General features: G+C 40.2%; 5 protein-coding genes across 5 annotated transcripts; 3 read left to right on the plus strand and 2 right to left on the minus strand.

The window, feature by feature from the left end:
* The first annotated feature begins 51,302 nt into the window (after nt 1-51,302).
* kpna6 (karyopherin alpha 6 (importin alpha 7)) lies at nt 51,303-65,018 on the plus strand. The gene is made up of 14 exons (XM_056399146.1): nt 51,303-51,415; nt 53,936-54,069; nt 54,186-54,278; nt 54,465-54,564; nt 54,678-54,772; nt 55,142-55,273; nt 55,391-55,479; nt 55,579-55,678; nt 56,501-56,664; nt 56,757-56,835; nt 56,976-57,101; nt 57,609-57,736; nt 58,295-58,479; nt 59,864-65,018. The coding sequence occupies exons 1-14, from the start codon at nt 51,412-51,414 to the stop codon at nt 60,049-60,051; spliced, it is 1,617 nt and encodes a 538-aa protein (XP_056255121.1). The 5' UTR covers nt 51,303-51,411; the 3' UTR covers nt 60,052-65,018.
* A 732-nt stretch (nt 65,019-65,750) lies between these two features.
* txlna (taxilin alpha) lies at nt 65,751-73,644 on the plus strand. Its single transcript, XM_056400006.1, has 11 exons — nt 65,751-65,854; nt 66,719-66,902; nt 67,355-67,618; nt 67,867-67,958; nt 69,082-69,252; nt 69,652-69,846; nt 70,027-70,146; nt 70,254-70,328; nt 70,455-70,547; nt 70,643-70,738; nt 71,247-73,644. The coding sequence occupies exons 2-11, from the start codon at nt 66,719-66,721 to the stop codon at nt 71,574-71,576; spliced, it is 1,620 nt and encodes a 539-aa protein (XP_056255981.1). The 5' UTR covers nt 65,751-65,854; the 3' UTR covers nt 71,577-73,644.
* Nucleotides 73,645-74,255: 611 nt separating this feature from the next.
* On the plus strand, nt 74,256-85,291 carry eif3i (eukaryotic translation initiation factor 3, subunit I). Its single transcript, XM_056400136.1, has 11 exons — nt 74,256-74,378; nt 74,828-74,920; nt 75,035-75,122; nt 75,259-75,324; nt 75,486-75,635; nt 76,178-76,305; nt 76,558-76,668; nt 77,121-77,210; nt 77,356-77,429; nt 84,606-84,698; nt 84,820-85,291. Exons 1-11 carry the CDS (start codon nt 74,376-74,378, stop codon nt 84,899-84,901), a joined length of 978 nt encoding a protein of 325 aa, XP_056256111.1. The 5' UTR covers nt 74,256-74,375; the 3' UTR covers nt 84,902-85,291.
* A 287-nt stretch (nt 85,292-85,578) lies between these two features.
* hdac1 (histone deacetylase 1) lies at nt 85,579-95,767 on the minus strand. The gene is made up of 12 exons (XM_056400037.1): nt 95,613-95,767; nt 94,522-94,634; nt 93,265-93,382; nt 93,101-93,175; nt 92,753-92,891; nt 92,033-92,174; nt 91,844-91,936; nt 91,641-91,749; nt 91,165-91,545; nt 90,893-91,048; nt 90,729-90,774; nt 85,579-86,598 (listed from the first exon to the last, which is right to left on the minus strand). The coding sequence occupies exons 1-12, from the start codon at nt 95,659-95,661 to the stop codon at nt 86,571-86,573; spliced, it is 1,449 nt and encodes a 482-aa protein (XP_056256012.1). The 5' UTR covers nt 95,662-95,767; the 3' UTR covers nt 85,579-86,570.
* A 2,410-nt stretch (nt 95,768-98,177) lies between these two features.
* Nucleotides 98,178-100,831, minus strand: marcksl1b (MARCKS-like 1b). The gene is made up of 2 exons (XM_056400210.1): nt 100,528-100,831; nt 98,178-99,576 (listed from the first exon to the last, which is right to left on the minus strand). Exons 1-2 carry the CDS (start codon nt 100,612-100,614, stop codon nt 99,040-99,042), a joined length of 624 nt encoding a protein of 207 aa, XP_056256185.1. The 5' UTR covers nt 100,615-100,831; the 3' UTR covers nt 98,178-99,039.
* Between the last annotated feature and the right edge of the window lie 40,723 nt (nt 100,832-141,554).

Consider the following 141,554-nt stretch of genomic DNA (forward strand, 5'->3'; position numbering starts at 1 on the left):
GAATGATGCCAACTTCAAACCGCTCAGAAGAGCACAAAAATCACTGATGGAAGAAGTGAGATACTTTACTTAAGTAAAAGTAGCTGCACTAGAGTGTTAAAATACTCAATTACAAGTAAAGCATTATGAGGAAATACTCAAGAAAAAAACAAGTATCTCAAAATTGTACATAAGTACAGTGCTTGAGTTTGTTTTAAATCCCAAATATTGATAGTAAGAAGCTGATAACTTGGTTTATGAATATAATTTCAGCCCGGTTTGACTCTGGTTATGGGTCAGATGCTGGTTAGTAAGGAAGTGAGTGGCCCATGAAGACCTCCAGTGCCCACACCCTCCAACTCGGAGCAAAACCCAGGTCATTCTTGAATGCATGCTTTCCAGTGACTACCTTGTCTGGTAAAAAGACAAAACGTGTATTTAAGAGACCTTTGGAGATATGGAAGGCATGTTCCTCTTCAGTCTCTCCTGTCTACCCAACTCCCTGTGAGACAGCTAGCCAAAACAAGACAGATGTGTCAAACTAACAGAGCAGTTATTGGCATCAGTGAAATTACTACATTTCAACGTGTAATTTCACTTATTTTTACTAAGAAGCGTAATCAAATCACTCCAACGTATTATTGAGCAATACATCCCAACACTGACTGTATCACATTCATATCTTCTGGAGTTCTACTGGACGTTTCACTGAGTTTGTCCTCTCAGCATTTCTGGATCTACTCTAGTATGAGCAGGGATAGAGCATTTAGCTCCATTATACTGCAGCAGGTACATTATCTAGCTCCATCTTAAGCCCGTTGCGTTGCCCTCATTAGTAGTATTAATAAGTAATTCAGCTCCCTAACTTCTGTCTCCCCTTTCTCCTTGTTCTATAACTGTACACGCCCTGCCTTTGAATCTTTATCCTTTTCCGGCCCTCTAATTGCTTTCCTTCCTGCATAATTCCCCGCAGCTCCCAATATTGCCAGACACATTGTCACTGGTGGATGTGTTTGACACACGGCTGGTGAGAAGTTAAATGGGGAGGCTAAATGATGCTTCGTGGCCTGGGTGATGATTTGGATGGTAATGACCGCAATGATAAAGGACGCTTCTCCGGTCTAATAGCGTTTGATTTCCCCGTTGGCCAGCGAGAAGAGAGATAGGAGGTATCAGGGTTGCTCATCCAGTGAGAATGACCTTTAATTTCACAACAAGGCCCCGCTGATAGCAGGCGCATCTCTCTCTACAAACCCTCATTAGATCGCAAAGCTTGGAGCAGGAGTGAAACTTTACTTGGCTGCAAGCTGGAAAAGTTTACAAGGTCAACTGCCATCACCGGTTTGCAAGTGTATGAATTTTGCAGGATCTCTGTCTCTCTTGGAAACATTGTCTCACCAGACAAGCTGAGTAGAAATGTATATACCGAGTGAGGTTGTGGTCAGAAACCAACATAGAGCTGATACAGGCACGTGACAGATGGACAGTGGATTGATCAGAGAGATGTGAATCATGTGGTAAATGGACTGCACTTATATAAAGCTTTTCTAGTCTTATCGACCGCTCGAAGCGCTTTGCAATAGAAGCCACATTCACCCGTTCACAAAGTGCTTTTTCCTACACATATAGCACTTTTCTACCATACACACATATAAATCGGGGGCAATTTAGAGAGTCTAAGGACATTTCAAAACAACTGGAGGAGCCAGAAATCAACCTCCCAATTAGTTGACCCCCCTGAGCCACAGCCGCCCCCCGCAGGAACCAGATCTCAACCCAACTGAAAGCATGGAGTTGATGTTGGGTTGAGGTGTTGGGCAGCACTGTACACCAGCGGTTCTCAAAGTGCTGTCTGAGGTCCCAGGGGTCCTTGAGGGTGTTCCTTGATGTCCCAATCATTTGACAGAATGCATGGCTATTTTTGGTCATGGGTTTCAAACACTTTATGTAACAAAACATCTAAAAGCAAAAAACTTACCAGATGGGGATCCGTGGTCTAATCTGTGTCAGTTTAGGGGTCCTTGACATGAAACATTTTGAGAACCGCTGCTCTACACCACCGTCATGAGGGAATATCTTTTAGGAGCCTGGTGTTCATCCCTCCAGCACAGTTTCACAGACTTGAAGAGTCTCTGTCAAGGGTCACTGAGGCTGAAGCTGCCCTGGGGCCATGTGGCGGCCCAACACCTCAGTAAGACACTTTATGTTGGTTTTTCTTTTAATCTGTCACCCATCTTTATGTCAGTCTGAGTGGTATAAAAGTCTGAACTAAAACAATCTATAAAATTCTGAACTAAAAACACTTACTCGGTTTTCCAAGGTTTCTTGTAAAGTAACTCGGAGTCATGCTTCATCAGAGGTTTTGCATGCAGCCCCTGGCCTCAGAGAAGCGGCATAAGGTTAATATTTTCCCTATGAAATCGTTTTGGCTGTGACTTTAACTGGTGATGACAAGGTAGGCCCGTGAACACTAGGAAAATATAATTTTCTCCACAGTTTATTCAATTACAGAGCACCTCGGCACAAAAATAAATCTTCTTCCCCAATGTTTTACCCAAAGAAAATGTCTGTTATCATTTCAGAGAGCTGCTCTGAGAATCTGAATCCTGTGAGGTGCCGGCGGAGACTATATGTGGGTTTGCTTTGCTCCACGGCACTGGAGCAGAGAATGAGGGCATAAAGCTTGTCCCCATCCTCCATTCGTTCCTCTCCTCTCCTGACAAAACCCAATAACCACCCAGTGTTCCAACAATAGGCTTCAGATAAGGGAAAAAGAAGAGAGAATAATAACGCTCAAGTGCCATGGAGGGAATCTGTTTTTATCAACCTAGCACTCCAGAGGACGGCCTAAAAAACATTCCCCGGCATGTGTGTGAGAGTGTGTGTGTCGGTGAGTGTGTGCGCCAACTCGGTGGCGATGAAAAATACAATTTTTTATCTGTTTCCCACAGCTGCCCCTGGTGACCCTCGCTGCAGCTGAGAAACACCAAAAATACTCACCGATAAGAGAGGCCTACAAGGGGAGAGTGAATTTTAATCACTTAAGAACATGTGTTGTGGCGATACTGTCATGTTCCCTCGGCAGAGGTAGTTAGTATAACAGCACAATAGTGGAAGGACTCCGCGGGGATGCCTATATAAATATGACAGTGTTGTTTATGCATGAGCTCTTCTTGGCAGGGAAGTGAATATCCAATGCTCCTGTTTCAACAACACAGGGGGCTTTGCCAGATATATTTGGACGCATGCTTTCCGTCTTGGATATGCTGTCAATTATCCGATTGTATTGGTTTCCTGGTTGTCTCCACTGTTTCCTTGACAATACACGTCTGTACTTCTGAGAAGACTAAACTCTGTAATGCAGTCACACCATAAGTGTAGATATCACAAAGGCTTTTAGAAAGTGCTGTCAAACTTGCACTGTCGTTTTAGGTTAGTTTCTTCTTTTTTCCCTTAATTAACCAACAGAAGGATATTTCCCAGTTTTATCGTCTGCCTCCTTATATGTGGAATATGCAAATGAGACCATTCAGTCGCTCAGAACATCTCAATTAAATTAGTGCTCTCAAGAAGTCATCTGCTTCTGTTCATTTAAAGCAGTGGGATCCGAGCCCTGAACCCTGACAGAGGAATCAGCGCCTGGCAACTCTTGACATGATGCTCAGCTCCTCCGAAGGCCCCATCAGTCACGGCGGAGACAGGAAGCAGATAGAAACAGGAAGCAAGACTACGGTGGAGACAAATGACAGACAAGCTTGTTGGGTAATCTGACACTGTCTGATTGGACTGTTCTCTCTTTCCCCCCTCACTCATGTCCTGATGGTAGATACAGCCGTGTCAGCCGAGATTCACTCTGTCCTCCTTTGCTATCTGATGGTTATGCTCATTGCTTAAAAATGCTGTAATTACGATCCTGTATGAATCTATTTGTCCCTCCATTAGGGGGAACTCTCAGAAGACACACGAGAAAACAGAGACTGGATAATGAGAGCAGAGACCATTAAAAAGCTTGAGGCTCCTAACATGATAAATTATACAGTGCATGCAAGACATACTTAAATTCTGCTTGCTGCCCGCTCGTCCCAGCCAATACACTTAGGCCTCTAATGCATGGGTAATAGGAGGACTGGGAATATCTTGAGAGGCAAGAAGTTATTTGAAAGTAGGCACTTCAAAACACATGTGGTTAGAAATATGTGCTTTTAGCGCAGAAGAGGTCAGTAGCTCAGGGTTCATTTATCATGTGAAAAAACACATGGCAGAATGTCAATTCACAGCTTTTCTCACTTGTGGAGGAATCAGCGAATGGCTCAGTCAATGTGAAGCTCACATTGTTCCGAGACTGAGAAACAAATGAAGAAGAATGAGGCGCTGGTGTCAAATATTATCAGGTGCTTTATTGCTGGACCAGGGTTTTGGGAGAAACACACCAATTGTGGATGGTACAGTACGGGCCGCACCTTAGTGTGTGTCTGAGTCCAATTCAATATCTCATTACTTTTGGTGTGAATAGGTTGAACGGAGACGATGGTCGGTGTGTCTTGACGATACGCCAGAGTACATACAGCAAAAGGCCAGAGATTCTTTCTGATATTAAGTATTGATTTGGAAAGATTGATCTAAACAGCGGCCGTATTAAAAGAGCACTGAGAGAGAAGCAGTGAAGCAGATAGTGTAAAAATTAAAAAAAAAAAAAAACCACCAGCAGAGATAAGAAAAAAAAAAAAGAAATAAAGAAAAAAATGTGAAAAAAAAAAAGGCAGATACCTGTGTGTATGTGTGAGTGCGCCCGAGGCTAAAAAGTCAGGAATTAAAGCAGGAGAACAAAGAGAGAAACGGAGGAACGTGAGTCATGTAGAGGAATGCTCCAGACTCGAGGAGGTGACACTAATTGGGGTGTTGGCAGCGTGAGCTTGAGAAGGAATCCTCGTCTTTTAGCGGAGCTGGATTGAGGAAACGTTCGCATGGTTGTGGCAGATGTCAGGAATGTTTGTTTTAGTGTCAAATCTTTACCGTCCTCATGTAGGAGGGATGCTCTCATTGTTAACAAGAAAAGGCAGAAAAGAAGAGATGGGGATGGTGAGGAGAAAGAGCAACAGTCGGGAGGGTATTTTGTCAATACTGCTGTTATCTTTTGAAATATATGACTTAGCTCTGTGCTCTCTGTCTCTGTTTAGTTGCATGCACTCACAGCGGGAATCATACAGTACTCTGCTTACTGCTGGCCAATGAGTGGCCCCACTGGGGCAGTTGAAGAAGCAAGTGCCTTGTTGATGGGTAATTTGGTGTTTTTATTCATTCATATATTGATTATTTTTGTTTTGTTTTGTTTTGTTTCCTAATTTGAAATAGCCGAGGTGTAGCACGGTTTGACCACAGGTCGTTTACTCCTAAAACACCAAAGAAGTAATATAACCTAAAATCAATGTCAGTTTAACCATGAAGGCAATTTCATTTCTAACCTTAAAGCTTCCCTAATCGATATTTTTACATTAACAATCGTTCAAAATGAATGAATGGATGAAATGAATGCTACTAATTACTCTACAGAAAAGCTACTGTAGGGAGGAATCTAGTTTAGTTAACTAAAGCTACCAATGTACATGTGCAACAAAATTATAAGAATAAAACAAAAAATTCACATGCCATTTTACTGCAAAAAGTGCCCACTTGTTAACAGGTCATAACATAAACCACAAAACTAAAATACCTCATTATTTTACATACAATAACTGATTCTTCCTCAGGCTGAGATTCAGGAGGTTTATCCATGATGACTGTGTGACCGCTGAGTAACACCTGCCCTTGGCTTTTGCACGTGCACTACACAAAGGTCAAATGTGTGGTGTGGACTGGCTGTCAAACGCGTTGCTGGGCATGTCTTCACAGCAGTCAAGATAAAAGAAAAAGGGGGGCATGGCTTGTTAAAAGGGAGTTCAATTACAGTGGAGAAACAATGTTGAAATAAAAATCAAAAATCATTCCTTTCCTTTTTTGGTTTCCTTTAATTGTTTTTAGTTTCAGTAGTGAACTACACAACAAATGGAAAAAAAAATAAAGTAATTTAACTACTTGAATTACTATGAATGTAACTGAACTACCAGTAAGTTACTGCAAAATGTGGTTAAACTAGTTTAATTACATGTTGTTCACTTTTAGCTCATTGTTTGGGTTCATGGCCCTCAACTGGAGGACTGACACAGTTAGCAACTAGCTGTTTCTAAGCAAAAGAGACATATATTACCTTCAGGAGTTGATGGAGAGCAAAGTAGAGCTTCAAAGAGAGTGGATATTGAACTTACTTTCATCAGGTGACCAGAAATTTGACTCAAAATTGTTGCTATTGTTGCTGCTGGATGGTACTAAAAGAAGAGCCGTTTGGGAGCCGAAAGCGCCGACTCTTATTGCTGAGATGAGCCAAAGGAGGAAAATGGGAAGTTGCCAATACAGCAACAAGTACATGATCCCTCACTGGCTTCCCACGTAACAAAAACCAAGTCAAAGGCCCCACATGTTGGGATGCTTGTTGCGGTGGTAATCAAGTGTTTTGTCTTCTCCACCACCAAGATGCAGCTTGATCGTTCAGTGGAAGAAAACATTATTTATTCATTTTAGCCACCCACACAATCCCCACTAGTCTATGAACCAAAACCAGCAGCTGCCCCGTCACAAGTCTTTTTTTTTTCTGTCTTCACGCCAACAGAAACTGATCATGAGAAAATATTGGCTAAACATGCATCTACCTGTGAGTGAGTTTGTGTGCGCTCATATGTGCACACATATCTCCAGGACTGTATGATATATGGCGAGGCATTTTAGCAGTTCGGTATTTCCTGTCTGTGCCTATAGATGATCCATGGAAGTGCTTTGTATGTGTGTGTGTGTGTGTGTGTGTGTGTGTGTGTGTGTGTGTGTGTGAGAGCGAGGAGGGTGCGTACATGCCGTCCTTGGGGAATAGACCTAGCTATGCGGGTCAGGGTGGCTGTGATCTGAATGGAGAGCATTAATATTTAAACACAGGCTCCTGAGGGAAAGAGACTGTAAATGATTCATGATTTATACTGTGGGTTCTCAGCAGCAAAGGCTGTAGCTCCGTAAAGATTCACTGATTCCTCCCTGCTTATGTGCCCTGCTCTGTCCTCTTGTTCCTATATGGGATGCCTTTCATCTTGCATTCAGTCTCCAAGGGTAATGTCTTCTTCACTTGCTTTTCCTGATTTTCTTTTTTTATTATTTTTTCTCACCAACTTCCCATCGTACTTTCTTGCTGTCAACTTTCTGAGCACATTTGGCCTGAAACAGAAAAAATGTTTTTCAGTGCAGCATGTTCACCAAAGCTGCAGGGAAAAAAACAAAACAACTTGAGGATATTGATTTTAAATTGTATCCAGTCAAGTGTCATATATGTTGCATTATGGATGTTATTGATGGCTTCACAGGTAGAGAAAATCTCCTCATTAAGTGCACTTTCACACCTCATTAAAGTTTGAATTCTCCTCACTTTCGGTATGAGGAAAAATAAATGAAACTATAATGATACTGCAGCTGTTGTTCGTGTATTCCATTATTCAATTTTTTTAAAAACAAGAAGGATAAAAGTGCTTTTAGATGTTTATGTGTGAGACTGAACTTGAAGCCTGGATAGGTGTTTAACATGACAGTGATTGACATACGAGGCCTGGCATTGCTCTGAGACACACTGGCTACTTCCATGGTACATTACTACCCAGAGCACTTCATAGGCCGCGCGGACTGAATGTTAATGTGAAGCACTTCCCTCCCCTTGTCAACATGGCCACAAAGTGTTGGTTATATACTGTGATTTAAGGCGTCTGAAACACAAAACACTTTTTAGCCATAGCTCAAGACTTCACGCAGCAATTATGAGAAAATAATTACGTATAAAAATAGTTCATTATTTTAGTGGCGGAAGAGGTCATTTCAGTTTAACGCTGTTTTCTGTTTTCAGAAAAAAAAAAGTGTCTAAAAACTCACTGTAAACTTCCTGCTCAGCACCGAACGGTCACAGTTAGCGACTAGCTGTTCAACACAGCTAAGGAGCTAAGTATTTCCCTCAGGATTTACCAGAGACCAAAACATTGCGAAAAGAGAGTGAATATTGGACTAACATTTGCCAAATGAATGAAAATGTCGATCTGTAACAGCTGGATGTGTAAATAAGAAACGGTTTACTAATACGTTCATCATATTAACTTAAGAGGTGATGATACAGAGTGTCGTTGGTGTGTTCACAAAATGGCCAAAAAATCAGATATATTCATTCATAGCAAAATGTAATTTATTTGAGCTATTATTCATACTTATTCATCTATTTCGATTTGATATAATAGGATGTACACAAAATATATATATATATTTTTTTTTAGGAAACGTTTTTCTCCACATTGACACATGAAAAAAATTCAATCTCTCTTTTTGATAAAAATGAAGTCGCAGGGTGGAGTAGTTCTTGTCCCCTGTGTACGATAAATCAGATGTGGGCTATTTTTTTTATCTTTTTGACATCCAACAATACTGTCCACAGCCTCTTTTATTAATGGCTGGTGAACAAAATGTTTTAATGGTGTAAACCCCCCCCCCCCCAAACTCAACACCACTGCTCCCAGCCAGTGTCAGCGTGGTGGCGCCTGTCTGTCGGAGATGGATTGAGAAGGACAGAGGGAACTGTGTGCTGGAAAGAGAGGGAGGGAATAGGAAAGAGATGCATGGACAGACAGGTCTGAAGTGGCAGCAGTCAGCCATGATGGAGACTGATGGGAGGATGAGGAGATAAGAGCGGAGAAGGTGGAGGAGAGGTTGCATTCGTGAGATGCCGCGCTCGCCGAAAAGCTGGCAAGATAGATGGAGAGAGGTGCTACAGGAAAGTGAATCACGGCTGGACAGAAATGATGAGCACCGAGCATGCCTCAGTTACAAAATGGAGGGGGGAAAAAGAGAAGAGCTGGGGGAGAGAGAGAGAGAGAAAGAGAATGTGGCGAGAAGAGATTTATGGAAAGAGGAAATTAGATAGAGAAAGGGGAGGGTTTGCTGGGGTGAATATGTAATGAAGGAGAGGAGGGCGCTCAGTGACTGTGCTGCGTTTGTGGAGAGAGGAGAAAGAAACAGGAGATGGCTTAGGTTCCCCTTGTTCCTTCACAAGCACTTTACTGATCCACCACAGCCACTTAAGTCTATAGGAGCTCAGAGCCACTCAGCGCTCCGCCGCCTGTTTCATTGTGTCCACAACAATTACCGTCCAGCCCTCACTCACCGCTGCAATATCATTGACAGTGTACAGCCTAGAAGAATTAATGAGAGCAGCGGCACCGGGAGAAGAAACACCACTGCTGTATGGAATCAGTTAATAGAAACGTCCCGGTGTATCATGACAGTAATCTCAGTTGAGTTTTATTCCAATTTTGTTATATAAATCATGATGTGGGGAGTGAGAATGACAGTGGTTGGTGTCATCTGGGTGCTCTGAAATATCAGTGCATGACAACTTATGATATATCATCGTGCTGTCACTGAAGACGGGGATTCATTTTCAGGAAGTGAATTAGCAATGTGACTCATTATTTTTTCTTGTCTTCGCACAACATTATATATGTGTTACTTGAGCACAGTCGTCACTAAAAGCAGCTTTTTCCTCTAAATTAGCCCGTTCCTGGAAGATAGATGGTGATTGGAGGTTTGTTTTTTTGCTTTTTGTTTTTTTCTGACATGGTTTCATGTCAAAACAGCCTATTTATTTTCTTCAAGCCACCTCATTTGCATTTAGGTTTGCTCAATATGAGCTCGTCAGTTGGATGGAATGGAAACGTAGCTATTACTGCTCAGACGAGGCCTTTTAAACTTGTTTCTTTTCATTATTTTCAATGGGGGAGCTCGCTCAGGGGATCAGCTCTCTCTCTCTCTCTCTCTCTCTCTCTACCGCTAAAGCAAGACGGCCTGCGTTTTTATGGATGTGTCGTAACTTCTTAGCAGGGAGGAAAAGATCATCCTCGAGGAGTACACGCATCCACAATTTTATGCAGTTCACCATCAGGCTCATCACCACCTAAAAGGGGGTTACTGCTGTGAGTGTTTATGATTAATTCAATTATTTTAATGATACGCTGATGATAATGATGATTTCAATAATTGCTTATCTACTCAATGTAAACACTGAGCGGTGTGTGTAATCCTCACCTGAAGAAAACCCTTCTCGAGTTACTGCAGGCTTGTAGCATACAGCCAATCAGGCAAATGCATCCATGCAGTTTTAAATGTTAAACAACAGAATGTAGTACGAGGTAATACTTTGAAAGCACTTTGGTTTTTAATTCAGCCAATCGCAGTCCTGTGGTACCGTGATTCAGCAGCTGATTAGCCACAATTTTATACCACACAACCTTTTCTATTGTTGCTTGAAAATTATTTCTATCCAGTGGACTTAATGCCTCCTTCAGGGTGAAACAAGGTTCATGTAATTGCCATAATTGATTGCACAGTGTAGTTTTTTCTAAGTGGCTCTTAACATTTTTTTGCCTTGCGACCTTTAAAAGCAAAGAAAAGTCTATTAACAAGTATTTGTCACAGGTTGTTTATGTCCGTGAGCGTGTTTCAGCCAGAGTTATAAAGCATTGTGTCAGAATCAGAAAGACCTCAGAAAACAATTACTTTATCTACAAGAAAAAAAAAAATGTTTAATATGCATTTACATTATACATTTATATGACCCCAGCTAATCACATATTATGATGAAATTGGTATGTAGTTTCTGTGTATCATTAAAGCAGGACTATGTAATTTTTGAAAGGAGAAATCACTCATTCTTTCGCTTACAAATTAAAAGCTGAGTTCATAAGCAATAAAACGCATCCTTCCTCTGTTTACCACACAGCGTATAGTGGCTAATGTTAGCTAACTTACTAACTGTTATTATGAAGTCGATTCAGTAAAAAAAATAATAATAATAATTTCACTACTTGAAATGTTAAATAAATCTTAGTTTATCACTTCTGTGGTTAAATCACAAAATTAAAACAAGACAAACGTTATGAGGTCTCAGTTTAAGGCTTAAACCTTTCTGTACTTACAATAACATTTAGTTTGATTGATAGAAAACCTGAACAAGCACCAACCTCCAGGGGCTAAAAAATGAAGAAAACACGAAAGTTCCTGTAGTGGCCACTTGAGGCTGGTTCCAAAAGCGAGTCAACTCCCCTGGACTCCCATGTTAAAATGTTCGACAGAAATCAACATTTTTACAGCCCGTTACAAAAACAGTTTAGGTCTCAATTGCTAATTTCCCCATTCGTGGCAACTCTGCAGGGGGTGATTTTTTATATAACTCACCTGTTTACATTTTATTCAGGCTTAAAGTTATGTATAATTGAGGGCGTAGGGCTTTGAGTGACAGGTGGGTGAGCGTGTGCTTGGCAAAACCCAGCATGCACCAAAGTCTCGACTCCACAAACGCCCCACCTCTTTGCCCATTTTGGGATAACCCGGGAGTTTGGTGGAGTCAGGCACTGCCAAGATGGTGACGGCAGAGCAGCTCACTCTGTTGTTGTCTGGTGTTGTTCTTAGTAACTGTTATGAATTGATGCCGAGGACGCTGCTGAAAGACTTTGAAAATGTTAATTTCAGGAAATCCATCTGGACAGGCATTAAAGCCCCACAGGCTCCAGAATGATGCAGGATTCACAATGGTGCCATTGTCTGTCTGTCTAATGGTGTGAATAACACTGTGAGGAATGATATCATAATTTAATGAGAGGCTGATCGATACACTGTCAGCCGGATAAACATGCACAGCTGCCGTGTGTTTGTGTGTGTGCGTGTGCGTGTGCATGTGTCTGCATGTTCCCATCTCCACAAAGGCTCAAAACTACTGATGTGCAAAGCAGAGAGCATTTTGGTGAGGAAGTGTACACATTCATAACATTCATAAACTTATTCCAACAAACACACACATATTTGGAGACTCACTCTGTTGTGTTGAAGGCCCACACTCTGTTCAGATGCTCCACCGATGAGCTCAGTTTCAAGTTTCAGAGAGAAAAAAAGATTTACGCCTCCATCGTCGCTACAGGCTCTTTTGAGTCTGCAGCTAGACACCCTCCTCTGTGACTAATGACTCTCTATGAATAGAACACACAGCGTTAAAACATTTGATTGATGCTTTGACGATTGCCAAGCCTCCGTGCATACATCATTCCAAGCTTTTTATTCTCCTTTTCCGACAGGTCAAACCCAGGAAGAGAGCAGCCAGTGAGTAAAAATTACTTGAGGAGAAACTGTGCCATTTTTGATGAGGACAAAAGCTGTTTAATTGACAGACATGTGGTGTTTTCAAACCATGGATGTATTAAGGAGAGGTGGATGAACCATTCAAAGATGGCCGCCCCCCATACATTCCTATGAGATTTGCCCACTGGGCGGAACTGACTGTTGGCTTGAATCCTCGCCAAAAGGAGTTACCTGATCATAGCGTAGTGAACCTCTAAAACCTAAGCATTGTTTACAAACAACCTCCTACAACCCGAGGGTTTTCTGAAAAACTTTAAATTCCTTAAAAACTTTATTACTGCGCGTCTGAAACAGAAAGAAACATGAAATGAAAACCTTTGGAGAGAGCTTAAACCTTTGGCTTTTTTTGTAAATCATTGGCTTTGCCTTGAAAATTGTATACGGCTGGAAAAAAGAAGCACATTTGTCAACATTCTCGATTCACGCACGGCTCAGCAAATGGTCACTTTCTTTGACCTCTTCTTATGTCTCTACCCAAATGAGCTGACACGTTTCCTAGATGGTTTTATTTGGTTTGTTCAAGCATGTTTGTTTTTGCCATGATAGTCACCTGACCCAGCCTTATTTGTTTGTGTGTGTGTGCGTGTGTGTGATTTGGTGTTGTGTTGTGGAGTATCCACTCTCTGGCACCTGGTTCCATCTATAATTGATGGGTCGGGGCCAGAGGACATGTCGGAGTCACTCCACACAGTCAGAGTGTGACAAGTCCACAGCGAGTGACAGGGCAACACGTCGCTTCCTCACTCGTCTACACTTGCCACACAGTTCACATATTGCTGCGCCGGTGGGACGGGCGAGTCACACTCGGAAATGGAGGTAAAAGTGAAGAGGGAGAGAGGGAGCAGCAGGTGAAGCGGAAAAAGTAGAGGGAAATTATATTGTCTTTCATTTCCAGGATCCTAAAATAACACGGCTCGTTATTGTGTGTGTGTGTGTGTGTGTGTGGTGTGTGTGTGTGTGTGTGTGTGTGTGTGTGTGTGTGTGTGAGAGAGAGTGTCTGTCATAGAGTACTTTTGGGGATCAATTTCAGACTAAAAAGAAGTTTAAGGAGAAAAAGACTTTTGATATTTGAACTCAACCTCAACAGCAAAACAAACACACCTTCCTATATATATATATATATATATATATATGTATATATATATATATATATATATTCACACAGACTATGCACACATAGAGTAACTGCACCCACACATTTACAAAATCACAATCTACAGCGTAATCCTGATGATGAGGCTGTTTTCCAGCATCTCCCAGCTGTTATGGTTGTGATAATGAGAACATGGCACCTGTTAGGCATTAAGAAGCACATCACTCTGTCTGGCCCGTCTCCTGTTTACCTTTTCACAGTGATTTGGATGATGCACCATGATGGAGCCTAAGAAAAGCCCATTTTTTAGAAGTCGCTATCACTGGCTGTTACTTCCAGCCCCCTTTACTTGAGGGAACTTGCACATTAAAGGCCTTAATGATCTCAAATGAATGAAGGTTCTTAATTTAGATTTTTATTCAGAGCTCTGCTGGGTTCATTCATATGCAAGGGAATGAAAGGTGAATGTACTTAACTGTAAATTTACTATATGCACCTGGTGAAATAGAAAACCAGCAGGTCACTGCTTCCTATTGACCAGAGTAGAAAACAGCTGCTCCATATTTCAGCTTTAATTTGGAAATTAGATTGATTCAGCTAAAATTTTGCAATAGAAAAACTCAAAGAATTAGAAAAGAAATATAGAAAATAAAAAAGGAAGATTCTGCCGCTTTCATTTAAGTGTATTATAACTAGTGGTGATATAAGTATTCAGAAAGGCTTCTATATTTAAATTAAGGTAATAATACATCAATGTAAAAATACTCTAATAAAGTAAAAGTCCTGCATTTAAAATCTTACTTCTTACTTTTTATTACAATGCATAAACATGTGAGAAGTATTTTAAAGTGATAGTTCGGGTTATTTGACATGGGGTTGTGTGAGGTAGTTATATAGTCAGTGTATTACCTGCAGTAGATTCAGATCAGTGTGCTCCCACTTTAGAGAAGCAGCTGGGAACACCGGCACAGAAGCTAAGTGATATGCTGCCAATGGACAGGGCCATTAGCAAAAACAGGTTTTTGCCACTTTAAAAAATGCCCACAGAAAAAAAACTCATATCAGTGGAAGTGTGCACTGTATTTTGAATATTTTCTCCCCCCTTTATCTTGCAGTGAAACAGCCCTTTGGAAATATAGTTTGTGAACCGTTGAACCACCGTATTACTACGAACAAGCGTACCTGAATTACAGCTGAATTCCCAATAAAGCTATTCTCATTTACATGTTTGTCTCTTTCTGCTGTCAGACAATTGAACATGTATAAAATAGTGACTGTAACCAGACCCATTTACACTACATGTTAGCAGCTGTCATTTCCAAGCTGCTGCTCTGCATTGTTAAAAACCTGATTTTATAACCGCGACACTGTCTGACAAAATCACCAAACACCAAGGAGCTAAACTGGCAACACTGCTTGTTTGTGCCAAATCATTTTGAAGGAACAACAACCGATGGGGAAACTCCAACACTTAGTAGGTTAACCAATGGTGTAACTTCATCACTCAGTCAGTCAGTGACATTTGCATTTATAAAACTGGTCCCACTGTTGCAGCCCAGCCAAAAACATACTTGACCATTAATTTATGTATCATAATACTATAGGATTGTTTACATTTCCTAAAGAGCTTGGTTGTGCTCAAATTTCTTATTTCTCTTCATCCTGTTCCAACAATATGGAGGAGGGAGGTGGGTGGAGGCCAGCAGTCCTCTACAACTGTATAACACAGCGACACTACAGCTCTATCTCTCTCTCTCAACCCAACAGGTTGCTACATAAATAAAAATGGACTTGATTTGAAAAAGCAGTACAAACTAACAGAGAAAAACAGTTTTTTAGTGCCTTTAATGGAAAGGTAGCAGGTGTTCTTCTGATGGGGTGGGGAGGTGTGAGGAAAAACCCAAAAAGGTGTGTTGAAAAACCTGATGCAATATAAATACCACCTTCGTGTCATCCACCATCCACAAGTGCAGTTTTCATCCTTTTTGCCCCAATGAGCAATTAGTTTCACAGCTAGTATTTAAAAGCATCCTTATTCACAAGCAAAGGGAACAACAGATAGTTTGCTGCCAGTTTTAGGTGTTAATGCTTTATTTCACTAAGGAGCTATGATGCAAATCAATTGCAATTGCACAGTTATCACAAAATGCAAGTTGTAGACATCACGACTGACGACCAATCACAGCCAATTCCTTCTCCATTTATTGACATTTCGAAAGCCCATAGCCACAAAGGTAAAGAGCTCCTTTGACCTGTTTTTCTCAGCTGTTGCAAGACTGAAGAGCAGATGGGAGAACGTTAAACACAGAATGTGAGGAAGGGCAGACTCGGAGATGATGGCATTTGCTTTGTTCGCCACCTGTTTGTTGTACAGACCCTATCACACAGCCTACAGAGCTGAGAGCTGAAAGTTGTTAGATTGGATATAAATACACTTGATATATACCAGATATCTTGACTGGAAAACTGAACTCACAGCATGAACAGTTAATATATATTTTATGCCTGATTTCATCATGTTTGAAAATGCAAGAAATGCAAATATGAGGTAGAATTATAGATTTTATTTGGACTTTAAGAGCATGTCAACACCCCATTTTAGCTTAAGCACAAATCCTTGGTATTTTAAAAATATTCAGTCAGATACGCTTCAGTTTTAACCGATACAGCTGTCCATGCAGGCCATGTAATAACTCGTATTACACTTGTAATTGATTCCAAAGAAACCACAGAAGAGTCACTGAGCTAGACGTTTGTCTTTAAACCACTAGCTCACATTTTGAGCAGAGGTGGTTGAGAGTGACAGGTGAGGGGATGTGAGTTACAGCAGTCCCTCACCGTACAGTATACAAATACGACTACGACCACCAGAATCATTTGCATGTAAATAACAATTATAAACTCCACACAGCCAAGAGATTTCCTGCCTGGAGTGTGTTCTGGAGTCTGCTAATGCTTGTTCTGACCTGCTGTCTGCTAGCCTCCAGTCTGCACCCCAGTCGGCTAGCCTGTTAGCCTCCAGCATGCTAGTTATAAGTATGCTAACCCTCAGCCTGCTCTTTGCCTGACTAACTTCCTGTCAGATCCTGACTCAGAAGACATCCAGCAGTCACCTTTCTTGCCTGGGCTGTTTCCCCGAGATATCTAAGGGTTGGAGCCCCTAGGAGGAGGGGGAGGGTCCCAGGGATGTCGATCCCACAAGCTGCCGAGCTCCATAGAGACTTAGCTGCCACAGCTGTCGAGGGTCCCAGCGGGCGTCTCGTTTTCTAAATAAAATGTTGGTGCGCAGGTCAACAACTTGATTTTCTCTGGGAAAGGACAGTGATTACTATTGACTGGATGAATCGATACTATAGTAGAGTGACTGTAAATACAGTATAATTTACTAACCCAAAACAGTAGATTACTCTGTTAAAGTAGCTGTTTCCATCCGTCGCCATAGCTCAACAGCTGTCATGCAGTTTATAGTCACAGTCATACCTGCAACGCATTTCTAATCATTGACTTCATGACACACTTCGGAAGTGCAATTGACACAATTCAATAATCATATTGCTATATATTTTGCTGTATGTGTATTTTCAGTAGAACATACTGTAGTATTTAAGAACACCTGGGAGAGTTGTCAGCTAAGGTTGAGGAAAGTTACTGCTGATTGTGATAAAACAATTCAGTGCATGTTTTTTCTCTCCTTTTCTATGTAGATATAAAAAAATATATAAATACACAAGTGTAAAGAGTGAAATGTCGCAGACTGACCTACATTTTTCTTTATTCCCATAGCCCCACAGGGCAAATGATTTCCAATGAGTTTAAACAGAGAAAAGTACTGGAGTGATTTTTGTGCCACAAGTGGGGCCGTACTCCGCTTTTCTGATTGGGAACAGAAATCTATGAAACATAATGGCATGTTTTACAGTATCATTGTTCTTCTGTACATCTAGGGAAATCAGAGGCATCAGCAGACCGCACACTGTGCTTTGGCCTCAATCTACCACCTCTTGATAAAGCAGGCAAATTAAATCAGCTGGGGAGGGGAGAAAACAGACTTACGCAGCAGAACAACTCCCCCCATCGGCTAACAGGAGATCTCCCACAACGCAATTAGGAAGTCATGCTGAGAAAAATGAAGTGGTGGGGGTAGTGTCCTCAGAGAGATGATGCGGGAGAAGACAACGAGAAGTTTACTATGGAGACATCCCATGTTGACGTGTGTCTGCAAGTGTCGGCAGCATGAAGAGGAAAGCGTTGCATAGACAGAAAGCAAGAACGACCTGTGTATGTGTTCAGTATAACAAGTTTGGAGGTGTCGGATGAGCTTACGCAACATGTTCTACATCGATTCAAGCACCTTGTTAACCACTATCAGCCGGGGGGGGGGGCTGTATGTGGACGGCCACAGGTCCGCGATGGGCAGCAAACTCTGAAATGCAATCAGTCAGCAGGGGGCTTAATTAGAAGAGCTGCAAGTATATCCACGCTCATTTAGACACTCTTTCTCTCTGTTACTTCACACTCTGTGACTTCTCCATGCACCAATGCTTGATAATTGTGTTCCCATGAGACGGATATAAGTGAGGTGAAATCTGCATGTGTGTGTTTTAGCATGTTTTAAATGATCAAGGCAGGGAAGAGAGCAAAAGGAAAAGCTTTGGCTCTATTTCCTATTTGAAAAAAAATGTCACCTTCTAAGGTTGCTTGGTAGCATATGGTCTGTCTATCTCTCTGGGTGATGGTGTTACTGCAAACAGGCTTTGGCTTCGCTCATCTCTTTCCCTGTCCAGAGCGATCATTTTTCCTCCCCCCTCTCAAAGTCAGATTCACCTTTTCTCTTCCTCTAGTTTTGTCTCGTTTTCCTCGGTCCTGTCCTCCCGTTGCTCCGGCATAATCTTCCCCAAGAAACCGTTCCAGGGCTCTTTTGTAAAAGCAGCACAGTACATGAATTTTACATGGGTTGCACACAGTCTTATGTCAATACTCCCACTGACCACAGCGGGCCCACTTTTCCCATAGAGCCCAACACACACACACACACACACACACACATACACATCCGTCCGCATGTTGCAAATACACACAACCCAGCGTGACCCCATAAGTCCATGAGAGCACAAACACACACACACACACACACAAAAAAAAATTCCACAATTCTCCTAGACGAATATTGAATCATGCAGCATATTCAGAACACAGATGAAATGCCTCAGATCAAAGACGTTCTGATGGCTGCCTGATGTTTTATTGATCACAAACCATGTTTTCACCAGTATTTTCGAGGGGCGAATATTAGCTGCAAATAGTATTTATTTCTGGTGGAGTTTGGAGTGTTTTTGCGCTCAGCAGCAGTGGGTCTGACAAGAGGAGATGATGCTCCTAATGTGACACATTAAAAGGAAAATCTACCCCCAAAGCAGAACTCCTACATGTTACTCTTATGATTTTGGACAGTTCGATCTACAGTTTTGGGGCGTAAACAAGTCAAGGAACAAGAAAGGCAAGACACCGAAAGACTCACATTTCAGGGAAACATCTGAGAGCACTTCCTCTCTCTGTGAGTAAGAGTGATAACTGTGAGCACATAGGCAGTGACAGTATCCCGGCTGATTAAAAATACAAATGCATTTTCCGCTTCGTAACTGCTAACACCCTTCCATAAACCTGAATTAGATATAAAAGCTTGAATAAAAATCATATGCTGCACAAAGACAGGCTTCATTATCGGTAATTTCTACGTGTTTGACATCACAGGCTTTGCCCCGGGTTTCTAATTTCCAGCTATTTGAGAGAGTTGCCTACAAACATTGACTGAACTGTCGGCAAATTACACATTTATGATTTGTGCTTCTGCTTGGTATTTGCTTTGAAACGGCAAATAAATAAGCTCTGTCTGGTGGGAAGAGTTGTTTTAAACCTGTGTGACTGTGCTGATGATGAAGCGGCAGATGACGAAGAACACAAGAACCATGTGGAAAAGAAAGAAGTACACAGTCTGAGTTCCCAGTCTGGTCTCCATCCTGCTGTTCTAGCACTGCAAAATGCAATTGACCTGGAACATCAACACATAACCCTGAATACAGCCCATTGTCTTTTCCCGAAATCATGTTCAGTCCATCGCTATCTATTTTGTGTTAGTTTGCCGATTACATTCTGAAAAAAAAAAATGGGTAAAAAAAAAAGGTAGAAAGTTGCTCATCTTGTTCTTGCAGAGGAGGGAGAGGAGACAACTCAGAAATTGAGGATGTACTTAAGGTTAATGTTGCTGACCTGCAGACTGTAACAGGGTCGGACATTTTCCAGGCCGGGTTTTTTTTTTTTCTGCTCGCTCTCTCTCCAACATTGACATATTGTGAGGTGTAGCTAGTTCTTGCAGAATTAGGGCCTCTGGGGGAGTTGCCCGGAAATGCACTGTGTCCAAAATGTGGTAGGGATTCAGTAACTTAAAAGCCCAGACAGAAGCGTAATAGAGTACATTATTTTGGTCAAAAATTGGTTTAAGGTTCTCACATAAATAACTACATATGTCCCATCAGATCAGTACTGTTGAGTACGGATCTGTACTGGCTTGTGCATCCAGAGGAGCTGGTGTCACAGTCAAGCCGCTACTTTCTATAGAATAAAACCCACTACAGGCTAAAAAACACACTACTCTTAGTAAGTGCTGGGTGCTGCTACTGATTATCGGAATCGATTCAATTCTGATTCACAAGAATCCTGTTTCATGCGATTTCCAATTCAATTCAATTTCAAGTCAATTAGAGATATTTCAGTTACAATAGGTTTTGCTTGGATATGAATGAGATTCTCAGAGAACTAATGCTGTTCCTCTAACCTGGTGCAATATTAAATATATATATATATATATGATAAATATTTACTATATAAACTGAATGGACACCAAAGCAGTTTCATTAATGCACTTTTTAAGTATGACAACAGTTCACAAGTCTCAAGAAATAACAATGCTTGCTACATCTGCCATCTTCACTATAGATGGTCCAATAAAACTATAATAAAATAAAAAGTTTTCACAATTGCTACAAACAGAAATTGAAACTGAAATGTCATTCATGAATGAAAAAAACTTAACCCCGTTGGTATTACATTTCCTCCAAATAAATGTGCTACTTCACACTAGACGTGTATGACTGTCATCTTTCAGAGACGGGACTGGTTATTCATTGGAACTGAAAACTGGTGCAGGAAATATGATAGAAATCATTCCTCTCTCCTCTGTGACCAAAGGATTCTGCCGGTATCATAACTGATATATGTTCTGATGTGATGGATGCCGTATGAGTGAATCACCCTGACAGCAGATCTTTAACTTGACTTGTATTTGACTACATGCTTTTTTTAGTGTCAGTCTGGAGAAACCTCTCAATAACAAATACTTATTGGAGTCAATCTGCGAGGTTCCATCTCAGCTTATACCTCATTTGATTCCTCTGACTCGAATTTCATAAAGGCAAATAGCTTTCTCTGTTCATTGCTCATTATCTCAACCGTATTTTTTTCTCTCTCTATCTGCCTCTGTCTCTCTGTTTTCCCTCCTTTATTGCCACTCGTCTCCCTGATTCTCCTTTTTAGAGAATTCCATGGCCTCGCCAGAAGATTGAGGTGATATTTATGAGAATAAATAGCTGTCCAATACCCTATCTCTACCTTTCGTTCTCTGTCATTTCCTCAGATCTACCTCCTTCATTTCTAACACCCCCCCCCTCCCTGCATTGCATCCTCCCAACCTGTACTCTCTTCTTCTTCCTCTATATTGCACCTGTCTGTCAAGCGCTTTAGTTATCTCCAGAGTCCTCTTTATCCCCTCCCCACCACCTTCCCACCCCCATCGCCACATTCTGTCTATCGCTATCTTGCCTCAGTCCCTTTTTTTTTTTTCTTCCTTTTTTTTTCCTTCCTGTCTTCTCTTGACAGAAGTGTATCACAGCAGAGGTGGCTCTCAATCCAGGCGAAGTCACTTTATCATGAAGCAATCTGCTGCGGGTGGTGGAGCTGGTTTGTGTGGCTGGTGTGGCACGGGATTGTCAAATATATACACATGCAACCACCACACGTACGTGATAAGACATACATGCAGATGGCACCTCACAGTCAAGCCAATCCCCCAAGCTATCCCATGTGCAGAAACCCTCACTGTCTCATCAGTACTGCCCCACCACCACCACACCCCACCCCCTCCTCCTTAAGACAGAGTGAGATTGCTGTACACACACAGCCTAGCACTACATCCCAAAGCTATTAGTTCCTGACAGCATCCTCCATTCAGCCCTGTCTGCCCCCCTCACCCCTCCCCGTGCGCACGCACACACAACTCTCGGGGCTCGCCTCTCTGCACGCCACGCCGCACCCCTTTAATAGCTTTCCACGCTGCAATCTAGCCGCCCGCCCGTCGAGTCAATTGAGTGTATTATATTCGTAATTGGAGGCTATTGATTGACAGACTCCGAATGCGTCGCAGGACAAAAGCGTGGGAGCTTCCAACTATGTGCACAAAAAGCAAAGCACAAAGGATTTCTCTTTTTTTTTTTTCTTTCTTTTTTACCAGGAATCACAACAGGCTAGCACACGTAGGTGTTCCTACACTCACACAGACACCTACACACACATGCTGACAGTTGCCAAAATGAAGCTTAAAAAATAGCCTGGGTCCTCGGTCCAAGGTCATTCCATCAAGAGAGGATCAGAAATTGAATGTGAGACAGGAGCGAGATATGACTGAGACACAACTGTACAGGAACGGATGGCTTAGCACCCATCAGTATGCTTGGTTTGTAGCAGAAATTTGTTGTCGATCCGGACAATACTTGCTTCTTGTTGTGTGTGTGTGTGTGTGTGTGTGTGTGTGTGTGTGTGTGTGTGTGTGTGTGTGTGAGTGAGTGTGTTTGTGTACTGTCTTTGCCAATTTTCAAAGCAGGCCTCATAAAGGTGTCATAACTTTACATTAAATGACTCTGACATGTCGTCTTCCGCTCCCCCTGCTCCCCTCCTTCCCCACACTTAATCAAGATCCATCGTTCCCAGGAGTCTCACTCACGTCTGTGTGTGTGTGTGACAGTGTCTGTGTGTGTATGAGCATGTGCATATTTGTGAGAATTTCAGTTTGAATTAGTGCCGCCTTCAAATATACGCTCTCTTTTCATCAACACTATGGTGCTTTTCTGTAATTTCTTTCTCAAGGTCAGGCCTGGCTGGAGGTCATGCAGATAGATGACTGGGTCTGAGAAAGAGGAGGAAATATGCCTGGCTGATGTGAAATTGCAAGGAAAATGGCCTTGGATTCATGTACAGATTTACTGTAGGTATTTTTATGAATATTTATTAATGCTCAGAATCTGATGTTCTGCAGCATTACCTTGCATTGTTAACCCGAGGGGTAGTCAGCAGGCTAAATAAATCTAGATTGAAAATGAAGCAGATTTTAGAGGTGCAAACAGAGGCAACTTTATCCGTGGGAGTTTAAAAATGTTGACGTGTGCTTATCCTGAAGCTTTGATTCCACAGACAAGATGACAGAGGAAAAGACTTGGAGAAAATAAAAGAAAGTGAGTTCTTCAGATACTGTATAATAATGCTACTAGCTAGCCAGCCTCTAGTAGGTCCAGTAGATATGCTGCTGAGGTTAGTACTGTAGGTATGAGTGAGCAACAACTAGTCTCCACACATTTGGTACAAGGACATTACAAGTTAGCTAGAGCTAGCGTCTTTACAGTTGGTACAATGTTGCATAGTTAGCTAGAGCTAGTTTCTTTATAGCTGTTTCAAGCTAGTTACAGCTAACCATTGTACAGTTGGCATAAAAAGTAAGTTGTTAGCTAGCTACAGCTAGCCTCTGTACAGCTGGTAAAATAGTCACGTTGTTAGTTAGCTACAGCCAACCTCTATACACCTAAAATAGGTATGTTGCTAGCTAGCTACAGCTAAGCTCTGCACAGTCGTACAATAGGTAGCCAAAGTCATGATGTCACCATCGGGCTACATCCTCCGCTAGCTTCAGTTGCTTGATGGAAATTCTATTTCAACATTTCTTTAATTTTTTCTTCCCTATTTGAACATTTACTACAGTAGTTTTTTTTTTTTTTTTTTTGATAAACTGAAACCTGTGATAAACGAAGTTAAACCTGTAGTGCGGAACTTTTGTCTCCCCCCTCTGGCAAAGAGAGTAATTACACACTGACACATATAACACTGATGAATACAGAGACATTTCCACAGTTCCAAGATAATAATTCATGATTTAGGCAGAGTAAGTATAATCACCAGAGCTCAGTCTCTTCTTTCAGCACCGATGAGGAAAACTAACATAGACCACAACTCACTCATGGACACATCTCTTCTGTCAGGCCTTGACATTTTGCCCATGAGCATCCATGGCTTATGGGATATGTTGTTCATTAAAGGTAAAATACATAAATATTGAATAAACAATGAAAGACTTACAATGTGAACCACACAACATACTCTTAAGTATGGCTTGGTTCCAAGCCTGTATTTTTAGGTATTAATGTAGTTAAAAATGTCATTGGGATTTTGAATGAAGTTGTCTTATTTCTGGAACAGAACCTGGAAGTTTAAAGGGGACATATTATGCTCCTTTTCAACAAGTTTGAATAAGTCTCAGAGGTCCCCAAAGCATGTATTTGAAGCTTTTTGCTAAAAAATCCACTCCGATCCTATATTTCAGCATGCCTGTAAACCCCTCTTTTTGAGCCCTGTTCAGAACAGGCTGTTTCTGTGTCTGTAGCTTTAAATGCAATGAGCTGTGCCTGACCACGCCCCTCTCCGGAAGGGGATGCCGTTCGGGCTTCTGGCACCATGCTCTAATGTTTACGGTGACCGTGACCGGCAACCTGGCGTCGGTAGAGATTTGGTTCAACCACACGACTTTTATCCAGAATCTGACCCAGAGGGAGAGGCTGCTGAAGAAGTTCAAACTCTACAACTGCAGCAGGACGTTTCTGAATGGTTGGTAACCAATTTTGTGTATTTTGACATTACATTTTGAGTTTGTTGATGAGTGCTGGCACACAGTTACTAACATGTAGCTAGGTAGCTAATGCTAACTGTTACTGTCTCGTCATTACTGGGAGCTCTTTTGGTAAATAAGCACTATTGTGAATAGTGTAATGTAGTTATCTGTCATGCCTCCTTAGATATACTTTTACAGTCTGAAAATGTTTGTTGTATGTGGACTGCTACAGGTGTTCAATGTCAGTATTAGTCAGATATATTAATAGGTGCTGACAAAGTAAATCATTTTTCTCCATGTTTTGAGCAGAGATGCTCATCATGACATATTCCTTTATGAAGTAAATTTATTTTGTGTTTTACAGTAAAAGCTGTAAATCAGCATAAACATGTCTGACAGCAACAGTAATCTTTAGTCAAAGACTAAACTGGGCAGTTGTCTACACTACACTGTTGTCAAGCTCCACATTATATGCAATAAGTGACATGTTATAAATTACCTCGGTTATATCTGTTATATATTTTGGACAGGTGCTCCTGTGGAAACTGTGCAACCATGCCCACAGAAGCTGAGAATATCTGCTGCTAGGAGATACCACAGGTAACATTCTCACTAGACAAACTAATCATTAATTTGTTTTGATTACATTACATTTATAATAAACCATAGAATGTCCCATTTGCAATTCACTGTAGGTTACCAGACAGCTATGGGAGATCGAGGAAGATTTACCATGTATGGTAGACCGTCCTGGGTTGGAGCCGCTCTGCCTCATTGTGTTCTGCCTGCAACATGTACCGCACTGACTATGGTCCTTTACAGTTGAGAGGAATACACCAGTACGTTTTGCTTCTTTGTAAAAACATAGTTTCAATCTAAATAAAAGATGTTAGGCAGTCTTGTTTTACTTCAGTGCACATAATTTTACAATGGTAATAACACACCACAAATAGAGTAACACACCCTCAAATAAATTAGTTTAGCTGCTCTTTGATTTGTAAAGTTCTTCTATCAGCAGATAGTGTGCATATAATATATGAATTCAGAGGAGTCATTTCTTTAGTAACAATCAAGCATTTATTTACATCAAATGAGGAACTTATAATCAGTGATAATAAAAAAAACTGTAGGATTCACTGGATCCATATAAAAAATTGTGAGACACAACATAGATATATGTTTGCAAGACTAAATGCCCTGTCCAGTTGTTTTAGTCAGTACAGGTATCTAGCCTATAGGAGCTGTGTGATCTGGTGCTGGGGCTTCCTTGGTTGCAGAATCTGGGTCGTCATTCCAGCCTGCGTGGTCCTGCGCATCAGTGCCGTGTTGCCCATGATAGAACCGGGACACATAGCTGGATATGACCTCCTCCATCTCAGGCCGCTCGACTGTGCAGTGAGGTCCTCTGGGATGGGGATGGCCAAAGCAGCTTCTGTGTATGGTCCCAGGTCACAAAGACTTTTTCAAATATGAGGTCCACCACATTCCCTGTTTGATAAAACACAAAAGATTTTGTTTACATTTTTCACTTTTTTGTTGTTTTTTTACAAAACAATGACTGAGTCTGTTTCTAAATACCTCCTGATATTTTCTTTACTGTATTTTGTTGTTGATGGAACTGTCATAACATTATATGTGCAATATTTAATACAATGTGTACAAAACATTTTTTGGTTGAAAAATAAAATAATATAACACTTATAGAATGTCAGCCCAGTCTTAATTGGTTTAGCTCTGCATTCTCCCTTCATGGCCTTTGGAAATTGGACCTTGAACAGTGGTTCACCTTCTTTTGTTTGGGCTTGTGGTCGGTCAGCATTTTCATTGTAGTACATGGCAGCCAGGTGACAGATGATGACAGAAACCTTAGCCTACACACTCTCACAAGTTGTAAGTAACCACAGCTTCATTTACCTGCACATTATTCCAAGACTGATAAATGACTGTTAGGTTTATCAAAAGTAGATGCACTTCAGATGGCTACAGACCTGTACTTCTGATGTGAGGCTGAAGATCTTCAAGGATAACTGTGTGCCTGCAGTGGGTCAGTCTGGCATGCAACACCCCTTGTTGCAGGAAGCTGTATAGATGGCCTGAACAGAGGAAACAGAGGTTACACCAACATCTCCTCAAATGTGTAGTTATGGCAACAGCTGCAAACAGTGCAAGAATGATAACAGATGCTCTCAATTATGTGTAAACTGGGTTGTCGATAGCTTGTAAATGCTGCAAATAGCTCATTATATGTGCAAGATGCAAAAAATGTGTATTATAGACTATCCCCTTGGACATATCCCCTTAACTCTGCGCTTATCTAGATATTCCCTACAGGCACTGTATCTGTGAACATGATATAAACGTTAAAACGGCCGTTATAAGGCATGACTCTCAATAATAACTTTCACAGCACTAATAAACAAGCCCGGACACCTATGCTAATCACTACAGAGCCTATTTTTAGTCCGAATTTTACCTGCTTGACTTTACAGACAGCTAAAACGCCTTTAAAATATAATACATTTAACAGGGTGGCTCTTATCAATGTCACATGGCGATACCAAGCAGAAGAGTTACATACAATCTGTACCCCGCTATACCCGGCTGCGCGTCGACGACGCTAAACGTTAGCCACATTAGCTGCCATGCTAACAACACACGCAACAGGCTCTCGTGAACAAACAGTAAAGCAACATAAAATGGTAAAACTTACAGCTCCGAAGTTCAAAGTTGGGTCACGGACAGTCGGTACTGATCCAAGCTTTATCTTGAGACTTGTAGGAAATCCTGCGTTGTCCTGGCCCTCGTTGAGAAAGCAGTCCGAGGTGAAACGGTTAGCACACACGTACAACACTTTCGGAGTTGGAGCGGGAACATTTCCATTGAAAATAAAATTAATCCACTGGGTCTTCAGATCCTCGGGCGTAGGGATTTAAAAAAGACTCCTGTGTTGGTTTGTGCAGCCAACAACAAAGCAACTACTGTGTTTCGCTGTACCTTCGACATTGTTCTACCGAAAGCCAGTGTTCGCGAGGGAAGTAACGATACCGTCTGTAACACGGACTCAGAGGGCGGAACACACACCTAGCTCGGGGAGCGTCACCCATCCGGGGGGAGGGGCATCGCCCTTCTTGACGTCACCAGGGGCGAATCTCCAATCCGCTCGTTTGAGCACACATTTCTTGAAAGGTGGAGAAAGCAAAAGAACGAGAGGATGGACTTTTCTCATGTTTGGGGGGTCCGTAGACACGCCAGGGACACATACTACCGATAGAAAACCATGGAAAAGTGCATTTTGCATAATAGGTCCCCTTTAAGTTTCACTTCTGCCCTCTAGAGACTGTTGCTTATAAACATAGACTGCACGAGCAGAGATTCAGCAGTCTCATTCATACAAATGAAATGACGACAGTTATCTTCACATCCCATTTAAATACATGAGACATATTGGGAAAATGGGCATGGGAAATATTTTTCCAATCTAGATGGACAAAGTCAGGAATAATACATTCACACTAAAAACAGTCTGTTCCTCTGACACACCTGTGTGTGTGTTCTTTCATGTCCCAGAATCGTCCTTGTGTTGCAGCTTCTACAGCAGAAAACCCCACTTGTTTCCACTCTGCCATCTCACTTTTCTTCTTCATCTATATTCAGAATGGCGTCCTGAGGTCACGATCCAACCGGCAACAGACTAAACCAAGAAAAACAGAAGAAAAGGAAGTGCAAGTAGGTAAAGTGAAAAAAATTGCTACTAACTGTCACCACAGTAACAGGGTCAGGGAGAGGTCAAGGGTGAGGAGCAGGAGCTGTTGGGTGTCTTTAGTGGTGGGACCAAATTAGCCAGGGGCCTCACAGAGGTGGCCTGGGTCGCTCTGGTCCCAATTGATCCCACCCCCTCTTGGCCTGACACCTTGCCAGAAATTGCCTGTGTTAGCAATTCAGCCTCGGGGAGAGGGTTGCTAGTTAGCTGCTCCAGGTGAAAAAACAGCAGGAGCGCAGCAAGAACAGAGACACGAGTGTTTTCATCTTTCTCCATGTAGTGAGGAAGCCAAAAAATGGCCAGTTGGATTGGATCAGGCATGTTTGGTTGATTGGTGTATAGATATACATTGGAAACGTGTGTGTGTGTGTGTGTGTGTGTGTGTGTGTGTGTGTGTGTGTGTGTGTGTGTGTGTGAAGCAACGGAAAAAATGCATAATGTATATGTGTGGGTTTATTTTCTATTTTAGCAGCATTATATTGCTACTAGTGGCTCCAATATGAAGCTTGATAACTTTTGCTATTCCTTAATGATAACATTATGTTCGTTTCCACTATTTCAGACTAGGAGTGAACATACTGGCTCACAGAAAGACATTATATAAATATTATATTAATGAATACAGTCTCTACTTGAGCATTTTAGACTGGATCTGTGCTTGACAATTTAGCAAATAATGATCTGATTACGTCAGTAATACAGCAGTTTTAGCATGAAAGAAAAAATAAATTACAAAGTGAATCCAGTTCCTGTCGTGGTTAATTACTTAATTTCTTTGCTGCAAGCCTCCCCAGGACACTTTCTCTGTAGCCAACTACAGTATGGTAGGAACAATTTCTCTGAAAGTGGCATATTAAGATAAACAGCTTTTAGCTGAATAGTTTTGTTGCAGTCTAGCTTTGTCATTGCCTGCCTTTTCTTTCTTAACACAATTTCTCTCTATCAACACTGACCTGCAGAGGTTTTCTCTCACCTTTCCAACTATTTATACACGAATAGATTTTCTGCACTTGTAAATCAAAACCATGAGAGCCCAAACCTCCAGTGTGGCCCTTTTATCCTTTTTTCATTTCTTTTTGTCTGTGCTGCTATTATGTCACTCAGTAAAGATCTTGGAAACCTTTTTGATGATGAATCCTTTTCTTTAAATGTCAATTTGATTTTGTGTAACAATCTCAGAAAAACTGGTTTCTAAACCAGCCACCATGTTCATATGTGCGTGTTGAAATGTAATTATGTCATTAAGAAACTTACGTAAGTACTTTTACACTTTGCTGCCATTTCTCCTTGAACAGTCAACTGACGCGTGTTTCCACCCTATATGTTATGGTCGGTGAAAATTGAGAGCTCATATATTGTCGGTATACTGTCTTTTTTTTTTTTTTTTTATGGCAATGCTATGGTGACATTAATATTACAGTCAGAAAAACTAAAGATAGTACTGTATTTGCTGAATATATGCAGTTGCTAAGGATACTGTTTGTATTGTAGTTTGTTCTTAGTGAAGCTAGCAGTACAGCTTCAGAGATGGCAATGTCAAACTGAATTATCTTAACAAGTGGATGGATCATAAAATTTGCTACACATATTCAAGGTCCCTTTGGTGATCCCATAACTCTTTCCTTTTTAACTCATTTAGTGAAATATCTACATATACTAAATGAATTAGCCCAAAATATTGTACAGACATTCATGGTTCCCAGATGATGTGATCCCCTGACTTTACTTCGAGTGCCAGTAGCAGGGTGATAGTTTTTTTATTGAAATGTCTGGACAAATATCAGATGTATTGCTTTGATATTTGGTTCAGACATTCATTGTCCCCAGAGGATGAAATGCAATAAGCTCGACTGCATTATCTTTCAACAAACACCATCGACATATCATAATTTCAGTTTGTCCACTATCTTTTGTATTTTTGACCAAACACCTGCAAAACAGCCTCAGCTGTACTTAGTGTTTCATGCATTGGCAATTAGCAAAGTTTAGCATGCTAACATCCTACAGCCAAGTACAGTCTCACAGAACCACTAACATAGCTTTCAACTAAGTTTTTTTGTATTATGAATTAATGCTATTTACATGACTAGCTAATAAGCCTAATAAGTTAACTTCAGAATGAAATACTATGGTGGTGTTGATGAAATATGTACCGTAGATTATGCTATTATGTGATTATATGTATTGATTTAGTACTTGAATCGAACAGAGTAGCATTACAAATGTTAGAGTTTGGTGAAAAAACTGATGTTGCACTGTTGCTTTGTTGTGTATTATATAGTGTCACACTACAGTGAAAAAGCTGAATATACTGTGCTTGCATTTGTATTGATTAGTATATGGTAAATCTGATATTCCAATCATTATCTGACAAGAGTTGTGAGGATTCCTTGACACTAAATTCTCTGCTTTTACATTTGCATATGACTTTTAACTGCTCTCTGACTTTTGATATTCTAATATAATATAATTTAGGAGAATATTTTACTCGAATAACAAGATGGGAGGTTGTCAAATTATTGAGTCAGTAGCTAATGACTGTTGTAGCCAATCATTGGTCCAGCTATTGCCGCTTATGACAGCAAGAACGTTTTTTGCATACCTAAAATGTAGTTCACAGGCTAAATGAATGTAATTGTTGTGTATCTAGTGAATGATGGAAAGACAGGGGTTGTTTCATCAACATTTCACATTAAAGCTGTGGATGTAATGAGATGACGGTTGCTCTTTGAAACATCCCCAACAGCCGCTTTGATCTGTGCTGGGCCGTCTGCAGGAGTGACGTATTTCATCGCTGATCGCTCACCACACACTTCAACCCTTCCCATGAGCTCATCTGAAGAGGAAAAGAACCCTGAATAGTCTCACCTTTCTTCTTCTACCTATTCACCACTCAGGGGCTTAAGGTCTGCATTACTCAAACCACTTCTGAATGAGTAGTTTAGCCGGCTAATACATACTGTACACGCATATAGCCGTTTCCCTAAAAAGCCTTTTGAACTTCAGTAATATGCTAATATGTGGGTAGCACAGGAGGAGAGGAAAAACTCAGCTATATCATTCAAACAGTAAATGAGCACTCATGGGGAAATCAACCCCCCCCCCAACTTGGATTGTGTGTTATCCGTTAAACAAGAAATACTCCAGAGTGGGTTCCAGACCTCTGCCTTGAGCCGCGGGGATGTAAAGTAGTCAAGGGGTTAAGTTAGAAAAAGGTTTTCTGACACTAACTTATCCTACATGATCTTTGCCGGTGTCCTTTCGGGTTCATCTGGGATAAGCTAGCCTACACTCAGACTCTCATTGCTATTCTGGATCAAGACTTGACATTTCTCTCATTCGTTCCAAATGTGACCGTATCTGATCCAGCCGGTCTGTCGGAGGCACGGCTTTAATGTCCCTGTCAAATTGGGGCGATTGCTGAAACAAAATCTCCCTTTCTCATCTCGGGCACGTGAACGAACCTTTTTGTCACAAATACATACAGTTCCCTTTTTTTTTATATACATATATATACAGTATATATACAAACAGGCCTCATGAATAACATGATAACCTTCAGTCTGTATTTGACTGACTGCTCTGCCATGCCTGTCCAAATCAATGCACATGGAAATGTAGAAAAAAACATGAGAAGTGGGTTTGAAAGTGCAAGCCGCTTCTTCTCTGATCTGTGGTTTGCATCAGCAGAAATCTTGATACCTGTTTGCATCCTGACCTTTCTGTCTAGTTGAAATACAATTGACATGAGATCATCCAGATTGTTGCACATCGGTTGGCATTTTAATTGTCAAAATACCATGTCAATGACCAGGCGTGTACATCAGAGGGCTGGATACTGACATTCTTCATCTACTGAGAACAAATTATCCACATTCATCCATTTACTCCTAGCTCTTTCACACTTAATTATCCACAGTAAGGTAAATTATACCTTGTATTTACTCTTCAACAAGTGAGACTTGTGCACAAGAATAACACATTCACATATTCACAGAATTCACATGGACAAATTCATATCAACATACACAACTACACACAATTAAAAGACACAAAAAAACAGCAGTTTTAACCAGCACATTTAAGAAAATTAGTTGCATTCTAAAGGCATTTTTCATTTGTAATAACCTCAGTATTTAGAAATATAGGTCAGTTTGACTGTGAGGTAAAACTACAGTTAAAATGTCATGTGACATAACATTATAATTACTGCATTTAGATGTGATCACTCAGGATCAGACATAGCTTGGCAGTTTTTCCAGTAGTACAGCCTTATAGTGAAATAATGTACAGAGAAACCGTCTTTCTGTTGGTTGAAGACGGCCTTCCCAGCTTGTTTCATATAAGACGCGATGGTGAGTGAATTTATTTACCAGGTCATGAAGCTTTAAAGGTTCCCTGTGGAGCTTTCTTGTAAAAAAAAAAATATTGTTTACATTCAGTGTTACTCTCCAAAACACAATGTGTACATGTGTGTATCCTTGAGGTGTTGAGTGCATTCCCTTCCTCATGAAACATTTACAAAGCCAATTCGTCATAAAAGTTTACTTCCTGGAATTCTTCTTCATCACTGATTTTGTTGCCGCATCGATCAGTGGAAAAGTGGGAATCATTGCACCTTTAAGGTAGGGGGAGAGACATTTATACAAACAATATCATCATAATCGAGTATTGACAAAATGTTTGATAAAGCCTTGATTCTTCTACAGGACGGACGTGGACAGCCGGGAACCTGCAAGCAGACAGCGGATACGCTTCTATATATACTACAATCAGAGGTATGCATATGCAGACACATTCCACACATGCAATAGGAAACATGACGGCAACATCCTGACAGCAAGAAGACGAGACAGTTTGTTTCTTGTATTTGACTGAACAACATGAAAAAGTAAAAGAGAAAACAGCGTGAGGAAGCGCATGTTCTCAAATTTTGGGCTGTACTTCTACATATGGGTTTCACGGATTTGGGCAAATGACAATATTTACATCATCTGGAGCCACAAGGCAACATTTTCATGCAAATCATGAATTGGCCTTCAAACAATAGTCTTTCACATAGCAAAAGAGAAACATGATTATTATTTTCGGCACACTTTATGCAATAGCAGAGAGATGACAGGATATGAAGGGGTGCGCCACAAAGTTCTTTGACCTGGATTCAAAATGGGGACGTTGCAGTTCACAGGAACATTGATCTAATCTAATTTTGACCTTCAATTTATAATCAAGTTCCACATTGGTCTTAAAAGTGAATTTATTTACCAGCCAGATTCCAAAATACAGTATTTATAACATTCAACAAATTCTGTTTGAAAACCCTGAGATTTGAAATGACTGTAGGTCTGCAATGGAAAAATTATGGCTAGAGTTATCATCTGCATAATAATATACACCATATAAATAAACAAATATATATAAACCAGATTAATCATTTAATATATCTGAACCTAAAAAGGATACAGTTTTAGATTTATTACCATCAAATGCTTTAGAGAGGTCTATACAAAGTACAGCGCTGATGATTGTCCACAAGAGAGGCTGAATATTATACCTGTATTACGCATGAAATAATGCCTGGTAATTTGTGAATAATCTAATATATACTGTATATATATATAAACTAAGATATTAAGAGCTCACATTGAAATAACAAATAAATAAAATCCATCTTCGTTGACGTGATATCACTGGCAGTGATCTAGTCCATGCTGCTACAGATACCAAAGCTCATAAAACACGCCACACATACACCAACTCAGGCCCAGAAAAAACCTGGATTGAAGTCTCTAAATTTCCTTTAGTGATGTGTGGAAAAGGGGGGAGAAGGTCCCAGAAAGCCATTACACTGTGTTGTCCTTTCAGTGATAAAAATCTATTTTTGAATCATTTTTGTCTTTTCTGCTGTTAGAAGAAAATCTATTGTGACACAAACACTTTTCTGGGCACGATTTTTGAGAACAGGAGGCACGACACGTTCACCGGAAAGGTATTGGTTTTGAAAAGAAATGCACGGACGAGCAGACTTTAATTTATTTTTCGCTCCAAGGGTGTGATGTGCCTTTGATTGGCCATCAGTCTGATTACTGCCAAATCAAGATCAGGGTAAATTGATATCTCTTGTGCAGGGCAAAAGCAGAGGGTTTGTTTTCTCGCTGCTGTTGCATAGACATCAGGGATACAGTGTTCGTTTCAGACCAGCCAGGGTGACTTTGACAGCACACCAGAGGGTTCTCGGAAGAAGCAGAGAAGAAATGAGAAAATGTGATGGAGGTAAAAGAGAGAAAAGCCTAGAGAGGTGGCAGAGGCCAAGAAATAGACAAGAAAATCTGTGAATAGCGAGAACTGTACGGAGGAGTAAATATAAAGAGCTTTCCTCTGAGGCTCTTCATGCAATCGTCCCTGTCATATTCTGCAAAGCTCTGCTCGCCTGTCACAAAAACAAGGTTAGCTGTTTTCCAGGCTTAGTGGCCCCCTTTTTGTGGCAGATACAAAATGTTTTATTAAAACCTGTCTGTTAGGAAAATGTCATGTCTTGCTGCGAAAAGAGGAACTAAAGATAGATGAAAAATAACACCGGAGGCTGACAAGCCATGAGTGACGAGAAGTTCCTGCGCTGAAATTAATTCTAAACAACAGGTTCTCGCAGAAATGACCTGCATTCATGAGACAGATCTGTCACCTCGATATTTTTCACAATGACTGCCCCCTGCTGCATTTTCCAGCGAGGTCTTGTTGGGTTTAGATCCAATCTGCCAGTCTGTTTATAAAAGAAAGTGCCCCAGTTCCATAGAAAAACAGCAGAAGATGTCAGAGTGAGATGTGATCTGATAGCGGATATGGGGGAATGTAAGATGAAACTGTGTTAAAATCTTATCTGTCAAATGTCTGTGAGCAAAGGCTTTGGATTTACTCGTACTGTTTGTAGCGGCAGCCGACTTGTTGCTGCACGGCCGAGATTGCCTGCTGAAGTCAACACTTTCGATATATATAAATTAGAATTCTGCAAGTGCTCTGAATTGACCCAGTTAGGTTCCAGAGTATAGATTCGACACTTGGTCGTCCCAATTTCTGAACGCACCAGATGTTTGGATGTGATGCACCAGGGGACAAGAAGGAACAAGATCAAACTGGGATGCTGTCAATTATTTGCACATAAGTCAATTTTCGGAGGAAATAATCCATCTGTCAAGGAATAAAAGTTTGCTTCTGGAATAGATAATTTACTTATGTAAGAAAATGTTTAACATTTCAAAGTACCTGTTTCCCCTCAGGCTGTAATTCTGTAATAATTGCAATCGAGACCTCCCCATGGGCCAGGAACTCACACATGGATATGTATATGGAGACCTTGACAGTGCCCACACCCACCAGACCATCCACCAACACTCTGAAGAATCTCTAGAGAGAAGCAGCAGAGTGCAGCTGAACGCCCACAGAGTCTGCTGTAGCTGAGGCGCTCTCTGTTTAGCCAGACGGAGCAGAAAGCTGAGAGTTCCTCCAACAGAGAGTCAACCTTGTTATCCAGTGGCCAAAAAAGTAAGATCCACTGCACAGCAGCAGCAGCAGCAGCAGCAGCAGCAGGCGAGTAACATCTAGTTATCCCCCCGAGGACCTGCACAAAGAGGAGACACACAACACACAACTCAAGCCTCATCTCATTTGCTGGGTCAATATGTCGGGGGGCTAATATAACCCAGACAGACAGCCCAGGGAGGGCTGGGGACCAGAGCGAGAAGCATGTCCCAGAATTGGCAGTCCTGGTGGGGCAGAAGAGGCTTCACACACACACACACACACACACATCTATGTAAAGGCTTCACAAGCTGTGGAGGAGAATATGACGGGCATGAGAGATAGGAGGAGGATATTATGAAAGCTTTGTGGAGTAATATCAGGAAAGGGTGACCCATTCAATCACAGAGATCCAGAGGCTAAGTCTGTCATGTAATTAGATGCTCTTTCATTCTCGCTTCCCTCTGTCTCATTTTTTTTTTTTTTCTGCTTTTGCATACTCAATGAAACACACACACATACACATACACACACACACACCATACAAATCTGTATTTTCAAATAAAAGGCTGTACATAAATGAGAACCCCACGCACACACACACACACACACACACATTAATGGGACCTCTGTTCCCTGGGTCGTGCAGGGAGGGCAATGCCCCCCTCTGTGTAACGTGACAGGCGTGACTGTTGAAATGTCACATGGATCACAGCAGGGACAAACGCTGACATGGAGGGATGGGGAGAGATTTAGGGAAATGAGATGAGGATAGCGGCAGAGGGTGAAAAAATACCGAAGGGGGGCCGTCAGGGGTCGTACGAAGCGGAGGAGAGGATGGAAGAAGATGGGGGAGAGGTGTAGGGTCAGACAGTGGGATTACAAAGTGAGGGAAGGAGATATGAAAGGGTGAGGTAGTTTCCAGGCTGAGGAGGACCGGAGGGGAGGGCCGGGAGGGAAGTGAGCAGGGTTGATATAATGATGTGGGAGAGGGTTGGAGAGGTGGCAAAGGGTGAGGAAAGGTAACGGTCTATAATGCATATGCACAGTAATTGGCCAAGTAAGTCAATAAATTCATACCATGCCACAGACTAATCTGAGCACGTGTCTTTATCTTAGCGTGAGAAACACGGGGTGTATCTAAGCCATCTAGTCAATCTGTAAAAAGGATGAGCCCCGTCGGGGTGATAAAAGCCAGAAAGCTGATTATTTCCCTCTGGGAGATAGGCGGCATTCTTCTACTGTAAGAGGTGAGAAAGGAGCTGTGTGTGTTTGCATGGCGGCTCTCCCCAGCAGTCTGTTTCTCTGTGTTTCTGTGTATGTGTGGAGCAGAAGGCAGAGAGTGTGGCCTTTCAAGCTTTAGGGGAGGGCTCCACTCGGTCCTCCCCCTGCACAAATGGCCGTGTATTTTCGGTGAAGATGCTGGGTTAATAACAGTGGAGGTTCCGGTGAAATGGCTTCAGGTTATTTTTTCGCTTTTGTCTCTGTGCTCTACAGCAGGCGGGGGTTTCTGGAGGCTAGCTGCCCCGTGTTTTGACTTCTTTGTGTGTCTCCCAGTGGTCGACTTTGCCCTGCTGTTCAAAGATACTCTGCTGCCATATGCGAGTGGGCGTGTGAGTATCTACGGGCAGTGCTGCACAAGTAACTTGAAAAATGTGTTTGATTACTCATTACATGCTAATAATTGAATTATTAATTACTCAACAGCAGAAGTAGTCCTTAAGGTGCCTTTAACCGACTCCAAATCCTCCACACTCATGTCACATATTCTGTATTTAACAGGCAGAATGGAAAACATCAGCCCACAGTTTGGATGTTTTTACCAACATCAATAGCTTGCCTAACCTTAGTTTGTGCCTCTCACCATTACATTCAAGTCACAGAGCCAGAAATCCATTTGACGAATTTACTTCTAGACTCCTCAAAGAGTCTGAATGAAAAAACATCCAGTCTGTTGAAAAGTAAAAAAGATTTTTAACCTGTTTTTAAAAGAGGGTAGTCAGAAATAACCTGAACATCTCCGTGTGTGTGTGTGCGTGTGTGTGTGTGCGTGTGTGTATGTGGACACATATCTGGATGTTCTTTCTCTTTTGCATATCTTTAATTTCTTTTCTTAAAAATTTTACACTTACACCTGTGCGTGTGCAAGTCCCCGCGCCCCGTCCGGCGTATGCGTGGACCAGGGGAACACCGTCACGCTGAGCGATCGTATCCTTGCACTGAGTGGGAGGCAGCAGCAGCAGTTGTTCTCTGTCACCTAACTGTTAGACTCTGTCCTGCTGAGACTAACTAGAGGTGAGACCTCGTAGTGCACTGGCTTATCCAGGCCGCAGCCATGCAGTCTGGGTCTGACAGTCTCACTAATGCTGCCAAGGCACTGGCGGGGGAGACTGGAGAGGGCAGAGGAAAACACACACACACACACACACACACACACACACACACACACACATAAACAAAAGGACTCACGGTAAAAAGTTTTTCTCAACTTCCCTTGTTAAGGATTATGACGGTTCTGTGTCTCATCCCTCTTTTCTCTCTCTTTCCCCTCTCCTTTGCTCTCAGAGGGGGGAGCGCAGCAGCTCTGAGGCAGCCGCAGCAGATAGTAAATTTAGTTTAAGTCTCTGGAGTATTTTTCTAATACCTCGCTACCTCTCTCTGTGCTCAAAAACATACTAAATCAGCAATTTTATAAATGTGCTTCGGCAGGCCTTGATGCCGCTCTCCTGGAATAAGAACACTTCAGTGCTGGAGCATTAACACAGACCTTGAGTATTTAAAGGCAACAGAAATAAAAGAACAGGTTTCGCCTGCAGAAAGAGTAATGAAATATCCAGCTCAGGTACTTGCCTTTGTGTTTTTACAATTTACAACATAGTCATCCACATTTTTTTTTTTTAATGAGGGAAGCAGAATTTGCTTCAAGTACCAGATACATTCACACATGTATATTATGCGGCCAAGCTTGGTTCAAACCCACAGAAATGTATTTGAAATTATAATCATGCTCACAATGATTAAAAAAAATGTAAATGCTGAATTCAATGAAAATGCTCTGCACAATACACAAGACATTTCCTGTCTGGATTTAATGGGGGAGCAAAAGAAAAGTATCCGTTTTTTTAAAGCGTACACGACTTCAGTGGAGCTCAGGAACAAGCAGAGACAGAGAACGCCTGGTGCGAAGTGGGAAAAGTTTGATCTAGTTTTGCAGCTGTTAAAGGGAGAATTGAAGGGGAACACTGAGAACATTTGAGTGCCGTTGGTTTAAAGAGAACACAGTGTGCTCTATGATGTTTCCTTTGCAATTCAAACTGAATGGGACTGATTGTGACATTATCGTTTCATTCTCTTTTCCTCAATCATGTCTCCACATTGATATTTCTACTTTTCTTACACTTTTATGCGGTAAACTTACAGTGCATTCAGAAAGTTTTTAACAATGTAAAAATACTCTGCTGTGAACCCCCAGGAAACTGGTGCTGGAAGCACATCTTCGCTTCCTCATTGAGAAATTCTGGATCTGGCCTTGTGCCCCGCCCACCACTTGTGCTTGCGCTAGGTTTACAGGTGAAAGAGCGGAGATGGTTAGTGTTAGAGGAAACATCGAATAGACTCAGCCACATGTTTGACTCAGATGAGGAGTCTGTTGAGACCAAAATCGGCAACTAGCAGACGTAACAAACGTAGTTATTTGTTTATGTTGTTTGTTAGCTTGTAACTGGCAGTGGCTGACACAGAATTAGTGGTTGTGTTAATGCAACTCTTGTTCAATGTACTGACAAGGTTTTGGGTTGATTTAGCCCCACCCCCTGTCCCTGCAAGATGACGGGTTTGGTTCCTTAGGTTTGTGACATATGAAACCCCGGCTGTCTGAATTCATTTTTACGAGACTGTCATTGGTTCATTACAGTTCTGCTGCTTACTTCACTTATGATATGTCTTGTATTATATATTAAAAAAAGGTTTGTGTTGGTCAGCAGACTACAAATTTATGATAGAAAGCCTACATTGCAATCTATGGGCGTGAGGTTTGAACGACATGGGAATTTTCCAGGCAGGAAGGGTCTAAGGAAAAGATACTGTTGGTTGTATCATGGGAAATGTAGGCGCCAATGTTTTTTGGAAGCATGATTCATACTAGTGAAATTTAGAAAACCACAGCCTGTAGCTTCGGGGGAGGGGTTCAACCGTGGCGATGGCGGCAGTCAGCTATAGCACCTCGGAGTATTCCAGAGCTTATAGTGGAAAAACCTCAGAAGCGTCCAATAGAAGTTTCTGATGCTCCAGATAAAAAAAAAAAAATAAAGCGTTCAACGTTGAGAACAAACACAGGTTACCATTGGTTATTTGTGTAATTACTCTCGCTGCCAGAAGGGGGAGACAAAGGTTCAGCACTGCAGGTTTAAACAAACAAAAAGTACAATCCTAGTTTAGAATGAAAGTAATTTCTATTTGTTACTTTCATTTTTGCTGACAGTGAAACATGTAAACATGTCTTGGTTTCCCTGGAAAAGATGAAATACACTTTTATTTTAATCTCATCTCAGCAACACGTCATGAAAAATATACAACATGAACAACTTCTACTGAGAGAGTTGTTTTCAGTGTTTTGACAATGACAGGGAGACGGGGGAGTCCTTTCAAGGAAATGTTTTTGAAGTGAAGGATGCATATTTTAAATACATCTTTGTCATTATTTTCTAGCTGTTCTTATGGCTCTGTTACAAACATTGTGTCTTTGAAGTATTACTTTCTTATATCTATTATTTACAGTGCAGTTTTATCTTGACAAGTGATTTCTTTTTTTATCAAATCCTTTTAAACTGGAGATAAATCTGAAATAATTTCACTTATTTCCATTGCACTTCCAGAACTTTCTTTTGTGAAATTATTTTTTTGTCTCTGTCTTTTTTTCTTTCTTTTTTTTTTTTTTACATTATTTCTTGAAGTTCTTGGCACTTTTAGGAATAAATGAGGAAAAACCGGCTTTACTGATCATGTTAACATAGAAATGAGCTGCTTTTTCTGAGACAGATACAAAGCATTTTACCAGCCGCAACAGCCGTGTGTGTGTGTGTGTGTGTGTGTGTGTGTGTGTGTGTGTGTGTGTGTGGAGACAACTACTGTAGCAGGAACAACCACAGAGACGGTTTCGAGAACTATGGCAGGTGTTAACGTGTCTTTCTGTCTGTGGACAGATTTTGTCACCACAATAGCATCAGAAATGTGTATAATACAATAACAGAACTTTACAGGCGTGTAGTTGAGATCAAAATAAAGGCCGCTTCCAAAGATGGGTGTGGTCAGACCCATAAATACTTCGTCAACATGTTGCCGGCAGATGCAGCTGGTGTGATCCCATCTCTAGTTTCATTTCTCTTCGGTTAGGCCGTGGAAGAGGAGGCAAGTTGGTCTGGCTGAGTGTCCTAACAACAAACTGCTGCTGTTAGACAAATTAACTATAGTATCGTAGCCACGTGCAGATATTGCAGAGAATGTTTTGTAAAAACATTAACATTGCACGTAAAAGGTGGCATTGAACTGAGGTTTGTAGAATTGCTCAATATTGACCTCCTTGTCCTGTGATATAGTTCAAATACCCATAATTATCTTAAATAAGTGCAATAACACAAGAGTCACATATGGTTGCGAAACAGAAGGAGGTATTTTAGACAAGTCTGGTCCCAGGAAAGTCCAATTCGTTTCTCCAATAGTCAGTATTCAGTGACTCATGGTTGGAGCTGTTCTACAGATTGGATGATTATAAAACTCTCCTGGTTGAATCATCAGAACAGAAGACAAACAGTTGCATTAGAAAACGTCTGTTTCTTTGATGAAAAGTCTAAAATACAGTGTTTACAATGCTTATGTAAATAAAAACTCTGCGGCACAAGTTAAATCCCATGGTGCATTTTGACAAGAAACATTCAATCAAATCATTTATTGTACTTATGGACTGGGTCAGCTTTTGATTAATTCAGCAACTAAGGCGCCATGTTTTGACATGTAACAACAAAGCCCTTTGATTTAAGACTGCTCTGATTTGCATGTCCCAGTGGCTCCTTCTCCATAGCAACAGCAGCTGAGGCTCATGGGTATTTTGAACAATCCACTATGCGAACTGATGGACAAAACTGTCTCAGAAATGAAGTAGAAATAATCAAAACTTGTGGCCATAACATAAACCTATAGGGTTGTTACATCATCCGGGAGACTCTTTGTTTCTATGTTACATAACACTGAGGTTATTGATTACAAGAAAAAACTTGAAATGGGAACACAGAATGGAGAAAAAGCAGAACCAACAGCTGCTGTTTCATAAGAAAATGAGAAACATTTCCAAACATTGTCAGGAAAATACAAAGCCCTGGCTTTGTTTTCTATCCCCAGTTTGCAGTTTATCAATTATTTATCAAAACAGAGAAAGGAATTTGATGCCTGACGCTAAGAAATAATAGAAAATTTCAAAATTATAAAGCCTTACCAACCCAGTCTGCCATATCTAAATCCACATCTGTGTCTGCAGATAACCTAAGTGGTACATCAGTTGCCAGGTGGGCTGTGGTTAATCCCGGTGTCAGAGGTCTATCCTTTCCCATTTCTTTAGGCCTCGATAACAGACCCTCTCTGTAACAGTGAGATGCAATCTGTGTGGTCAAACCCAACTTCACTACTCACTGACTCCTTCATCTCAAAGGTCAAATCTGCATCGACTTTCTCAACTTCCAACCGAGTTCATTTTGCTAAAATTTGATGAAGCCACCTTGGAGAAACACCTCTTTTTTTTTGGTTTCAAGGGAAGTTTTTCCATTTGAATTAGTTTAGTATTGTTTGACCTTGCAGACAATGTGAGAGCACACACGTAGAAACACACACCATTTTGGTCTATGCCTTGCCATACCATATGGCTCTAAATGATCAAAGATCCTATATTTGACTTTGAGATTTCTCCAGAGGGAAGCGGCTCTGCATTGGGGAGGAATTCACATTAAAAAGTCTCCAGCTGAATCTAATTGCTCCCCAGCTCCCCTCATTTCTTTAAGATGGAGTTCCTGCCATGCTGTGTGTGGGAATGTGTGTGTATGCTTATGGAGGGGGCTGAGGAATATTTGCCCTATGGTAGGGTGGATATTACATCCCTTAATAAAAGGCTGATTCCACAAGCACACGTGGGCTGGGCAGAAGAAATAGAAAGAAGAAAATGCTCTTCACTTTTTGGATGACTTTGTCTGCTATCATCTGGAAGATAGACCTGCCTTATAAAATAATTAAATAAAAGCTGGCGACAACATCAGACATTGAACTGAAGTCTTTGATGGTGAAATGATTAATTAATTGATTATGGAACAAACCGGTGCAAAGATAAGACAGAGTTTCTAATAAAAAGAAATGCTGTTATTTCCCACCAAGGGGCAACTACAAGTTGATTTTCATCTTCAGAATCATAACAGCGACTGACAAGTTGAGATAATGAATTCAATAATCTTGCAAATGAAATAGCGCCGGCCCCCCGACTTATTGTAGACTTTGGACTGAGAGTGGTGATGTCTCACTTCGCATTGACATAACAATTATTCCAAACCAGGGCGCAAGAACGTCTGAGGCGAAATGTTTTCATCTGGGGGGATGAGTCATTTGGTTTTTAGAGGAACACAAAACCACTTCAGTATGCAGATAGCTGGTGTTACGGGAGTTTGATCAGTTTCTCAAATCAAATGGCTTGCATCTGTGTTTTTCTTTTCTTTCAAAAAAAAAAAAACCTGTATAGGTCTTTTTCAGAGAGCCGGCTAAGATGGAAATTACAGGAAATGTTGAAAGGAAGTTATATTTTAGGTACGAACCTTAGGGAGGGCGTATTTCTGCAAAGAGCCAGAATGAAATGATCAATGCATGTTTGATCATCTTACATTGGCGTGTGTGGTTATCGTTGTCTCTGCAAGTAGTAGGAGTAAGAACACAAAAACATCCGGCATAAAACAAAACAGATAAATATTCGTTACGACTCAGATACCGTGCTAACAATCATATGCACATCTTTTTAGTTTGATTTATCATATTGAGGTAAAGGTTGCTGTTCTAATCTGAGATTCACTGTCATCAGATCAAAATTTTAATTTGTCCAGTTCCTGCAAAACGAATGAAACTCAAATCAGCCTCAGATTTGCTTTGTGTTTAGCGACAATTAGCAAATATTAACAAAACAACCACAGTCTATATACAGATGGACCTATCCTCCGTGAGCGGTTTTAAAGCCAAGAGTGGGTTGCTCTGCAGTTGCCATCTTGGCAGTGCCTGACTCCCAGCTAATCCAAAAAATGGGCAAAGAGGTGGAGCGAGTGTGGAGCCGAGACTTTGGTGAATGATGGTTTGTGACAATCATATGCTCACCCACCTGTCACTCAAAGCAACCTTGCCCTCAATTATGTATAACTTTAAGCCTTAATAAAATGTAAACAGATGAGTTATGTAAAAATTCACCCCCTGCACATTTGTCATGAAGGAGGAAATTAGCTTTAGAGACCAAAACAGGTTTTTTTGTACCAGGCTGTAAACCGCTGGTGTAAGGTTAAGCATTTTAACATGGGAGTCTATGGGGATTGACTCGCTTTTGGAGCCAGCCTCAAGTGGTCATTAGAGGAACTGCAGTTTTTGGCACCTCACTGTTGGCTTCATTTTTCAGCCCCGGAGGTTGCTGCTTGAAAATTACACACTAAACTAATATGGTGAACATGGTAAACACAACTGGCTAACATCAGCATGTTAGAACCATCACTGTAAGTATGTTAGCATGCAGAGATTAGCATTTAGCTCACAGCACTGCTGTTGCTACGCACAGCCTCAGAAGGAGCTACGGTGTTTGCATTAGTAAAGGGGGGTGTTTAACAATTTACAATTTTCAAAATACGATTTTACAACCCTGTGAAGTTATCATGGGGGCTTATATTAATCATAATAAATACGACATAAACCACAGACAGAGAGTCACGTTATAAAGTAATCAACCTGGAATGTATGCGTGTTGCATTTGTGTGATTAGTAGCGCCTCGCCAGAGTCAGTCTGAACCCGCCTTAGTCTTGTTTCTTGTTTACTCTGGAAATGAAAGGCTGAGCTTGTAATACAATTATTAACCTTACAACAGCCAAACATGAATAAACATAAATCTTGCCCTTTGACTAATCTGCATTTCGCATGCATTGAGATTTTGAATCTATGAAAAGCCTGCTCACACATTTCGCGGACACTCCATGAGTATTAGCTAATTAGATTTTGATAAATGATTCGAAATATCTGAAATATGTTACAAGAATCTTGTGCTTGCTGTAATCAAAACCTATTGTCAAGAATGTAATGAGGCAGAACTGCAGGTAACAAATCACATAAAACTCACATAAACAGATGCGTGCACACACACACACACATAGACACACACACACACACACAAGCATGCTGCAGATAAAAGGAAAAAACACACCATTGAGGATCCTGTGTGTCGAGCCTGCCAAGTGCTCACCCATAATTAGGTGGTGATGTAGTGGCTTTTGTTCTCTCTGATTAATTATCAGCAGCTTTCAGAGTATATGGAAACAGCCAATTAACTTTATCCAGGTTTTCATTCAGTTACTCAGATGCTACATGCGAAAGGTCAGCAGAGGTTGGTGGGAGTCAAAAGTATGGAAAAAAGAAAGGCACTTTTCAGGCCTGCGAAAGGGCACAGAGGCAATTTGCTAATCCACTTAACACTGTGCTGTTTTTTTTTCCCATTTTCCACTCAATCTGTCTGTTACATCAATAATTGAGCGCTTGAAAAACAAGCAGAGGCAGCGCGGCGTCATGCACAGTACAGGGATACATCCAGTTAAGTGACGTGCTGTCAAAGAAAATTCAGCCCTTCTTTTTTGAAGTTAACTTAAAAGCCATTTGTCCGCCTCGAACTAAATCGTTTTCTGTGGCCATCAATTCCACACGTCCGGCACTTTTGAAAACAACAATTAATACTGTAGAGAAAAATCAAGAACACAGAGTGAAAAGACTTTTAATTTTATTCAGTTAATTTTGTGTCCTGTCAGAAACGATTACGCTGCAGAACCCTCTGATTGACTGGAGGAGAGACTCCTTGGTTTCAGCTGCAGAGTTAATTAGATAGATTTACTGGAGGAAGGTGATTGTGGCAGACCAAGATGATCAGACCGCTGTCAGGGTCAGTGGTGGTGTTATTTACGGAGAAATGTGTGTGTGTGCGTGCGCGGACGTCTATACGCGAGTGCGTGTGTGGCCGCGTAGTGCACCAGGCCCTTCATTACCTCCTCTCTCCAATCAGAGGGTGGATTTATGGCTGCCGTGGAGAGGCTGTGAAAGCCCTGTAGTGAGGTAGTTAGGTGCTCCAGCACATCCACAGCCGTACACATCACCTTTATGGTCACTCACTGTCTTATTCTAACATCGGAGCCGGACGTGGTGGGACTCAAAAAATGCTCGAGAACAAACATCAAACAGCTTTAATTAAAGAATCCCAGCCCGAGTTGAAGCTGAATAATTTGAGGACTATTTTAATATTTGTGTTAAATTTTCTGCAGATGAGGCATGACAAGAAGCTGAGTTGAGAGCGAGCTAGTATTTCAGGGATTATACACGGCAGCAGAGTCTCGTGTTAATCTGAAAGAGCTGCAACTGCGTTGTGAATGGAAAAGGAAAAGACAGGGTGGAACTTCCCTTGATAATCATGGCCTTTAAAGCACTGTTCTGCTCTGTGTGTGTTACTTATAGAGGGGCCAAAAATAAAGATACAAACACCCTCCATTACCAGTGACAATCCGTACCGCAGGTAAATAAAAGCACTTTCAGTTAATAGGCCTTATTGAGCCAGTTTGATTGGGCTGGAATTGGCTTGTAAGGTTTAGAGAGTGGGGAGGAAGTCGTCCCAAAGCCACGTGCTCATCAATTACAGTGTGTGTAAAATAATTGTGCCATATTGATCTCTTCGCTTCATCTACTCTGCTGGCATCCCTAAGTGTTTTCTGATGCAAGACCGCCCCCCCCCCCCCCCCCCCGTCTCCCCTCTCTCTCTCTCTCTCTCTCTGTGTCTATGTCTCTCTCGCTCACATGCTCTGGCATCAGACGGTTGCATTACATGCTGCGACCTCGGCCCGTGCTGTGACATTGTTGTGCCTTTTCACAGGATAATTTGTCTCAACTGATGAGTGCATCCGGCAACCATTCATATCACAAAGACTGAGCTGCACAGGAGGATGGGTCCCCAAAGAGAACTGGTTGGGGTCTGTAATAGTGGTGCACAAATCCAATGGGTTGGTATTGGTGCTGATACTGTTATGCGTGTCGGCTATCAGCTATGATTTGACCTGTTGACATAACAGTTTCTTTGGCAGTTTCATTACAAAATTCTGTGATCCTGCTGTGAGTTATATTTATTCAGTCACAGCAGGATGCAGACTCAATTTTAATGCTATAGCATCCTTGGCCCCATGTTACCTTACACAAAAACTACTCCAAAGGAGTTCTACACAGTGAGCTTTACAGATGTTAAGTCTAGGAAAAAGAAGAGGAACACAAGTTTCAAACTATGAAAGCGCAGGCATTATGTGACTAACTGTACTTACAAGATATCGCAGAGCTCTTACTGTGAAAATTACGAGCTGTGCAAGCCCAGCTGACATGGGGCGAGAGGCAGGTTACACCCTGGACAGATCGCCAGTCAATCACAGGGCTGACACATAGAGACAGGCAACCATTGACGTTCACATTCACACATATACGGGCAATTTAGAGTCTCCAATCTTTTCTCTGCAATTCCTGAACTAGTTAATGGGAGGACACCGGAGCCCCTGGAGAAAACCCACGCAGAAAACGAGAGGAACAGGCAGACACAAACCAAGAAACCTCTTGTTGTGAGGCAACAGTGCTACCCACTGCTACACCATGTCATTGTCTATCAATTAATGAAATGCTTTATAACAATTTCCATGACACTTGTCGTCCTCCATACAACCCTGAGTTGTGGTATTGGAAAAGTCAGATCGTTGCATCCCTAATGTATGTACCTGCTTTAGGTCCCTAGATTCATTAATAATTTTCCCAAGGGCACAGGAGTCATTTAGATAAAGAAGTAGTAGTCAGTTCAATCATTACGAATATCAATACCACACTGTAGAAACACTTTACCTTTAATTTTACTGAAGTAAGTTGCATTTTACTGTTGTAGTTGATGGTGCTAATTTCAGCTAATCTTAGGTAGATTATAACAAATTGATGAGGAAATGATTTTGTATATAAATTTGTGATCTGTAAAGTAACTAGTTTCTATAACTGTTCAAGCACAAAGTGCAATATATCTCCAATTTATAAAATGGGAACACTTGAGTAAACAACACTTGTAAATGTAATGAGTAAATTTACTTAATTTACATTCCACCTCTGCATTAAGACATGGTAATGTTATTGCACATATTTCATTAGGGGCAAATACAATGTGTTTTAAATTAAAAGGCACAAAGTTACATAGAGAAAAAGTAAGTACTTTACTTTTGAATGTGAGGAGAGAAAAAGGAGTAAGTAAGTAAGTAAAAGCATCCTGACCAGATCTTTGTCTCGCTTCAACCCTTAACTCAAGTGCAGCAAAGAGTTCAGTTTGTACAAAGTGTCGATCAAAGGGAAAAGGGAAAAGTGTTCACATGTTTTCCAAATGGCCACACTCAAAGTTTGGGGGCAAAAAGTCTTAGGCTTACACGTTTAGACAGTCTATCCTTAAAGGCTTCATACTGATGCACTGGGAACAAAAAGTGATGAAAGAAGTTGTGTGAACAAATGAAAAAATAGAGATTGTGTTGTCTCCCGCCTTTGCTTGTCAAATTGCAAATTTTGGAAATTGTCAGATGCAGCTGTCTCTGCAGATTACAATGTCAGACAGGTGTGTTTCATGCACTTTGATTGAAGCGCAGTAACCACTTCAGCAAACTGCCATATGTTATAGGAGAGGTCTGACTGGACTGCGGTTTAAGAAGGATCATCAGACCAGGACATCCCAGTTAGATGTAAAGTGCGATCCTACACAGCTCCGCTCCTCTCCAATGAAAAGTAGCTGCCATATTTGCTCAATGACAATGTCTTTTTTTTTTCTTTTCTTTTTTTTTTAGTCCCCTCCTTTCGTTCCACAGCTACACATTTGTCTCGCCGAGTCTTTTATCCTGCGAGGTAAAAATCATACATTAGTATTCAAATGGTTCCCACAAATCTCCCTCTCGCACACACCAGGAATGATCAAATGATCCACAAGAATATTCTAAAATCACCTACTCAGCGTCTTACATATCGGCCCCGCCACCTGGTAGATATCAGAAAGTGAGAGGGAGACAGAGAGAGACGGCGGGAGAGAGAGGGGGCCCCAGTCGTCAGATAAAAAAGTAAGGAATGGACAGTGCTGAATGGATTTTCAACACTATATTATGAAGACATATCTCCTCTTTTCCATTCACGCCCCACATGCACTGACACACTGCTCTCTCCACACACTATCCTCCCCATGGCGTTATCTCTCTCACCCTTTATTACTCTCACACAAAGCACTGAGCGCAGAGCCTTGCAGATGTTCTCTCTCCCACAGGCAGCCCAACCACATTCTCACATTTCAGCAGACTAGCCTTATTATCATATTGGGTGTAATTGAATTAAGGATCAGTTTAAACCCGGTATATTTGTGCAATCAAATAAGCGCAATCAAAACTAAAATGGTTTTGACGCTTCATAATTGAGTTTTTACTCTGCAAACATGCTCCTTGATGCTATTAGCCTCTTTACGTGGTGCGTGTTATTTTTATCTAAATGTGCAAAGGACTTTTTCTCTTGTTGTGCTGTGTACCTGCAGAGAGCTGAATCCTGCTTGATGTTTCATCATGAATAGCCTGCCATGGAGATGATGCAAAACAGGGCAGACATTTGCCTATGAAGCCTCTTTGCTGGATAAACTACAGTCTCCCTACAAATGAAAATGATCTAAAAAAAAAAAAAAAAAAAGCATTCAGCACACAGAGATGTGTAGATCTGTAGATGGAGTTCTCTTAACTGCTTCAAAATCTGGTCACAAAAACAGCCCCTGTAGACCAAGTACAATTCACAAATGCTGCATCTTGATTTCAGACACAACTAAAAACTCATCTTGATGAAATTGCACTTAATCAACATCTAGTTGTTTGCCCTCATCGTGCTGTAGCAGCTGTATTGTTAATTTGCTTGTAGGAAGTGCAGTGTGGTTTCTCAATATTGCTGACTCAGCCTGGATGGGCAATGGCCACTAATGAGGTCGACAGTAGGGGTCTTCCTGTTTGTTAATTTGAATCCTTTTCTCTCTTTAATTCACTGGAATTTGAATTTGGATGGGAAAAACAGGGCATTGATTGCAGGGTTCGTTATATCTAAATTCATAGCCGGTGGAGAGTGGGAGACTTACAGCAGAAGTGACCCTTCCCCGGTGAACATCAGTTTAAAACCCCTTCGGTTATACACCTTGCTTTGCTCTTATGATTCCATTACAGAGGCAGTCTTTACTGTATGGCATTGACTAATGGATAGCCTTTGCTGCTCTGCAAAGTATAGGCTGCCGGATGATGTGCTTCAGCAGGCTTAGAAATGAGAAAGGTATAAGAACTCACAAAGGAGGCCCTGTGAAATCAGACACGATGAGTCCCAGCTACAGCCCTTCGGACTGGATCTGAGAGCATTTGAATGCTGCCTCCGTAGCACAGATTGGCGCCACGTGTTTGTGTTATTTGATACCGGTGGAGAACTACTATCCAGCGAGCAGTGTCCTCTGATTTATCTCTGCACCAGCGCACCTGCTGAAGGCTGTGAATTCTCAGCCCTTGTGGCTCGGCTGAGTGAAGCTCAGTCCTGTAAGCCCGTGGCAACTCTGTGAGTGCATGAATCTATGAACAATATTTATTCTTGTCTGCTCAGAAATTGTAATCATGGGAAAGTATCTCAGCCATGCTACAGTTGACTTGACCTCCCACGCTCTCTCTAACAGGGGGAAAGAGCCAGTCTGACAGCAGCGAATGCCCCATTATTTCTATTTTATTTGTACAACATTGCCCCCTAAAGTTTTTTTCTGGTCTATCTCCCCAGGCCCCCGCGTAGGTCCATGTCAGAGGACAATGCTGCATCACAATATAGTGCAGTAATTTTCCACTACCGGCTCCCGGCAAATTGACCACAGATGCACCTCACCTGTATTACTCTGTCACATTCAATTTGAGAAAAACACTGGGGATCCTTGGCTGTTCACACACACGGCATCTCAAAACCCGAGGGAGCCATGCAGATCCAAGACGGAGAGGTGCCTGAACAATGCTGGAGGGTGTGCAGAATGCAGCGAAGGGTGAGAAACAATGACTTTGTAAGAACACTGTATTGTAATATCATGTGTCCTTTTGTACTCCCCTTACTGGTCTGGTATTTGAATGATGATTAAATTAGCTTTGCAATTTGAACAATGTTTCCAGCTGAGAATTAAACAAACACAGTCCTAATGTATATAGTTATTGTGTGGGGTATGTATTGCACCCATTAATGAAGGTGGGTAAACGTGAGTAAAATTATTTGTGAGGCTGGTGCGTCCTCTGGTGGCAGGAAGTCGCCATTATATTTTGACGTTTCCGTCTCCGGCAGACATATTGCTTACAGGAGCAGATTCTGGAAAGCCAGAAGAGGAAAAGGACCGAAAATTGATTTATATCATCGCGACTTGACACACTCACAACACGTAGGAAACAATGGGTAAGCCGTTCGACCACTCGAGAGTACAGATATACCTTGGGTTGTTAAAAGATTTAGCTGTGTCGTCGGGGGTAATGATTATGAAATCCTCATCCCCTCACTGTTGTTTAGCTAGTTAGCTAACTCATTAGCTAGGTAGCTCGTTGCTACGTAGTAGCGCAACACGAGTTGCTATTTTTGCCAGTTCACTCGGTGTATATCAAACTGTCACCGAACAGTATAATCTTAGGACAGTGTTGAATGTGTAATCATTTGTCATTAAAGATGTACTACCATTATTTAAACCCGAGAAAACAACCAGTACCATTTGTTAACCAACTTAGGAAACTTGGCTAATAGCTACGTTAGCACATCGATATGTCATCCTCTCGTAATTAGATAGGTGGGGAGAGACCCTTATAGCTTCGATATAAAGTTATAGCCAGTGATGTCAACATATTGGTTTGCTTCTCGGCAACCGCAACGATATAAATCGCCAGTCACTCTGGCTCCAGTCCTTTACAACGCAGGTGCTGATAGCGGTAACATTAGCAAAATGTTGTGGTGCCAATCTTACGCTAGTGCTGTTTAGTGGAGATTTCTAACGCAACGAAGCTGTTTATTGGAAAGAAACATTTAACAACTAAGACAGATATTTAATTCTTCACTTCAAATGACACAATTCAACAACTGTATTATTAGGCGATTTTGTGTGCGCGCAGCGGCTAGTGCTAATGTTAGCTTAGCTGTGTTAGCCGTGTCATTTAGCCTTATTCTCCAAATCTGTAAAATTACCATATAGCGTAAATATAATTATATTAAATTTGTTATTATTTTTGATTATTTTGACAGTAAAATGGAAACCATTAAGCTAGTGAAGTATATACCAAAGGAAATCATGAAACACTTTTGACAGCTTGCTAACATTAGTGAGCAATAATACTCGTATGTCTGACGGTACACTCATAAACCAGCGCGTACATGTGACATGAGGGTTGCCCGTGTTTTCCAGACTGTTCCCGCACAGGATTATACTCGTTTTTTCCCCCGACATTAGTTAGTGACGGCAACATTACTGGCGAGTAGCATTTCTAAAAAGACAAATTAAATGGGTCTTTAGTATGCAAGCTGTGAAAACACCATCCAGCTTCATTTGAATATGTCAAATTTAAGTTCTACATGCAGAAGTCAAGTTGGACCACACGTCTCTAGACATAATGTTTTATTACTGTAACAAGAGTCCTGTTCCTGCCTCCCTCAGGCTCCATGAGGTTTTAATATTGGATGTCCTTGAGTAGGGGCACTCTTGGTGCTGGAACTGTCACCAGAGCAGGCTGTTGTGCTTAACTTATTCAGACTTAAGTAAAGTTTCAGATGGCTCACCAAAATCACATATACACCGTCACATATAACTTCAGATTCATTTGTACAGGCACTGCTTTTGAGATTTCTGTCAACACTCTACAGCAGAAGGTTTCTAGTCTACAGCCATTGTAGTAGCCAGCAGATAAAACTTCAGTGTGGCTAGATACCAGTAGGCATAAGTGTTTTTTTTCCCCCTGATTGGACTCAACAAACTCTTAAACACCTCCCACCTTCTGCTCTCTTTCTTATAGAGACTCCTTGCTATAGGTAGGGTCTCCTGTGAAATGCCAGTGTAGACATGTGCTCTCAGCAGGGCTATTTCTGTGCCATCCAGCACAAATAACAAACAGTCAGTGCAGTTCACATACAGCAAATCTAATCTAGCTAACACAGTACAGAAACCAGAGCATCCAGCTGCAACACGTGTGCCGTCCCCGCCCTGTGGCTTTACCATCTGGACACATTACACACATGCATGAGCTTTTTATGAGGCTGGTTGTGCTGATGCCCTCAAGCCATAACATGACCTCAATTTGCGCCACTTGTTCCGATATTTAACCCCCGGGAACCCCCGCTATTACGATTGGGGGCTCTTTGGCACAGAAGGATGGCACCAGTCTGTGCTGGTGGCAGGTTTTTAAATGTTGTTCCCACCTCTTTCTCTCCCCAGTAGCCTCCGGGTGACTCAGGGACCTGCCCAGTGCCCTGTTCTGGTGGCATGACTGCACAAATGCTGAGAATGGGCAGTTTGTCCTGTGTGGGCACCAGTTTATGCTAACTCTGCGATTTAACTCTACTGAATAAATACGTTTGTTCTGCCCGCCAGCTGACTGGTTGATGAATAGCTTAGCTGTGTGTGTGTGTGTGTGTATGTTAGTGTGTGTGTGTGCGTGCGTCCGTGCATGTATGTGTGTATTTTTAGGCTGTGTTGTCTAGTTTCTATGAGGTTGTTTATACAAGGCCTTTTTATATATAGACCTGTGTACAGGCAGTTTCATCATTATGACCTATTATTAGAGATGTCAGTGGAAACAAACTTTGTTTCTTGGATGCTCACTTACTCTTCCTTAACACATGGTGTTCTCGTTAACTTCAATTTAGATGGCGCAAATTCTGCACAACTTTGTTTCCTCATTGTGTCTTAATCATGATGTTTACCTGTGTCTGGCCCATCAGAGCCGTCAGCCAGTCCGGCCAAGGATAACTACAGGATGAACCGCTACAAGAACAAGGCACTGAACCCAGAAGAGATGAGACGCAGGAGAGAGGAGGAGGGCATCCAACTCAGGAAACAGAAAAGAGAACAACAGGTATTTCACCAGACCTGTTCTTTAACTGTTTGAGATTACATCAGTATGTAGTTTATGTACTTGATAAGAGACAACTTGACTCTTTTTGGGCTCTGACAATTCTTTTGTAATCGTAGCTTTTCAAGAGGAGGAACGTGGACATTCTCAATGAAGAGGAAGCTATGTTTGAGAGCCCACTAGTGGACTCCTACCTTAGCTCTCCAGTAACAGTGAGTATCTATTGTCCTAATACCATTCTGAGTCTCTCACAACCTAGACAAAGAGAGGCCCATGCAGGACCCACCAGAGGTGTATTTTACATTGAATTTCAGTTTATTTATTGTTTTCTAGCCTCTTTAGAATTGCAGAGTCTGTGCTGAGTGGATCAAGTGTTTAGCGTGTGTGTGTTGTTGTAGGAAGGAGTCATTACCAGAGACATGGTTGAGATGCTTTTCTCAGAGGACCCGGAGCTTCAGCTCGCCACAACACAAAAGTTCAGAAAACTACTTTCCAAAGGTAAAGACTGTGCACTTACAGGGGATTTATATCACAGTGGTAACAGCCACTAATACACCGGACCAAAACCAAACCAAAATGCTCACATCCAGTTTTATATTTGTTAATTTCAGAGCCCAACCCACCTATTGATGAAGTTATAAACACACCTGGAGTAGTGGAGAGGTTTGTTGAGTTCCTGAAGAAGAGTGTCAACTGTACACTACAGGTCAGTTTGTAAAAACACTCACTCGCACAGTCAGAACATCTTCTGTGTTTGGGATGTGTTCATACCAAACTGAATAGATGTGAAGTGAGAAATTTTGGTAAACTTTGTGTCTCACTCACACTGATAAAACAGGAAGTGTCACCTTCTTTGCAGGGTGTTGCCCTTCTCAAACAAGGGCAGCACCCTTGTACCACCCAATATCAAATGTATGCCATTATGTTATACACAGCATCCTATGTTAGATTTTGCTGATGGAGGCCACCATATACATTATCTTCTGCACAAGGCACTCAGCTGTAAACTCTTATCTGTGGTTAAAAAAAAGGTTTTAAATGCTGCTTATTTTAATGACATTCTGTGCCATTGCAGTTTGAAGCTGCTTGGGCACTGACCAACATAGCATCAGGCACATCCATACAGACAAAGACGGTGATTGAGGCAGGAGCCGTGCCAATCTTCATAGAATTACTTAACTCGGATTTTGAGGATGTCCAAGAACAGGTAACGCACAGTGGGACTGGCATGATATTTTATATTATATTGTGCCTCATGTGTTTTGTCTTGCATTGTTCCATTCTCGTGTATCCACCATGTTTTTTTTTTGTTTTTTTTCTGCAGGCTGTGTGGGCCTTAGGTAATATTGCAGGGGATAGTGCAGTTTGCAGGGATTATGTGCTAAATTGCAACATCCTTCCACCACTATTAATGTGAGTTCTTTCTTTTCTTTTCCTGTTTAGAGACATTACTTATTCAAGCCTCGAGCTGTACAACCTATAATATATGCTTGCTGTTCTTTGTAATTTCAGGCTTCTGACCAAATCCACTAGATTGACCATGACTAGGAATGCAGTTTGGGCCCTGTCTAATCTCTGCAGAGGAAAAAATCCTCCACCTGCTTTTGAAAAGGTAGCACTTCGCCTGATGACACACCAAAAACATTGTGACAATTTATCATGACTTAACTACAACTGAAGTTTGATAGTTACCATTGTGAAACCATACAAGAAATGCATCTGCTTCTATATGTTATCAACTCTCAGCTGAGTCATTGTGACAATATTTACACTGGAGAGTGACTGTTGCAGACGGTGCAGTAAAAGTATTGGAACTCGAGAGGATTGCTTTTCTTCCTCCTAAATGAAAAAGTAACTCAAACGCATACACTCTGTTAAAATCGTCTATGTCAACTGGAAATTCAGCCGCCTTAAACCTCAGAGCCAGACGGCACTGCTATTTACCTCTGATATCACACAGCCAGTCAGGTTATTAAAACTGTATTTATCCATTCAGACCAACAGTAAGTACTGATTTATCCCAGGTCACAGCTGCAGTAAGAATAATCTTTTTTAAATAACTATACAGGCCCATATACTGCATTTTTAAATACCTCTACACTCTCATACCCAGCACTGTGAGTATCTGAAACAGTATTTACAAGGATTTTTTTTTTGTCTGAATTCCAGTTATATTAAACATAATGAGTAATAATTGATGCATGTGTGAATGTAATAATCATCTAAAACATCAGTATTATGTTGAAAAACCTGTTGCTCCCTGTTTATATTTTGGTGACCTTGACAAAATTAAATGTTATTGAGCCAAGCTGCTTTTCCCCTCCACTGCAAGTCTGCTGCGAAGCCTTGACTTGATTTTTCTGTGTGACTTGTTCGTGTTGTAGAGCGCATGTTGTTTCTGAAAATAAATAAGCATTATGTTTGTTCTGTCTAGGTGTCACCCTGTCTGCCAGTGCTGTCCAGACTTTTATTTAGCAGTGACCCAGACTTGCTGGCAGATGCTTGCTGGGCCCTTTCCTACCTCTCAGACGGCCCCAATGACAAGATCCAGGCTGTCATTGACTCTGGCGTCTGCAGGCGCCTTGTAGAACTACTCATGTAAGTCCCGCTATGCTCTCTGGTATCTTTGTCACAGTAAATATGGCCTGTACATTCTTAAAATTCTCTCTATTAACCCTCCCTTTGTGCAGGCACACTGACTATAAGGTGGCCTCCCCTGCCTTGAGAGCTGTAGGAAACATTGTCACTGGAGATGATATCCAAACACAGGTGAGGGTTTATTAAATTTAAGTTTCCTTCATGCCCGTCTGCCCACAACTTACTAAGACAAAAACTATTAAACATGTGAGAGAGCCAGTTTTATAAACTGCTTGTATGTTTTTTTTTACCCTCTGTGTTGCTGTGTATAGGTGGTGTTGAACTGCTCAGCCCTGCCCTGTCTGCTGCACCTGCTCAGCAGCGCTAAAGAATCGATTCGCAAAGAGGCTTGCTGGACCATCTCGAACATCACAGCAGGAAACAGAGCCCAGATACAGGTGACACATACCACAAAGCTTAGAAATGAAATGAGTACCACCGGCAGAAAACCCAAATTTACCCATGAGAAGTGAGTAAATTTGCTTGGGCTGGTTGGGATATCCTGATCACACTTCCCGATACTGGGGCCCAATCTGATATTTAGGGGAAAAAAAGCAAACAATTTTGTTGTAGATGAAACAAAAGCTTCTTTCTGGTCATTTTTTTGTATGCAACCCAATTGGTTAATTTATGTATGTGGTTATACATATGAAAAATAGACAGACTGGATTAAACATCATGGTTCCAGTTCAGTCAGTTTTGTTATTTTGCCATATACCGAACATTTATCTGTAAAGACGTAGATCATGTTTTATTTGATATTGGTGTTTGAGACACAGTACATAAAGGCTGATGGCTCCATCTATCATGGCCCCAACAGGTGCTCCCAAGGTTTGCCTCTGTGAAGCTCGATCACAATAAAGCAATATTTCATGATACACTTCATATCTTTTTCTCACCCACAGACGGTAATTGATGCCAACATCTTCCCAGTGCTGATCGACATTCTACAGAAAGCCGAGTTCAGGACCAGGAAAGAGGCGGCCTGGGCCATCACCAACGCCACCTCCGGAGGAACACCGGAGCAGATCAGGTCAGACTTGCACTAAATAAAATACTGTCCCATATTATCCCCTAGTATCCCCTCAGCAAATTACAAGATTGATTTGGACAAGATTGCCTCCAGTTTATTATGTCTTTCCTTTAGTAAATTAATCATGTCAGTACCACATCTGTTGGATCAATGTTTAATGCTAAAGCTTCTGTAACATCTGTTCCTAAATTGGCACATTTTGGCTGGTTGGAAATAATGAGTAAAAATATGAGGTGATGCTCTAATTGTTAAGAAATTAGCATATTAAATGAAGACTGACTTGAAATGAAGATCCCCGTGGAGAAATAAAGTGATTAAAGTAAGACAGTTTTATGCACAAGGAGTTGCCATGGTGCTGAAAATATAGGTGATAATAATTAGATGAATTAAAGAAAATATTTTTGATAAAAGTAAATAAACGTGTAGCATAATCAGGTCATTATGAAGAACACTATTTTAAATTGAGTTGTGACCTTGAAACATGAGAAATCTGAAAATCTGTTGTTACACACTTAGTCTTCAAACACCTGTGTTGTTTGTGTGTCTGTTCGCATATAGATATCTGGTGAACCTGGGCTGCATTAAGCCACTGTGTGATCTGCTGACGGTGATGGACTCGAAGATCGTTCAGGTCGCTCTCAACGGGCTGGAGAACATCCTGAGGCTCGGGGAGCAGGAGGCCAAGCAGGAGAACAACGGCACTGGAGTCAACCCTTACTGCAGCCTCATCGAGGAAGCCTATGGTACAGTACAGGAAACGCATGCAAACACACGCATACTGGAAATTCATATGATATGGCTCTGATAAACTGTACATACTACAAAGTTATTGGAAATGAAGCCGCTGATGACAGAATTGTGGCGTACACACACTATATTCAGTTGTTACAGACAGCACTAAGACTATCATATGATACTTTAAACCTGTATTGAAACCAAACACACACATGATAAAAACACAAGTCATTTATTCTCAAGAGGAATCCCATACAGAAACGGGGTTAAATTAAATTTTAGTCTCATTCTGGTGATGAAAGTGTGTATTAGTCATGTGATTTTTGTGAGGTCAACAAAAACCAAAGACATTTTAGTCTAGTTTTCATCTGGGGGATTTTAGTGGTGAATTGTGTTCTTAATACTATGAGGCAACAGCTGTCACCATCTTTATTGTGTACAGTTAGCATAGTTTCAGGTGTCGTTCTTGTCTATTGTGAGGTTAGAGCATTGTCTACTTGTTCAGTGTCCATGTGACTCCACTCTGAACTAATACAATGCACTGAATCTCCTCAGTGTATCCGGTTTTCATTTCCAAACTCTGGATGTTCGTTCTTGGTGACCTAGCATTAGCTTTAGCATTAGCAGTGACTCATTCAGGAGCTGGGTGGGCTACAGTACTGTTCACTGTCTGGGTTTAGCTTGAGAGGAGAAGCTAAGTGATATTTCAGTAGTAAAGATTTAGAGGAAGGTTGTAATGGTTGATTGCTGATGTTACTTCTGTACTTTCTTAAAACAAAAGATAGTGAGAGACTGAAGCTGACTGAAAACAACTTTAACCATATATATCCATGTCCACAGCAACTGATAATGATATGTAAGCTTACCTTTTTATAAATGCCAGTTACCAGTACTGTTGTTGTAATCATGAGCTAGAGATTACAGTGCAATGCCACCCATGCATATATTAAGCTGTTCATTTGTCCATTCATCCATCTTTCACATTATTTGTTTTTTATTTATTTTAGTCTAGTATTTTTTGTATTGATGAAGTTAACACTGCCTAGAGTACTGCATCACCACTGACAAATGTGTAGTAGTGGTATTTTTGTTTAAGCAATGTCATCTTTAGAATTACGTACTTATTGGACATTAACAGGTAACAGTAACAAGCCCAGATGTAACTTTAATTTTTTTTTAATCAGTGAATTTGAGCTTCAGCATGAGCACCAAGACAATGCTATATTGAGATGAGTAAACATCTTTTATCCCCTTTTTCATTGGTTGCACAGACCTAAGACAACAGTGATTGGTCTTGAGCTGATTATTTTTTGCTTCTAGAATAAAAGTCACATTTCTTTGGCAGATAACTTTGCAAACATACGTTGATTTTAACGTTATTTGATTTCCCAGGTTTGGACAAGATCGAGTTCCTTCAGAGCCACGACAACCAGGAGATCTACCAGAAGGCCTTTGACCTAATTGAGCACTACTTCGGAGTGGAGGACGAAGACACCAGTCTAGCCCCTCAGGTGGACCAGGCCAACCAGCAGTTCCTTTTCCCCCAGCAGGAGGCCCCCATGGAGGGCTTCCAGCTATAAATCAGCACCCCTCTCCTCTAAAATACACCACTTACCCCCACCATATCTCTCTATCTCATGGAGGGCCCATAGATATGAGTTGTACCTCCAAGCCCCCACCCCACCCTCTACCCCCCACCGCTACTATCACCACAAACACACACACAACTTTGCCCCTTGGAGGAAAACAAAAACTGTCCTGCTCTCCAGCCTAAAAGAAATGCGCCCTTCGCTTCATACTCCTCAAGCAGTGGGCCGACTTCTCACAGGGTAGACTCATGTGTTTCCTGATCAGTAAGGAAGCACAGCACAAACTCCATTATTACACTTAGAAGAGGAAGTGATCACCTCATAGCCCAAAGTGTGAGTCTGCCCTGGCTTAAAACGCACACACATCCATCTTCCTGCCATGTGACACTTCTTAGATTCTCTCATTGGCAGTAACGGTTGATATCTTTATATACACTCTTTTCTTCTCCCCCCCCCCCCCCCCCAATGGGACATTCCTATTTTCAGGACTACCCATGCATCCTCATGCAAAGTCTACAGACTGCTGGGGTGCATGAGGTGAAATATGCCCGGCTATTGATGTCAGTTTGACTTAGTGCAATTCAAAAAAAGAAAGGAAAAAAAAAAAAGAAAATACTTGTAACATTATCCCTTTTTAGTTATATGATAAGTTCTTTTTCCCCCAGTCCTTATTTATCTTCTTCTTATTAGTGCTGGGGACTTTTTTTCTTTTTACTTTTTTTTTTGTTGTTGTTGTTTTCTTTAATGGAAAGCACGTGGTTTGCTACCAACAAACTGTCTGATCATTAGGCTTAGGGCTGGTCTCTGCATATCTGCTCATGGGGAAAAGATTCCTATCTTTTATGGGGGAGTTCAGAGACACAAATGTCCAACAAAAGTCAAGGGCTGTCCACTGCCCTGAGTCTGATGCCCAAACTAAGAAGTGTGTTCCTTTTTCTTTTTTTTTAGGTTTTAGTTTTTGTCCCCACCCCCCCATCTATCAATATGTTTTTTTTTAAGTAGGACAAATTTCAGGGGGGGGGATTCCAGGTGGGAAGATGTGAAAAACTTAAGAAAACAGAATTATCTAACCATAGGAAGGGCTCTGGATGGGATACTGGAAATGGGATTGGGTTTTTTTTTTAGATGATGTGTTAAAAGATCTAAAAAGAAAAAAAAAATCCAGGTTTCGAGGGTGGTATAGTTAGAGATCCAATGTTCGTCGTGTGCTGTGTTATTAATAACAATACATTTGAATTATGAAGTGATTTAACTATTAAACAAGGCATAGCTGGGGTGTTGGGGGGGGGGAGGGGGCAACAGCAGCAAACCAAACTTATTTTTATATTTAAATAAATTGAAGGGATTGCAGATGTTTGAAGCAGAGTGACAGACGCGTCATGGAGATGGCATAAGACGATATGATTTTAGTTTTGACTTTCTGATTCCACTGAAGCCCAGTGGAAATGGGTTGCTGCTCGTTCATTAGGCCCCGTGGTCTTCCCCCCCCACCCAGTGGTATGTGGTAGGGTTTTTGCATGGTGTTATATTACCCTGCCTACAGTCACTGAGTATCCCTGGCCAAACACAGACAGTTGGCACAGAGAGATGGAGAACAGTGTGAACAAACACTGTGAGACATTGCTGTATATGCTGCTCGTCGTTCCTTGTTGGCGGCATTTGGAGTTAAAAAGCAGGAACTAGGCCATAACTAATTGATTTGGTGGTGTTAACAGTGATAGTGTAGTGACGGTGGTGGTGTTTTGTATAGCGGTAGAGTTGATATATAACCCTATGGCATTCTATATCACTATATTTATGAGGAATGGGAATGACAACTGATAATGATTTTGCATGGGTCCATTGTGATATGTACAGGTATTGATGTAAATAGCCTATCCTCTGCCTGGCTAGGAAAGTCTGTGCCGCTTCTTCGTCCCCTCATGGGTGTAACAACAACCAGAGTTTGGCTAGGGATATATCCGAGAAAAGTGACAAGCCTAACTGCAACAAAAAATTCAAGTATAAATATATATTTGAATTTTGATGTATTAGCATTATATATATATATATATTTGCGCACACTTCATGTACACTTGCATACAACACCAGCAGACACTGTACACACACCTCACACAGATGAGTGGCTAGTAGCAAGTAAAATAGTTTCCATATTCATTTTATTTTGAAGTTTAACTTTAAAAATGTGAAAAAAGCCATTTTGGCTGTTTGTTTTTTTTTTTTTTTTTGTTTTGTTTCAGAGCACTTAGTATATTTTCCTTATTTTTAAAAACATTGGCTCCTTTTTTAATTTAGGTTGGTGTCAGTTTTAATTGAGACAATGAAAAGAAGGGTTCCTTGAATTTGTTGCACACGTAGATCTTATGGAAACTTTTTTGCTGTTTCTAGCCACATGACTTATGATGGATTGAATTAGTCCTGTAAACCCTGACCTCAGATCAGCGCTGCCTCCGACAGAAGCTGATTTTGGATCAGAGTTCAGGCTTTGTGGATGGAGCAGTGGTCGTGTGTTGTTTGACTGACAGGCACTGTGTGAGGAAGAGGTTGATTGACTCTATGACTATGTAACCCATCAGAGTCTGGGAGCCCCTGTTCTGTGGATCACAGCAGCAGCCCTAACATTTAATTATGGAGCTGTGCGTGAAATTATGGTTCTGTTAACCGAAATAGAAATGCTGCAGTCTGTTGAATATTGCGTAAAATTGAGAACATAACTTTTATCTTTTTGGATGCAAAGACTTATCTTCTCCATTTGGTTTGTTCCAGTATTGCATTTTTGCATTTGCCTTCAATTTCCTATGTCAATGCAAAATATCATAGTGTAAGATGCCACTATTACACACAACGGTTCAAGCATTCATTGACAGACGACTATATGTTAGAGAGGCTGTCTGTTTTGGCTTCATGAGTTCAAATGTTGTCCACAGAACATGTGTGCTCCCAGTAGACATAAGAGGTCAAATCATGTATAATTGAGCATCAAGAACTTATCTCTAAATGACAGATGTGTAGAGCAGCATTTATAACTGAAGTCTTCGATTTCACGGCCGATTCTGTGCTTGGCCTACAAATAATGCCAGAATTGCAATGTTTCAAAAAAAAAAAAAAAAAAATCAGTGCATCAACCAGGAAAAATATTATATATATTATATTTCTGAAAAATGAAAATGCACTCCTATTCACAAAAGTGCCAACCCGACCAACAAAGACTGGAGGTTCTTATGTATCTGTCTTTGACTTAGCGATTTTTTTTTTTTCCTTTATATCTTTTATTTACTTGAATGTGCACACATTTTGTGCAAAACATTGCTGCTCTATTTTCCTTATCTTTAAAGTTACATTATTAGCCATTATTTCTTTGGAAAAGTGGCATTCTTTACTGTGGGCACCTAAATAAGGAATTAAGGAAGTGTAATTGTCTGGGGCGGGAAAGGACTCGATTTACTGCATAAAACTGGTCTCTCCAGCGACTTGTTGTCCGTTGGTGTGATGGTCCCCACTCTTACAGTCTTCTAATGGTTTTCACTGTGCATAGCTAAGCTGCAAATGTTTTTGGAATTAATTAATGAATTGATTTCATGTGGTGGATACAGTGGAGTATAATATTTAGCATTTCCTTGAGGTCACGGCCTGCAGCCAGTCCCTCTTTGTTCAAAAAGAAACTCTGCGCTGACAAAAAATATTGTAGTACTTAAATGTGGCACATGATGCAAATTGTGGAAACTGAAGCGACTATCATAGCGGACAATTGCAGGTACTAACCTTATTGTCATACTTAGTTTACCAAAGTTTTGTCATCCTGAAGGCTGGTTTAAATTATTTTCTTGATGTTTTGTTTTCAATAGTTGATGTAATTGGCTTGTGTTGACCCAGTCAGTATGACTGAGAGATTGCTTCAGGCCATTTAAAACTTGCTTCTTTTCATTAGAAGCTGCATGAGCTCAGTCCCTCTTATCTCAGTTTTCTTTTCTCTTGAGTTTATGTACTGTTTAGGGAGGTAGATTTGCAAAATAATCCAGAAGACTGCAATAAATACTGTCCAAAAATCAGGCACCCTGGAAGCAAAGATCCACCTACAAACTGCTCTCAAAGGTGACACTCCTTCCACTGGGTGGAGCTAAAAGAGGCAACTACTTGACACTTTTCTAAGATAAAAAATCTGGGATTCAGAAATTGTGCAGTGATTTACATTAAAAAGTATTATAAGTTAAACTATATGTATGTTCTGATACATTCACAGGGATTCAGATGCAATTCTAATCACTTCTGAGAAGTGGAGAAAAAGTCTCATTAGAACATGTCACAGGAAAAAAATAAAATAGGAGGTGAGGATAAAAGCCTTTTCTGCTTTTCTTGATCTTTTTCTTGATCAGGATATTCTGGGCTATATTTTTGGATAATTGTGTTTAGAGTAAAAGTTTGTCTTAGTCAGGCTGCATGATCAGGAACCTTGTTGTCTGGGGGATTGAAGAGACATCACTAAATATATCAAATCTGACTTGTCTTCCGTCCTAGAAGCTGTTAATGTCTATATCAAAATCTAAAGCCATGCTTGGCTTGGTCAAGTAATGTTGTCTACGCTACAAATGTTTACAATGCTACATGTTTGTAAAGTACTTTTCATATGCCATCACTGACCAGTCCTGACATATTCTCGACTCTGGTCCTCTCATTTCTTTTACATGTATTTATTTTCTCTTTTCCTGTTGATGATTTTTCATTTGCTCAAAATTACCCATCTTAAACTGTGACTTGACTTGACTTAACCGACGGTATGAATGAGTGACGAGAAACTAATACACTTCAGCTGAACATGACACACAAACATGAACATGAAAAAAAGAAATACATACAGGAAACGGCAACAATATTAAAAATGTAAAGAAAATATATTGAATTTAAGATTGTTCAGTGGAAATACTGTACAAAACAAATAAAGTTATGTTGCAACTCTTTAATGCTCATGTTTCTTATATTTCTGATTTTTGTTTGTGTATATACTGCATTTAGCCTACAAGCCAATCAGTGTCTTTACCTCAGGGAGAAATCATCCTCACTCAGTGGAGATGGATATATATATATATAAATGTTAATTTGGCTTTAAAAAAAGTAAATGTGAAATAAATAAACCTAATGTGAAATAATTTGCCCCATATACTGTATACTAAGATGAAAAGAGAAATGCTTTCTGTTGCATTTTATAGGATTTATTGATAAATTTAAGGCTCAAACATTTAATCAGGCCATTACTGAATATTTTGTTGATTCAAATTTGCTTTAACTTAATGGGAATACAATTTCTATTTTACATAACATCACTGTCCATAAATTTATGAGAGCAACCTGCAAAGGTGTGCATTTTCCAGATGTTTCAACCTCGTGTAATACATTTCAGCAGCAAGTGATTAAAATAGATTTTCCTTGTTTTCTAAAAAGAGACTGAATAACTTGAGAAGGGGCTATCAATACGAAATAGCTTGGAAAAGATCTAATATCTAGTTTTGAAGGTATTTGTTTAATTATTTAATCTAAAAGAGTGTTTTTGTTCTAGGTTATGCTGTAATTTCTTAAATTAAAATTGTATTTTCATTTTATTCCATTAAAACACATGTATTAATCTATTAATCCTTCAGATGGCAGCATAGCATCAAGCTGGGATGTAAACTGCAGTTAAAAAGTATGACGAAGAAGAGGTATCCAAAGTTATGACCGGAAGTCATTTTTTTCAGTCTCACGCCGTTGAGGAAACCTGCAGTTCACAGGCACATTAGCTATTTCCTCCTGGAGTCTGAAGGTAAACAATTCGCTAATACCTGGGAATGCAAGATATACTTCAGAGACAAGTACATGTGTAGTCTACCTATGTTTGTGGATTTTAATGTCCAGTATACATGAGCTACCACTGGCTAACTGCTAGGCGTGTAAGCTATTTTAGCTGCATCTGGCGGCGAGTTAGCGTTAGCGTGTGCTAGCTAACATAATGTGAGTGCTCGATAGCAAGTGGGAAAACGAAAGCTAGTGAGGACAGGACAAGACTGGATATGAAATCTAGCTGAAATTTTCTATGAAATTTGTTAGTCCTCATGCCAAGCTTGAGCTTAAAATATTTAGGTATGTACATGTCGTACATTTGTAACGAGTAGGTTCACTAACTAACTAACCCAGCTCAGAGAGGGCTGTTACAGAATTGATGTTAGCTTCAATTATGGCAGTTGAAAGTTTCTCTGCAAATTATCCAATACACATAGATATTAGAAGAATCATAATTAAACTTCCAGGCTTCAGTTCAGCACTCACCAAACACGAAACAGTGGTTATCTTTAACATTTCAGTATGTTTGTGGCTCCTAATACCAACGTTAAACATCCCTGAAACGCGGAGGACGAGTTAGCATAATTAGGTTCACATTTCTTTAAATTTATTGTCAACTTGGTGCTTCATTTGTTTTTTGTTTTTTTACGTAAGACTGTAACCTCAGAGCTGAGCCGGTATTGGACCCAGGAAAGAAAAGCATGTTTATGATGATTCATTTTTCACTGCGTCATTGGGAGGGATTTCCAAAAGCACCGAAACAGTCGGTTTAAATATCAACAAGTCCCACTACATGTTGTTTAAAAATTGAAACTAGACATCCTTGCCCTTTTTACTTGTCATGCAGATGAAAAAGCAAGACACTGATGAGTCTGCCACCCAAGGCAGTGAGGACTCTCCACTTACAGCAGAAGGGACTGAGTCGCCTCCAGCTGCAAAAGACAGCTCTGACAGCAACAGCCCCAAAGAGTCTGAACCACAGACCCCACAGACAGACACACCGCCGCAAGGGGAAGAGGCTGTAAGTGAAGGTAAACTTGTGATTATTTTCAATGTAAATTGTATGTTGTTGACATGACTGTCTCAATGTCTTTTTTTTACATGAGAACTATTTACAACATGGTCAGTAGGATTGGACTTTGCTGTCTGTCACTGTGGTTGTCAAATCCTGAACGGATAGGTTAATTTGTAATTTTATAAAGGATATTTTGTAATATGACACCTTCTGATAATCTACATCAGGGTCTCTGTGTCTTGCACGATTACATGTCTAATAAAACTGCACACCAAATCCCACTTTTTAATTTTAATATGGCGCTTATTACCAGCCATATGTACCCAGTTGTAGATGTTTATACAAACTTTAAAGGCTCTAACCGTATTGACCACCGGGTGTATCAAATAGGTTCCTATCTTTCTCTAGATAGATAGATAAACATTTGCCTTCTTTTTGAATCATGGTTTTTCCTTCCATTGTGTCTAGTTGCAACAGCAGCACTGTCTAAGTGTGACATGGCTGAGGAGCTGAGTCGTCAGTTAGAGGACATCCTCAGCACCTACTGCCGGGAAAGCATCTCAGACGATGCCAGCGCCCTGCCCAATGGCCAGTCACACAGCCTGGAGCTCAATGGTCTGACCAATGAGAAGGAAGACAGCAAGTCAGAGAAGGGCAAAGTCAATGGAGGTGACATTGGGGTGGAGAAGGAGCAGAAGAAGACTCAAGAAAAGAAGAAAGTGAAGGGTCTGGGTAAGGAGCAGCTCACAGTTTCCATAAAGAGCTCTGGAGTGACTTAATATCTTTTGTGCTGCCACCGTAGAGACACTGTGTATATTTTAATGGATTGGTGATACTATTAGACTATCACAGATACAAAAACTATCATCTTAAAAGTATGGTATCCTATAAACAGGGTAGTTTGCCAATGGAACTTAAAACTATTCTGTCATCTAGCTGGTTCCCTGATTCAGTCATATATGTTTTTCTTCTCTGTGTAGGTAAGGAGATCACCCTCCTCATGCAGACTTTGAACACACTGAGCACACCAGAGGAAAAGCTTGCAGGCCTCTGTAAGAAGTATGCTGAACTGGTGAGTGGTTCCTGAAAATGTGATTAATTTTTAAATCTTGTTGGTGGCACTACACTTCACCTTAATCTTTTTTAAATGGACTTAAAACATTGTTAGTGTGCAAATGCATAATTTTCTTCAGTGTTTAAAAGTTAGATCCAGTCCATACAAATTTAATTAAGAACGACTCGAGGAATCTGTTTTTTTTTTTTTCGAAATCAGTATTTTAGACACTTATTTTACATGTAATAATTACTTGAAGACATTACTTTGGTTTTCTACTTTCAACAACTCATCTGCCAGTCAGTAAACCACCAGATGTCACAGATGAAATATGGGTTTAGTCAGTCAGATCAGAGAATGTGGAGTTGAACAGCTCCATATTCCAAAACAACTATGTAAACAACCCTTAAATCAAATTAAGGAGAAAAAAGTAGCAATAACAAAGTGCCTGGTTCAGCTGCCTGATAGAAATGACCACGTGCTGTTTATTTAAAAAGGAACATTCTTTATTTGTAAACATTCCAAACTTTATCCTAAAATAAAGGACTTAATTAAACTGTATGTATATACATTTGTGTTTGTGCTGACTTAAAATAGAAAAATAGAAAAAAAATGCTCTTCTTATCATCTGAGTCAGGACACAGTGTGTGTGTGTGTGTGTGTGTGTGTGTGTGTGTGTGTGTGTGTGTGTGTGTGTGTGTGTGTGTGTGTGTGTGTGTGTGTGTGTGCAAACAGGGAGTGTACTAGAAGGTGATGCAGTGATCTTTGTCAGACACAGAGTGGTGCAATGAAGAGCCTTGTCCTATGACCTCAATATGTGTCAGGTTGTTGTGTCGCATTTTGCAGTTTTAATGATGACCACTTATGTTCTACAGTGTCTGTAGGAAGTTTTTATATTGATTTCGCTTGTGCATATAGGTTTGCAAGACAGATCATCTGTTTGAATGTGTGTGACTTTCAATGAGAAACAAAGCAGCAAAAAAAGTGAACTGATGAGCATAAAAACAGCTCAATACATTTTAACTTTAAAACATGCATGTAATCAACAAACAGCATAATATTAAAGGAAACTGTGGTTGGAAGATATTTCAGTATTCAACAAAAGTCAATATATGTCTAATCTTGCGTTTGTTCGTGACAGCTTGAAGAGCACCGCAACACCCAGAAGCAGATGAGAGTGCTGCAGAAGAAGCAGAGCCAGCTGGTGCAGGAGAAAGACAACCTGAGGAACGAGCACAGCAAGGCCATCCTGGCTCGCAGCAAGCTGGAGAGCCTCTGCAGGGAGCTGCAGAGACACAACCGCACACTCAAGGTACACAACAGACACCAGTCATAGTGAATATAGACTTTTAACTGCTGCAGTGATTTGTTAAAATACTTCCTGCAACAAAAGTGTCTCTACACTGGAGTTTCTGTATATTCATCAGTTTATTTAAAAGTGGTCTTGGGTCGTTCTCTAATTTAAGTAAGGATTAGCTATAACATACAACGTTTTTGAAGTAATTGACTTGTCTGTGTGTTTTACAAACTGTAGTTGTTGGACATCTATTACAAGAGTGAAATGCCTGCTGCATCTTTCTTATCAGAATTTCTGTCCTCAGATTGTGATTTTGAGGTGAGGCAGCTTTCTGAGGTGGAAGCAGGTAACACAGCATGAATGTTCCTTTCACACAAATGATATTTGTCATGTTCCACTTCTTCCCCTCTGCAGGAAGAAGGGATGCAAAGAACGCGTCTAGAGGAGGAGAAAAGGAAGGAGGTGACCTCTCATTTCCAGGTGACGCTGAATGACATCCAGACTCAGATGGAGCAGCACAATGAAAGAAATGCCAGCCTCCGGCAGGAGAACACCGAGCTGGCTGAGAAACTGAAGAAACTTTATGAGCAGTACAAATTACGGGAAGAGGTGAGTGGCCAGTTTCCCTTTTTCTCCACATCTGCGTGTTTTAGGTGCAGTATGTGAGTTCTCTTTCATTTCAAAATGCCAGTTTAATGTCTTATAAACACAATCATGTCAATTTACCCCATTGATACAGTTAGTTTAGCAGGCATTTTTATCCCTCTGCCCTTGTGTAACCCTCTCCAGCACATAGACAAAGTGGTGAAGCACAAAGACCTGCAGCAACAGCTGGTCGATGCCAAGCTGCACCAGGCTCAGGAGCTGCTAAAGGAGTCGGAGGACCGCCACGACAGAGAGAAAGACTTTGTAATGATCCACAAATACATAAATAGAATATAATCACAAGGACAGTTTTTTTTCCTGTTGTTATACACAAATGTAACCATTATGTGTCTGGTACCCCCCCACCCAAGCTGCTGAAAGAAGCTGTGGAATCTCAAAGGATGTGTGAGCTGATGAAGCAGCAGGAAGTTCACCTCAAACAGCAGGTTTTCCACGAGTTCTTATTCTTACTTTTTTCTAGCTAAACTGTGCTTGACTTCACATTGACAACATTTGTTTTGGTGCAGCAAGTGTTTTTATATGATCAAACCATGTGTTGTATTGTTTTCCAGCTGTCGCTGTACACAGAGAAGTTTGAAGAGTTCCAGACAACTTTGTCCAAGAGCAACGAAGTCTTCACCACTTTCAAACAGGAGATGGAGAAGGTGAGGTGTCAGTGCAATTGTGAGGGTGTCGGGAGAGAGGGAGAGAGGAGTTGTTGACAGGAGGATGAGACAGTCTTGTTTTCTTTGATTCACAGATGACTAAAAAGATCAAAAAGCTGGAGAAGGAGACGGCCATGTATCGATCCAGATGGGAGAGCAGCAACAAGGCTCTTCTGGAGATGGCAGAGGAGGTAAAGCAGCTTTTGGTTTTATTATTGTCGTGCGTAGCGTTCACAAAAATGCTAGATGCTGAATAACTCTGGCCAGATAAATACTGTATATATTGGGCACCAACATCAGGGAATCTCATCGATTTTCTCTAATGACTGAAAACCAAAAAATCTAAAACCAATCCAGAACAAATAACCAAATAAAGTCTGTAAGCTTTTCCATTTGTTATTAAAACACTTATAACATATTTCCATTGTATTTATCTTTCATAAAAGCACATTATGTGGTGATTTTAACACAATCTTATGAGCTACACTTTTGTGTTTGTTCAGTTTTTGATGAATGTGTGCTCCACACTCAAATGAAATAACTTCAGTCAGTGCAAATTATTTTTATGTTATTGGCCTAATAAATACAATGAGAATGTGACAGGGAATATTATACTAAGTTTGTAGTTTTTCAAGTTGTGTCAGTTCAAATAAGTATAATACAAAAAGCATAAAGACACATATTTTTATGTGTGTACAGAAAGCTGTGCGGGACCGGGAGTTTGAGGCTCTTCAGGGTAAAGTCCAGCGGCTGGAGAAACTGCGGCGGGCGCTCAAAGTTGAGCGGAACGAGCTCAACAAGAAGGTCCAGAACCTCAGTGGTCAGCAAGGTGGCACGGCAGGAGCCCCCACCTCCGACCCAGGGACCGACTCCCCCTCTCCACCACCTACAGACTCTCTGCTGGAGCCCAGCGCCTGTCCTATTCCGGACACCACCCCCTGCTCCCACTCCTGCCACTGTGACCCAGAACTGGACACAGAGCCCCTAGTAAAAGAGGCAAATGCTCAGCCTGTCAGCGTGCAGGAATGAAGCTACGCTGCTCACAGATCTTCACTCCCCCCCCCTTCAGCATCAAGCCACCAAAAGATAAGCCACCAGCCTGCAAGCCGCTACTCCTCTGCTGGAAGAAGCTGATGTTAAACACTGGTCCAGGAGCAGATCAGAAAGTCACACCTTCATATATTTTAGGCAGAATTTCTGATCAACTTTTGATGGAGGGATTAACTTGTTTCCTCCCACTATCCTGTGCAGGCTTCATAAGGTGATGAAAAGATTGTGCCTCATCTGTCAGCACATTTACATGCACATTATGAATCAGTAACTGTGAATGATTTGATTAAGATAATAGTATGATTAAAGCATTCACATGCTTTGCAATAAGCCAATTTCCCACTATAATCAGATTTTCATGATTCATTTATTAATTTCCTCGAGCATGCCTGGCAGCCTACAGGAAAAATAGAGAAAGACCAACGAATTTTGCGTTTCTTTTTCAAATTGGTGAATCATTTTATTTATTAGTTACAAAATTAAAAGCTCCAAATAAAGTCTCAGATATCCACTCCCAGAAATCATACTAAAGGTGTATACATATCAGAGTAATTTAGAAGATCTATAAGTTATCCAGCTCTGTTATACTTTCCCTAACACAACACTGTTTACATGATAGATTATTAGTGTGTATGTAAATGTACTGACTGACTCTGTGTTGTGCTGTTTGACTACACATTCCCTTTCTAACTTGCATCAACCATAGAATTGCTTGACAAGATAAATAACATTGCTGCTTGGGATGACGCAAGCCTAACAGGTGTATGGCAAGAGGAGTCATCAGAGGTTGAATGATTTGTGTGTTTGTGTGTGTGCATCCACTCAGTCTGTCTCATTTGCATCGTGAGCAACAATTTGTTTGGGAAGGGGTTTCATTCATAGCTTGCAGTACTCTAAAGGCCACTTTTAGAAACGTCATGTTTTTCTTTCAGGTGAGGTCTTAGCAGAGAGGTCAAACAAAATATGTCTTTACAGCATCTGTGTTTTCAGTTTTTGCTCATAGACCACTTTAGGGAAAAGTTGTTTTCCTGTTTGTGTCACACTTCTCCATGTGCAGTGTTTGATATTTTTTTGGGGTCTGTATTTATTGTTTTAAGCATAATCTCTGATATTGAAATGTATCTATTTTACAGAGCACCATTGTAAAACTAAATCAGTTTAGTTTTTATTGATTTAGACTGTTTATAAAGGTGGTACTTATATGACAAACTTTTCATTCCTAACCTGTCTGGGTTCAGTTGCCCTTTTCTTGTTTTACATGTTTTTCAGTCTGCCTATAACCATGTAATGATGACCACTTTATTCCCATCTTTATGTTTCGGTGTGGATGCTGTGTGTGTGGGTGGGGTGGGGTGGGGTGGGGTGGGGTGGGGTTACGTGGCGAAGATTGTGTCCTTCCAGCCCTGGTAATTGCAGTAGTTTGTAATCAGGTTTTATCAAGAGAATGTTCAAGGACCTCTATGCAATGTTTGCCTCTTGGTTTTATTCTGTGGCAGTCTGAACTGACAAGCACTTAGCTGAGAATGTATATTCATTATATCCACTGTCCTGCATGGATGTACTGTATAAACAGACAACATATCTCACAGCAGAACTTTTTTGCTTAAGTTTGAACCCTGTTTGTCGAGCTACTTTCAGTTGTTTGACATCGAGTGAAATATTGTGCATCTCCCAGGAGCTTTAAAAGGTGACTGTGCCAAGTGGGAATAAGGAGGAAAAATTTGAGAAAATGTTATTGGAATTCTGAATTGTAGTTTTACTCCAAAATGTGTCCATTTCTCTTCAGACATTCTTATGTATTACTCAATATGTAGCATCAATAACAAGGACAACTGATCAAATCAGTCATTTTCAACTTGAATATCAATGGCAAACCTAATTTCTTCCATTGTCCCACAGGACATTCATTATATCTCCAGTCCCGTGTCAAATATCGAAGTTCATTGACCATGAAAAGGAACCAAAGATGTTTCCTTTTTTGTCTTTTGCAGTACTTTTATCTGGCTGTGTATATTTTGTTTCTTGTTAAATAAAAGATGTAACAGTGTATATTTGATTTGTTGGCTCATTTAAAAAAGAATACATATATCAATGTCTACAAATGCATGAGCAGCCACCGTTTATTCAAATTGAGCTTATGATATGTGTCAGGGATTCCTCAGATCTGCTCACATTACACCAGAGTCTGCCTTGAAAGTTGAATTTTAGCAACATCTTGCACTGAGCTGTATAATTACACTCCTTCAATCCATGTTCTTGTTGCTCTCAAAAGTAAAGTTCTCAATGCCGTATTCCTCTACATGGCAAGGTGTTGATGCAGCACCAGACTAGACTAAAAACAGTGAAATCTTGCATCAGATAGGGCAATTGGGGTTTTAGTTACAACACTTCTCAAGCAAAAACACACCTTTGGACACCCCATTCTATTATATTATTTATCAAAAATATGTTGTTCATATTATAAAATTCATATGTTCATATTATATAATCATTTAATTTTTATTTGTTATATTTGGGGAAAAAATTAGGGGATTTTACCCCTTAAAAATCTTAAACCAGAGAGAAAACCCATAAAACACCATAATGTATTATAGTGCTACAATGCGGTATTATAGCTAGGGGGCGCACTGACGCCATCTTGCTGTTTGACACAGGAATTACGTCACCTTCCTTTTCCGCCGCGGCTCTGGCGCTTGAAGCACGAGTGTTCATCTTTTCTCTCTTTACGGGAGACGTAGTGAACATACTGGACAGAGTGGCAACACATAGTTGACAAAAATGGTTAGTGTATTCTTTGTTAAAGAATTTCCTACGACTTATATTTTGGCCCGAATGATGCTCATTGTCTTTCTGAGACTGTTAGCTCTGGTTTAGCTAGCATATCTGCCTTGGCTAGCCGTTAGCTTAGCTTCCAAATGAGCCAGCGTTTACATTAATTTTAGCTAGCTAGTGTTAGCGGTGTGATGTAGGTGATGCACGATGATTCACCGGCCTGTATCAGCTGATAGACCTGGACAGATGTACCTTATATAGTAATATACAAGTAAATATAACATTACTTGCTAGTTTGTTAGCACAGAGCCAACATGTTTACTTGTTAAAAACACGTTAACTTTTGGACGCCTGTTCAGTGGAAGACTTATAACTGACCCAACATCTAGTTGACAGCTGCTGGTGTTTTTATAAATCGGTAAGACTGTCCAGGTGTTGATGTCTATTCCTCCCCACAGAAACCCATTCTGCTCCAGGGCCATGAGAGGTCCATCACTCAAATCAAGTACAACAGAGAAGGAGACCTGCTGTTCTCTGTAGCTAAAGACACGGTGAGTTGATAGCTATTAAGATATGCACTGACTCCTGCTATTATCACATTGTTCAACATGCAAGTTTGTTTAGTAACTTATTTGTTATATCTGCTGCAATGTTCCCCACCATAGGTAACCAATGTGTGGTACTCTGTCAATGGTGAGAGGCTCGGCACCTACAATGGACACACAGGAGCTGTGTGGTGTGTTGACTGTGACTGTATCCTTTTCATGAAGTGCACTTCAATGTGTTGTTTTTATCACAAACATATGTATGATCTCATATTCCAGTGATAGTGTCTGTAGCTATGCTAGCTGATGTTGTACATGTCGGGTTCCTTAACGTCCTCTCTCAGGGGACACTAAAAATGTATTGACAGGATCAGCAGACAACAGCTGTCGACTATGGGACTGTGAGACCGGTAGGTGAAAACAAGTTGCAGACTGAGATTGAGGCATGTGTGTTCTGTGTTTCACAATCAGTCAGTTAGACTTCTCCATGTCAGAAAGTGTAAAGTCTCCAGTTCCAGCAATAGTTTGAGATCCTACACCTAAAAAACTCTTGTGCCTCTGTGCTGCACAGGTAAACAGCTGGCCCTGCTCCAAACCAACTCTGCTGTTAGAACGTGCGGCTTCGACTTCAGCGGCAACATCATCATGTTCTCCACAGACAAGCAGATGGGTTATCAGTGCTACCTGAACTTCTTTGACCTGAGGGATCCACAGCAGATTGGTACATACCACACACTGCAAACAAACTGATGCTTCACTCAGCAGGAGCTTTTCTTTTTTTTTACCTTAAAGATAATTACTAGACCAGACACATCAACCTTTTCTCAACATTTTCCTTGGGTTAATGTGTTTGTTAAACATGGATTGTACAAATATCTGTTACACCCTTCTTAAACTAACTACATCGCATACTATGAAGTAATGATTTCACATATTCCTCTTTTTGTTATTAGTGGCTATTAAATGTTAGCTCACATGTGGCTGTTTTAGAATGTAAGGAGAGAGTTGGATATTTCTTGTTGGAAATTCATGTATGATGACTGAAAAACATTGTTAAAAAAAAAATAAAAAATTGAAAATGTTCAGTGGGAAATGTCATGTAGCTTTAAACAGTATTTAACAAAGCGATGAGGTCACAAGTCACTGTATGAATACTCCCTTATGTATTTACCTTTTGACAGTTACACTGTTGAATATAGTGATCAGCAGGAATATGCTCCTCTTAGTGCTATAACAAGTGAATCTGTCTTTCTGTCTCTGCAGAAGACAACCAGCCCTATCTGTCGATACCCTGCAGTGACCACAAAATCACCAGTGCTGTGTGGGGACCTTTGGGAGAGTTTGTTATTGCCGGCCATGAGAACGGCGAATTCAACCAGTTCAGTGCTAAGGTACTGGGAACTTATAGGAATGTAATAAACTGCACATGTGTCACTGACTGCAAAAAAAAAATCTGATATTGATTATGAAAAACCATAAATTACCTAGAAATACCTACGTACTTTGCCAGCAAATATGTTTAAATAAATGTCAGTAATTAAGGATATGAAGCATATAAATGGGCAAATGTATCCTGGAGGTTTGAGAGAACTATTTTGAAGTTTCTACGTGAATGTACTGATGTTTGTCTTATTTGTGGACAGTCTGGAGAGATCCTGAAGAAGGCCAAAGAGCACACCAAGCAGATCAATGACATCCAGACATCAGTCGATCTCACGATGTTCATCAGTGCGTCAAAGGACAACACTGCCAAGGTAAGACCCCTATCTACTCTCATACTTGAAAAGTAAAAGTTGTCCTGTATCATGTTTTTTTAATCTTTTTCTTCTTGTTTGTGTAGCAGCTTCAACACTTAAATCATTTTGTCTGTCTTTGTTAGACTGGACATATATGGATAATTATATTGTTTACAACTACTGGTGATAGAATGGCAACTCAATTTATAAGATGAATGCTCACACAACCTCTGACTGGTTGTGTATTGCAGCTTGTACAGTTGATTATTCGTGGTTCCCTGAAGGGTAGATGGTAGTCTATGTGAAGGATTTAATTTATCAAACATTATTACTACTGAAATTAGCTCAGTTAGAGAGTCACCATTCCCTGGTTAAATCCATAATCCATTTATTCTGAATCTGATTTTCACCTTGACCTGCCTACTCTATACTATGACTGAGGATTGGTCGTCTTCTGTGTTTCCTCTCAGCTGTTTGACTCCACTTCTCTGGATCACATCAAGACTTTCAAGACAGAGAGACCTGTCAACTCTGCTGCCATCTCCCCCATTATGGAGCATGTAAGATAAAACTCTCTCAGTACAATATGTATCCAACTATGACATACATTTGCTTCATTTGGTGTTTTCTTCATTGAATCTTGCAACAAAAAAGCTGTATCTCATAACAGATTTTTGAAACTTGTATATGGTGTGTGTGGTTCAGGTGGTGATGGGAGGTGGACAGGAAGCCATGGAGGTCACCACTACCTCCACCAGGATCGGCAAGTTTGAGGCCAGGTGAGGTCAAATGTGGGGAAGGTAGATTAGAGGTCAAGAGCGATAACCTCCTCCCTACTGTTATCTAAACCTAAACGTCATTGTAAGGCATATAAGCCCGTCTTAGTATCGTAAGTCACAAAAACGTCATAGTATAGTAATGCATAAAACGTCAGTAAGGCATAAAACGACATAGTATAGTAAGTCAAAAAAAATGTCATAGGTATAGTAGGGCATAAAAAAACTTCAAAAACATAATATAGTAAAGCATGAAAATCAGTATAGTAAGGCATAAAAAAATTATACTGAAGTAAAGCACAAAAAAACTCAAAAAAGGTCATAATAGAATAAGGTGTACAAACATCAAAAAATGTCATAGTAAAGTAAAACAAAATGTCATAAAAACGTCATAGTAAGGCATAAAAATAAAAACATAGTGTATGGTAAGGCATAAAAATGTCAGAAAATGTCATAGAATAGTAAGGCATAAAAACGTCATAGTATAATAAGGCATTAAAAAAAAACTTAGTATATTAAGGCATAAAAACGTCATAGTATGGTAAGGCATTAAAAGAAAAACTTAGTATAGTAAGGCATAAAAACGTGTATAGTAAGGCATACAAACATCAAAAACATAGTATGGTAAGGCATACAAGCGTCAAAAAATGTCATAGTACAGTAATTTTAAAAAAAAAAGAGTCATAAAAACATAGTATAATAAGGCATAAAAACGTGAAAAAACTTCATAGTATACTAAGGCATGAAAACGACAAAAAACGTCATAATATACTAAGGCATAAAAACATGAAAAGATGTCATATTATAGTAAAGCATAAAAATGCCAAAAAACGTCATAGTATACTAAGGTATGAAAAATGTAATAGTATAGTAAGGCATAAAAACGCCAAAAAACATCATAGTATAGTAAGGCATAAAAACGCCAAAAAACGTTGTAATATACTATGGCATAAAAACATCACATAGTAAGGCATAAAAACATGAAAAGATGTCATAGTATAGTAAGGCATGAAAAATGTAATAGTATAGTAAGGCATAAAAATGCCAAAAAACGTCATAGTATACTAAGGCATAAAAAATGTTAGTATAGTAAGGCATAAAAACGCCAAAAAACGTCATAATATACTAAGGCATAAAAACATGAAAAGATGTCATAGTATAGTAAGGCATGAAAAATGTAATAGTATAGTAAGGCATAAAAATGCCCAAAAAACGTCATAGTATAGTAAGGCATATAAATGCCAAAAAAGGTCATAGTATACTAAGGCATAAAAAATGTTAGTATAGTAAGGCATAAAAACGCCAAAAAACGTCATAATATACTAAGGCATAAAAACATGAAAAGATGTCATAGTATAGTAAGGCATAAAAAATGTTAGTACAGTAAGGCATAAAAACGCCAAAAAAACGTCATAGTATAGTAAGGCATAAAAACGCCCAAAAACGTCATAGTATACTAAGGCATAAAAAATGTTAGTATAGTAAGGCATAAAAACGCCAAAAAACGTCATAATATACTAAGGCATAAAAACATGAAAAGATGTCATAGTATAGTAAGGCATGAAAAATGTAATACTATAGTAAGGCATAAAAACGCCAAAAAAACATCACATAGTAAGGCATAAAAACATGAAAAGATGTCATAGTATAGTAAGGCATGAAAAATTTAATAGTATAGTAAGGCATAAAAACGCCAAAAAACATCATAGTATAGTAAGGCATAAAAAAATGTTAGTATAGTAAGGCATAAAAACGCCAAAAAACGTCATAATATACTAAGGCATAAAAACATGAAAAGATGTCATAGTATAGTAAGGCATGAAAAATGTAATAGTATAGTAAGGCATAAAAACGCCAAAAAACGTCATAGTATAGTAAGGCATAAAAAAATGTTAGTATAGTAAGGCATAAAAACGCCAAAAAACGTCATAGTATACTAAGGCATAAAAACATGAAAAGATGTCATAGTATAGTAAGGCATAAAAACGCCAAAAAACGTCATAGTATACTAAGGCATAAAAAATGTTAGTATAGTAAGGCATAAAAACGTGAAAAGATGTCATAGTATAGTAAGGCATGAAAAATGTAAAAGTATAGTAAGGCATAAAAACGCCAAAAAACGTCATAGTATAGTAAGGCATAAAAATGCCAAAAAAGGTCATAGTATACTAAGGCATAAAAAATGTTAGTATAGTAAGGCATAAAAACGTGAAAAGATGTCATAGTATAGTAAGGCATGAAAAATGTAAAAGTATAGTAAGGCATAAAAACGCCAAAAAAACGTCATAGTATAGTAAGGCATAAAAACATGAAAAGATGTCATAGTATAGTGAGGCATAAAAACGCCAAAAAACGTCATAGTATAGTAAGGCATAAAAAAATGTTAGTATAGTAAGGCATAAAAACGCCAAAAAACGTCATAGTATACTAAGGTATAAAAACATGAAAAGATGTCATAGTATAGTAAGGCATAAAAACGCCAAAAAACGTCATAGTATACTAAGGCATAAAAAATGTTAGTATAGTAAGGCATAAAAACGTGAAAAGATGTCATAGTATAGTAAGGCATGAAAAATGTAAAAGTATAGTAAGGCATAAAAACGCCAAAAAAACGTCATAGTATAGTAAGGCATAAAAATGCCAAAAAAGGTCATAGTATACTAAGGCATAAAAAATGTTAGTATAGTAAGGCATAAAAACGTGAAAAGATGTCATAGTATAGTAAGGCATGAAAAATGTAAAAGTATAGTAAGGCATAAAAACGCCAAAAAACGTCATAGTATAGTAAGGCATAAAAACATGAAAAGATGTCATAGTATAGTAAGGCATAAAAACGCCAAAAAACGTCATAGTATACTAAGGCATAAAAAATGTTAGTATAGTAAGGCATAAAAACGTGAAAAGATGTCATAGTATAGTAAGGCATGAAAAATGTAAAAGTATAGTAAGGCATAAAAACGCCAAAAAACGTCATAGTATAGTAAGGCATAAAAATGCCAAAAAAGGTCATAGTATACTAAGGCATAAAAAATGTTAGTATAGTAAGGCATAAAAACGTGAAAAGATGTCATAGTATAGTAAGGCATGAAAAATGTAAAAGTATAGTAAGGCATAAAAACGCCAAAAAAACGTCATAGTATAGTAAGGCATAAAAACATGAAAAGATGTCATAGTATAGTAAGGCATAAAAACGCCAAAAAACGTCATAGTATAGTAAGGCATAAAAACATGAAAAGATGTCATAGTATAGTAAGGCATAAAAACGCCAAAAAACGTCATAGTATACTAAGGCATAAAAAATGTTAGTATAGTAAGGCATAAAAACGTGAAAAGATGTCATAGTATAGTAAGGCATGAAAAATGTAAAAGTATAGTAAGGCATAAAAATGCCAAAAAACGTCATAGTATAGTAAGGCATAAAAATGCCAAAAAAGGTCATAGTATACTAAGGCATAAAAAATGTTAGTATAGTAAGGCATAAAAACGCCAAAAAACATCATAATATACAAAGGCATAAAAACATGAAAAGATGTCATAGTATAGTAAGGCATGAAAAATGTAATAGTATAGTAAGGCATAAAAACGCCAAAAAACATCATAGTATACTAAGGCATAAAAACATGAAAAGATGTCATAGTATAGTAAGGCATAAAAACGCCAAAAAACGTCATAGTATACTAAGGCATAAAAAATGTTAGTATAGTAAGGCATAAAAACGTGAAAAGATGTCATAGTATAGTAAGGCATAAAAACATGAAAAGATGTCATAGTATAGTAAGGCATAAAAACGCCAAAAAACATCATAGTATACTAAGGCATAAAAAAATGTTAGTATAGTAAGGCATAAAAACGTGAAAAGATGTCATAGTATAGTAAGGCATAAAAACATGAAAAGATGTCATAGTATAGTAAGGCATAAAAACGCCAAAAAACGTCATAGTATACTAAGGCATAAAAAATGTTAGTATAGTAAGGCATAAAAACGTGAAAAGATGTCATAGTATAGTAAGGCATGAAAAATGTAAAAGTATAGTAAGGCATAAAAACGCCAAAAAAACGTCATAGTATAGTAAGGCATAAAAATGCCAAAAAAGGTCATAGTATACTAAGGCATAAAAAATGTTAGTATAGTAAGGCATAAAAACGCCAAAAAACATCATAATATACAAAGGCATAAAAACATGAAAAGATGTCATAGTATAGTAAGGCATGAAAAATGTAATAGTATAGTAAGGCATAAAAACGCCAAAAAACATCATAGTATACTAAGGCATAAAAAAATGTTAGTATAGTAAGGCATAAAAACGTGAAAAGATGTCATAGTATAGTAAGGCATAAAAACATGAAAAGATGTCATAGTATAGTAAGGCATAAAAACGCCAAAAAACGTCATAGTATACTAAGGCATAAAAAAATGTTAGTATAGTAAGGCATAAAAACGTGAAAAGATGTCATAGTATAGTAAGGCATGAAAAATGTAAAAGTATAGTAAGGCATAAAAACGCCAAAAAACGTCATAGTATAGTAAGGCATAAAAATGCCAAAAAAGGTCATAGTATACTAAGGCATAAAAAATGTTAGTATAGTAAGGCATAAAAACGCCAAAAAACATCATAATATACAAAGGCATAAAAACATGAAAAGATGTCATAGTATAGTAAGGCATGAAAAATGTAATAGTATAGTAAGGCATAAAAACGCCAAAAAACATCATAGTATAGTAAGGCATAAAAACGCCAAAAAACGTCATAATATACTAAGGCATAAAAACATGAAAAGATGTCATAGTATAGTAAGGCATAAAAAATGTTAGTATAGTAAGGCATAAAAACGCCAAAAAAACGTCATAGTATAGTAAGGCATAAAAACGCCCAAAAACGTCATAGTATACTAAGGCATAAAAACGCCAAAAAACGTCATAATATACTAAGGCATAAAAACATGAAAAGATGTCATAGTATAGTAAGGCATGAAAAATGTAATAGTATAGTAAGGCATAAAAACGCCAAAAAACGTCATAGTATAGTAAGGCATAAAAAAATGTTAGTATAGTAAGGCATAAAAACGCCAAAAAACGTCATAATATACTAAGGCATAAAAACATGAAAAGATGTCATAGTATAGTAAGGCATGAAAAATGTAATAGTATAGTAAGGCATAAAAACGCCAAAAAACGTCATAGTATAGTAAGGCATAAAAAAATGTTAGTATAGTAAGGCATAAAAACGCCAAAAAACGTCATAGTATACTAAGGCATAAAAACATGAAAAGATGTCGTAGTATAGTAAGGCATAAAAACGCCAAAAAACGTCATAGTATACTAAGGCATAAAAAATGTTATAGTATAGTAAGGCATAAAAACGCCAAAAAACGTCATAATATACTAAGGCATAAAAACATGAAAAGATGTCATAGTATAGTAAGGCATGAAAAATGTAAAAGTATAGTAAGGCATAAAAACGCCAAAAAAACGTCATAGTATAGTAAGGCATAAAAATGCCAAAAAAGGTCATAGTATACTAAGGCATAAAAAATGTTAGTATAGTAAGGCATAAAAACGCCAAAAAACATCATAATATACTAAGGCATAAAAACATGAAAAGATGTCATAGTATAGTAAGGCATGAAAAATGTAATACTATAGTAAGGCATAAAAACGCCAAAAAAACATCACATAGTAAGGCATAAAAACATGAAAAGATGTCATAGTATAGTAAGGCATAAAAACGTGAAAAGATGTCATAGTATACTAAGGCATGAAAAATGTAATAGTATAGTAAGGCATAAAAACGCCAAAAAACATCATAGTATAGTAAGGCATAAAAATGCCAAAAAATGTCATAGTATAATAAGGCATAAAAAATGTTAGTATAGTAAGGCATAAAAACGCCAAAAAATGTCATAATATACTAAGGCATAAAAACATGAAAAGATGTCATAGTATAGTAAGGCATGAAAAATGTAATAGTATAGTAAGGCACAAAAATGTAATAGTATAGTAAGGCATAAAAACGCCAAAAAACGTCATAGTATACAAAGGCATAAAAAATTTTAGTATAGTAAGGCATAAAAACGCCGTAAAACGTCGTAATATACTATGGCATAAAAACATCACATAGTAAGGCATAAAAACATGAAAAGATGTCATAGTATAGTAAGGCATGAAAAATGTAATAGTATAGTAAGGCATAAAAACGCCAAAAAACGTCATAATATACTAAGGCAAAAAAACATGAAAAGATGTCGTAGTATAGTAAGGCATAAAAATGCCAAAAAACGTCATAGTATACTAAGGCATGAAAAATGTAATAGTATAGTAAGGCATAAAAACGCCAAAAAACATCATAGTATAGTAAGGCATAAAAATGCCAAAAAACGTCATAGTATACTAAGGCATAAAAAATGTTAGTATAGTAAGGCATAAAAACGCCAAAAAACGTCATAATATACTAAGGCATAAAAACATGAAAAGATGTCATAGTATAGTAAGGCATGAAAAATGTAATAGTATAGTAAGGCATAAAAACGCCAAAAAAACGTCATAGTATAGTAAGGCATAAAAATGCCAAAAAAGGTCATAGTATACTAAGACATAAAAAATGTTAGTATAGTAAGGCATAAAAACGCCAAAAAACGTCATAATATACTAAGGCATAAAAACATGAAAAGATGTCATAGTATAGTAAGGCATAAAAACGCCCAAAAACGTCATAGTATACTAAGGCATGAAAAAGCCAAAAAACGTCATAATATACTAAGGCATAAAAACATGAAAAGATGTCATAGTATACTAAGGCATAAAAAATGTTAGTATAGTAAGGCATAAAAACGCCCAAAAACGTCATAGTATACTAAGGCATAAAAAATGTTACTATAGTAAGGCATAAAAACATGAAAAGATGTCATAGTATAGTAAGGCATGAAAAATGTAATAGTAAGGCATAAAAACGCCAAAAAACGTAATATAGTAAGGCATAAAAACGTGAAACAACTTTATAGTATACTAAGGCATAAGACTGTCATAAAATGTCATAAAAGCATCATAGTATAGTAAGGTATGAAAAAACCTCATAATAAACTAAGGCATAAGAATGTCAAAAAAACGTCATAGTATAGCAAGGCATACAAATATCATAGTAAGGCTTAAAAACCCACCCACCTTTTGTTTTCTATCCTCAGGTTCTTCCATGCTGCCTATGAAGAGGAGTTTGGAAGGGTGAAAGGTCATTTTGGCCCCATCAATTGTGTGGCATTCCACCCTGATGGCAAGAGGTAAGAGACGAATGTGCCTTTAAAAATACGCTGCTCTAAAACATAAAGAAGTCCAGTCCAGTCTGCTTTATGTGTTGTCACTGTGCTGATGTGTTTCTCCTGCTGTTGTTATTGTCTACAGTTACAGCAGTGGAGGAGAAGACGGATATGTAAGGATTCATTACTTTGACCCACAGTACTTTGACTTTGAGCTGGAGGCTTAAATGGTCAGGCTCCTGAACCCCACAGCTTCAACTACCATCACACTCAGCCCAGTCAGGAAGAGGGAGTATTGGACTAGAGTCACAGTCAGCTTACTTCAAATAAAGAAGTGGTCACAAGGGTTTTGTGACTGCATCTCAGTGACAAGAGTGTGGTGTTTTTTTAAAATCATTTTTGTAGCATTGCTTGGAAACTGTCTCGGTGGGATCAGAAGCATAAGAGTTCCGATTTTTGTACCCTGGATCTGCAAAGCTAATGTGACTGGACTTTAAGCCACACTCCCTGATTCCTGAAGTTTATTTAATCTGATTCTGCAACTAAGTAGAATTTGAATTATTAACTGTTGTAAGCCATTCCACCATGAAAACTCATTAAATTACTTATTGAAGTCATGTCTGTGTGAGCTCTGTAACTCCAAGTCATTCAACAACTGTCAATGTATATTGGTACCATAAGAAATAACATGTTTACAAAACAAAACAGCTGTGGTAGGATTTCTGTTTTGAGACCATAGTATGAGGTGGAGTAAAACATTTTGATATTTTGTTCATGCTACCCAAAACCAGTCTGAATTATCTGCTGAAAGGTATCAAACCATAACATGACAACCTGAATTAACTGCACAAGGATTTCAGTTTTTCTGGTTAGATCATTGTAAATGATGAAATCAGAACACAAATGTAGATCAGTTTTCTTTATTTTTTTATAACAAAGTTATGATAATGCACATTTCACAAGGATAGAACTCCAAACAACCACATGTAGAGGGCCATTTTCTCAGCTCACTCCACCTTTATGTATAATGATACAAAATATCTAAAACAGGTCATTCACTTCCCATCATAACCCTCTGAAGAGGTTCACACCCATTCACACATGAACATACAAACAATTCAGGAAGAAAAAGGAAAAACACTGACCAAATATTCATAAGAAAATGGGCTAAAAGGGACAGACCGTGTATTCATGATTTAAAATAACTTACTGAGCAGAGACTAGGGACTGTCTGAAAAGTGGGGACTGTCTGGGCAAAGGGAGAGTAATATGTACATGCTAAAGGCGAGATCATTCTAAACATGCATTCACTGGTAAATTAACACAGCAAGCCAAACATCAGTTTGTGAAATGCTGGTTATTCTAACAGTATCATAAATAGATGTTTCAAAACTAACAAAAGCCTCTTTGCATGTAAGCACTAGACTTTAACATCATCTACATCTCTGCAGGTATTTTAGCATGGGCCCCACAACAAGTTAAATCTGAATTGACATAATAGGAGCAGTAACGCTCTGGGTGGTTTTCTTCACATTAAAGCACACCTGGTTCACACAACAGCTGGAAAGGATTCATGGCATTTGTTTTGGACTATATGGAGCTCCAGGTGGGTGGGGTAGTTTACACAGGGCACACAACATAAGGGGAAACACATCAGAAATTCATGTTTTATCATTGAACTCTGACGAGACTGTAAACTTTGTGGTCAACACCCACACAACTGGTGCTTCACTGAGGTCAGAAACAAATGCAAATAATACAATGTAAACCAGGTTTGCCCTTAATACATAATAAAACAGGAATACAAGAAGCTCCTATCGTCATAGGAGGAGAGTATAGGAATCAGTGGGGCTTGAGAACAACAGTACAACCATGACTTTCTCCTTGTCCTTAACTTCAAGTTGTCTTCACCTCTTCTTTTGGTCTGAAACATAAATGGACAAGAATTTAAAGCAGTCAGCAAGGTAAGTTCCTTTTACTGCAACGGCTGAGACCAGCATAGTTTTAAATAAACCACACAGATACTTTGATCTTTCCTAAAGTTCAAATATCATTTCAGTTGTTAAGTGGCATTTTATCACTGTTCTTCATTTATACAATTGGAGCTTCTAATAAGATGACAAGCTATGGTCTATTATAAATGTTTTGTCCCCGCGACTCGGAAGAAATGTCCTGCAATGGGCCTCAGGAGTGTAAGAAAAACTATGTCTTTTTTGATAAGCAAGGTTTCTATTCAAGCAGCCTGACGCTTTGATTCCACCCAAAAAACAAATTTTTGTGGTGAGAATTAACCGCAGGAAGATGCCACCTTCAATCTCTGAGGAAAGGGAGCCCAAAAGTAAGTCACAAAAGACCTTGTAGTATAGTAAGTAATGAAAAGGAAATATGACAGTAAGGCATAAAAAACATCATAGTATAGTAAGGCATTAAAAACGTCACAGTATAGTAAGGTATAAAAACGTCATAGAATAGTAAGGCATAAAAACGTCATAAAAATATAGTATAGTAAGGCATAAAAAACATATTGTAAGTCACAAAAACGTCATAGTATAGTAAGGCATAAAAACGTCTTAGTAAAGTAAGGCATAAAAATGTCATAGTATAGTAAGGCACAAAAAAAGTCACAAAAACGTCATAGTATAGTAAGGCATTAAAAACATATTATAGTCAGTCACAAAAAAGTCAGAGTAGTAAGGTATAAAAACGTCATAGCAACAACTTAGTATAGTAAGGCATAAAAAACGTCATAGCAACAACTTAGTATAGTAAGGCATAAAAACGTCATAGAATAATAAGGCATAAAAAAGTCATAGTATAGTAAGGTATAAAAACGTCATAGTATAGTAGGGCATGAAAACATCATAAAAACATCATAGTATAGTAAGGCATAAAAAACTATTATAGTAAGTCCCAAAAACGCCATAGTATAGTAAGGCATAAAAATGTCATAGTATAGTAAGGCATAAAAAAGTCAGTGTATTAAGGCATAAAAACGTCACAGTATAGTAAGGCGTAAAAAAATATAGTATATTAAGGCATAAACCCGTCACAATAAGCCAAAAAACGTTATAGTATAGTAAGGCATTAAAAACTTATTATAGTCAGTCACAAAAGTCATAGAGTAGTAAGGTATAAAAACGTCATAGCGACAACTTAGTATAGTAAGGCATAAAAAACTATTATAGTAAGTCCCAAAAACGCCATAGAATAATAGGGCATAAAAACGTCATAAAAATTTCATAGTATAGAGGCATAAAAAACATATTATAAGTCACAAAAACGTCATAGTATAGTAAGGTATAAAAATGTCATAGTATAGTAAGGCATAAAAAAGTCATAGTATAGTAAGGCATAAAAAAGTCACAAAAACGTCATAGTATAGTAAGGCATTAAAAACATATAGTCAGTCACAAAAAAGTCATAGAGTAGTAAGGTATAAAAACGTCATAGCAACAACTTAGTATAGTAAGGCATAAAAACGTCATAGAATAATAAGGCATAAAAAAGTCATAGTATAGTAAGGTATAAAAACGTCATAGTATAGTGGGGCATGAAAGCGTCATAAAAACATCATAGTATAGTAAGGCATAAAAAACTATTATAGTAAGTCCCAAAAACGCCATAGAATAGTAAGGCATAAAAACGTCATAAAAATATCATAGTATAGTGAGGCATAAAAAACATATTGTAAGTCACAAAAACGTCATAGTATAGTAGGGCATAAAAAAGTCATAATATAGTAAGGTATAAAAAACTATTATAGTAAGTCCCAAAAACGCCATAGTATAGTAAGGCATAAAAACGTCTTAGTATAGTAAGGGATAAAAACGTCTTAGTATAGTAAGGCATAAAAACGTCTTAGTATAGTAAGGGATAAAAACGTCTTAGTAAAGTAAGGCATAGAAATATCATAGTATAGTAAGGCATAAAAAAGTCAGTGTATTAAGGTATAAAAACATCACAGTATAGTAAGGCATAAAAAACGGTACAGTATAGTAAGGCATAAAAAAACATAGTATATTAAGGCATAAAACCGTCATAATAAGCCAAAAAACGTTATAGTATAGTAAGGCATTAAAAACATATTATAGTCGGTGACAAAAGTCATAGAGTAGTAAGGTATAAAAACGTCATAGCGACAACTTAGTATAGTAAGGCATAAAAAACTATTATAGTAAGTCCCAAAAACGCCATAGAATAATAGGGCATAAAAACGTCATAAAAATTTCATAGTATAGAGGCATAAAAAACATATTATAAGTCACAAAAACGTCATAGTATAGTAAGGTATAAAAATGTCATAGTATAGTAAGGCATAAAAAAGTCATAGTATAGTAAGGCATAAAAAAGTCACAAAAACTTCATAGTATAGTAAGGCATAAAAAACATCATAGTATAGTAAGGCATAAAAAAGTCATAGTATAGTAAGGTATAAAAACGTCATAGCAACAACTTAGTATAGTAAGGCATAAAAACGTCATAGAATAATAAGGCATAAAAAAGTCATAGTATAGTAAGGTATAAAAACGTCATAGTATAGTAGGGCATGAAAGCGTCATAAAAACATCATAGTATAGTAAGGCATAAAAAACTATTATAGTAAGTCCCAAAAACGCCATAGAATAGTAAGGCATAAAAACGTCATAAAAATATCATAGTATAGTGAGGCATAAAAAACATATTGTAAGTCACAAAAACGTCATAGTATAGTAGGGCATAAAAAAGTCATAATATAGTAAGGTATAAAAAACTATTATAGTAAGTCCCAAAAACGCCATAGAATAGTAAGGCATAAAAACGTCATAAAAATATCATAGTATAGTGAGGCATAAAAAACATATTGTAAGTCACAAAAACGTCATAGTATAGTAAGGCATAAAAACGTCTTAGTATAGTAAGGGATAAAAACGTATTAGTATAGTAAGGCATAAAAACGTCTTAGTATAGTAAGGGATAAAAACGTCTTAGTAAAGTAAGGCATAAAAATATCATAGTATAGTAAGGCATAAAAAAGTCAGTGTATTAAGGTATAAAAACATCACAGTATAGTAAGGCATAAAAAACGGTACAGTATAGTAAGGCATAAAAAAACATAGTATATTAAGGCATAAAACCGTCATAATAAGCCAAAAAACGTTATAGTATAGTAAGGCATTAAAAACATATTATAGTCGGTCACAAAAAAGTCATAGAGTAGTAAGGTATAAAAACGTCATAGCGACAACTTAGTATAGTAAGGCATAAAAACATCATAGTATAGTAGGGCATAAAAACGTCAAAAACATAGTATAGTAAGGCATAAAAAACGTCATAGTATAATAAGGTATAAAAAACGACATAGTATAGTAAGGTATAAAAACAGCAAGTCACAAAAACGTCATAGTATAGCAAGTCACAAAAACGTCATAATATACTATGGCATAAAAAACGACATAGCATAGTAAGGCATAAAAACGTCAAAATCCAGCATGCACAAAAATAAAACTGCCAGTCACGCTGCAGGAAGAGGAATGCTTTTCGTAAATTAGGTTTTAAATTAATTAAGTTACATTTTATCACCAATTGTTTTGAATGTTGTAAACATAAAACAAATCTTTCAAACCACAAATCCCAATCTGGTTTCTTCAACTTTTGGGAGCAAAAATCAGTCTTTTAACAATACTATAAAGTATACTAAACTATAATAATGATTTGACACTTATGATAATAACTAATAATGGCTGATATGAAAATTTTACGACGACATTTTTGTCCATGCTGTCCAGCACTATCCACCAGTTTTGCACTTCAAGTAAGTGCACTAATTATTATACAGCTTTGAAGGATAGCTTTCTGTTGATTGTGAGATTTATAGTGCTAGACCTTATGTCACTAGATCATACTCATCACACAAAAATCCACCAAAGGTAGCACAGTTGCCATTTCCAAATGTATAGTTTATGTAGAGAATATAATAAATAAATGGCTCCAAGCCGGAGGTCTGGTGTCACAAATTGCATGTTTCCACATAAAAATATTCATTTATAAAATACAATGAATATGTATTTCTCTTACCCTGACGTGTCCATCTTCTCTTCCTCCTTTTCTTCCTCTTTCACTTCTAGGGATCAAAGCAACAGGACAAATCAAGATAATATTAAAAATAATAATAATTATAATAATAATAATACTTGTTAGTTAATCTACAAATACAAGGTTGTCTTTTGAATCAGTCTTACCTTTCTTTTCCTCTCCTTCCTTCTCTTCCTCCTTCTTCACTCGTTTTGCCTTCTTGTGGTTGGCTGCGTTCCTGCGGCCTCCTCCCTGCCCCTCAGCTTCGTCCTCAGAGTCAGAGAACTCCTCCTCACAGGCTATCCTCTTGTCGTGGGCCCGGACTGAAAACACAGAACACAACAGGCACAGTTCACAGAGTAGAACTTGACCACAGTCAACTCCCATGCTTTCTGTGACCCAACGTTAAGAGAATTCTGAGCCTATATTTGTCTCTTACTAGAGACGCGCTTGTCGGGGTCCTCCTCATCCTCGTCCCCGCTGTCTGGGTGGGGGGCATCCTCTGGGATAGCCTGCATCTGGACACCAGGGGCGTGAGGCAGCATGCGGAGGTTTTCAAACAGACGCTGCTTGATCTTCTCCAGGTACTCGTTGGTGTTCTGGTTGGTCATGTTGGACGGGCTGATGTGCAGCTTGAAGTCAGGCCCAAAGTATTCAAAGTAATCATTGTACGGCAGCTCGTTGGGGATGGAGCAGTCCAAGGCGACAGCTGTTTCGTAAGTCCAGCAGCGGGCCACATTACGAATGGTGTAGCCACCACCGCCCAGCATCAGCAGAGGCAGGTTGAAACTTTTGATGTACTCAACACATTTGGCATGGCCTGGAAGAGTCAACACACACTCATGTTACACTCTCAACAATACAAAGGTTTTTCAGAGTTTTTTTTTTTTTTTTTTGTGTGTGAGGTGTTTATACCTTTGATGGTGAGATTGAAGCAGCCCAGTCTGTCTCCAGAAAGAGAATCAGCTCCACACTGCAGTACCACAGCACTTGGCTGATACATCTCCATTACTTTAGCCATGATCTAAACACACACACGCACACACACACACAATTTAAACTCTTGTTTCGAGAAAGAGTGTGATTATGGTGATTACATAATAAAAAAACAAACATACCGGTTTGAAGATGGCTTCATAGGACTCATCATCAATGCCGTCTCTAAGTGGGTAGTTTACTGCGTAGTACTTGCCCTTTCCAGCTCCGATGTCCTGCACAGATTGAACACATCACTGCATTACTGCCCTGTGCACGTGTAATGACAACTTGGTTTTTAGAAGCAAAATCAGAACAAACAGACAACTAACTCTCAGGTCTCCAGTGCCAGGGAAGTACTCCCCATACTTGTGGAAAGAGACAGTCATGACCCTGTCTGTGGTGTAAAAGGCCTCCTCCACTCCATCACCGTGGTGGATGTCAATGTCTATGTATAACACCCTCTGGTGGTACCTAGGCAGAACAGAGAATTCAGTTAATGACACATTAAGACAGATTCAAGTTCTCTGACAGACAAAATAAAACATACACCAGCTACAAGGTTATACATAAATGTTAGCATGGTTTGCATCTTCAGTGAAAAAATATCTAATCCCTCTGTACAAAAGGTTCAGATGCATCTACTTATGCAAACATCTGTTCAGCTACCTTAACAGCAAAGTGAAAATGCTGTATGTTTAACTAAAACCAAATAAATTCTCATGCAAATCAAACAGGTCAAAAGTTCAGACAGACTGAAAAGATTATATTGATGGATGGAGAGTGAGCAAACAAGGCCCTTATGCCATCTTTGATAAGGCATAAAGAAAGAAAGAAAATTGCAAAAGGCAGCAATCTGGTGTTTGGCATGGAAGGAACATAGAGACATAAAGCTCCATGGCAGGTATAGATGCAATCCAGCTAAATCATAATCAAAAATGTACATGCCAGATTCCTTTTGGGTCCAAATAAACAAATAGATCTGTCAGACCGGTGGAGAAAATAGGATAGTTATGTTTAAAAAGAAGTAGCAGTAGTGACGCCCAGCTTACTTGAGCAGCTCGAGGATGGCCAGGACAATGTCATTGACGTAGCAGAAACCGGAGGCCTCAGACTTCTTGGCGTGGTGGAGTCCACCGGCCCAGTTGATGGCGATATCTGTCTGCTGCTTGTTCAGCTTCACTGCTCCAGCTACAGGAAGGAATGAACAGAGTAAAAAAAAAAGTCAATTACAACTTTTCTGAGAAACATCTGGACAGTTCTGTGTGAACAGACTCTCCAAATGGCTCAAATTATTCTTAATTAACTCCATCCAAGACTCCATTGTGAAGTCACACAAGTAACTAATCAAAATTGAAGATGTCAGAATGATTATTGTTAGTGTAGTTGTGGTAACGTACCGACAGAGCCACCTGTCGAGAGCTGGCAAAACTCAAACAGACCATCAAACACTGGACAGTCCTCTCCGACATTGACTGTGAGGAAAAGAACAGGACAGACAGATTTAACACATGTGGACAGTGAGAAAACTTCCGCGTCTGTTGGAAGAAAAGCAAACACTCACATCTCTGCATCTGTTTGCTGTACTCAGACATGTTGTCTGGTCGGATGGACCTCAGGAACTTAATGTAGTCGTCACTGTGGTATTTTGTCATCTCCTCACCACTGGCTTTGTGTGGTCTCTGGAAACAGACAGACAGGTAATAAGGAAAAAAGTGAGGGTTGGAAGTTCTCTGTTTGTCAGTAATAGTTTTTATCAGTAAAAACACACTTTACATGTTTTGGTTGGTCTTAGATTGTTAAGTCTAAATTCATTTACCCACGTACAATGTTAACCAAAAATTCTAAGACTATATAGACTATATATATATAACTTATATATAACTTAAAGTGTTTGTGTTTTTTATATTTGCAGTAGCCAATAAAATATGAGCACAACATCTAACAGTCACAAACTATCCCATTCAATAGGTGTCGAACCCTTCAGGGTGGCATTCACACTTCTGAATTTATGTTCTACAAAAGACGCAACATAACTCCCAATGCATCAGCTTCTGTTAATGTGACTTACTGGCTAATGTTAGCAACTTCTTAAACAGTCAGTTCCAATTAAACACATTATAACATCTGTTTTAACACAGCTTTCTGCTGTCATCTTGCATTGAATCCATTGTGACCAAAGTTTTGCTCCAAGGTCTTTCCCTGCAGCTAAAGCGACTTTAGTCTCCAAAAGCACACACACAAACCAATGTCACTAGAAACATGTTCTCTGTTAAGATCAGCTAATGAAAAAATGACTGACTTTGTCTTTAGCTAAGGTTTCATATCTCGTTATTCAAGGTTAGGAAACTATAAGTCTACATAGAAAATATGGGAAGTAATGCATAAGCTGAAATGATCAGTCATTTACTTTCACACTCCACACAGTGGAAAAACACTGAGAAAGAGCTGTTTAGACCTGCACCCTTTTGTTTCGTCAGATGTGTGCTTGAACCCCCAACCCTGATTCAAAGATCAAGGTCTGAACCAAACCATGGATTTGGAGAATCATTACAGCCCTAATATGCAGTAATCACCACCTGACCTGTCATGTAACATCTTGACAAAGCAATTTAAGAGACGGAGAATTAATGTTTGTGTGATATGAAGCATCACATTGGAAACTCTTGTCAAAACATACTTGTCTCAATTAAGGGGTCAGGTTTTTGACACCCCTCGCTTTAAAGAATACAGTTGGTGTGGTTAGTGCTTGAGAAACAGTGAAATGTAAAGTGTGTGCATCTAAAAGTGTCTGAGGCTTGTGTTGAGTGGTGTAACTCACATAGATCTCCATTTTCCTATACAGTCCATAATTGAGGAGGAGGTTGTGTGTCATGCGGATCCTGTGGGGTTTCATGGGATGGCCCTGGCCATAGTAATAGTTTCCCACATCACCTTGAAGGAAAAAAGATTACAAATTATTTTACATGACAAAATTAACCTTAAAACCCACTATTATGTCGTTATGCCAAACTCCATTCAAAAATCTGCAAATATCTGCAAATATTGCATATCTTAAAAAAAAAAAAAAAAAATCAAAGCCATCCAGTTTTCAATTTGGCCTAAGTCCAACACACCGAACAGTTTTATTGTGACTTTAATGAGCTGTTCACCTGTTATACCTATAGCGAGTAGTACACTGTAAACGCAGATATATTAAAAATTAAGGAATAAATACTAGAAGATGGTACTTTTTTCTTGACTGTAGCTTTAATTTCTCTTTTTATCATTTCTACCTGTCCTATATGTTTGCCAACACAAAAGATTGGAGCCAGGCGTTGAGGCAGCTAAACCATCCTACATGTACTATGCACATGGCATTTTCTTTTTAATATTTATGCATAACAGAAAAGTAAAATGCAATAGGACTGCCCTTACGCGCAAATGATTATTTGCACGAAAACTTTTCGCTAAATAATCAAACTCTAGCAACCAGAGCATCGGTCCCCCACTTCTTGGAAGTTGTTAGCAAGTTGGGGGGAACACTGATGTGAGCGCCGGTTAGCTTGACGGGTCGTCTATGATCCCAGAATGATCAAATTAGCTCACATGCACAACTCACATTGCAACAAAATGCTGTAATAAAGTAAGGAAATCGGTCTCGTCGTTGGATAACGTTAAAGTGAGGTGAACACCGGCTGATATACTGCGTGCACTTTTAAGCTAAATGCCAGCTAAGCATAGCATGTAGCTAAAATAGGCTACTTAGCCAATCGAGGAAGCTAGCGTTAGCTCGCTACACCGGCTAGCTAGCTTGGTGGTACGGCACACTTTTAAAAAAACGAATACGTGTAAAAATTTCCTGAACATTTACACGCCTTCAAGGCCACTTCATCTGATAAAGAATCCGAGATGCACAAGATGTATATTTACCGTCATAGTAATAGCAAACTTTTTTCTTTGTTCCTTGAGACAGCGCCATTTTACACCAATTACCCCACTGATTCGTGCCCACCGGTTCCTCTCTTGCACTGGGGAGCTCGCGCTGAGTTCTTGTCAACCAATCGCAGATGCTCAACCGCCCGACTGGGAGGCGCCGGCTTTACAAACCGAGGACCGCCGAGACTGCAGCTACAACCAGACAGTGTCTAGACTGTAACTTATTGCCCACAGAGCACAAGTGTTTTGTGTTTCAGTCAGTGATGTAGACGTGAGTAAAATAGCTATGGGTGACTTGTAATGTCCAGCAACAGTTAATGAATCAGTTAACGTAAATAATTAGTTAATGACATGCATGAACAACTTCTTTTCTCTTCTTTGCAGGGAGGTCTCAAGGAGGATACTCCACTGGGGATACACCAATGTCACCAATATTTTATTTAGTTGCCATTTTATAATATTTTTGATATTTCATTTTATTTTATTTTATTTTATTAATAGTGAGTTATTTATCCTACCTCAATTCAATTCAATATTGCCCTCCATGCCTTAAATACAAATTGTATCACATAGAAACAGAGAAAAAACAGAATGGCCCTTAAATTAAAAGCTGTTTTCTATCAGATATCCCTGGGTAGACATTAAGAAGGCACTACTAGGCCATGCAGTCAAATGCTGCAAATAATATAACATGTTCTTACGTGTTTCTGCACTTTTGAAAACACAACTCTAAATGTAAGTTTAAGAATGCATGAAATATAATATATGATATATAATATATATTGTTCTATTTTATACTGCAGTGTTCGGTTAGACTCATTATGCATATTGATGCAGGCCTAGAACAGTGGTAGAACAGATTAAAAAAACAGACAATAGGTGATCAGCTCTGTGCCACTGCATGTAATGGCCACTAGGTGACAGTATAAGATCACCTCTGTTTGACTTACAACTCTGCAGACCCTGTTTCTGCTAAATGAGAGACGCAGTACCTCTGAAGTAATCAGTCACAGAATCTCATGTATAGTATGCAGTGCAAACAAAACAGTGATGTAGAGAATAAACAAAACACTCTCATTGTGGAGCAGTCATGAATAATTTACAGCTTACTGCTCCTACTTCCTTGTGTACGGTGTAAGGTTTTATGAAAGATTTTACACAGATTCACTTTGTCCTGCAATGATTTTGCCTGCAATTTAAAGACTGTTACTTGAAAAAAATACAATTAAAGGTTAACAAATGCATCTGCTACAAGAGGAAAAAAGATATATGAAGTGGGAGCTCTAGATTTGTTTAAATAATTCAGAATTGTTTGAAGCCTGGGTCCAAATGTAGCTCAGATCTCAATTCATCATATCACCATGTGAACTAGGTCAGTTCCCTCAGAGCAGGACTGCTGTGTTCAGTTAGCCATGTTCAGGAGCATGCTCGCCTTCAAATGGAGGATATACTGTACATGTGAAGGAGGAGGGGGGTGGGGGATCGGCGTAATGGTGCTGATCTCAGGGCCACAAGTCTAATAGAGGGTCAGGGATCATTGGAGCTAACAATGTAATGTTGATGTGTTCAGTTATCTCCAAACCAATCACCCAGAAGCATGTGGGTGTTTCCTGTTTCAGAGAAAATCACAGATTATGAGATTATGAGGAGAGCCACGTGTAATAAATTTCACACCTAATCCTATAGGATTTAAAATACTAGGCTTTTGCTTTTATAGTGAATGGTGGATCATTGTTTTTTGTTAAATTATTACCTTTTTTGTGTTTGTTTAAAGCTGGACCGGAAGGAGTGTCAGTCCAATAATGGCTAATAATTACATGAATGAGAAGAATAAAACTTTATTGATGTGTTTAGCCTATTGAGATTTTCTGGGTTGCAATTGATAGAAATATAGGGCTAATAAACCTTATCACGTCCTGCTGTAATGTACCAGTTTCTTACCCTGTACTGTATCCACCTGGGGTTGTATTATTCACTAATGTCGCAGTTCTTGAAAAAAGCCTTTACTTATGAAAATGACTTGTATATCTAAGTGAAACTGTCACTTTCGCTGAATAACAGCCCTTGTAGCCATGGTACCCCTTCAAATACTGGTCATACCAGACCAGAGTGCATTAAACTGAGTGTATTTTATATCTTATGAGTTCAACTTTTAATTTCTAAAAGGCAGAATGTGTAATTTCATCTTTCAAAAGTTACATAGTTTAGCTTTAAATCAGTCTTTGAGGTCAGTAGTGTAACTGCTCCAGTTTAAGATTTTTTCTTTGTACTTTCATTTGTCTAACATGGAGACACCAGAACAATGTGAAATGCCGAAGTCAATGGAGCATCAGGCTTTAAACTGTCTCTTCAGTTTCCACTGTTATGATAATTGGATAATTTCAAATCCTGTATCCCTTACCGTGCTGCTATTAGACTTCTGCTGGTGGCTTTTAGTTGATACTAGAGTGCAATAAAATGTTTTATATGACAGGCAGGCTCCAGACCCTGTCATTAAGGTACACTACTTTGTAATAACAAATGTGATGCATGATTCAAATAACCGTAAAGACACATACGCCGGCAGGTAACCAACATTTATTTACCATTATCAACTTTACAATAAAACCAGGAACATCTGTCAACATTAGCAAAATAAAGAACAGAAATCAATCCAATGTATTTACAGAGACAAAGCAGATTCAGGCTCACACACGACAGATAAACAACTCTGCTTCATATCAAACCGCAACAGTGAACATAGCAAGCTTAAGTGTTCTTTTTTCATAGTAAGGTAAAAATCAAAATCGTCTATTTTTTTTTCTTTAAACAAACAAGACATAGCTTCTCTGAATCTTTAAGATGGTTCTCTATAATACACCACAAAATACTTCAAATTTGGGTTAAAATATAGGAATGTAAAAAGTTGGCAAGTCTCTTAATTTTCTGATTTCTTTTTTTTTTTTCACTATTTAACAGTCATTTCAAGTGGTGGTGGTGTCCTAGTATCTCATCTAGCTTCATTCCTTCAGCAAGGAGGCATCTTCTTTTGTAGATTTTCAGGGAAAAGATGCTCCATCCTTCTCCATCCATCCTTCATCCGTCTATACTTCATGGTATCATTAGCTCGCATTCTAGCCACCAAAATCCATTTTCCACATAGCGACCAACCCACAGCCTCAAAACTCAGTCCAGGTCCAGATGTCGAGCAGTAACCAGGGAAGTGATCTAGTGAATCTAGTCTGTCGTCTTGTTATCATGACGAAAAGTGGCACGTCGAAGGAGTCTCTCACATACATGTGTATATATTTACATATACATATATCCATATACATATGTATACATATACACATATATATATAAATATATATATATACTCTTAAATTTTCTCTCTCTCTCTTGAAAAACAGTTCACCCAGTTCATTATGAGCTAAAGGTACAATCACTCTTTCTTTTCAGAGGGAGCGGGGGTCGAGCTGCTCTCCTCTGTTGGTTTTGTGGCCTCAGGGGCCGGAGCAGCTGCCTCCTTGGCCTCCTCCTTGGGGGCCTCCTCTTTAGCTGGAGCCTCCTCTGCCTTCGGGGCCTCGGCTGCAGCGGCAGCCTCCTCTTTCACCTCCTCCTCCTTCTTCTCCTCTGCGGGAGCGGCATCTCCATTCTCAGCGGGCTTCTCCTCAGAGGGGGTGGCGGCAGGCGCTTCCTCTTTGACAGCCTCACTTTTCTTGCTCTTCTTCAGATTCAGTTTGAAGTTGAAGGACTTCTTCAGGGAGAACTTCTTCTTCTTCTTCTTGGGGGTCTCCTTAGCTGCAGCCTCACCCTCAGGTTTGGCAGCATCTCCATCTGCAGCAGGTGCCGGCTCAATAGCGTCGCCTCCTGCACCGGCTTCAGACTCCTTGGCTGCCTCGGCTGAGCCATTGGTGGCGGCAGCATCCCCATCAGGCTTTGTAGAGACATCGCCATTGGTTTTCACATGTCCATTCTCCTGGAAAAAGGTTAAGAAACAAAAGTGTCACAAGATAAGTAACATTTCTTTGAAGAAACATCCATTCACATGCATAAAATACATAGAGGGCCGATTTATGTTGAGGATTTTTCCTTTCTTTTCGGCACATCGTCGTGCTCATCAATTAACCACTGTGTCGCCTGCTCAGAGGCGACGCCTTGCAGTACCCTAATCAGGCGATAGGCGGCGGTAGCTCCTCACAGACCGCCTAAGGTACCAGACAGACATCGGCTCAACAAAGACAAGGCTGGAGCTCATCGATGTAAGAATGAAAACACTTTAATTGATGGTTTTTTTTTCTCCCGAATTAATCACTGATATTTAAAAATCTCAATTATCAATTAATTCTTAAAACAAGTCAGATTTTGTGTCACTCATTAAGTGTGGCGGTAATTTGCATTCATAATGATCCTATAACAGTAACAAATTAATGACTAAATGTGTGATTTCTCTCACCCCACAACGTCTCACTACCTGAATTTCGGAAATTCCCAGTATGTAAATCAGTCGTCCAGACGATACCCAGGCTTGTATTTTATAAAGGGAGGAGTAGTTGACTGCCTACGTGCGCTCAAGCTGACCCCCTCCCCCTTTAAGCCTGGCACTATCAAACACGTTGTGCGGATATTAGGTTAGACCTCAGTCACAGATAAACACATACTCACTTTAAACTTATCCTACATAACAACACCACTCTGGCTCATTTTTGTGGAAGTTATGGGGGGTTTCTGTGACCAGCCCATCAGCAGGAGACGGTGATGCTCAAAGCCCCACCTGACTTATCCTCACATTCAAGTTTAATCAATTCTGCGTCGACTAAATTTGAGAAAACTGGCGTGTGATAAATACAACTTTTATCCATTTCCAATCATCTCTATTGTAAAATAAAGACACGGAGACAGTAATAGCGGGTGAGTTGAGTGCAATTACCTGTCCGTTGGTTTTGACAGCTGCAGCATCAGCGGCGGCAGCGTTTGCCTCGGCGGCCACCTCTCCCTTAGATGACTGGGATCCCATTGTCTTCGGTGAGTTGCTGTGTCTTCTAAAGCAAATTCAAAGCAAAAAAGAAAAACTAAAAAAAGAGTGGTTTTAAGTTAATCCAACCCCAGGCCGAGTTACGTATCCAGCGGTGAAACGACGAAAAGTGTGGGTTTTTCTTCTAACGGCTGCTACGTCCCGTCGGTTGCTCCTGTGCTCGGACTTGTCACCCCGGTAGACAGAGACCCTCTAAACTCAACACTGGTTGAACGCAACGCTTCAACATACAGCAGGTTCAAGGCGCCACCCGTGGGCGGGACCTGCCTCGGTCTGACCAATCAGCGTCCCGACTAAGGGCAAGTCTCGCCATCTTCGGCCAATCACCTCTGACTCCCTAATTGTTCCCGCCCCTCTAGAACACCCTCAGCAATGAAATCAATTCAGTTCAACTGAATCTTGTGTTTTATAGGCATGGAAGTGATAAAAAAAACAATATTGACATGGCATCAAGATAAATGATGGACATTTCTTCCATGAAATAATTTCCTCACCTTACATCAGTGTGTCTGTCACTGTATGCGTGAGTAGTTAAAACTACTAGTATAGAGTAGTTAAAATTTCAGTCAAAGATAAGATGAGGAATAAGTACCAAATTTAGGTTTTTTTTTTTATTACTACAGTATTTGCATATGTAGGCTATATAAGTGTGCGTAAGTGCCCTGACAATTGAAGACCTTGGTTGCTTCACTACAACCTGAGTATTACTGCAACTTTAAGTTGGTGTTTAACAAATCTGTAATAGGAATGAATTAATTAGTTTTAAACTTGATTTATTTTTAACAATTGTAACTTCAGTGTATTCACTGTATCCAGACTGACTCATACTTTGGCAGTTGTTAAATTCATTATCTTTAAATTATTGTCTCGGTCAACTGATTGACTTACATTTACAACTGAGAAGCTGGAACCAGATACTTTTCTTATTTTCGTCTTAAAAATGTCATATTTGATAAATCAATTAGCACAATAGTTTCAGATTCATTTAAGTCTCACTTGATTGACTAATCCTTTCAGTTCTGTTTTCCACTGGCTTAAGTACATGGCGAGAAGTAATGCACTTCAATGCAGCTGTTTCACTTAAGCAAGCAGGGAAGTTTCTGAGTGTGTCTTTTGGTTTCAGTACAACTAAAAGATGCTCTCAGATGCACATCTACGATTACAGTCTGATTCAGCACTTAGTCACACTTTCAGTAAAATATAACATAGCAAGTGTTGCCTCAAGCCGATATCTGTCAGATGTCTATAAAGCCGTGATTCAGGGTCACGTTATGACATGATAAGACAGTTTGTAGTGAATCATATATCTCTATACAATATATCTGTCCATTTCATGTAGGAAATGTTGAAAATTCAAACAGTCTTTTTTCTGCTTTACTAAAACACTCCTTACAAACAGAACACCTTGGTGTTTTCATTAGCTGCCCAGTTTGCACGGCGATGATTCGAAATAAGTGACTTATAATGGTCATGACATCACAGTCATGGTCTCTCAGAAATAACTGCAAAATATATGACAGGTGACATGATACAGGATTAAAATTTCTGACAGGATGTACAGGTGAAAAGTTCAGTGGATGTGGATTTGAAAATTTCTGCTGTATGAGAGTTGCTTGTGTCTTGTCCCTTCTCTCCAGGTGCATCGTTCCTTTCTCAGTCTGTTTGTCTCCACCAGCAGGAGCAGCTGAAAAGTAAAATGGACTTTTGTCATACAATGGTGAATGAGGGGTTTAATATGTTGTTCTGTTGTGCTCTCATTGTGGATATGGGGACACATTTTGTCGGTGATCTGACTGGGGAGCGGGATCCACATTGGGACTAATAGCGTGTCACGCTGTCTCCTCATGGCCCCATGACTAGATTTGTTGTTCACTTCCGCTTGTCAACAACATACCAAGAGCAAAATATGTCAGTGTGATGATCATGCACATTCCACCTGATCATTTTCACCCACACACATTCCTTGCATCAGCTGTTAAAGCTACACATTTCAGTTATGGGAGGAAAAGACTTCACTGTTCAATGTCACAAATTAATCTTTACTGCAGCCAATCAGCCTAATTGATTTTGCAAGACTTGGGAACATTGGAATGCGTGTCAGCAGCCGTCTTTATGCTAAATCCCCCGGCTCTCCAGTTTGCATGTAAACTTAAAGCACACTTTAACGACATATCTTAATCAGTGCAACTGCAACTGCAACTAAAGCATTGTATCATTTCAAAAATGCAAACATTTTTATTAATGTGGTAAATATCATATTATATCCTATAGAACTGCAAAGGCCATATACACATGACTGTATTAATGGGATTACACTAGTAAAGTATTTAACATAACATGCAGAGTGTACTAACATGGACACAAGTGTGTGGACACATACAAAACAAATGGGTGCAGCTGAGTATTACACGTTTACGTGATTGATGAACATCTCATACCAAAACTATTGATATTATAATAGTTTAAAGTTTGCCTATTTACTTTCTTGTTGACAGTTAAATGAGAAGATTAATACCATTTTCTTGTGCGTATGCTGAATTTGAAGCTACAGCCAGCGGCTGATTAGAAGTTGTGTTTTATAGGGGAGTTTTGTGCTGAAGAAGATTTTGTTACCATCAACCAGAGCCAGGCTAGCTGTCTCTCTGTGCTAAGCTAAGATAACCGTGTGCTGGCTTTAGCTTCAGAGTTACCACACAGACATGTGAGTGGTATCAATCTTCTCATCCAATCTCTCAGCAAAAACTAAGCCACAGACATTTATTTCTCAATATATCAAACTGTTCCTTTACTATACGGCTGTAACTGCATCCATTCTTCTGGGAAGTCTTTCCACAGAAAATGTAGAAAACCCTTTTCCTTGTGGACCACACTTGGTCCACAGGGACAGTGTCATGTTGAAACAGGAAAGGGCCTATCCCAAAGTGTTGCCACAAAGTTGGAAGAATACTGTTGTCTAAAATATAATTGTATGCTCAGTTCCACGAAAAGACAAACCACGGAAAACATCCCAGAAAGTACACAGACGTAGGTGTCCACATACTTTCCCATCATTTAGTATACCTTTCAGTGGAATGTGGCAGAGTTGTCCACATCTAAGTTGACTTTAAAGTGGCAGCAGAGATCAATGCAAGGAGTTTGGAAGATATGGACCTGTTATGTTGAACAGCTGATTGAAATCTTCAAATGACACAAAACATAATTCACAAATGTATTATTCAGAAAAGTCTATAATTCCCACATTCTCTAGATCTGAATAAGTAGCAGTTCTTTGCTAAAGAAAGCAGGATCATTATGGGGAGTCGTGAGTGGTTTTATTGCTGCATTTGCATGACTGGATTTTTGTACGCATTAGTGATAAAATATCAGTGCACTGCGCATAAACTCTGCAGTCGTTCAATCTTGAATGTATTAAATTCCATCAGAGGCTTATTGGTTTCCTTCAGTCTGTCTCACGCTGTACTCCGGTTTGCCATCGCTGTGCTCACAATGAGAGGACAACCTTTCCTCACACATGTATCACGCTGTATCTATCTAGCTAGGCCATGTAAATGTCATAATAATGTGTCCACTGTGTACTGTGGAATGCCTGGCACGCAGGCCCTCCCGTCTCCTCAAGCCATCTTCTCCTGTGAATGGACTTCTTCAGCCTGCCTGAGGTAACTCAGCCCTGTGGGGAGAGGCAGCAAGAGAGAGACCTCATCTTGGTTAACTTTTGCAGATGAGACTAAATGAAATGCTCCTTTCTTCTATGAAAACCCCCGTCCCTACGTGACGGTAATGACGACAGTGTTGAGGGTAGTGACGAGGCGCAGGCTCATCATCCCTTCATCCTCAACCCCACACTTGACACTTTGCTCTGTGTAATGTGCGTCTGTGTGTGTTTGCACATGTGCGTCTGTGTGTTTTGTGTATATAAGGGAAGCATTGTCATGGGACCAGCGAGCATCAGGGAGTGAAAGGCACAGAGAAGCAATCCTTCACACATTATGCATACACGCACACACACACACACACCCGAAGCAAGGAAGGCATCAGCTGTGACAGAGTTCATATAGATGTGCCGAGCGCTGGAATGCAGAGTGGAGGATAAAGTGGAGGAGGGGGCTTTCTGATCTGTATGATAGAGTCGAGGCCTTAGATGGAGGGAAAGGGATGGTGGGAGACAAAGAAGACAGACAGGAGTAGAGGCAGTCGCATTATTGTTTGGATGTGACAGGGAAAGGAATGACGTGCTGATAGCATGAGTGATAGTGTTAGGTGTAGCCAGGGGGCTGTGATAAGAGGTCATCAAACAACAGTTAACACCCCCCACCACATATACAGACCTCCATGAGGGATCCTTACATGGAGAAATGTGTGTTTAAGAGTCAGTAGTATTCACACAGTTTAGAATGAGTGGGAAATTTGTGATTGTGCTAACGTCACTGATATCATTTGACCATTCAAGCTAACATTATTAGCGTTAAAATTGAGGTATATGTGTGATTTCCGTTAAATGTCATCTTACAAAACTTCCCCGTTTCTATCATTATCATACAGCATTTTTGTCCCCTCACTCTATCCTATGACCTCTTTTAACTCCTGACTCCAAATGGGCAACATCATATCAAGCTAACATTAGCTTTGTCAGTTGGTTGGGTTACCTAGCAAATAGTTACACCTGGCAGTTACTGGGTGGAAATATTTAGGAATATCTAATCTCTATGCAAGAACCTTATCTACATAGTGAACATGTTATTGCTATGCTAAGCTAGGCTACAAGAATAATGATCATAAATCTAATCATTCTCATATAACCCAATCAAAATTTTGGGGTCAATTCATGTTGGGGGCCTCCTATAAACAGCAGATGTAGCATTGATAAATTATTGCCTAAATATGTGCTGACATAATTATCCATCATATTAGAGTTGGATGAGATGACTGTCCAATCAAGCAAGTAATATTTTCAAGTCAATATATCACTCTGTCCCTGGCTCCAAGGTTAATGGAACCAGAGGAAAGGACCATTAAAATGAGTGAAAGGAAGAATCAAAAGTGAGGATGCGATTGAAATTAAAAATGGGACTGACGTAAAATAGATTTTTCTGGTACAATGATGGTACTTTGTTTTTTCAGGGACACAACGGTGGGAAGCACAGCATAATTACTGGGCATTTTTCAGTGACCTGAAATTTACAGTAGGTAAACTATCAGGGGCATTTTACTTTCTGCATAGGAAGTCACCTAACTCTCTCTTGTCTGTGATTTTTATTTCTACTGATTCGCGTATCACATCGTGAGAAAGGTGCTTTCCCATCACACAGTGGTATCAGTAAATAGGAAAGTGGAACTGAAAGTATTATGTCATATCCAAAAGGTCAATAACCCCCAATTTGAAATGGATCATTCAGGACTTTAAAGAACCCCAGTTGTAATTTCTATTGGTTTGACACAACACAGAATTACTTATAATTGATAGTCCACACTTAAACAGCGGACAAATCTTGTCCTGCATATCAAAAGACTTGCCCATAACTCGATTAAAGCTTCAAAGGGCAGATGTCAGATTAGTTTTTCAGCCTGAATAAGCCACAAACTGACTATGAGGAACTTGTTACCTCATTGGAAGTCTAATTGAGCCAATCATACCCTTTAATTTTCTCCATTGCTTGCTGTCACCTTGTCACGCCAAACTAAACTGCTCTGCCTCAGGGCCAACTCCAAGTTGCGTCTGCCCTTTGACCCGGCCTACCTTCACACTTTGATCCTATGACTGGAGGTCGTCGCCTAAGGCTCGTCATACAGCTTTACCCCCAACCAGAATGCTTTGCTCTCGACACGGGAATGCTGACTTCATCACTGGGTTACTGTTACCTGCCCTGTGCCTTATATCCTGTGGCAGTCATAATTTATTTTCGTGTCAGCTGCGTCTTTTAAGTAATGTATGATCCCAACCCCGCCCCCCTGCTCTCTTTTTGTCTGACTGCAGTCAATGAAGCTTTGTGTGTGTATTCCTCAATGTTGGGCTGTGGGTGCGCTCTGTCTCCCAAAGGCTCCATTGTTCTGCGCCTCATCATCCTATGGATGAGCATCACAAGTCCGGCTGGAGGGGAAGAGAAGAGGTAGCACTGGGTGGGTGAAGATGTTGAAGGAAAGAGACAGAGATTGAGGGGACAGAGGATTATAGGTATTAAATGAGCAGAAACTGAGTTGATCACTAAAGAGAGTGCACTGAAACTTCATGAATGGCTCTTTCCCTTTACTATTTTTTGTATTTTGCCATCCTAAACATTTTTTAGATGATCGAGTCAAATTTTTCTGAACAGCATACAGTCGCTGCCCTAGACTATAATCAGCCATTTTAATCAAAAGCAGCCTAGATGTGGTCAATATCTAAGTGCTTGCTCAATCGTATAAGCACTGATTCCTGGACCTCACAGAGGGACAATAGATAGCATATGGCTTAGCGCTTGAGCTGACAGATGTCCACGCTTGACAAATAGAGAGCAGAGAAAAAATAATCATGACTTTAGCTTCGAGCTGCCTCAGTGGCCAGGGGTCAAGGGGGTCACAGTTGGGGGGCAAACAACAATAGGGCAAGGAAATGGGGAGGTGGAGTGTTGTGGTACACCAGTCCTGTTAAAAACCAACTGAGTAGGCCACATTAACATGTTGTTTTGAGCGACAAAGAGGAACTTTGACTTAACAGTGCAGGACAGGAGGTTTTTCTGTGACACAGCCGAATGGGAGGTCTCAAAAAGTCTCACAGAAGTGTTTGGGACTTTCCTTGTACAACTGAAATATTACAATTGACCCATTTAGACCAATGGATCATCATGTTAAACATATTGATGATGTTTTACTTTCACTTCCTCTACACTTCTTGCTCCTACCTTTATTGCTTTATGGTCAGACAGGGAAAACCCCTGAGGGGAATCCCCTGGAGTAGGTGTTTCATGTGTTTGTATCACACTGTAAATACTATAATGAAGAGAAGATGGGCTGGCTGAGGATTTTTTTTGAATGGCGTAAAAGGTATTTTCTAAGCAATGTGGAAATTTCCAGTATTTTCTATGGACCATTGTTGTAAGCCTTGATTCTGAAAAAGTCTTTTATGTTTAAGAAAAAAAGCTTAGCTTGTCCTTAATGTGGAAGTTCAGCCTCACTGTTACTCACCAACGAAGGAACTACCAGACTCAGCCTCCCAGTCAGTCTTTGTCTACTGTGCACACACACAAACACACACACACACAGAGTAATACACACACGCCTGGCACATGCAGCACTGGAAATGGTGTCAGCCCAGTATAAATCCCTTTTGACATATGAACATGCCAGTGACCTTATTACCATGACAACAGTTTCTACAGGATAATCACGCTGTGGCAATGCTGACACAATATGACACAACAACGCAGGCACATACTGTTCGATGTGTAGCCGAGACATGAACCACTCACTTTTTATTTTTTGTTTCTTTTATTCTCTCATCTCCTTTTTCTTTTCTTTATTTGCCCTGATTTTTTATGTGTTTCTATGTGTGTGTGTGTGTGTGTGTGTGTGTGTATGTGTGTGTGTGTGTGTGTGTGTGTGTGTGTGTGTGTGTGTGTGTGTGTGTTGGATAGTGTGTAATGCATTTGGAGAATTCAGGTATATGGAAACGTCTTGGAGCTAGAGAGAAAAGCATCCTTCCTCTAGCTTTCAAAACAAGATTGATATAAAGGTAGGTCAGGCCTATCTCTGGGCTTGTGAGCTCTCACTTCCCCTGTGTGTGTGTGTGTGTGTGTGTGTGTGTGTGTGTGTGTGTGTGTGTTTGTGTGTGTGTGTGTGCATGCACGTGTGTGTATGTGTGTGTTTCAAATCTGTGTACACCCACGCGAGACTCCTAAAATAAATCCTTCTTCTTTCATACATGTGAGCACATTCAGCAGAACTGAACAACACATCCACCCCCTCCCTCTTTCCTCTCCTGCCTCCTCCTTTCTCCTTCACTTTCCTCCTTCCATCCAAGGAGGGAGAGAGAGAATGTCAAAGGAAAGAAAGGAATGGGAAGACCGGGAAAGAGAGAAAAATCAGGTTTCTGCAGAGTGTTTTGAATCTTAGGCTCAGTTAGACTCTTTTGTGCTTATCTCATGAATGTATGGAGAGCAGGCAGCTTCGAGGAAATGGAGAATTAAAAAGAGAGACTGCGCTTGTGGAATCTTTTACAGACTGTTGAGACTGTTGGATCCCATCTCAATACATTTTACATTAAAGGGGTCCTACATCCACTTCACACATGAGGTTCAGTTTACTCATCGCAGGGAGAATTACTACAAAGGTTAAGAAAATAACCCCGATGAAGTCATCTTCATTTTGAAGCTATATGCTGTATACGGTTGCATTGTGGGAAATGTAGGTTTCTGTGTTTTCGGAACATCTCTCGACCATTCTTGCTTTAATTTATCTCTTGTGATTCCTCAGCTTTTATAAAAGTGACGTACTAACCCTTTAACAATAAGATGAAATGCAACCATCTCACTCAGACTAAACTGAACCGATATGTTTTTGATTTCATTTTTTATGAAACTGATCAGCCTTTGGGTCACCCGTTTAAAGGAATACTCCACCAATTTAGCATTGCACTCCTGTAACATTGTGAGGCTAAATCCACACTACTACGGTTTAGTTTATAAATGCATCCCTTTTGCTACGTTTAGTTTTCGAGCACCGATAAAACAACAACTTTGGACACAACCGCTGTTTGAAAACTCCAGGGGCTGCATTTTAATCTGGACGGGCAAAAGCAGAGACCTTTGGAAACGATGACGTGGACATCGTGGTCGCTTACTGGTTGGGTCTTATCAGCCTTGACTACCAGTGGTGAATGCAACATGGGTAATGAAATACATGCATTGTTGTTTTTGCTAGCAGCTGTTGTGGAGTTAACTTCTGCATCTTATCGATGCAATCGTCTTTGCTGTTCCGTGTTTTTAATATTTTCTGCAAATAATCAACTGCAGAGAAGACAATCTGCTTCCTGTTTACACTGGCACATGCATGTCCAGTGTACGTGTATGTTGTGATTGTATGGGTCGTTTCTGATACAGAGCTAAAACAGACGTCTGGATGGAGATTGTTTTCCCATTTAAAACGCCAGTCTAAAATGCAAACGTATCAGTGTGGACGTTGACTAAGATTCACTGTTTGGACAGTTTGAAAAAAAATATGTCAAAATTAATGGAGCAGAACCTCTGTCTTTTTTATTCACACATTCTTCTCACTTGTCAAAACCTACATTACCCACACTGCAATAACACAGACAGTTGGGTTGGAGTTTCAGGTGTGTTAAGCTGAAAGTGGTCATAGTAGCCTTGAGTCGCTGAGCTCGAGCAGAGATAAACTCGCTTCTTTCTTGCTCTATAGCACCAGATTTCTCTCATTTTTTAACTTGTACTCTTCAGCCCCTACACTGATTCAAGTGACATCACTTGAGGAGACATAATGTAGTTCTCCCCAGCAACTAAACAGGCTTTGATGTGTAAAATCCCCTTGAAGAGGAAGATATTGGACTCTCTTATCTACCTCCTACATTCATTTTATTTCTTGTTGTGGTGCTCTGTGTACGTAATAGTTTCCTATGTCCACCCACTGTGATCATCTGACCTTAGTGATATTTAAGGGAAGTATCCCAGCAGATATTGGATGATCTTGTGCTGCTATTTGTATCTTTCTAGTAAGTCAGACCCCTTATGTCTTAATATAACATTATATAATAGGTTGAATAAGTTTTAGCATGAATTTCAAGAATCTAATATCTAAGCTCATTTTGGACAGTGCTGAGCTTCACCACCACCCGCACATCTCCATCTGCCACGTCCTTGCATTTTGCCCCGATTGTGTGCGTGCCACCTTGTTAGCTGACTACATTTACACACCTCACCTGGATTCTCGAATTCATTCAGAACCTGAAGATACTCCGCACGTGGACACTGAGTAGAAGAGAGAGTGAGAGGTAGGTAGTGGGGGATGGATGGATGGATGGATGGGTGGGTGGTGAGTCAGAGGGGAGATGGAGGCAGAGAGATGAGAGGGAGAAGTGCTGATGAATGAGTTGATGGCACACTGACCCACTAATGTTGCAGCTGCATTGCCAGTGGCTCTGCCTGGCCTGGTGCAACACGCACACATCCTCACACTGACACGTGCACGTCCACATGCAAATGAACAAGCCCCTTTTTACTCCCTTACACCACACATAGGGATGAAGATTTTAAGCATGGGTTACTTGTGCATTATGCATTTCCATAGTTACACTGCTGAACAGAATGAAGCATGGAAACTGCACACTGGCTCATGTCACGGCCTGACTGCTGCTAAAGGTCGTGAAATGGAGGAAGCAGTGATGCACAGGAAACATACCAAGTTTCACAACTTCTAAAGCTTTTTAATAAGTCAAATGTATTTATGGGTTATGACGCCCAATGAGTTTCAGAATATAGATATTAGTCTTGACAGCGTGGGCGAGAGTCTTTGGTTCAGATCATCATGTGACCAGTCATCTCAAAGGTCCTCAACCTTTTATAGTGCCATGGCTTAGAATTCATAATGGGTGAGGAGTTGTGTTTCTAAAAATGCTGTTGTAATGTTGTCCTTGTTGTTTTTGTGTTGAAGCCTGCTGCAGAAGAAAATGTGAAATCGAAATTGCATTGTTGAAATTAAAGTGTGCCAGCTCCACTATCTATCACTAATAGTTGGACTGCAGAGTCACCACAGAGGTCAGTTTCTCATTCTGCCAACTCTCTTTCTCCTTCATCACCATCCTCTTCCTCTCAGCCTTGCTGTTTGTGTGTTTGCTGTCCACTTCCATCTGGACAAACTTGTTCTTTTATGTCCCAGTACAACAGCACTACTGTCTTTGTTTTCATTCTTTGATTTACTTTAGGAACTGAGGGTTTAAAAGCTCTCATTCTCATCCTATGAAGCCGCCGAGGGAACCACCTGTCAGAAGCAACTGGCTGCACTGGTTGCTTTGTTCCAGCCAGTGTGTGGAGCAGCAGAGGCTCACTATCTGTGATGTCAAGCCCAAGTGTAGGTGTGTTTCTTAAGAGAAAAACTGAAACCAAACTGGCATCAGGTTAGAAAAATCTTTATGGTATCAAAGTACAGAGCTCAGCCCTTTAGACTATGAATTGCCTCCATATTGAATGACTCCACACCTCATGATTTACAGTGGAAGTAGTGTGCCCTAAGTGTAGGGAGGCAGAGAGCTAAGGGGGTGGAAGTTGGAGAGCATGTCGCTTGCCAGACGATCATGCGGTAGACCAGAGTTCACAACCACAGACCTGTAATTAACTGTCACTTTTTTATTAATCGTGACCGTGATCTTTCCCTAGCCATGACCGAGCGTTTTAGCTGCCTTACAGGGCCTTCACAATAAAAGAAGAAGTTCATCACTGTGCAAAGCAGAGCCATTATTTCCTGCACAGCTGTGTGAGCTATATATATATATATATATATATATATATATGCTGATTTTCTGCCAGGTTGTTAAAATTAAACTGAACTTATAATGCTAAATATGCCAATCCTATCGGGACCTGTGGCGAAAAGTGGCAAAGATAATGTAAGCGGAGCCTGCAATACAAAGTTGAATAGATACTACGTACATTTTGATGTAGTGCAGCATCCCAGTTCAGGCACCATTTTTTGCTCGTCATTCTGCCACGCTCCTCGCTCTACCTCGCACTTGCCCTTGGTCTGAACTACCACTACTAACCAGATGAGATAGTCTTTATTATTGGGGCTGAAATGCCTTTCTAGCAACATTTAGACCATCATGGCACACTAAAATGTTATGCCCATATCTGCATTTATTGTTATTATTGCTATAAAAGAAGCACATAACCAGTCATTGACACCACTGAGTACATCCTTATTGCTGAGCAATGACTAATTAACTCTGAGTGACTGTTTGTTGAGAAGATATAGATCTAATTAAAAGCTCAGCACCTTCCTAAGACATCAGTGCTGCAGTGATGGATGCAGCGCTAGAGTTATGTTTAATACACAAACAGACACAAAGAAATACCATGATGACACATATCCCCAGGGACAGGAGTCACACACACACACACACACACACACACAGAGTGCACAGTATTAGGATGGGATGTGACTGAGAGCTAGTGACAGGTCTGTGCAAGGAGGCTGGCTGTAGATGTGTGCTCTTTCAGGGTGGCATGACACTGCCCCTTTAATATCACCATTAGAGACCTTCCACGACAAAAACACACACCAGTGGGATGCCATCTCCTCTCCGAACAAAAACAGGCCAGACAGAGTGGCGGGGACTCAGCGAATGCAATGTCTTTGTTTGTATTCGTAGTTGCTCGCACCATAAAACATTTCATCATCCCATTTGGCGTGAATGAATTACAGTAGAAGAAGAAGGTGAGGCAGGTTCTCTGCCGACCAGTATGAGGCTTTAGCCTTCAATGCTATTTACATAAGATAAGCCAGTCAGCTGGTTAAGGGGGAATAAAGGTCCGCTATGTGAAAAACCCAAGACATGAAACCACACCGTCCCCCAGCCTAACCCAACCCGGGGGCTGCACAGACCATCAGCAGGTCACATCGTTTCCAAAGAATGTGGAGAATCTGTTTCATTCACAGCATGAGGTGAATTTGTTTAACGTGTGGTCTGTGTGACGGTGAGGTAATGAGGTCAAGTATGGGTGAGGGAAGGAGGCAGGATTGGTGGGAAAATGTAGACTTGTAAAGAAAAGGGCAGTGGCACTGACATACTGGCAGCCTGAAAAGCTACAGTAGCAAGGCTGCCCTTGGCATCCGCACACACACACACACACACACACACACACACACACACACACACACACACACACACACACACACACACACACACAGACACTGGCTTTGCCCTCCCAGCACACCCTCTAGGCTGGCACATGGAGTGGTGGGGGTGGTGGAGGGAGGGAGAGAGGCTGCATGCCCAAGGATGAGACTGAAAAGAGAGAGCGATCCGGGGATGGCAAGATGGCTGCTCAGCCTGCCGCTCGCCGTGCCATTAAATTACAGACTGTATACGAATAATTCATCTGCCGAGATCAGAACATCTGCAGCTTCGCCATCAGCAATCACAGGCTGAGCGTTTGAAAGTTCCATATCAAAGAAACACACATCACATATTGGGCAAATCCCAAAATGATTTTTCACTGGAAACGCTTTCAAGTCTCGACGCAGCGCGTGCACCTTTGAAACGGCGCCTAAAAGACATCTTGAGTTTGATCTTTACATTGAACCAAATGTGTGTACAGTGTATGCACACATTATATAAATTACAGTAAAGAGAATTGATTATCAGGAAGCTGGATGAGGCAAACGAGTTGGTAATCAGCAAAGACAGAGAAGGAGAGAAGGAGGGGTGCTGTGTGGAGAAGTGTTGACCTAATTCTGTGCAAATGGCTGCTCGTGTTGTAGACAGAATTGTTGGTGCTATATATTGTAACGCCTGAGACTGGGGTTGAGCCAGGCTTGTGCTTGTTTGTGTGTGTCTTCAGGTTGTACACCAATATGCAATATATGTATGTGTATATATGATTTTTTTTTTTGTTTGCCATGCTGCTTAGAAATGTGTGTATCTGGATGTTGGGGGAGTGCAGGCAGTGCTGCAAAGAGGAGTAAGGGGGAGAACATGGAAACAAATTTATGCATTTACTCAAACAAACTGAGCATTTAGGGTTTAGGTTTTTGAATTTCATGTAATTCTGAGAAATCTAGACAAGATGCTAGAAGGCAGGGATTTTGTTCAATTCTGTGGAGAAGTAACAGAAATTATTAAAAGTTGTATACTTTACATAAATATAGCAGACTAATTGTTTTGATTTATTGCACAACACTGTGGTGGAAGCCAATTTTACATTAGCAAAAGCAAGAGGAATCACATTTTTAGGTGACAGTTTCAGGGAAATACACAGACAGAAATTTCTTCTGCAACAACCAAAGGATCCCCTGGAAATAAATATGTTTTCTTCTTCCCTGTCTTTGTCTTTCTCTGTCTCATGTTACCTGTCGTCCAAGTTGACAGAATCATATGTGGCACCAATTACCTCGGTCTCAGCCTGTCAAGCAGAGAGCAAAGCCAGAGGAACTCGAAATGACAGCAGAGCATCTCTTTACCCTCCGCCCTGCACACTTTTAAGTAAAAAGTCTCAAACTATTGAATGGATTGCCATAAAATTTGGCACACACATCCATGTTCCACTCAGGAGGAATTGTAAAAACTGAAATGATCCCCTGATTTTTCATGTAGTGCTTATCCAATAAAGAGCCAAAGTGAAACTGGAAATTCCTGAAACAATTTAATGTTGTTTACCCAAGATTTCTGTGTTTAGCAGATTTCACAATTTGGACTGTCACAGGTTTAACATTGGCAAAAGACCAAAAGTCCACTGGAGCCAAATCAACTTTCCAACAGTGTAGATCATCATCTTTACAGCCATAAAGTCTGGAAAATTTACTTTAGAGGAAATAATTTGTGTATTTTCTTGGATTTGGGCATAATGCCACATTCAAGGCACACCATTTAAACCATAATTACATTGATCCACTGGAGTGGAGAACCTCTTTGTTTCCCTCCGTTTTGTATGACGCGTGATGGAGAGTTAACATTGGCATTGGTTTCCACCTCTGGAGACAGCTCTTGGTGAGTAAAGGAATGAAGTTTGATGCTGAACTCGCAACGTTTCTTCTAGACTGGTAAGTAAACAGCTGTTAATGCTAACATTAGCTAAGTCGCAATAGCAAAATTATTACAAGTAGCTCCTTTAAATGAAAGATTGCAACGACAGTGGAAGCTAATCATGACTTCAGCTCTCACTACTACTAAATACCATCAAAACTAAAACCATTATCAGCTTAATGTCTATTGATAATTAGCAAATGTTAACATGCTAGCTCACTAAAATAAGATGGTGCACGTAGTAAATGTGATAATTGCTAAACATGGCCACATTAGTGTTGTCATTTCAAGCATGTTAGCATGTAGACATTTAGGTCTGTAACTATTTAACTTTGTTAGCATTTAGCTATCTGAACTAAACTTAAGGCCAATTATGAGTGTGTATTTAATATACAGTATTATTCTATTCTAATTGAGCACAGTGCAATATTTTAATTGGATTCTAGACAAGTATCCATAAATGTGTTCTATTAGTATAGTTAAGCTGGACTTTAGAGCACTGTTATCTTAATGCTGCTGCAGAAGCTCTCCCACCCTGCCAAGAACAAGACCCAATGAACTGTAATTGTGTTGCATTAAAGTTGTCACATTAAATGTCACTGATCAGTACAAAACATCTACTACTGGCAGTTTCAGTCCAACAGCATAAAATCCATAATCAGTGTAAGAACGCAACGTTTTCCAACATGTGCCTGTGTTTGAGCCCACTAAGATCTGTGCTGGAATATCTTTGAGTCCTGTAGTCACAAAACGCCAAAATGAAACCAAACAAATGTTTTCGCTTTCCAAATGAATGTCTGAAGTGCATCCACCAGAAGTGAAGAAACCGCCTTGATCTGCAGTCAGCGATCAACAGATGGCTGATTAGCATTTCCAAATCTGTAGTCAAACTCTGGAATGATTGGGGAATGATTGGAATTCAGCGAGAGACTTTATCTGCTCACACACCATTGAACAGCTTCTTTCTCTCTCTTTTCTTTGCCTTTCCTCCTTTTTATTAGCAAGTCAAACATTATTCTGATGGCTCACTCGCCTGGGAGTTTTACACAGATAGACAGTATTTATGGTTGTTTGCCTGTGGAAAAACACACACACAAGAGCAGCGCAATTTACTTATCCTTTCACAGCACTATCTCCTCATCTATAACACACACACACACACGCTCTCTCTCTCCACTGGCACTTTGTTCCATCTCTCTCTTTCTTTCACTTTCTCTATCTCACTCACCCTCTTCCATATCACTTTCCAATCAGCTAAATTCCCCTGGCACAGCTGACTAATGTGTCATCATTCACTATAGCAAGCGCCTGTGCACACAAACATACACACACACACACACACACACACACACACACACACACACACACACAAGTCCTGCCCTATAATGTCTTTATAGCACCGACTGAGTCAAATTACACTGAATCAATAGGTCTTGTTTATCTGTTGGGGGCCTCCCTGCTCTCAATTACAGCCCGGGGCAACATGTAGGGAGGGAGGACGCATTTGTGCACGCACGCACTATGGAGTGATGTGTGTAGTGTGTGTGTGTGTGTGTGTGTGTGTGTGTGTGTGTGTGTGTGTGTGTGTTAGGAGTCTCTTTTAAGGTGGCCCTGTTGTTATCAGTGGCCGGCGTACCTCTGCGTGACTCCATGTAAAAGAACTGTTGTGAGTTCATGTGGACAGTCCCTTTCTCCTGGCCCTGCGTAGAGACGACAACAACTACATAAAGGCTGATATTGCCAATAGCCAGATAAGCTAATTGACTCCCTGACTGTCTCAATGAAAAGCCCATTGAAATGCAGCCTAGCGTCTGAAAAGCGGCACACAACAATGAGGAGAATGTTAATGACTCGCTTTTTTAACTGCAAGGTAAACAGCACAGCAGCCCGAATGCCTCTCAGCATTAATTCTGCCACATTATCACATGGCACACAATGCGGCCGTTGGAGGATTCGGCGATAAACATTCCAGGAATCACAGGCACGTTTTGCAGAACATGGTTAGCGTTAGAATGAGGCCAGCTGGAGGGGTTGTCCTAAAGTAACACAAGGGAGGGATGCGCAGGTAAAACTTCACTTTCATCTTACTTCTCCCATAAAATTGATTGTCGTGAGTGATGTAATTCTTCTTTTGATTCTTACCCGAGAGATATCAAATGGAAACAGGCTCAACAACTGAGAACAAGGACAAGCAACGACTTGTGACTGGCAAGATATTGTTTGGTTAGTGAGGTACTGTTTGCTCAGAGAGGACATCTGCCCTGATTAGGGCTTGGTAATATGACAAAAAATGTTGTCACAATTATGATTTTCATATCAGTCAACACAGCTAGTTATCATATAATAAATTAAAGCTACGTCCACCCTACTACGTCTTCATTTTAAGACCATTTTAAAACTAAAACAACCTCCATTCAGACGACAGTTTTAGCTCCAAATCAGAAATAATCTCCGTCTGAAAACACATATCACTTAACCTTTCACATACACCGGGCATATGTGTCTTGGTGTAAAGAGGAAGCAGATTGTCTACTCTGCAGCAGGTTAGCACAACAGCAGCTAGCAAATACAACAATGTCAGCAACGCTATCCTTTATCCATACTGCATCCACCACTGGTAGTCGTGACCGCTGAGATCCGATCAGGGAGGAACAGTGGGTGACTACGCCATTGTTTCCTTTCCGTCGAAATCACTGTAATGCCACAGCTAAGACTGGTGACATCACATTTCAAGGTTAGGGGTTGTCGGAGTAATATAACAGTTTCTCAGTTGTGAATTGTGAAGAGATTTGTCTCTCCAGATAAAACAAGTCAGAGTGATTGAGAATAGTCCTGTGTTATTTCACTCAATACTGATGTTCATATACAGTATGTCACATATTTTACATACGTTTGGTAAAAGAGATTCAGGTTCTCTTTGGTGTCATTTGTAGCTGAAAAGGATGCATGTTTATGCACCTATCTGTTCTGTTTGACTTCAAGTTACATCGGCCAAGCACCAGCTAACGATACTTTACAAAGTTAAAGTGTCGCCACACCACCAATGTCTCTTTACCTCATCAATAGTATGTTTAGCTAACTCATCCAACCCCAATGTGCCTATTCTGGCTAGCAGGACTGTCCTTTCAAAAGACTGACATATGATGGATAGAAATAGCTTCTTTTGTGTTGGAACGCATTGTTGAGCAACGAAAGTCATAAATGGTACATCAATGTTTATATTGTTGTGATGCCACTGATTTTAAAATATCACTTCCCAATGAAGGTCTGATTTTATCTTGTGCTTCTGCTGTAATGGGATTCAAATTGGACGTCACTTTTGGGTAAGATATGGCGATTGTCCAGTTCTTCTTTATCCACTTGACACCTGTGATTGGCATACAGCGTCAACAGATTCATTCGTTTTGAGTTTTTCTTGCAGTCTCCTCTGAGGGGGCATTGTGGGTGGCCTGCAGTGACTGACAGTCAAGGCGATAAACCCCTCCCATGGGGGTTGGTCAACCCTTGTATGGATACTCTCACAGATAAGCAATTACCACCCTGAATACAGACCAGACAACCAATTAGCACACTACTGTTAAGCCCTCCTGTATGTAAATCAGGCCAGGACTTTGCAGAGAATCACTCAAGTGCTGCAGGAGATGGTGAAAGGTTTGTCCGCAGAATTGAGAAACGAATGCGGATGTAATTAGGAAGTTGCAGAGAGTGGAACAAGACGAGGAATATATATATATATGTATATATATAAGTATGTGTTTGAAAGAGAGGAATCCAGATTATGAGAGTGGGAAGAGAGCAGGGTGATAAAAGGAGGGGTGGGAGATTAAGCAAGAAGTAAGGTGAAGGACAAGTGGGTGAGGGGGTGGAAACAGAGCAGAAGAAGAGAGAGAGACTGGGATGAGACCAAATGCAGGCCCACATGAATGTTTCAGAAACGTAGTGAAACAGGCTTCCAGTCATCCTGCATACTAACTAATGCAACATCGCTGTGTATTTATAGGGCATTGAGGGGGGGGGTTTGAGTGCGGGGCTGTATGCAGGTGCAGACTCAAGGCACTGCTTTTGATCATATAGACCAGAATATGTGTGTGTGTGTGTTGGTGTGTAAGAGTGTGTGTGTGTGTGTGTGTGCGTGGGTGGATAAGTTCAGCTGCAGAGACTTGATGAAAATCCTGCCATGTGGTGAATTTTGTATGGGATCACGCTGCCGCACTAGATCAGTTGAAAGACGTGCGGCGCGGCACATGCGACGCCTCTTAACACCTTCAAGATGTGCACAAACACACACAACATCAATCCCCCTTCCTCCCATGGGGTTTTCATTACACTTCATTTATTGGAACACACTACACACCTCCAAGCCTGTATTTGCTTTTTAAATAAGTAGTGTATCATCTTATGGTCTTGTGAGGTTGTCTCCAGCCCTGGTTGGCCGGCGACGCCTGTCATGTCATTAGCTCATGCGTTCAGCTTCTCATCACATCTACTCATGTTCAGTAATCTCAGGATGTCACACACAGCTGCTCGACTGGAGCCGTGATTTAGCAGAGACTGAGTATATGTGTGGTAATGGGATTGAGCTCATGAGGGTAAATCCTGTCACATCAACAGTATTTCCCTCATAATTTTCCATCAACGCGACTCCCTGATTATATTGTTAAAATGTTATTTGGTGATATAATCTGTCACTGCAGGCTAGATAACTGCAACTGCTTTTTAATGGTTATTTTTTTGTGTCTAATTGTCTAATATATATAAATGTTAGTTATTTGCTTAGCTCAATGAGAAGATTGATGCCACTTCTACATCTGTTAGTTCAATATGATTCTGGAGCCAGAAGACGGTTAGCTTATCTTAGCATAAGGGTTGGAAACTAGTCCGGCTTTGTCCAACTGTTACAAAAATCCATCCACCAGAACCTCGACAGTTAATTTGCTTTTGTTTTTTCTTGGAAAAACCGAAGAATAAAACAACACAAATTGTGGTTTTATCCTCAGCTGTCAACCTCACAGTGACACCAGGAAGTCACTGCCTCCATTTACACCCAGCATTGAAATGCGTCTCCTATCAGGTTGTATGATTTGAACCTGGTGACATGTACGCATGCTATTAATATGTGTCCGATTGAGATCCGATCGTTCTGTCCAGCACAGGTCACATCCTAAAAAAAAAACAAAACACAAAAAAGTGGATGAAGAAGAATAGATGATGTTAGACATCCATGCAGCTGTGATGTTGTGTTTGCGTGGTTTTCAAAGCGAGGAAAGACGCCATCTTCAACGACTAGAATTCAATTCAGATTTATTTGTACAGCACCATCTCATACCAAAGCAGCTTCATATAAAAATAGAATAAAACCACAGAAATGTGCTCATACACAGAAATATCAATGCATACGTATATGTAAATACACACATACATAATTACAAATATACATGAATTAAAAATTGTATCAATATGGTGTGTCCATTTAAGGAAAGCTTGACTGAAATTTTTCTTTCATTTGGATTTGAGAGAATGCAGCAGGAATACCGAAGATGAAACCAGAGGAGAATCCTGATTTATGCAGCTGCTTTTATTCCAGCTGTGGTCAGTGCCACCACTGTCCAGAGGATAATCTGGATGTGGGAACGCAGTCAAGACTGGTTGGAGAGGATAGTGCTTTGTGTGTTTACTGGTTAATGGCTGCTAGCTGCTACCTCGCCGGTCTGGAACAATGGCCCGTGATTACCTATTGCCACCCATGTAGTTATTGTATGTGGATTTGACAACTCATTTGCATTTACACTGTCCAGTGTGGGCACACTGCATCCCTGACTACCTCACAATCCGTCCTCAATGTGTCTTGGATCCATTTACACCTCTACTTCCATGTGGTCAAGCACGATCTTTTGCAATCCGATCACCCAAAATGCCCATAAATCCATCAGTTTAACTCAAGCTGTGTAAACAAAATGTATCATGTTATTTAGAGACATTTAAAGACAAGAGCCGGCTTGATTTTGTTATCTTCGAATGGAGCCATGCTAGCTGTTTCCAGTCTTTATGCTAAGCTAATCTTCTCCGTTAGCTTCATATTAAACGGACAGATATTAGAGTGGTATGGATCTTCTCATCTAACACATCAACAATGTCGAACTATCCTTTTAATATCAAAGTGAAAGAAGTTCTTTGTTGGAACTTCTTTCACTTGGATTTTAGAAGAATTCATCCGAACCCCGGCAGCTTTTTTGAACAGTTTTGAGATTGTCAAGATACATATTGTTAAGGATTCTCTGTCTAATCCTCTGTTTACATCTGGCCTCTCTCTCCCCTGCCCCATATCTCCCTCTTCCATCCTTCTTCCATCCTGTGTATTGACTCTCTGTATAGACTGCCTGTTTACTGAGAGAGTAAACAGTGGAATGAATGTGCAGGTCACTGTCAGGGTCACTTTCTCTGCATCCTCTCCACTCCTCTCCTCCCACCATCCGTCCTACACTCCCTCCGGCCCCATCGCCCCGTCCTTCCCCTGCCCCCTGATTATATGCTGGTAATGAGAGGTCTAGACATGCTTGATCAGGATTAAGGCTCGGGAAGGCAGGCAGGCAGAGCGAGGTCAAGCAGGGAGAGCTTGGATTGTAGCTTGGACACATACACCCTTGTGGGCCTAGGACGGGCACCGAAAGGCCCAGCCAGAGGTTTTTGAGGAATGTTTAAGGGTCATGGAGACGGAGAGGAGTCAGGAGACAGAGGGGATAAACAAATGTGGCTGTCAGAGGAGTCCTACTTTCTGCAGGCTTGCTGTGTATTGATGCTCCTCTGGGGCTCCAATATTAGAAGCAAACAGTGCTGTAGCAGGATGTCACCGCTGATAGAGTAATTTTCTTCTAAGTGAAAGGTGAAATCCATTCCATTACTCCATTCACAGATCTTTTGTGGTGTCAAATAGCAATTTTTAACACTGTCAAACTAATTTCAATAACTTTACAGATTCTAGGTTCCTGTTACAATAAAAAAAACAAAAAAAACCCACTTGATAAGCCGCTGCAGTTCTTCACGAAAATATCATCTTCAAGTGTCTCTTGCGAGGTGCCAACAAGCTAACATGAGTTTATTTAGCCAAAGATTATTTCTAATGAACCTCTTTTGAAGTCACTTCATCCCTTTGTAAGAGCAGCTTTCAGGATTCGGGAATTTTCGGGAATTGCCAGAAAAATCAACAAGATAAAATACTAATCATTTATGCGCTTCCATCCATTGTGCGAACATTACGATATGGCCACAATGGTGCTAGTACTCCAGTTAAATGCCGCTAAAGAGTTGCAGAAGAAGAGAGTCCAACAAGATGATATAATACAGAGTGTCTGTCAAACTTAATATGAACAAAAACAATGCAGGAAATGTGATGAAATATGGCGTTTATGTTTGTTTTATGTATTAATCTGAGGGAGGTTAGGGTCTCCACGTTATTCACACGGATCTGATGTGTTCGTCTGTCGCAATTTTATATCTCTCCGTTTTTAAGTCACATGGTTCATGTGGGTTATGATTATTTCTGTTAAGTCTGGTTCCATCGGACTCGATACACCAACTTTTCCACCTCAACCAAGCACAACAACTTTTTTCTGTTTTCATTTTTGCATTTCCACTCAGTCTTCTGCACATATTAAAAAAAAAAAAAAAATCGGTTGATGGAAAGACACTTATAAGCAACAAGAGGAATGTTCCAGGTTGCCAGTCCAAGACTTTTTTTTCCTAACACACACACGCACACACACACACACACACACACACACACACACACACACACACACACACACACACACACACTTCAGGGTTGAAGTTGCCCACTTCACTTCGAGGCTGATTTCGAGATGGATCTGAGCTGAATAAAGCCTACGTAGAGATGTCGCAGTTACATAAACCTACATTTGTCACTTGGCCTATTGTTTCTCTGGCATTCTGGTAGACTGGAGGCTTATAATGGTGAGTGGCAGCAGGAAGCGAATGCTTCCGCTACAGTGGAAGAACCTGAGGTGGGTAGACTGCTGCAACATCATGGTGTACTCCGAAAGTCTTCTTCCATCCATCTTTAAAGCATGTTCTCATCAATATGCCAAATATGTCACTTCACCAGGTTTTTATTGGTTGTTTGTTTTCCTTTGGCTCTATTTAAAACCTCACAGTATCTTACAGCTTCTGTTCAAATACAGAACTGATGGGTTGGGGACTTGATGTGTGGAGTTTGACAGTCCAAAGACTTGATGTAGGTCTGGTGAATTGCTTATGTGTGACAGGCATTTAATAATCTGGGGATCTGTCCAGGATGTAGCCCAACTCTTAACCCGGATAAATGGGATAGGAAAAATAGGAATAGATAAGGGATGGATGGATTAAAAACTATCCATTGCTTTTTGATTGAATCATTAATTCATGTTGATTTTCGTATTTTTTTTCTTAAATTGGAGTTAAATAGTCTAAATGTAGGTACATTCTAGGGTTTGGGTTAGTCATAGGTTTTTCATTTGCAGTGTATTTGAAGCACAGCCTTGACATCTAACCCTTCCATCTGTGTTTATTGACTCGTCAGTTTTCGGGTGCATGCAGATATGTGTGAATGTGTTTGAAGTACGGGACACCAGCTGTTGACATAAGTGGCCTTCAGTCCAACAGGATTCACGATACAGAGGAGACAAACGCAAAGCCAGCGTCCCCCAGCATTTCCCAGATGGATCTGATTTATGGTCATCCCTAAACATCCAGGACTCTGGGTATGTTGGGGGGCTGTGACAGGATCCATCAGTAAAAGTGTGTGGACTGACTGAGAAAATAACCTGCAGCAAGAGGATAATTCAGAACTTAACTTTCCCCTTGTTTTTGGCACCAGGAGGGTCCAGAGAGAGAACATTGCCCTTCTACTGGCTGACAGAATGGACAGTTTATCTTCCCAGGTGACCTTGAACAAAACACAGAGGGTCCAACCATTTTTGGAAATGTTAACACACGGCTGCAGAGTGGGATCTCTCGGGCACGTTGGATACAAACTAAAAGGTGAAGGTTAACTGAAGGGATTTTAGACGTTTCACATCCATTTATAATATTCTCAGACACAGAAATAACACACAGACCCACAAGTTTGACAAATACATTTACAACAGTAAATCCATCATTCTGGCAGTTCTAGTTTCAGACTTCAATTGTCCTTTCGATTTTCAGTGTATATGTATATGTCCATTTCACCCATTTTCCCTCAAGGTGAGCAGTTTTTAAAACGTGTCAATTTTTCCATTATTTCTACCCATTCATTCTGTTTAAAGGCATCTACGGCCTCATCTTTCATAATAGCTTTTAGCTCAGTATTAACAGTATTTTTACAGAGTACTTTTAAACAGGTTTAACATCATCATGAGAAATGCAGTGTCTCCCTTACACTGATTTATTTGTGCTGGCCCGCCACAATATCAACATGGACTGCCACATATTAATTTTCAATTTTAGTTTTTTTTACTATTTCAAATGGGCAAAACTCTCTCGTTCTCCTGCTCTCTCTCACAAACACTGACAACAGACTTGTCTAATCGTACAAAGGTTTGTCATGCTATGTGATCCATTTGACTGGCATTTAGAATTTGCAAACACATTTGGCGTTTATCTAGTGTCAGATGTATGTTTGATTTTAAACAGAAGATTCATACATGCTAACATCCAGAAAGAGGGAACTGTTCTGAACTTATGATAAAAACAGGAAGTTCATGCAAACATTACTTCTTTATGCTAATGTTACGTGTTCAGTAACCACAAGCACTATCTTTGCGTAGGTCTGGGTTTTTCACTGGAATTCCATGTGTGTGTTAGCTAGCTAGTGCTGACAGATGTCTTTTACATTCGCTGTGCAGTAATAAAACATTTCTGGTGATGCTTTTATTAGTGCTGCGTGCAAATTTGCTTCTAAAAAGTTTTACTTTAGTGGTTTTCAGCAGGTTGGTTGGTTTCTAATTAGTGAAAATGTCTACGTGTAATCTATCAAAACAGTGCAACATGTTTTCTAATCCTGGGCTGTAAATTGGAAACTATTGATCATACATTTTCTGTAACTGGAGACATTTAATATTTCACAGTGTTTTGATCTCTCACAATGGTTTATTATTGGTAATTGTGAGTTAAGAATCACAAGTGTGATATCTCCCAGCCTCCATCATTACCTGCAGAATTAATGCAGCTTTAACACTGTCATACAACAATGTCAACAACAACAACAACAAGCTTGTCTCAAACATCCAGCTAATGAGTGTAATGAGCAACTCCTTTTTTCTGTGGAATACTTTGCCTGGTGTGTAAATGGTTGTGTTGGCATACACACATGCACCTATGTGACAGACAGAGACAGACTCACACACACACACACACACACACACACACAGAGGAACAGTGCACACATGCACTGGGACCCTGGGACACCAAGGGAACGATAACACAGACGTGTTAATGTGTGCTAATGATGTCGTTATCTCCTGACGAGTGCAAATGGAGCGAGAGATTAACACCGATGCAACAGGGAATGAGATGTGGAGTCACCGGCACACGCGTGTGCGAGTGTGTTTTGGTGAGATGTGTTGGAATGGGTCGGCGTGTCTCTGTATGGAAGACAGAGCGGAAAGTTAGTGTATGAGTGCGTCTCGCTCTTTAGTGACCCCACTTCCCCTCAAACTTTGACCCCGTCCTCCTACTGAGCATCCCACAGGAAGACACACTGACCCCCCCAGAGAGCAGATGAATGTGTGTGTGTGTGTGTGTGTGTGTGTTAGTATTTCCATGTCCTGCCTCTTAAATTACACTGAACACATTTTTTTGTAGTAAAAATGTGCAGTTAACAAATCACACGTTTTCCCGCTCATATCACAAGCTCACTTACACCCATTTGACTCCACAGCGTGTCGTTTAATTGCCACCGCAGCTGCTGAAGAGCCCGCTCGCTTCTTTATCATTTAGCCCAATACAGCCACATGCTTTCACAAGCTTGCATCATCAACACCCACACACGTTGGCCTACACACTCACTCCTCTTCAAATGAAATTTCTCTCTCGCCAATAGTGAGTGTCTTAAAGGAGCACAACAGGGTTTTCGGAAACTGGTCCATGGATCCACTTGTCTGTTAATTCACGAGAGATTGGTCACCAAAGTCATGAGTTTCTAGTAAATTATGCCTCCGGTCACCCGTGACCCGAGTGTCAAAAGTGTTGTTTTTTTAAAACCTTACTTCAGTGATGATCCGTCTGGGACTCGAGCTGGACCAGAATGAACAAACTAATCTTTTCTGCTGGTATTTCTGTGAGTTGATACAAATCAGATTCACAATGGTTCGCACTGCTTCCAGGAATTAGGAGTAAGTTTTTGCCTTTTCTCACCTATTCGTCCTTCATGTGTTACCAAAATAAAAGCCAGCTGTATTTATAATGAGAGCATTACAGCCTTAAATGGTGTTACAAAGTCACCTGAGTGAGTTTAGCTTTAAGCAGCGCAGGTAATGACAGACTGATTTATGAGTTCCCCCCATAGCTGGTTCCACTCGCTGCTGAGACTGTTCACTACTACAAATCCAAAGACTCAACCGGACTCAGCTGCCACTGACACCAGCTCTTACTCTTACATACCCGCTGCCCTCAACACTTCCTGTACATGGCGAACTGCAGCCTGTAAGTCAAAGGATGAGGGAGAGACTGTTCACCCTGGAGCTTCGGGACTCTTCGGATTTGTTCATGTACCAGAGTCAGACAGTAGACTCAGTTCTTGTTAGCCTGTCAGCCTGCAGATATAACTCCTGATTCCTGCTGCCTGCAGACTTTGGAGAGTCTCACTGCTGCAGTTTGCACAAATCTTAGTTCCTATTACTGTTAATAATTCATTTGCATTTTGACTTAAATACTTATATCGTTTACAGGTTATTTTTTAATTTCTGTTACTGATACATCAGATAAAAGCTGGTAGTTTTTAAAAAAAATTTATTTACTAAGAAAATACACATGTAGCATCCACAAACTGATCACAGTGAGTGAAGTAATAATACTTCATATTTCAATATGACATATCATGTTAATGTGCCCTGTGCGCTAACCTGCCAAATACAGGAAAACTTGAAATACTCGAGTATATCACATTATGTCAGTGGGACACGTTCGTGTTTCAAGCCAGCAGCATTGGACATTCCTTATAGGAGACATTTTGGCGTGCATGAAAAAAACAGCTGTAATTCCATTTAGGTGAGCCAGTTCAAGGTCCTTGTTCAAGGTATTGTGCATCTTGGCTCACACTAACTGGAACCGGAGCCATCTGCCGTGAAAACGTTTGCTGTGGCTGAAAGTTGTCACATGACCATGCTGAGGCATTCGGGAAAGTGACAGATTTAGACAAAGCTCTGTTTAAAGTTGTAGCAAAAAGTCTGCGGCCATTAAGAGGAACATGGAGCACGTTCTTGGTTCTCCGTCTCGTACTGCAAACAAATAGTGATAGTGAATAGTGAAAGATATTTGAAAGAGAAGTTTCTTACTTTCTCACCGCCGCGCACCTGGCTAATCTCTGAGTTAAATGGATGTGCTCATTAGTTTGTTGGTTTTGGAAAGTTACAAAAATTGTCAGACACAGCTTCCCTGGTTTGGGGGGTTTTAAGACCTTGTTGGACAATCTGAGAAACCCTTTGTTTGAAGCATACTAGCCTTAAAATTCACAGTACGCCAGAGTTGGGCCGGTGTTGACACCTGGACTTGGACGAGCTGTACTGATTTGCTGATTTTCAGATCACAATATCTCCATGTTAAACCTGTGGTAACTTAGTTTAAAAAGGGATTTTTTTTGTAATTGGTTCGTTTACATATAACAGCTGTTTTGACAGTAATGCAGTGACATCATTGGATCAGCAAAAATGACCCAAACTATGCCCCAGTTCCACTTTATTGCAACTTGGGTCTCATTTTCATCGTTTTGGTCGTCATTGCAGTCAGTAATAGAAACACTGTACTCAGTTGCAAGAGATCTGGGAATCTGGAAACACCATTTAAATGAAGTCTGATGGGCCATGCAGACACACACGATTATACACATTTTAAATACACACAAAGGTTAAGCGAAATTTTTTAAAAGGTTAAAACTAAACCAAAACTGTAAATCACACGTTACGTCGTTTCAGGTGCATTTGCTTCTCTTTTTTACTATAAAATAAAGTGCTGCAGCCAATCTAAAGTAAACTGAACTTGTTCTCAAGCTGCCTGACCGTCTGACCTAGTGGTTTATTTCATTAGTCTTTTGGGCTTTGTTGTAGTGACGTTTGCTCAGTAGGTGAGTGTTAGCTGCTTGCTCATACAGTAACAGCTACATCACGGTATAATTGCTGAACACATGGTCGCTCACCTGAAACTGTTCCCCCCAACAGCTCAGTTAAATGAGCTGAGACCACCAAACCCCCCACCCCCCTAAAAAAGGACAGAAAACTGTATTTGTATTTCTACTTTGGTGATGTGGCAGAACGTAAATAAGGGTCCGTCATTTTCCCCCACTACTCTCAGAGCGCTGTCAGGGCTGTCACTCCCCCCTGATGTCTATATTTCCCTCTACGTCCTCTCCCACCCTCTTCCCGTCATCCTGCCTGATTTATTCGGTCCGTCAGACCCTCTATCTTCACTCTTTCTCTTCTTCCTCCTTCGTTCCAGCTCTTTCTCTATCATTTATGGCCTATTCCAGTGGCTGTGCTGCTACCCGGGCTTCGGCTTCGGGTTGGTTGGTTGGTTGGTTGGTTGGTCGGTGGGTGGGGGGATGGGCAATGGTTGGTTTGCACGTTTTCAAGCAAACTGAAATATTCATGTATGTGTGCCTGTGTCTCTGTGTGAGAGCGACTTCACGTGTACACCTCCTTGGTCTGTGTGTATGTATGACGTGTGTGTTCATGTCTGTAGCATGAAGTGGAGCTCCTAATAGAGAGGGCTGCATGTTTGATGTGTATGTGATGTGTAGTATTGTGTGTGAGTAAGTGTATGTATATGCTGTATTTTTCTTTTTTTGCCAGGTGATGCGTAAAGCCCTGTCGTTTGATTCAGCTCCCAAAATAAGACTCGGCACATCAATTACCCATGAACTGCTCTGCACGCGCTCACACGACCCGCGGAGAAGGAGGAATTAGTAGAACATGCTTCTCTCATTCGCCATAATGATATGCAGTGTACTCTACTTAAAAATATCCACTTTTTTAGCCCCACGCTTCGGCAGCTTCAAGCATCAGATTAAATGTTTTCTCGAGTGATTATTTTATGTACAATGCGTTCAATCAGTGTTTTTGTTTTTTCTCCATCTGAACACAATCACATTCATTCATTCTTTCAGACGCTATTGTTGTCTGCAGAATATACAGTGATCCAGTGAGTAAAGTACTTGTCTGTTTTTGCCCCTGTCTCTCCATAACCCACATGGCTTTTCAGAGAGCTGTCAACCGTGAGTTCACTCTCGTCTCCTCTATCTTTGCCCCCATCTCTCCGTCCTTCGAGGTTTACAGACCAGCTGATCCCCTTTTCTTCATCTGTCGCTTTTTTTTCTTCTCACCCCAGACTTTTAGATCTCTTGTCCTCTCTAACTCATTCAAACGTGCACACACACACACACAAAAAACAAATTGACATGCCTTCTCCAGTACACAATTTCCATGCCCTCTCCTCTCTCTCTGTTTTCCTCGACCTCCCACCCTTCTCTTGCTGCTCTACCCCCCTCTTATCCCTTCCCCAGCTCTCTCCCTCCCTCCCTACCCCCCCAGTGCCGAGTCGACCGGAGGCAGCAGCCGGTACATGTATAGCCGGTTGCTATGTGGGCACCATGACAACCGTCATGAATTCGACATGTTGCTCACGTATCCAGGCGGATGTGAGCCTGTGTGGATGCAGCGCTTCAAATGGCGCTCACGTATCTAGGGGATGAAACTCTCGGGTGGGGTGGGGTGGGGGGGGTTTGGTATAGATTTAGACTTTTCTTCCTCTTTTTATACAGTGTGTGTAACTGTGTGTGTGTGTGTGCACATTGATGTATTGTGGGATCCGAGTGAAGTGTCAGTTGTTTTCAGTCTGTCACATTCCCAGATACGGGGGGGGGGGGGGGGGGGGGGGGGGGGGGGGGGGCGACGACTGTTATTTTCTCACATGGATGTTAAAGATAAATGTAACTGTCAACCACACCAGTTGTATTGATCATCGATTTTGTTCAACAGTTACTCATACACATTTTATCACACCCATCTATATCATATATCAGCACATTACTGTGTAAAATATTAGCCCTATAAAGCAATACACTACACAGACACATTAAATTAGATATGACCTAATATAAAATCTTATCGCCCTATCTTAATATAAATTAACAAGGACCCCTGTGGGAAACACAGCAGGATGTTAATACACCGTTTCAAGATGAGCTTGAGGCTTTTTATGATTTAAAGAAAGCTGCTCCACCATCTGATACTGTCTGAAAGCAGCTTTCTGACATCTGGGTTTGGTGGCCTGTTTTTTTTTTCTTCTTCAAAATATGACTCTGCAGTGACTGAAAATAGACAAGTCTTCAACATCCCTATCTCATTCTGTTTGTCGTTGGCTCCACTTTCTCTTCCACCACACTGGTTGCACAACAAGACGGTGACTGTCTTCACCGCTTCTTCTGTAACTTTGGGAGTTGCCTCAGGTGGAGTTTTCCCACCTTCCTGTTCTTACAACTGAGCTGCAGAAAGCCCTGTTGTTTCCTGATCTCATCATTTGGTGGCTTCCGAAGGCTTTTATTGTGAAACACTCACAGAAAGTGTTAACTTTTGCCACTAAGATTGGCCACGAGAGCCGACGTTGATCTTGCACCCGTTACATTATCTTAACTGGAAAAAGTAGATGGAGAGGAGATACTCCCAGCTGAGAAATATAAAATTGATCTGCAGGTCTGTTTTCAGGGAGTACCCTCTGCATATGTTTTAAAAAAGTTGCAGAAAGCCTTTTGTGCCTCTAGGGGGAGCTGTGCGAAGTCAGATAAATTGCCTTGGGATGTCACTTGAGTCGGTGTCAGTTGGGTCTGAAGTCTACAAGTTTAAAAATAATAAAAACCCCGGGGTGAGGAGATAGAAAGACGTGAACTTGCCAGACATCTGTAGCCCACTCCTCATCTCTGCTTGAGGCTAGCGGCCTGAGGCTACATAACCCACTACTAGCACAGCACACCCAATCTCTGACTAAAATGCCGGTGGTCAGGTTGCATTGTGGGTAACATACTGTAAGGGGCCGGAGGAATGTGTGGAATAGAAAAGACAGTCCTACAATGTTAGAAGTGTGCAGCGTTAAATCAAGGGGGTGCTTAAGTTTTCATATTTGAAAAAAGGAAACAGTTGTCTGACTGATACTTGGCATCCGATGTCTTGTATTATTATATGTATTAGTATCGTAAAACAGTAGCAGACCTGCACAATGGTGCTATGCTAATATTACGCCTGGGACGCACTGCTTACCGCCTGTGTGTGACAGAAACCTTGCTGACCTGCTGCATAAATGTGCAGCTCCACACCAGCAGCGCTGCTCCTGCTCCTGCCAGCCCTATCTTTCTACACTCAGTTTACCTTCGATAGTGGCTAGTGAGGGTCAGACTTGTTCTTCTCGGTTTGTTAGGGAGTAGTGCGAGTTCAACGAATCTGTCTGCGCTAGTCCACGAGGCCACTACGCTACAAGCGCACTAACTGCCAACTGCACATGTGCTCCTGCAACTGGACTCCAGGCAGACTAGAAAGAAGCATAATAATGTGTCTGTGGTGTCTGCAAATGTCTGCAGGTGTCTGCAGGTGTGTGTGTATAGGGAGTGTATAGTAGGCCTAAGAATGAAAAGAACTCCTCAGGTATGTGCGCTTCCTGTTTAAAGTCCTGTCCTTATCTTTGAAAGATGGTCTCTTCTTTAGTCATTTAGAAAAACAGAAAACCATTTGTTGTATGAATCAGTCTGACTCAAGCATACCGAAGCCATTAATGTTCTATCACTCGACTGTCTACAGTCCGGCCAGACCAGACCAGACCAGACCAGTACAGACTGCTTCAGACCAGAACAGACCAGTACAAACCAGGCAGTGTCCACAAACAGCAGCCATATTCAGAGCAGCTCAGGCTGTGTAACAACTGTGCTGCCTTACTGTAATCTGTCTTTATGCCAGTCCTGCCAACCAGGGCACTTTGTGTGCCACCCCGTCCACATGCCCCTCTTTACCAGCAAGGCCGGCAAATAGGTCTGGCAAGGATTAACACACTCAGACTCACACAGTCACTAACTCACTCACACACACACACACACACTAAATAATGTCTGCACCAATTTACCATGAATTCATGCATGCCTGTTTTTGCAGGCTCACTCATGATCATACACAAACACCCGCCCACACAAATTCACACACTGTTTTGCAACATTTGATGCCCAAGGAAATTAGAGGATACAATTTTAAGGTTGAAGGCCTCATTCTCTAAATATAAACATGTCTCCTCTCAGCATCGTTACGTAAGTTGACAAGAAATGGTGGAACGACATTCACACAGGCAATAAAACGACAAATAGATTTTTTTTACTCACAGTTTTTGTGAAGCCAATTCCACAACAGTACACCTGGCTGGTGATTGTCCCGCTCCACACATGTGATTTTCACAACACATACTTATTACGAGTTTGTAAATGCAACCCTCATGGGTGGAAGTTAGATGCGCTCTGAGCATGGAGTACATCTGCTTCAATGCAATTAAATACCTCATAAACCCATAGATGTGTGCGTGTGTGTGTGTGTGTGTGTGTGGGGACAAAAAGTTTTTAACATGACTGAATGTGCTTAGAAAATGTGTGTGCATGCGTGTTTTTCTTTCTCCTTCCGCCATCGAACCACAGAAAACCCATCACGCACCCCTTCCTCATTCCCAGCGACGGGAGCATCTGATCACGTCTTCAGACTTCAGACGAGTCTGTGAGCTCACAAGGACGCCACCAACCCTCTCACCTCCGAGACTTCCCTCACGCACGCGCACGCACGCACTACTTGACAGTGAAAAGCCTCTGGGTTTGCTTTGTCATTATCAAGTGACAAATGACCTTGTGAGCAGCTGCTACATTAAAATGGAATGTGTTTTTCAAAGCTGGAGGGAATAGACCCTGTAAACGTCAGTCAAGGCTGAGGAAGTTTAGACAAGGTAAAGAGACACACACACACACAGACACACATACACACACACACAAACACTCCATTCTTTTACACTTGGCAATTAAATGCATATTTTTTTGCACTGTGCAAATGTATTATTCTTCTATTTGAATTCTGCCTTGTCTTTCTTGTAAAAGTTTGTCATTGAGTTCGCATTTGAATTTTTGTTTGTCAGCTTGAAGCTGGTAAAATCTTTTCGAAGCTCACGCCGCAACTGTTTTCAATATTTCATCAGTTTTGAACAGAAACATACATTTTAAAGACCCTAAACTGCATCCAATGAAATTTACAAAAAAATTCATCTAAACTTTCTGAGCTGCTTTAGTAGGGAAAGTGCAGCCTGACTACCGAGAGGTTAAACAACACGGACAAAAGTATATGGACACCCGAACCTTACACCTGTAAATGACATATACAGTATGTATATGTGTATTCCGAGACAGCCATCCACAAGATTTTGGACTCGGCTGCAGAGATTTGTTCCCGCTCATCCATGAACTCATTAATGAGGTTGGCCGCTGGCGTTGGGATGACAAGGCCTGGCTTTCAGTTCCAGTTCAGCCCAAAGGTGTTGGATGGGACTGAGGTCCGGGGATCTGTGCTGGCCATTCAGGTGCAGCGCCTCAATCTAACCAAACCTCAGCCAGAGATTTGTGACAGTTTTGGGAGGCACAGACGAAGGATGTTGTCCAAAAATGGTTGTTTGTGTAATTTTATAGGACATGGACAAACAAGCTATTTTGTCGATTAATCTGGAGGAGTTGTTTTTGTCGTGCTCCTTATAAAGAAAAGCACATTAACAAACTCCACACTTTGCTACACTTATCTGGTTGACAATGAGCCATTCTCTGTTTTCTGTTTTTTTTCTGTTCAACTAAATGAATAGCACAAAGCTGCGACTCAAATCGCCAAATAGTAGATCCTTTTGGCAAAACAATCTGAACTCAAGGTCCACTTACACTTTCAGCCGGGTCACATGGAGACAGTTGCTCAGTTGTCATGGAGCTGTGGCTGTTGTAGAGTTACATTTTTTCTGACCATTTCATCATGTTGGCTTAAAAGTTGAGCTTGTGAGTTCATCGCAGACAGTGGCTGACAGATCTCAACTCAAGGTCCACTCAAGTGTTTTTCGGACGGTTTAATGGCTTCGGACAAGTGACCAAGATCTGTCCATTTCAGCTTAATTCCCATCTTTCCCTCCTCCCCCCTCCTGTGGAATGTCCAGTGTGTTCGGTGTGTGCGTTCCACTGGCAGGAGGACGACAAACCTCATGGGGAAAACATAACTTCATTTTGTTTCCACTGCATTGTGAGGAGGAAAAAAAAAAAAAAAAAAGGCAGAGAAAGGAGAAACAGCAGGAGAGAGAAATAAAATGTAAGAATGTTCAATGAATCGAAAAGAAAAAGACTTCAGAAGAGAATGAAAGCCAGTGATGCAGCTGATTGAATTGAGTAAATTACCTTAAAGAAAAGCACATGGCTCCTGTTTAGGAATGTGGTAAAGCAGATTTAGGAATTTGTAAACAATTTGTGTGGCGTAGCCTTGCACATAAATGTATGTGCAAACAAGGTATGCACAGATGTAACTAACGGAGGAGTGCAAATGTCTGTGCAAACGGTCAGTAGCATATCTTCCTGTTCATGATCCTCTTTACTTGTTTGTGTCTCTTTCTGCCAAACAAGCGCTACTGTGCACAGAAAGCTTCTATTGTTTTTTAAATTTCCATTCAGCAGCACTTAGAGAGTCTGGTGAGTGTCAGAACAAGGATCAGGGATCTGAGCACAGGAGGATTGGCACCTCTAATGATGCCAATGGCTGGATAAACACTTCTAAGATTTCTAGGAGATTTCTTGAAAGTTGCCATCCCAGCTAAATTTTCTAGGTCGTGTGCTGAGAGGAAGAAAAAAACAAAACAAACAGCCCTCTAAGCAAACACTGATCACCTGATTAGTTGGGCCTAAATCTGAAAACTCTTGTCCGGAGTGTTTTTGCAGTGTAATTTGGATTATTCTTATTAATCTCGGCCCTTTATCCCTCACTTGATCTGTAGTCCTTTGCTCTGCTTCTGTTATTCACTCCTCAAATCTCTGCAGTGGTCTCTATTTCTGCCCAGATAATTTTCTTTAGGATGCTAACTTCAGTAGAAAAAAAAAGAAGTGATAGAAATGGAAGCAAAATAAGAAGGATGCTTATTTCCACCTCTGGCAACAGCCCTTAGCAAGTAAAGTTTGATACTGAACTCGCAATATTTCTTTCAGACGGGTAAGAAGCTCCTTTGACATTTTTCTTTGAAAAAAATGCTCAACTGCTCTCTCACCACTGATGGAAAAAAACAAAGGAGGTAGGACTTAGACAAAGACAGTTTCTATTTTCTAGCCAGCAACTGTTTCTTCATTGCAAACAGAAATGACAGCTGACAACAGGACAGCTACACACATGATGTCATGCTAGAAGAGCAGGACAGAGCTACTGCAACAGAAACAAAAACAAAATTCATAGACATGACCTTCTGAGTAGATAGTACTTTATTCTACAAGGTCAAAATGTTGGGAACAACTGTGTAAGGTTTTCATTGCCCACATGTAGCCCTTTATCTCCAACACGGCCATATGCAGGCAGGCAGACTCACACATGCAAACACACACACTACACATTCATTCACATGTATACACATGCAAACATGCGCCATTGTTTGTGCTGCTTTATTCATCCTGTAAGCTCTGTATATATTCTCATGGTGTCCTCCACTCTTTTCCATGAATGGTCATTAACTACCACAGTTTACCAGTTGGCTAATTTTTTTTTAGCCATTTCATTTTAAAGGGCGAACAAGTATGAACTAAGTATTTAGAATATATTCAATTCATATCTGAAGATATATAAGGGGAAGGTGGAGGAAGAAGGCAGAAGATCAATGGAAGACGCTTTCGGCAAAAGATAGCCAGAGGTCCTGTTCACCATATGTGAGAGGAAAGATGCCTTAGGAGTGTGTGTCAGTTTCTGTGCATTTTAGTGTGTTTGTCTTTTTAAGAAACCATGTGAGTTTCAGACCTTTGATGTGAAGATCTTCTTAAGCAGGTTTAGCATTAAAAAGACAGATGGTAGGTATTTGTGTTCATAGGCTAGAGGACGTCTCTGGATATCATGTTTTGTTGTGCTAACAGTGTCACAGAGTCATATGTGTAGCATTAAAGCACAGTGGTGACTATATGTAATTGTCAACGCTATCCGAAACGCTCTGCAATTACAGCAGAAATTGCATTTCAACATATCTGACAGGTGGAGCTGAGCAGCAGCTGAGCGTCCTCATTCAGTATCTGACTGTGATCCCATTTCCACGCAGGTCATAGTTGTACAAAAACCACATGTTCTCTACTACAAAGATATTTTGATTTTCAGTCAGGAAGAATTTAAATTATGTTGGGTTTTTTTTTCTCCACCCACTACTTCCTTCCAAGAGAAGGCCACACAAAAAAATGCAGGGGGATCGCATGAAAACAAACAAAAACAGTGTCTGTCCAGTGGTTTTCCGCTGCCAAAACCTACAGCCACAGAGCTACTGCTGCACCTCAGCCAGTGCTGTTTTGAGTGAGTGTGATGGAGAGGCAGACGGAGGGAGTGACAGACAAGATTTTGACATTATTCTGGTAACTCATTTAGATTTTTTTTTTTTTTATAGCAACCACTGGGCCACTGATGGTGAAACTGACCAATGGAGTTGGGAAAAAATGTCAGGAATTCCCCTCACATACCCAAAGAAAAAGAAACGTGTCATGACATCTCAAACTAAACTGATGTTCACAGATTTTAGTTGACCATTGGAATAGTTGATTTTAGTTTATAGATCAACACATTTCTCCACGCAATTTTATTTATTTTATTTTATTTTTTTTGGTCTGACATTTAGGGAAATTAATGTACAGAGAATTCACCAGCTTTACAGTATTTTTATTGTTTTTGATCCCTCCAGTCTTTCAAGGGACGGGAAAATAACATTCAAAGAAGGGAGCAAAGGAAAAAAACAACCTTCTGTAACAGCACAATGATCAATGTCAGTCAGATGATCCTTGAAACCTACAAATATCCAGGGGCGAAACTGTCGGTTATTGGTGAACGTGACATACATTATGGAGATGAAAAACATCTCTTTTACATGGTTCAGCACGCTCAATCAATGCGAAGCTTTAACCGGTTTTTGGGCCACAGAAGAAGAGGAGATGTCTTAAGGCAGCAAGCTTTGTGCAGTGGTCAAATGGGAGCTGTCCTTCTGACTCCGGCTAATTGAGATGTTTATCACGTCTAAAGATGCTGGATGAGTCAAGCGTCTGCTGCCATAAGGTGTGAGAGACACTCTTTATATGTGTATGGACCAGCACTAACAAGCATGTGGCAGCAAGTCAGCAGCCTGTTTGTTTGTGACAGCGATAGAGACCACAGGGCCAAACATGTTTGTGTACCACAGGTTCAAGGGCCGGGGAGCCAGGGACAAGAAAAATGATACAAAACAGCTGAACTGCAGGTTTCTGTGGGTGTTGTTACTCTGTGAATTTGTGGCAAAGACTACAGAAACCTTCCTTCACAAATGGACCCACAACAATGGGTCTAACACAAGAATATTTTTGTATTTTCACCCCAAACTTTTGCTTGTGCAAGTGTTCCAGGTCAGATTCAGCAAACTGTTTTAATGCACGATTTTAATGTAGAAAAATGAGCCAGAAGTCCTGTTGTCATAAATCAGCAAACAGAAACATAACAAAAGTCGTGGTATTAGGGGAGCCAGACAAATTTGCCTCCAGCTGTCAATGTGTCAGCAGAGCAGCAGATATAAAGACGGGATGATTCGACATTAATTTAGATGCTAAAAAAACATCCAAGATAGGAGGTCTCCAACAAGTTAATATGAGAGTGAATTAGGAGGTTATGTTGCACTGCCATGTGCCAGAGAGGGTGTTCCCGTAGACATATTTCCATAAAGATCCAAAGGAGACTGGCAGATTCTTCCGGACAATTATTGAACTGTACAGTCTAAGTTGCCAAATGTGACAAAAAATAAAATAAAATCTACATTCAGAAAACCATCACACAATGATGCACATCATTCTAACTTGGTAAACAGAATATTAATTTTAGTTTTATTTCAGTTTTAATTCTTCTCTCTTATTTAATTGGTAACATATTTACTCTCAACTCATATTTAATTGTGGTTTCTTGCCAGGCGGTGTGGTTATAATAGCAGCTTTGCAGAGCTACATCTTCAGGGCAGATTGGAGGCTACAGTGAGTCGCTATCAGAAAGTGAAGAGACGGGTTGAGGCTAGCTGGGTTAGCGTGCTAACTGCAGGAGAAGAAAAGACGTGATAGAGACAAGAGTTAACATTTGTGTTGCTTTCCACCGCTGACGACAACTCGTAGAGAGAGAAGGAATGAAGTTTGATGCTGAACTCACAAAATTTCTTCTAGACTGGTAAGTAAACAGCTATTAATGCTAACGCTAGCTATGTAGCAATAGCAAAACTTACAACACTTTTAAAAGTCAAAGTGTTTTTACCCTTGTGAAGAAAGGTAGACTACCTGGCCATGATTGGTAAACAGGTCTGGAACAAATTAACTTTATTTGTATGAAAATTGGTAAACAGAAGAAGTTCTCTTGAATAATGTGTTATGTGTACATGAATGTATTCATACAATAGGTTCTTGCATGAGGCCCAGAAGACAGTCTACAGTAATATCCAGCCACTGGTAATATTGAACTCATGATTGACTCTCGTCTTATGTGTTATGTGAATTGTGCTTGTGCATTGTCTTTCGTCTTTAGGTTAATTTCTGCATCAGCAGTACATGCATGTATCGTGCCACAACCTGAATCTTGTGTGGAACTGTGTTAGCTGTTACATATATTCTAATTAGTTTTAGCATCAACCAAATGTATTGTTGTTTATTAGCTGTTAACTCTCTTTTGTCCTGTAAAAAATCAGTTTTAGCAGGAATTAGGTTGCACGCGCACACACACACACACACACACACACACACACACACACACACACACACACACACACACACACACACACACACACTACCATCTACTCTACCAGCTTTTCTCCTGGATATAGAGATGCCTAGAGTTTACACACTCTTTTAAATGCATGCAGTGACCTTGAGGACAGTGAAAAGGAAATCATCTTTCAATTTGAGCCTTTATATCAAGTGGAGTGGGTAGAAATAGTCAAAAGCAATAGGTTATAAGGCAATGTTGTTTTTTAGTTTTTAATTCGCTATTTTCACACCTTTAGTTTACATTGACTAGTTGCTAATGACGAGTGGAAACACGGTTTTTAAGACTCAGAATTTACTATCGACAGCAGTCTAAATTCGTGTTCGTCTTCCTCTCAAGCTCAAAAGACACAAATATACTCAACCGAACAATGCTGACCACATGTCCTTATTTCCTTTGCAAAGCTCCGAGATGCAGTATGTCAACCTGACGGCCATGACACACATAGCTCCCATTCAAATCATACATCAGTCAGCTGGATTCAATGGCAAGGTAAAAGGCAGAGGAGTGGAGCACTGAGAGCTCTTGGAGGGCTTCAATGCCACGACGGCAAGCAAAAACTGGGTCACTGGGAAAGAGAGCACGGCTATGGAAACCCCACTGTCTCCATGGCAACCGCAGTGTTGACACAGCTATTACCTCCTCATCTCAGCAAATACACCACGATAAAAAAGCGGCATGTTCTACTGTATGCAGGGATGGATAATAAAATACTCTCAAAGCGTGGCTAATTCACTGTCACTGCCTCCCTACAGCGCCGCATTTCATCTTCCTCCCCTCAGACTTTTGGTGAAGAAATGTGGATCAGCTCACCATGCATACTGCGTGCATTTCTGTGAAGTGAATGGTGAAATGAGCTTTGATGCGAGAAGTCTGCATCACATTTAATGTAAAAGCAACAGAGTCCGGTCTCTGCTAGAGCATTTTTAGGAGATCTGTAGACCAGACCATTGCCACTTCGAATCTTTGGACTTGGGACATTGTGTTTGCACCAGCTGTTACTGAGGCACTTTGGCCCAAACAGTGAAGTTGTTCAGCTGTTGTCATGGGAAGGACCACTCAGCTATGTGTTGTATAATTTCTACTGTGGCTCTGGAGGACAAAACCATAGTGGTGTCATCAGGGTTATCTGGGCCTGGGCCTGAAGAATAAAAACAAGCCAGTCTCTGTTAGAAGCGATATGCCAAGCAAGGAGTCTGGAGGGTTCAGCATGTTTTAAACAGATTAGGTAGCATGAAGTGTTGTCGAAACTCATTTACAGGCAAAATGGTTTATGCCTTGTCTGAATCGCCTCACTTGAAGGCGGGGTGAGAAGTCTGCAACCACAGCCTCCCTCCTGGCTGTTTTACACTCTCTCTCTGACCCTTGTACGAGGAACGGTGTCTTTTAATGTCCGCTGTAGTCTGCTCGCAACGAATGGGGACTATATCGCACATTTGTTTCACACTTTCTCCTCAAAGGCATTCATGATGTAGTGCTCACAATATCACGGAAGCAGTGAAAATGAGAACCCAACCTGGTCAACCTCTGCTGAAATCCTGTTTTGAATTTTGAAAACGAGCAGGATGCTGTTAGATTATCTGACAAGCGCATTGTTTTAAGTATATTGAAGCCTTGAGGAAAAGAGAGTATTGTGGTGCATTAAAGGAGGTTTAGGATGCAGTGTTTCCGGTGATTGACCCACACAAAAGTGAGGATAGCTTGGCCTCTGCTACTTCTTATTTAAATCCGTCTCTCATGAATCCCCCAGTATTATCTAAATGCAATTAGAAGTTACCAGAGGAATTCACCTTTAAGGGAAATAGTTGGAAAATTTGGAAAATACACCAATTTTCTTTCATGTGGAGAGTTACATGGGAAAATTGATGCCACTCTCATTTCAGCCGGTTATATGAAGCTGAATACAGAGTGGAAACAGGGTGGGCCCAAATCTG

The sequence above is a fragment of the Seriola aureovittata genome, chromosome 16 (assembly GCF_021018895.1).
Source record: "Seriola aureovittata isolate HTS-2021-v1 ecotype China chromosome 16, ASM2101889v1, whole genome shotgun sequence".
Classification (NCBI taxonomy): domain Eukaryota; kingdom Metazoa; phylum Chordata; class Actinopteri; order Carangiformes; family Carangidae; genus Seriola; species Seriola aureovittata.

Coding starts and splice junctions, on each gene's coding strand:
- kpna6 (XM_056399146.1), top strand. Junction 54,070..54,185: donor AACAGAAAAGAGAACAACAG/GTATTTCACCAG, acceptor TTGTAATCGTAG/CTTTTCAAGAGGAGGAACGT. Junction 58,480..59,863: donor CCTCATCGAGGAAGCCTATG/GTACAGTACAGG, acceptor TTGATTTCCCAG/GTTTGGACAAGATCGAGTTC.
- txlna (XM_056400006.1), top strand. CDS start 66,719: ATGAAAAAGCAAGACACTGATGAGTCTGCCACCCAAGGCAGTGAGGAC. Junction 67,959..69,081: donor GTAAGAAGTATGCTGAACTG/GTGAGTGGTTCC, acceptor TGTTCGTGACAG/CTTGAAGAGCACCGCAACAC. Junction 70,548..70,642: donor TCAAACAGGAGATGGAGAAG/GTGAGGTGTCAG, acceptor TTTGATTCACAG/ATGACTAAAAAGATCAAAAA.
- eif3i (XM_056400136.1), top strand. Junction 77,211..77,355: donor TCTCCCCCATTATGGAGCAT/GTAAGATAAAAC, acceptor TGTGTGGTTCAG/GTGGTGATGGGAGGTGGACA. Junction 77,430..84,605: donor ATCGGCAAGTTTGAGGCCAG/GTGAGGTCAAAT, acceptor TTCTATCCTCAG/GTTCTTCCATGCTGCCTATG.
- hdac1 (XM_056400037.1), bottom strand. CDS start 95,661: ATGGCGCTGTCTCAAGGAACAAAGAAAAAAGTTTGCTATTACTATGAC. Junction 92,892..93,100: donor CTCGACAGGTGGCTCTGTCG/GTACGTTACCAC, acceptor TCCTTCCTGTAG/CTGGAGCAGTGAAGCTGAAC. Junction 91,546..91,640: donor CTTCAATCTCACCATCAAAG/GTATAAACACCT, acceptor TGACTCTTCCAG/GCCATGCCAAATGTGTTGAG.
- marcksl1b (XM_056400210.1), bottom strand. CDS start 100,614: ATGGGATCCCAGTCATCTAAGGGAGAGGTGGCCGCCGAGGCAAACGCT. Junction 99,577..100,527: donor CTGTCAAAACCAACGGACAG/GTAATTGCACTC, acceptor ACCTTTTTCCAG/GAGAATGGACATGTGAAAAC.